The following is a 144,179-nucleotide window of genomic DNA, read 5'->3' on the forward strand; positions in this document are numbered from 1 at the left end:
AAAATATTACTCGCTTTCCAGGATGATGGTAACTCTCCATGGATACCAATGTGAGTGAATAAGATGTGCAAGGCAGCTCCCCATAATGGAGGATCACTTTTGAGCACTAAATTAGATATTCCATCAGGGCCCACCGCACAAGATGATTTTAAATGTTCGATTATGGCTATAATATCTAAGACCGAAGCCGTACAAACCCAAGGAGACTCTGGGATTGGTATGGCTTCAGCAACAGTATCGCTCCTTCCTATAGTCGAGGCAATATGTACTGCCCATGATTCTTCACTAATACAATTTATGGTCAAATCTCTTTTTTTTTTGGCTATGAGATGCCATATCGCATTTCCATCGCCCAGCAACGACAAGCTATCTTTTTTCAGAGATTTTACTCCAGATTTAATTTATGAGATTTTAACCAGTGTTGATAAATTTTCTTTAAGTCACGAATCTGGGATGATATCGAAGTAGGCGTTATCACCCCCTTTTTGGATTGAGCCAACTTTTTTTTTTTTCTTTTTTTTAACACTTTTTTTATTAGTGGTCCAGAAGATATATAACAGTTACAACTTTACCTTACAGCTAGAAATAAACATGACAAAATAAAAGATTGGTACACATATCATACATCTCTTATCGAGGTGGTAAGTTTACATAGCTTCATCTTCGTAGGTGATCATATCACACAGAAACATTCTAAAGGGCCCCCAAATGTCTTTAGGTCTGCTCGCGGATGGGCGGGTGAGGACAAACTGTTCTTCAGCCTCATTTACATTTGTCAATTCCCGGAGGAACTGTTTTACAGTGGGTGGCGCAGCATTCTTCCATTGTTGTAGAATACATTTTTTGGCAACTGCGCACGAGACATTAAACAGTCTTCTGATTTTGTCGGAACCCTTGCCTATATCTCCGAATAAATATTTCTGCGGGGTCAATGTCGGGGGGACTTGTGTAATTTCTTCAAGGATATCTGCCACCTCCCTCCAGAAGCCAGCCACCATCGGACAACTCCAGTATATGTGGAACGAACCCGCCTTATCCGCCTTGCATTTGGGACATTTGCCTGGACTATCTGGAACAAACTTGGCTATTTTGGCCGGGGTGTAGTGCAATCTGTTTATAATTTTAAACTGTATTAGGCGCAGTCCAGCGCTCAGGAAAACCCTCTTGGTAAGGGAACAGTACCTGTCCCAGGTCTTGTCGTCTATAGGGATTCGGAGATCATTTTCCCATTTATCTTTGATCAGGAGTGTGCCTGTATCACAGGGTACAAACTGGACACCCCCAACCGATCGCCTGCCGTTATCATCTGCATGCAGGGGTGCGTAGGGGGTTCATCGGGGAAAGACGCCCAGCACCTCTGGAAGGCTGATCTCATACGATAGTACTGCAGTGTCCTAAGTGGGCCCCTGCCAAACGCCCCCATAATAAGCTGAAGGGTCGCAAACTTCCCATCAATAAACATATCTCAGAGTCTCATCTCTCCATCGGGATCCCAGACCTCACGTAGGCTGGCGTCGTGTGTTGGTGGCATGTCAGGGTAATTCCAAAGGAAAGCCTCGGGATTACAGTGGGCCAGTACTCCCAGTCTTTTAAATATACCTTTCCATGCACCAATCGTACAGCTCACCGGGTTGAAGTCGCATGTGTCCCTGTAGTGTGCATCAAAGATTACGGACTGTATGTTCGTGGGGGAAGTGGTGAGCTCCTCTACCTCCACATGGGGGGGACCCTCGTCTTTGGAATACCAATATTTCGAGAATTGGGCCTGGGAAACATAATAATATAGTTCAAAGTTAGGTGCTGCTAAGCCGCCTGAGGAGTATGGTTCAGTCAGTTTTTCCCACCCTATTCTGGGAGTCTTCCCATTCCAAAGAAAGGTCGTCGCCATTGACCTAAGTTTATTAAAGAAGGGTCTTCCCGGCCATATTGGGATGTTCACAAATAGGTATAATAGCTTGGGCAGGACTATCATTTTAAGGACTGCTATCCTACCATGCAATGACATCGACAGGCGGTCCCATAACAGCAATTTAGTCTTCAAGGCCTGTAGTGTGGAATCGTAATTGTCTGTGTACAGCGTGTGTTTCCCACGTCAGACAAGTATCCCCAGATATCGGATGGACTCCCCAGACCACTTCAGACCACACAGCGAGCCGGGGCAGCTGGCTGACGGTGTGAGGGGGAAAACCTCCGACTTGTCTCTGTTTATGGAATACCCCGAGTGTGCGGTGAATTCTTGAATCTCTGCCATAATAGGTGCTAAGTTGTTTTCTGATTCATGGATATATAAAAGCGTGTCGTCCGCGTATAGAGAGATTAGCTGAGTAGCCCCTTTAAGGTTGATGCCCCTGTTGGAGTGTCGCAGTCAGACCACTATAGCCATTGGCTCTATTGTCAAGGCACATAGTATGGACGAGAATGGGCAGCCTTGCCTAGTGCCCGTTCCCAATAGAAACAGATCCAAAATTGACTGATTGGTCAATACCCGCGCCCCAGGTTCTGTGTAGAGTAGTTCCACGTATCTAATGAAGTTGGGGCCACCACCAAATGCCTCAAATACTGCCAGCAAGTAGGCCCACGACACAGAATCGAAGGCCTTCTGCGCGTCTAATGATAGGGCTACCGCGTTTCTGCCCGGGTCTGTTTGGGCCATAATAGCAAGGAGCCTACGCAGGTTAAGAGCCGTAGATTGAGTGGGGATAAACCCATTCTGGTCAGGGTGAACAAGTGTAGGAACTGCCGGCCGAAGCCTACTGGCCAGTACTTTGGCAAATATTTTAGCATCTGTGTTAATAAGAGATAGTGGCCTATATGACGACATGTCCTGGGGCGGGCAGCGCGGTTTAGGGAGAACAGTTATCAGGGCCTCTCTCATGGACGGGGGCAGTATTTTACATTGGAGGGATTCCTCCCAAACGCGCAATAGCAATGGAACGAGTTCTGCACTAACCTCCTTGTAAAACTCAGCACCCAGGCCGTCTAGCCATGGAGCTTTATTGGATGCCAAGTGCTTAATCGCCTCAGCAAGCTCGTCAGTAGTGAGAGGTTGGTCCATTGCCAGGCGCGTCTCTTCTGGGAGTTTCCCCCTTCATGATTTTAGCTGTTAATATATTTGGAGATGATTGAGAAAGTTTTTCAATTGTCCATGGACTCTTTACCGATATGAGGAGACCCCCCTTTGGTCGGCCCAAGAGACCTTTAGTGGCGACTTCATGTACAGTCAGACGATTGTCTATTTGAATTTCGGCTGTTATCCATGTTTCCTGGAGGGCAACAATATGAAATATATCAACATTGGCCAAAAGACCATCGACATCGAACATGTGCGTAAACCTTCTTGTATTCCAAGAGTAAAGAAATTCCAGCGACTTTTGTCATTGTCGTGTCCCGGAAAAATGATCCCTGAAGGATAGGGGCAACCATTGCCAATATCCTTCCGGGGTGGACTTAATAGGTGAGGAGTCCTTTGTTATTGACTGCACTGGTGCTGTCTTATCAATTGCTCTTGTATTTCTCCGATTTGAGATTGATGCTGGACTAACAGGAGTTAGATCCCGTTTCCTAGCAGCTTGAGTTGCAAAGCTGCCTGACATGGCTGCTAGATGTTTAATAGTCGGAATTTCGACAGGCTGAGCAATGTAACCCAATATTAGCAAGTTCTCTTCAAAACCAAGCACAGAATTCAGGGTTGCATCTTTTTTGAAGCACACGTTCGATGAATAATGGTCATTTAGTTCAATTTGATCAACAAGCTGGATATCATTCGATGTTATAACTCGGAGCGGAACAATCTCATGAAATAACTTCAGGACTGCATCTCTGTTTAAGGGAACACGCGATTCGACAGTCGCAATTTAGGTTAGTTGAAGGGCTGCCATGAGAGGGCATCATTTATCCGGATCTGACCCATGTTCAGTGTTAGTGGACAGAGCAATTTTATTTTGTTTACTTTTTGTTTTTGGATTTTTCAGCCATTCTTTTAGAAATGTCATTTGTCGGTCTTCTGATGGGAGTGGCTGCTACAGATTGAACTGGCTTTGTCTTGTTATATTTTTTTGTCTTTTGTCTTTTTGGGAAACAGAGGGACCCTTTTTACTGTTAGTTGCCAGTTTCTTTTCCTGAGAGCCAGCGAACCTTGGTTAATGATATCAATGGATATCATAGTCGAGTTACCTTGCATCCATGGATATACTGTATGGGTGGTGGTGGATTACTTCTCCAAATTAGCTCTTTTCATCCCATGTAAAGGACTTCCTACGTCTCCGGCACTAGCTAAGCTCTTTCTACACCATGTATTCAGGCATTACGGTCTACCTCACATTATCGTTTCTGATCGTGGATCACAATTCACTTCCCGTTTTTGGCGTGCTCTGACCACCTCCCTGGGTATACAATACCGTTTTTCTACCGCCTACCATCCCCAGACGGACGGTCAAATGGAGAGATTAAACGCCACGCTGGAACAATATCTACGATGCCTTATGATGCAATATCAAGAATCCTGGTTCTCTCTCTTAGACATGGCAGAGTTTGCTTATAACAACTCAATCCATACTTCAACTGGGACCTCCCCCTTCTATGCCATGTATGAACGGCACCCACGCACGCTTCCCTTACAACCGCTGTCCTCACTATTCAACCCTGTTGTTACTGCTTGTTTGAGAGATCTGACCAAGGTCCAGGATGGGGTGTCGGCACAACTCCAGAAAGCCAAGCTACATCATCAAATCCACGCAGACCTTCACAGGTCCCCGGCACCGGTGTACAAAATAGGTTCCGAGGTCTGGTTAGCGACTCGGAATCTACACATACCGCTGCCGATTCCTCTTACCGCGCTTTTTTGCTCCTTACCGGGTTACTGCCGTCATTAATCCTGTAACCATACGCTTGGAATTGCCTACGGATTGGCACATACATCTGGTTTTTGATGTCTCCTTGCTGAAACCGTGCCTGTCTACCACCAGGTTGCCTTCACGCCCCTTACCTGTCAACATGCGGGGTTCGGAAGAGTATAAGGTGTCCCGCATTGTGGACACTAAGGTTCGTAATGGGAACCATTTATATCTGGTGGATTGGAAAGGGTACGGTCCGGAGGACAGAACCTGGGAGCCGGTAGTAAACGTCTGTGCCCCTCTGCTTATTGCTGATTTCTGGGCTGAGAGGCGGAGGCCTTCTTTGAGGTGGGGAACTGTCAGGAATATCCTGAGGAAGGCTCTGATTCAAAGTTTGCTTTCTCTCAAGTTTCCTACACGTAATACCATGAAGGTTCCATAACGCCAATATTACCGCAGAACTTCAGCGACCATGTTACCATGGTGACTATGGCGGCCAATCCGCAAACAACGCTATCGCAATTTACAGGGGAGGAGTCACGCGGACGTATGGCCACCCGTTAAAACACTTCCGGGTGACCGCATTTGCCGCTTCTGATTGTTTCAATCTTAGCGCTAGCTGGTTTTGCTCCCACTCTTGTTCTTGGTTTCCCCTTTTCTCCCGTTAATCTGTCCTGCCCTATCTTGTCCACGGCCATTCCTGACCCGTCCTGTATCCTTGATCCTCCATTGAACGCTTCTGCACCTTGCCGACTCGGAACGCTATGTCACGATCTTGGCCTTGCGCGGAGATAGCACGTACACCTACCTCCCCGTTGGGTCTTGGGGCCTGGGGTGTTGACAACACAGGCTTCTGCGAACCTCCGGGGAAAGAGGATTAGGGTCCGCTGGTTGGTTAGGCTGGGGAGGTTAGGAAAACCGGGTAACAAGGTAGGAAAGGGGAAGAGGAGGGATAAGGGAAAGCTGAGTGGTTCAGATGTGTTGCCCCTCCTAGGGTTTTGTTAAGCGATTGACACTTTGCCCTGCACTCCTTCACTAGATTACACCAATGACAAGTACGCTATCTAGCAGTATGAATATTACAGCATACCCACTGATCTGCAGAACATAAGATCACCATACATTGAATCACATTACAATAACGTAACAAGGGAAAGCACTTAGCTTCGGTTGTCAGCAGGAGACTCGGGGTTAATTCACCAATGTTCTATCTTGCTGTGCGAACAATGGAACTCCGCTACAAGAACCAAAAAACAGGAGTGAGCGTACATATGCTTAAGAAACAAAACACACAATGACATGCCGGGTTCTCATTTAAGTTTAGACCAGGCATGAATAACTTCTGTCAGCGCTTCGGCTCGCAAAGCAGCGAATGAACAGTGCCGGTGCTCCGTTATTGAATTGACTGTGCCGGAATTCCGGCCGTAAGGTTTGCAAGGGTTAAAGTATCGGAAAACCGGACTCCGCGCTTCGCTACTTGGCGTGGAGCTGCGCGGCTTCAAGTAATCACAATGCCGGGCTCCGAAACGCCGCCTCTGACTGTGAAGCGTGATTCACTCTGAACGAGTGTTAGGAAAGCGACAAGGAATAAAGTGCACTTATCTGTAGGACTCAGCGGGGCCTGCAGCGTTCGCAGGCGGGGTGTGGCCCCGCTGATAGCTGCCTGCAGGAGCCCACTGGAAACACGTCTTGCCTCTTCAAGATCCCGTAGCGCAAGCGGCGGTCCACGTGTTCCTGGCGCCCATGCGCGTTCTGCAGGGCGGGGTCCAGAAGCCTCCCGGTGACTCTCCTGCACACGAGGCTGCTGGGAAATGTAGTCCGGTTCCTCCTTTCCTTGTTTTGAAGGGCTAGGGGGCTGGTTTGCCCACACCTAGCCCTTTGCCTGCAAAGGACACAAAGCAAAGTCCTAAAATAAAGGGGTTTTAACCTCTGTGTCACTCTTTTCCCGCGATTGCCACCACTCACATTACTTTGGTGCTGCATGCTCCCTCCAGCCAGCTGGGGTATCCTGACAGTATTCCCCCTCCCAAAAGGTCCTGGTTTAGAGGGATTGTTCAGGTGAAATGTTCGAATCAAACGAGAAGCATGGACATTAGTAGCGGGCTCGCATGAGCGCTCCTCGGGACCATAGCCCAACCAATCCACCAGGTAATGTAGAACTCCTCGCACAACACGAGAATCTAGTATGCATTTCACTTCAAACTCTGGCACACTATTTACCATGATAGGTGGAGGCTTACTAAGGCGCATCAAGGCCGAGGCAGGTTTTAACAGGGATACATGGAAAACTGGATGTACATGCATTCTAGGTGGTAAGGTCAGGCGAACAGCCACTGAATTTATGATTTTTTCGATGGGAAAAGGGCCCACAAATCGGGGTTGGAACTTCCTAGGGCCTTGCAAGTGTAAGTTTTGTGTGGCCAACCAGACCCGATCCCCAACTTTATATGGTGGACTAGTTCGTCTTTTCCGGTCTGCATAAGTCTTATATGCTTGTTTAGCTTTCTCTAGGTTTGTTTTGACGACATGCCATACTTCTATTAAATGTTGCCTATGGTTCTGGACTGCTGGTACTGAGTCTGTAACATGGGGCACAGGCTGGAACCGTGGATGATACCCATAGGTGCTATAAAACGGTGTCACTTTAGTGGAGGAATGCATAGCATTATTATACGCTAACTCAGCTAACCAAAGGGTTTCTGCCCAAGAAGAATCATTGTCGTAGGTCATACATCGCAGGTATTGTTCTAGAGTCTGGTTTACTCGCTCGGTCTGCCCATCGGTTTCGGGGTGGTAACTAGTGGACAACCGCAAGGTAATTCCTAATGATTCGCAGAATGCCCTCCAAAAGCGAGAGGTGAACTGTGCACCCCGATCAGAGATGATGTGCTGTGGAATGCCATGTAGGCGTACTATATTCTGGAGGAAAAGGTCTGCAAGCTCTTTTGCCGTGGGGACCCCCTTGCAAGGTATGAAATGTGCTAATTTGCTCAAAGAATCTACTATTACCACTATGGTGGTGAAATGATGACTTGCGGGCAGGTCCACGATCAGGTCCAAGGAAACAGTATGCCAGGGTACTGGAGGAGTGGGTAGGGGTTGCAACATGCCAGCCGGTTTTTGGTGGTCCGACTTGTTTCTTAAACAGCACTCGCACGTATGTACATACTCTTGGATGTCTTTCCTCATTTGAGGCCACCAGAAATGACGCATTACCAATTCTTGGGTTTTGACCACTCCAAGGTGCCCTACAAAGGGCGAGTCATGACACCACTTAATGGCCTGTTTACGCGTTGCAGGTGTTGGTAAGTACAGGGATGACCCCATGAAGGGTAAACCATTCTTAATTGTTTGTTTTTTCCCTGGATCATTCCATTGCACTAATTCCTGAGCTGACATGGCTTTTCGTATGTTATTGAACATATCATCTACTACAATACTACCCACAATACGCGTGGGTGGTACCATTGGCTTCGGTTCCTCTTTTTTATCCTGACTAGGGTCGGGTTCTGGGTAACGAGACAGTGTATCAGCCTTTCTGTTCTCCGTACCCGGACGATATGTTACCACGAAATCGTACTCGGCAAAGTGCATCGCCCATCGAAGCTGTCGGGGACTCAAAGCCTTGGCTGATTTTAGGAACTGAAGATTCCTATGGTCCGTCAATATTGTAATCGTATGCCGTGCACCCATCAAGTAATGACGCCACTCGTCAAATGCTACCTTGATGGCCAGGAGTTCTCTGTCGGCTATCACATAGTTCCGTTCAGCTGGTAACGGGGAACGTGAGTAGAAGGCCACCGGGTGCAATTGTCTGGAATCGTCTCTTTGGGATAAAATTGCACCAAGAGCATAGCTGGAAGCATCTGTTTCTATGATATAAGGACGCTTGGGATCGGGATGGAGTAATACGGGAGCAGCTGTGAATGCAGTTTTTAAAGCTACAAAGCTTGCCTCTGCTGCCGCATCCCACTGGAAGGCTACGCCTTTCTTGAGTAAACGGGTGGTGGGCTGTACTTTGGCTGCGAATCCTTCTATGAACCGACGATAGAAATTCGCAAACCCCAACACCGTTTGTACTTCCTTTACAGACGTGGGAGATGGCCACTCCGTGATGGCTTGTACTTTCTTCGGATCCATTGTAATGCCTTTTGGCGATAAAATGAACCCTAGGAATTCTATTGAGGTTTGGTGGAACGCACATTTTTCCAGTTTTGCATAGAGCTGATGCTCACGCAACCGTAGTAGCACTGCTTTTACGTGAGCCTGATGTTCCTCGATGTTGCGTGAGTAAATTAGGATGTCGTCAATATAGACCATAGTGAACACGTCCAAATATCCACGCAAGACCTCGTCCAGAAAATGCTGAAAGGCGGCGGGCGCGTTGCAGAGGCCGAATGGCATGACTTGATATTCATATAGACCGAACTTGGTTCGAAAGGCAGTCTTCCATTCGTCCCCCTCACGCACCCTCACCAGATGATACGCTCCTCTTAGGTCTAGCTTGGTGTATATCTGAGCGTCCCTCACTTGGTCTAATAGATTTGGTACTAGCGGTAAGGGGTAGCGGTTCTTTATGGTTATCCGGTTAATAGCCCTATAGTCTATACATGTTCTCAGGTCCCCGGTCTTTTTAGGAACGAAGAACAAAGGGGATGATACAGGTGACTTAGAGTGCCATATGAAGCTGTTGGCCAGATTCGTCTAAATATAGTTTTTGAGGTGCTCGTTTTAATATTCTGTCAGTGCATAAATCCTACTACAGGGGAAGGCCGCACCTGGTTCCAAATTTATTCTGCAATCGAATGTTCGATGAGGTGGCAAAGTTTCTGCAGCGGCTTTACTAAAAACGTCCCTAAAGTCCTGATAGACTGATGGTAGACCAGTTTCAACACTCCCAATAACATGTTCTTCGTAGGACACTAAACGTTCAATCTTATCAAGGTGGCAGTTTGTTTTACAATGGTCTGACATGAAATGCACCGTTCCTTGGGTCCAATTGATTTTGGGATTATGGGTCCTCAACCATGGCAGACCCAGAATCATGCCAAACTGGGGCGCTGATATCACGTCAAAGCTGATGTTCTCAGAGTGTTGTGGACTACACTCCAAACGTACCCACTGAGTTTGCTTGGTAATTAGGCCTGAAATCAAGGGTGATCCATCTACAGATTTCACCTCTTCACTCCGTTCCTTGGACAGTAACGGAATCCCCAATTGAGTTACTAAGACTTCATCGACAAAATTTCCAGTAGCACCTGAGTCCAGCATCAATCACACCGGTATCCGATGATCCTGCCAAGAGATATGGCCTGAAACGGTCACATGTGCTACTTTGCTTTGCAGGGTATTAGCTAAAGAACTAGGGGTGTTTTCAGATTGGCTCGCCGGGGCCACCCTCACTGGCGAGCTTTCGCGTTTCCCGACTGCTCACCTTTGGGTTTTGCCAAACAATCCCGAACAAAATGTCCGGCCTTCCCACAGTAAAGACAGAGCTTCTCTCGACGTCGTTTGTCTTTTTCTTCCTTGGTTAAAGGGCCTCGAACCGTCCCTATTTGCATTGGTTCATCTAGGGGTTTTTCGCTCTTACCAGGTTTTGGTTGATGATCCAGTCGGACCATGGGTTTGGGGTCCCACTTACGCTTCTCTAGCCTCCTCTCATACTGTCTTTGATCCAACCGTAAGGCCAGGTCGATCATAGCAGAGCATGTTTCGGGTTGGGGATCTACCTGAGCTATCAAGTCTTTTACCTCGTCCCTTAGTCCTTGGTAGAACAGAGCTAGGCGCTTCTCCTGGGGCCAGTCTGTCTCCACAGCCAACCGATTAAAGGTGGTTACATAGGAAACCAAATCCTTACCCCCTTGACGTAAAGTGAGCAATTCCCTATCCTTAATCAGAGTTGCAGCCCTTCGATTGAATATTTTCCCAAATTCCTCCAAAAACATGTCCCACTGATAGAGAAGTGCGTCATCTTTAGTAACCAGCGGAGAGGCCCATGATGCGCATCACCCCCAAGATACGAAATCATAAAGGCCGTGCGGGACTGAGCCGTGCGAAACACAGTTGGTTTTGTGATGAAATGCAATTGGCACTGCATTACAAACTGGTTGAATTTTTGAGGATCCCCATGATAACGTTCTGGAGCTGACAAGGGGAGTGTAGGCTCGGTGGATACCTGTACCTGGACTGGGGGAGGTGGTGCATGGTCCGCGGGCAATGGGGTGGCCTGGGCATTCGCCTGAACAGTTAACGTATGGACCTGGCCAGCCAAATTAACATAGTCCTGCCTTGTGGCAAGCAAATCAGTTTTCAAGTCTCTTAGTCAGTGGGACATGTTTTTGGAGGAATTTGGGAAAATATTCAAGCACCCACCCATCTGCATGGAAATACTCTAGATATGGTATTTGCCAATGATGCTTTACTTGGCCCTGGCCTTATTGAGCCAGTGACTTGGTCTGATCATCATTTGATTTCATGCCCGTTTATTCTAGCCACCCCTGTCTGTAAAGCTCTCCCTCCCAAGACGTTACTCCGCTCTTGGCGATCAGCTGACCCTAAGGCACTTGGTGCCTGTATCGTTGCTGAGTGCGCCTCCTTGGGACCGGTATCTTTATCCACGCTCTCAACATCGCTGCTATTCGCCGCAAATGTTTTCGCCCCATCTAAACTTACCCAGAGTCGGAGATTACTCTCCCAGCCCTGGTTTACTGATCAGCTAAAAAGCGCCCGCCTGCTACTCAGACAAGCCGAACGCAAATGGCGGGCTAGTTATGACCCTCTGCTTAAAGACTTGTACAAGCTCAGTCTTTCCACCTACCTAGCCAATGTCAAGCTGGCTAAAGCCACTTATTTCGCTCAACAAATTGAAAGTGCTCTATGTAAACCCAAAACACTATTTTCTATTGTTCAATCACTCTCCTCTTCTGAACCCCTCACCCCGATGGTTAAACCATCGCAAAAGCTATGCAATGACCTGGCATCGTTTTTTATTACGAAAATCGATGTGATACGATCTAACATTGCCAAATCTCTCGCTATGCAACCTTCCGGCACTACTAGCTTTGTGCCACTCACCCTCACTGACCCCCCTGCCAGCTGGTCCACCTTTCCTCTATTCACTGAGGCAGAGGTTCTAGCAGCGATTCTTAAAATTAAGTCCTCTTCTCCAGAGGATGCCATTCCAGCAAGTATGATGAAGTCTATTGCCCCAGACATTCTGTTTGACGTCACAGTGGCTATAAATCACTCATGCCAGTCTGGCCTGGTTCCGCCGGAACTCAAATCTGCTAGGGTCATTCCCCTGCTTAAGAAGCCGTCCCTTGACCCTACTATCCCCTCTAATTTTCGCCCCATATCCCTGCTCCCGTTCTTGTCTAAACTCTTGGAATCTCTGGTCACGCCCCTTCTCTCCTCCTTTCTGGAATCCTCTAAGATCTTTAATCCTGCCCAGGCAGGTTTCAGGCCAGGAAGGGGAACGGAGAGTGTGCTTGTCTCAGTGCAAGATGACATGTCTAGACTTGCGGACGCAGGTGGAGTTGGAGCCTTGTTTCTGTTGGATCTGTCCGCTGCATTTGATACAGTGGACCATCCTATTCTCCTCTCACGTCTAGCACAAATCGGGATCTCTGGATCAGTCCTGGCCTTGCAGACCGCACTCAGACCCTTGCTATGCCCCCTTTCCTTTCTGTCCCTTGTGCCCTCACCTGCGGTGTTCCCCAGGGATCCTCTCTTTCCCCTATTCTATTTAATATTTACATATGGGCGCTGGTCTGCCTTATCCGCTCGTATGGACTTAACTGTTATTCCTACGCGGATGATACTCAAATCCTGATCCGTTTGGATCAGGATCATATCAAGGTCTCAGCTTCTCTTCATGACTGTTTGACATCAGTTGGTGTCTGGATGGACCAAAACTGGCTCAAGCTTAATGGCGATAAAACTGAAGTGATGTTGGTGGGTTGTCCTCCCTGCCCGTCACTATGGACCCCTGCTTTTTGGCCTACTTCACTGGGCCCTCTGCCTTGTCCAGTGGGCAAAGTAAAGAATTTAGGAGTCATTCTTTCTACCTCCCTGTCCATGACTAATCAGGTCTCTACGGTCTGTCAATCCGCCCATCACCAGATTAGGGTACTTAAGAAGGTCCTCCCTATGATCCCAGAGGCTATGCGTCCTCCTGTGGTAGCTGCATTAGTCCTCTCACGGTTGGACTATTGCAATTCCTTATACCTCGCTCAGCCGACGGGCCTTCTCCAACGCCTCCAACGTATACAGAACCTGGCAGCTATACTGGCCACAGGTTCCCCCTATGGAGCTCATATCTCGCCAGTGCTTCGCCAACTCCACTGGCTCCCAGTGGCCCAGCGAGTTAAGTTCAAGTCACTGTGTATTGTCCATCGAGCTATCCAGGGCCTAGGTGCTGAGTTTCTTCAAACCAAATTTGTTCGGTATATCCCAGAACGCAACCTTCGTTCCCTGAACACCAATCTTTTGGTGGTTCCTAAGTATAACCGGGAAAGACTCGGTGGCAGAGCCTTTTCCATTGCTGCGGCAAGGCTGTGGAACACCCTCCCACTGCCACTCAAGTCTATCTCCAACAATTTGGCTTTCAGGAAAGCCCTCAAAACTACTCTATTCTAACTCTCTGACTATTACTGTTCCTCTTGTTTGATAGCTTCCTCACCAGCGCCATGATGCCCCCGGGCGACCGTGCGCTCTACAAGTTCAGGTAATAATAATAATAATAATTAGGGCATTTAATACCTCCTCCATGGTGGTGTGCTACCTGGGCGCTTAATGATACGTGGGCTTGCGCTCCTGTCACAATCTTGGCCTTGCGCGGAGGTAGCACGTACACCTACCTCCCCGTTGGGTCTTGGGGCCTGGGGTGTTGACAACACAGGCTTCCGCGACCCTCCGGGGAAAGAGGGTTAGGGTCCGCTGGTTGGTTAGGTTGGGGAGGTTAGGAAATCTGGATAACAAGGGAGGAAAGGGGAAGAGGAGGGATAAGAGAAAGCTGAGTGGTTCAGATGTGTTGCCCCTCCTGGGGTTTTGTTAAGCGATTGACACTTTGCCCTGCACTCCTTCACTAGATTACACCAATGACAAGTACGCTATCTAGCAGTATGAATATTACAGCATACCCACTGATCTGGAGAACATAAGATCACCACACATTGAATCACATTACAATAACGTAACAAGGGAAAGCACTTAGCTTCGGTTGTCAGCAGGAGACTCGGGGTTAATTCACCAATGTTCTATCTTGCTGTGCGAACAACGGAACTCCGCTAAAAGAACCAAAAAACAGGAGTGAGCGTACATATGCTTAAGAAACAGATCACACAATGACATGCCGGGTTCTTAAGTTTAGACCAGGCATGAATAACTTCTGTCAGCGCTTCGGCTCGCAAAGCAGCGAATGAACAGTGCCGGTGCTCCGTTATTGAATTGACTGTGCCGGAATTCCGGCCGTAAGGTTTGCAAGGGTTAAAGTATCGGAAAACCGGACTCCGCGCTTCGCTACTTGGCGTGGAGCTGCGCGGCTTCAAGTAATCACAATGCCGGGCTCCGAAACGCCGCCTCTGACTGTGAAGCGTGATTCACTCTGAACGAGTGTTAAGAAAGCGACAAGGAATAAAGTGCACTTATCTGTAGGACTCAGCGGGGCCTGCAGCGTTCGCAGGCGGGGTGTGGCCCCGCTGATAGCTGCCTGCAGGAGCCAACTGGAAACACGTCTTGCCTCTTCAAGATCCCGTAGCGCAAGCGGCGCTCCACGTGTTCCTGGCGCGCATGCGCGTTCTGCAGGGCGGGGTCCAGAAGCCTCCCGGTGAATCTCCTGAACACGAGGCTGCTGGGAAATGTAGTCCGGTTCCTCCTTTCCTTGTTTTGAAGGGCTAGGGGGCTGGTTTGCCCACACCTAGCCCTTTGCCTGCAAAGGACACAAAGCAAAGTCCTAAAATAAAGGGGTTTTAACCTCTGTGTCACTCTTTTCCTGCGATTGCCACCACTCACATTACTTTGGTGCTGCATGCTCCCTCCAGCCACCTGGGGTATCCTGACACGCTACCTCACCTGCAACTGCCTGCTGAATTGATTACTTCGCTGCTTGCACATTGCCGACTCGGAACGCTACCTTACCTGCAACTGCTTGCTGAATTGGTTACTTCGCTGCTCGCACATTGCCGACTCGAAACGCTATCTGGACCTGCCCTGCCTGTCGGATTGGTTACCTCAGTGCTCGCACATTGCTGACCCGGACTTCACTTCTACGTTGCAACTGGAATATCCCGCAACTTATCTATGGTCTTCAGAGTTTTCTGATCTGGTACCTGGAGGGAGCCTGCATTGCCCAGTTTCTTGCGCCCGGACTAGAGACTTCCACTTGGCGCTTTAGCTCGATAGGCGTCCTCGTTCCGACGGGACAGGTACGGATTAGAGACTGCCTACTGAATCGTTAAGGCGTCCTCGTGCCGTCGGGTATAGGGTACATTGGGTGGTGCAGAGCTCCTCAAATACTACTACTTGGAAAGCTGTTGGTAAGTCTCCAAACCCATTCATTGATGTTCTTTGGTGTACTTTCATGTTCTTTCCTAGTTAGATCTGGTCCCTGTGTTTATTGTATCTTGTTCTTACTCTTGTGATGTTGCACCCGAATCCTGTCTCCTGAGTCCACCATCCGGGGGTCTTCATCTGTCGTCCTCCGGGATTTCAAGTAACCACTTTCCGGCTCCTACTCATCGGCTGCTGCAGTGATCCTGTCTTTCGACTAATTGCTACCTTTGTAGTTTTCAGTTGGAATACAAAGGGAGACATTGGCAGGGAGAATTCTACGGCTACATGTCGAGTGTTCTCCGGCTCCGGATTGGCAAAACCTGATAGTTACATCGTGTAGAAGGAATGTAGGTTTGAACACAGTTCAAGCAATGTGTTGTTATATTGTTCAAGTATCAGGTGAGTAGTTTGGTGAGATTGTATGGATAAAAAAAACACCTTTGTTTCAAGATTTAACATTGAGCATTGGCATGTACCATGTAGTGGGGTCAACAATAATTGCATCCGATGTTAAATAGCGTGTACTTTAAGGTACAATAGTACATATTTGTGAATAATGTCTATCGGCAGTAAATATGAAGGGGATTACATTTCATTTTGGAGTTTCGGGGGATTAGGCACCAGAGTGAAACCATTAATTATCATGTGTATTAATTCGATTGTGTGTAGGTAACAAGAAATATATAGTCAATGGTGACATAATAGTAGATGAACAGCACCACGGAAGGAAAAAACATGGGGAGGTGGGCAGAAGGAAAGTGAAAAAATTGTTAGAAGATGTCAGATTGCACATGGTTTTAACTCTGCAAAGGATAAGGTACGTCCTTACCGTAGTTGTGGGTGCAGTTAAGGTAGATTTTAGTAATGGTGCTCTGGGATAGAGCCTCCGATTGGAGTAGCTGGTTAGGTGAACATAAATGGAAAGCATTCAACAATAATTTATGCATGAAGGCTGTCCATGTTCAAAGGAAATTGTAGTTGCTAATTAAGAGAGGGCCAGGGCCTAAAATCGACCCCAAGTTATTTAGGGTTCACAGTGAATGACAAGGGCTGCTGGCATTTGTTACACATCACCTTAATGTTTTCAGGAGGGAGAGCTGTGTTTCCTTCAGGAAATGTGGGTTGAGTTTTCCAAATGGCAGTGCCTTCACGCTACTGCGCATGTTGACTAATAGTTGTTGTGTGAAAATCCACATAATAAAAACTGTGAGAGACGGTCAATCAATGTGCATGGAATGATTGTCTGAGCGGATGCATGCATCTCTAATAGCAGTATTGCATATGTTTAAACATTTGCAGTGTTTAAACATTTGCTGCACATTCTAAATTACAAAAGGTGAGTAAAGCTGCGGTGGAAACTACATATGAAGGGTTAATTTGGGAAAACGTGACGGAATACTTTTCTAGGAGTGTTGGATTGTGAAAACCAGACAAAGCGCATGTGTTTATAATATGGCCATGCATCTAAGTATGTGTTGCCTAAGCGGCTCTGAAAGGCGGCAATTTATGAATAGAGATAAGAAACACACAAATAATGCCGTTACAAAACCCATGATGCGATGGGTAAAGGATTGAATTGAAGCGACAGAGCTGCTACTGGTGGCCTGTTTATTCATTTCAAAGGGCTTAGTGCTGGCGTTCCATTAATTGCCCAAAGGAGAACAGTCACATAGACTTAACAAAAGGAACAATGTGTTTAAATTCACTGAAGGAAATTAGTTATTGAAGCTAAGGGACAAGGCCTGTGAACTTAAAAGTGCTGCATTAATATTAATAGTTAGTTCATGAGGGCTTACCTGTAAGGCCCTTGGGTCCTCTGCAATCAGTTGAGCGATCTTTGCAATATGAAAGTTCCGGCCACCATCTTGGTTGCTCTCTTATAAAGTAACAGAGTAGGCACTGGATTGGCTTTTGTAAAAGTGAATCCATTTTGTTACCAAAACCACTGACCAAAATGACAGCGGCGGTTGTGATTCGTTGTTAGGTATAATGTGTAATGAAAAGGTAAAAATAACAGGAGCCTTATAAGGCAAATTGAAACAGCAAATTTGGTCAACTTACACGTATGCAGGTACACAGATAATTATACATAAAATAGCATATGAAAAAAAAAAATTGAAAACATTTTCTTTTGAAAACATTTTTATCCCCATAATGGAAACGCTTAGGAGTGCTCTCCTATTTGCGTGGGGTCTTAGCTCCATGGTTAGGGGGACCAAAGGGGATCCCCTCGTTGGATTAAGCCATTTCATAATGCGTCTGGGAATGGATGCATGCATGCCCAGATCCGGTTCTGCAGAATCTCAAGGGTAAAGGTTCCAGGCGGAGGCCATGCAGAGAATTCAATGATCTAAAAATAATAAATGCACACAAGTATTAGAGGGAAACCAGGCGGCCAGATTGGTGGGGCTGATGCTCAGAGGGGGTTCAATATGCTGGGCAGATAGTTGGGAACAATTTATTGTGGTGATAAGATAGGCCCATAAGTGTTGTATGTGCATATAGGTGGGGGCAGACCATGGGATGGCATTTGAATAGTAATGTGTACAGCATAGTCATTTGTTTATAAGAAAACATTTAGTTCATGCTCATTGTTTAATCCATTTGTTACACATCTGTATTTACAAATCAAACTTACTTCCCTTTGATGTAATCTCTGTTCTCTGTCACCTCCCCTTGCATCACATTTATGGTATGTGATTTTGGATACATTAAAGGTGACTTGTTTGCTCGTTAAGGTGATGGGGTTAATGGTTTTTAGTTTGTAACATCCCAGAGTTTCCAGATGCTCCCTGGCCATCTTGTTATAGTTCTCTCTTTCGAATGGATTGTGTCCTCCCACGTATTCCTCATCTTTGACATGTAATGTCCACCTTCAGCTGCTTCGGAATTTTTTTTCCGGCTGGGGTGCTGTGCGTCGATGGCGTTGAGCCGATATCCCGCGAAGGCCTCAGTTGAGGGTGATGTCATTGAAGGGTATATATAGCTTGCGCAGCGCCCATTGGCCTCAGTTTCGCTTTTCCACGTTAGCACTTGCTTCAAGTGAAAATTGGCACACCTCTTCTGTGACGTACGTTACAAGAAATCTTAGAAAATCATCGGAAATATGTCTTAGTCTTCGACTCCGTCGATGCCGAAGTCCGGCTTTAAGAAATGCACAGATTGTGGCTGTACAAAATGTCACTTACTGGCCCACATCGCATCTGCCTGTGGTGCCTCGGGGAGGGCAAAGATACTACTGAGTGTTCTAAGTGTCAGTCGATGACAGGAAAGGCCTTGAGGGAATGGAAGGGAATACTCAAGGTAGGAAAAATCCCTAAAAAGTCACCTTCCTGTACTGCTAGGCCTTCGACCGTTGAGTCGAGGCTAAGACTCTCCTCGGAGGAAGAAGGCCAATCGTTCTAGGTCGAGGAGTGGTTCCCACCATTCCTCCTCGTCTTCGAAGAAGTCGAAGAGAGGCACTGACGGTCGCCTTTGTTGTCTTCTTCTTCGGACGATTCCCCTAAAAGGATGGCATGTCCCTCAAAAAATTCAACATCAGCTGAATGGGAAACTTTCAGGGTTAAGATGTTAATAATATTTGATAAGCAAAGCCATGCTCCGACCGTGCCTTCAGATGAAGCCGGAAAGGAGAGTACTTGGTAAAAAATGTGTGCACTCTTGAGCCCGGGTAAATGACCTGATCCCCATCAGGAGTTCTCGAGGCCCCGGTCTGAGAAGATCAAGCATCACAAGAAACATGGTGATAAATCGATGTTGTCGACGCAATCGACACCTTTGACACCCGACAGGCCCTTGATGCCTGTTCTCGATGTCGAATTTGGTGCCAAATCCTTTAATGCCAGCTGCGCCACGTTTGCCAGCCACACCGTCGGCGCCCAGTGTTCCTCATGCATCGACGTTGACAAAGAAAACGTTGACGACTTTGACAACGTTGAACCCTGTGGTTTCTAAACCAGACAAGGTTTATGCTCCTCTCCCGAAAAAAGATTTTTTCAAGTTCTATTTTTGAAGAGGAGGAACATTGGAAATGAGGAAGCACTTTTTGGGTTACAATACAGTACACCAAATGTACCAGAGAGCTTCATCTCTTAGCAGAGCAGAATGCAAGATTTATATGAAAACTTGCAAACAGCAAGTGGAGTTGACACCTCCCCTGAACTGGAATTTGGAAAGCCTGAACCACAAGGACATGCTGATTCTTCCTACCATCAGCTCATGTCTAAGGTTACCGAATATTTGGGTTGGAGTTGGCCCTCTTTACCCTATAACCAAGATGACCTAACAGACATTCTGGACAAGGGTCCGCAGACTGACCCCATTTTGCCCTTTCATGTGGCACTTCAAAAAACGGTGGCTAGGAACTGGGAGACTCCGGAGTCAAATCTGGCAGTTGACAAGAACCTCACCAAAAAATACCGCCCCTCCAGTAGCGACCCTGATTACCTGTCAAAACACCCCACTCCGGAGAGTCTGGTGGTGTTGGCAGCTACGGTTACTTCGAAACAGGCAATGTACCCTACCATCCCTCCTGATAGGGACGATAAGCGCATAGAAGGATGGGCGAGGAAGGTATTTTCCGCAGGGAGAATGGCACTGAAATCCACCAACTCCACTTGTGCCCCCGCAAAGTCTTTGTGTACTCAGTCGGACTGTACCTACATGGTGGCAGAGCACATTCCTGAATGGGAAGAAAGGGACGACTTCTTAGCTATTGTTAAGGATGGCAAAGAAGCCACATGTGAGTCCCTTCAATCAGGGTTGGATTCTGGAGATATCATCAGTAGATCCATGGTTACCAGCACTGCCATGCGCAGATTTGCGTGGTTGAGGAAGTTGGGTTTTGCACCGGATGTGCAGACTAGGCTTCTCAACATGCCTTTTGATGGGTCTCATCTTTTTGGCAACAAGGCTGATGAGAACCTTGAGAAGTTGCAGACTTCAAAGGCGGCGGCCAAATCTTTAGGTGCCGCTATTAAGCAACCTGAGCCTTTTTGTCCTAGTGGTCAACCGTGGTGGGGTAGATCTTTTTGCTGCTACTCAAACAGTTGGAAGGGCGAGAGGAATGGCCAGTCAAAGGGGCCAAAGAAGGTTTCCTCGTGGTGGACGAGGTAGAGGTGCAAAGCCAGCTCAAGCAGCAGCCTCCTTTCCATCAGCCTCTGCAACAGCCACCACAAAACCACTCTGAGGTCTTGAGCCACAGTTCACCAGTGGGAGGCAGACTTTCTCTGCATCTGCAAGAATGGTGAGACATTACTTCGGATGCTTGGGCTTTGGAAACCATAGCCCATGGTTATTGCCTTCCTTTTATAAGAAGACCTCAGAACAATCCACTGGGGAAGCACTTTGTGAGGATTCCGCATCTGCTCCTTGTGCAGGAGTTTTTAACCCTGCTAGATAAAGGTGCTATAGAACTAGTACCTATAGTGGAGAGGAACAAGGGATAGTACTCCCCATATTTGTTGATTCCCAAAAAGAACAGAGGACTGAGACCCATCTTGGATTTGGGATACTTGAACAAGGTCCTCAGGTCAGGAAGGACACGTTCAAGATGGTCACTCTTTCTCAAATCCTTCAGGCCCTCCAATTACAGGATTGGTTGGTGTCAGTGGACCTTCAGGATGCTTATTTTCATGTGCCAATCCATCTCAAGCGCAGAAAATACCTGAGGTTCGCGGTTGGCGATTCTCATTTTCAGTTTTGAGTACTGCCATTCGGGCTGACCTCCGCCCCAAGGGTTTTCTCCAAACTGATGGCGGTAGTGGCAGCAAGCCTCAGGAGAGGGGGTATTCATGTCTACACCTACCTGGATGATTGGCTGATGAGGGCGAGTTCCCCAAACAAGTCCTGAATCATCTCAACATCTCCTGCCACTCTCTTCACAGACTGGGCTTCTTCCTCAATTACAAGAATTCCCATATTACACCTTCCCAAAAGCTCCAGTACATCGGAGCTGTGGTAGATACATCCTTGGGAAAGAGTTCACCACTCGAGGTGAGGGCTCTATATATTCTTTAGGTGGTGACCAAATTTCAAAATACCCACAGTTACCAGCCTTCAATTTTCTGAGGTTGCTCGGCCTCATGGCATCCTGCATATTTCTCTTGCCAGAGGCCCGCCTGAGAATGAGATCTCTTCAATTGGCTCTAAGAACTCAATGGTCCCAAGTCTCATTAAAGATGTCGGACCGACTTCAGATTCCAACCAGGGTCTCACAGGATATTTTGTGGTAGGCCTGCGAGGAAAAGTTCTGAAGGGGGAACCTTTTTGGCAACCATGGCTAGAGATAACAGTAGTGATGGACGCCTCACTCACGGGGTGGGGAGCCCATGCCAACAATCTGACAATCAGCGGCCGTTGGTCTCCATCGTAGTCCAAACTACACATCAGTCTTTTGGAGCCAAGGGCAGTCAGACTAGCGCTGAAGGCTTTCCTGCCCTCTGTCCAGGGAAAGAATGTCCTGATAATGACAGACAACAAAGTGGCCACTCACTACCTCAAGAAGAGAGGAGGCGTAGGGTCACTACCACTGTGCAGTGATGCAATGCAGCTCTGGTACTGGGCAATTCGAGAAGGAATCTCCCTATCGGCAGTTCACCTAGCCAGGGAGGAGAACACAGCGGTGGACGCCTTGAGCAGGCGGAGCACAATCTCTTACGAGTGGGAACTAGCTCAGGAAGTCCTTCAAGAGAACTTCACCATTTGGGGAACCCCTCAGGTGGATCTGTTTGCAACCGGTGTCAACTGGAAGTGCGTACTGTACTGCTCTGGGGAATTTTCTCCAAGAAGAGTTCTAGGAGACGCGTTTGTGGTGGACTGGGAGTTTCCACTCTTGTACGCGTTTCCTCTGGTCCCCGTCATTCCTCATGTAATCAGGAGGTTGAGAAGGTTCAGGAAACACATGATCCTAATTGCTCCAGATTGGGCCAGGTGGACGTGGTACCCAGACCTTCTGGACATGATGTGCATCTGTTCTCCGAGGCGTCTTCCACAAAGAGAGGACCTTCTCTCGTGAGAGGAGGGTCAGGTTCTCCATCCAGAGGTCAAAACTCTCGATCTTCACGCTTGGTTTCTGAAAAGCTGAGATACAAGGATTGGGAACTCCCGGATGACATGATGGAGGTGTTGCTTTCAGCCAGAATACCTGCAAAAAAATCTTTGTACTGTTGCCATTGAAATACGTTTTGCAACTGGTGCAAATAAAAGAATGTTGATCCTTTTCTGTGTAAAACTCTGGATGTCCTTTCCTTCCTTCTATCATTAGCTAATTTGGGCCTTCACATAGGCACCATAAAAGGATATTTGGCAGCGCTATCGATCTTTAAGTGCTCTTTGGAAGAATGTTTCTACTTCAAAATACTACTGGTGATTCAATTTGTAAAAGGGCTCACAAATGTGTTCCCTCCACCTCCCTTCCAAGTTCCACTTTGGGACCTCAATCTGGTTTTGAAATTTCTGATGTGTGCTCCTTTTGATCCTCAGCACACATGTCCACTAAGGTTGTTAACCTTTAAGACAATATTATTGATAGCTCTGACATCGGCCCGCAGAGTGTGCGAGTTTCAGGCACTTTCATGCAAGCCATCCTTTTCCGTCTTCCACATGGACAGGTTTGTTCTGAAGGTCAAATCCTCCTTCTGTGAAAAGAAGCTGTGAGCCATCCGTGGCTCTAGGATTGAGACCGAAATACCAGACAAACGGCTATTAGAAACCTCAGAAATTATGGCAAACGGGGCCCACAACATCCTTGGCGGCAGCAAAAGGCCAAACTGCATGGATATGGGATGAATACTTCAGTTAGGCACGCAACCTGCAGAGGGGGAAGAGGACGCTGGTATATCTAAAGGGAAGAGGCCGCGGTTGAAAGAATTGGCTTCGATGACCACAGATTGACAAGAGGAACACAGGACGTTGCCAGAGTGAGCAAACACTACAGCTGCCTCTGAAGATAAAGAATTTTACTTAGTATCAACTCTAATGGCGATTATGTCGCCGTTTAGGAAATTGTATGAGACACTTGACGAAACCCTCAAGGATCACTCCACAGTGCTGGCGATGGTGAATACCAAACCGACATTTGTGGAGGGCTTTATCACAGCTATCCAGAAAAATGTATATAACAGTTCGGCTGGGGTGACCCAATTACTGCACAACATCCTGGAACATTATAAAGGAGAAAACAGAAAGAAGAATGTCGAGATCATCAATGGGCTTTGGTCCTCCCAGACCTGAAGGAGACAAAAGTGCAGACCCCTTCACAGTGGACAGGGTAAGCATGGGACCAACGAGGTCATGCAGTCAACCGCTGTCTTGTTCCTCCAGACCTCTACAGCTCGGCCGAAATGATAATAATGCTGTGGAGCAGATAGAAACTCGAGATAAAGATAATGTAAGGCAGAGCAAAGAAGACATCCAAAAGCTCTCGACAAAGAGGAAGCTCTCGACAAAGAGGAAGCTTGGAGGGGAAGAAGGTTCACTGATGGACAGCAAACGAGAATGCAAGCCTCGGTTGATGTGAGGCCGTTGGGCCATAATAATGAGCGAGGGTGTAGCGAGGACGATTTAGGCACGCTACCCAACAATCAAAGGGATGTGGAAGTAGAGCGAAGCTTGGACACTAACACACATGTGCAGAAAATCTGCAAAATGTTTACAAAAAATCCACAAACGCTTAGAACCCCAGAACCATGAAAACAACTGAAGTAGTTCAGAGGAACAAGGTGACTGACAAAAAGGCAGAGCTTACGAAAAAACCAAAAAGCCAAAACAACCTACCCAAATCAAAAACAAATAGTAGTAGATCCGTTATCAGAAACATCTCGGTTCCAAGCCTGGCCACAGGGGCGCCAGTGAAAACAAATAAGCAGACAAAAACATCAAGCACAGAGAAACTTATTATTGATACTAGAAAGGTACAGAAAGAGATCAACATAGTCGTCTCGGATGAATGTGACTTGATGAATCTTTCAACCTACAGTATTTCAGAAGGAGAGAGTAGTCAGTCGGAGTACAGTTTAGCACCAAAAGACTCCAGTGGGTATGAAGATTCCCAAGCGGAGACCTCGGAAAAAAAAGGACAGTTCGAACGACCAGGCGCCAAGTGCCATCACCAAAATGGAGTTGGCAAGAAAAATGTAGCAGTTTAAGTACCCCCCCAGCATTGCGGGGGGTACGGTTTAAGAAACAAGCAACAGTGCAGGAACTGGCGCGAAAGAAGCCCCAGGTAGCATCAAGGCTATAACTGAAAACAAATGACATGGGGAAAATGCCAGCCAAACAAACAACCGTAGACAGTGTACAGAGCGGGACTAACTCTTAAAATGAAGAAGGAGCACCAAGGATAAAAGTGTCCTTAAATCTTCCATAAAATAAAAATCCAACAAGGTTGTGCTGAAAAAAATTAGATTGTTCTTCCTGTCAATCTAATACTTCACTTGGAGAGAATGCTATACAGCGATGATGGATTAATGATGGATTAATAATGAATAGAGCAAACGTGATAAGGTTGTTTCATCATGTTGAAACACTGAGGTTAGTGTCAACCAAAGATCTTAGATTGGTGGAGTTTTCAGAGGAGAAAGAGACAGATCAAGTGATATTACATCTGTCTTCCAATTTAGTTAAACAGCGGTTGCTGGAAGAAGCACATTACCTAAGACCTATGGGGTTTGACTTGAGAGAAAGTAAAGGGGAGGAGATCAGCGAGTCAATTGAAGAAAAAACGGTGGGAGGAGAAGATAAACATAAAACCAATTCCACAAGAAGGAAGATCAAGAGAAGACATACCAAGAACGTCAGAGAGCAAGAATCCAACACCTGACGGAGATGAAGCGAACTGGAGAGGGCTAGCCGGGTTATTGGCGGAAAAAAATGCAGAAACAATAGCATCAAACATTGAAAAAAAAAAACAGAATGGTCCAAATTCAGCTGGATCATTTATTTCAAGAGAATGATGATACAATTCTAGAAGCGGATATATTGTGTTTTCAGGAAGTATGGCTGCTTGAAGCACCTCTAATGGAGGGCTATTGTGTGATACTAAATCCTGACTTTAAAAACCAGCTGGGACACCCAATGAGTGGGCTAATTGTAGCAGTAAAAAACAATTTTGAATGGACGCTAATCTATAACCATCACCCTACGCCATTTGTGCAGATCGTTGCTATAGAACACCCAAATGAACAAGCTGCGAAGGGCAGAACCCTGATAATAGTGAATATCTATTGGAACCCGGCAGATGCAAGAACGAAGAACATGCCAGAGGATGTAGCACTTCTGATAGACGAAGAAAGAACGAAGTGGAGTGATCCACTAATAATTATGGTTGGTGACCTGAACTGTTCATGTTATGTTATGTTATGTTATTTTGCATTTATATAGCGCCTTATATACCATTGGTATGGTCTGAAGGTGCTGGTAGGTTGAACGCCCTTGGGAACCGCAGTTCAGGTCAGTAGAGAGAGAAGAGAGAGTCCAAGGTGCGTGTGCGCACCAGGTATGTGTGCAGCTGGTGCGGAATTCCTGTGGTAGCTGCTTCCTAGCGGTAGGTGTGGTGGTTGAGGGATCAGGAATATGTGTTTGATCTGGCTGGAATTATCCAGACCGAGTGTGGCAGCGTTAGGCCTGAGGAGAACGCCTGGCTGGGGGTGTGGGACCAGCAATGTTTACTTAGAGTGATGGGGAGTGAGCGGCTGAATGTTGATAGGAGAACAGTCATACCAAATGGTGTCATAGTATCTCTGTGTTCTAGTTGAGTGGTGGTGTAAGGAGAGAGTAAGCGTGGGGTGTGATATGAGGTATGCTCTTTCAAAGGTTCCATGCATTCCAAGGTATAGTATGTACGTCAAGCAATTCTGAGCGGTCAGGTCCGTACTATGCATTTTTGGACATTTCAGGCGTTTATGATTGCACTACACACTCACGCGCTCTGGATCACCATGCGTGCTCTAGTCTATCTTCATTCTCTAGTGTGTGCCACGTGTGTTCCCAAGTACTCCATACGCATGCACTCCTGACCTTCTCGCGCAAGTACTCCAGTTTACCTCGCCCATGTATTCGTGTCTGTCAACTCACACATCTGCTCTCGATAATTGTAACAATCCGATCACAGAAGAAGTTGCAACATCTTCCAATAAAGAAAAAAAGAGGAATTGCTTGGAGGCAGTAATTGCAATCTAGAGACTATGTAATCCTGAATGGGATAATGAAAGGCGATATCCCATGGAAATCCACTTGGAAGGGACCTATGAGTAAACAGATTCTGGATTACATTTGCGTTTCTTCAACTTTGAGTGAAATTACACAAAAAATACATGATAAATCAAGATGCAAAACGCATGCTAGATAATTTAAAAGTCAAGAACATCACAGCAATATGGCCAACAATAAATCAAATGGAGGGCACGCAAGAGGCGTTGTTGACTAATCCAATTTCGGCGACGACCTGGGTAACACACTACGCAAACGCCCAAGAAGAGGAGGAGGAGAAACCACCAAGTGAAAGCCTAGATTCCAGACAGCTGGTCAGCCTAGGCACGGAAGCCCACGTATTAGACATGGAAATACCAACAATCGAAGATCTGATAAAGAGACTGAAAAACTCTAGGGCTCCAGGCCCGGATGGGCTGAATAACATGCAGCTGAACCAAAACGCGGAGCTATGGGACATTTTTATGCACCGCTTATTTAGAGGTATACTGGCAACGGGCCACATCCCTCTGACATGGAAGACAGCGGTGGTTGCCCCGATTTTCAAAAAGGGCTCCGAACGGACCCTGGCAACTAACGCCCAATAGCCTTACTCGACGTGGCAGGGAAAATCTTTGGGTCTATTCTGCTAAAATCTCTGTCCCAATGGAGCGTGAAAACAAGCCATCAGGACAAATGGCAGGCAGGGTTGTAAAAGTGTAAAGAGGATTTGGCAGGGGGGACTGGTTGAGAATTAGCGCCCTGACTATACATTAGTTTGTTGTAAGGCTGCAGGTTTAAGCAGGTTGTAGACAGCCTGCCAAAGTTGCCTACGAGAGGAAACTGGAAAGAGAGGCTGGTTTGCTTCCTGACTGCGCACAAAAACACAAATATAATTGCAGGTTCAGCTTGATTTTAATTAATGTTCAGACAGCCTGACACGTGTTTCGAGCTGCAATGCTTTTCATCCGAGGCTGCATAGCTTTTATGCATACATGTTTATGAGAAAACAAATGAAAATTCATTCCAGTTGTCCAGAAAACAGAGGCCCACACAGGGCACAATGGTGGTTTTAAAAAATCATGTAGCAAGTCATGAGTTAGAAGTGATAAATATACAGAAACAAATCACAAATCATTGCACCATGTACCCAATTGTTATGTTATGTGAGGTTATATGAACTTAATAAAGCGCACGTACACCCAAAGGCATCTTGGCGCTGGCTACTGGAGGGGAATCAATGCCCAAAAACCCACAGCACAAAAGAGAGAGACGGCCTAAAAAAGAGTGGTTTTCAGCAGCCGGCAGAAAGTGAGATGATCTTCAGTCGCACTGAGAGCAATAGGCAACAAATTCCATGCTCTGGCAGCAGCCACCGAAAAGGCATGGCCTCCCATGCGTGACAGGCGATAACTGGGAGCAACGACAAGAAACACAGGCTGAGATAGCAGCAGACGGGGAGGGATGTAATGGATAAACTTAGCTTGAAGATACTCAGCGCCCAAGCCAGAGAAAGCACAATGCACCAGACACAGAGATTTAAACAGGATCCGGCTGGCCACGGGAAGCCAGTGTAGTTTCTTAAGCAGAGGGGAAATATGGGATCCAAAAGGAGGGTGAAGTATGGAACGAACTGCAGCATTTTGCAGCAGTTGAAGCCTTTGGATCAGATAGTGGGGCTGGGCCAAGTAGAGAGAGTTACAGTAGTCAAGAGTGTTGAGAACCAAGGCTGCCACTACCGGAGCCTCGCATTCAGCAGGAATAAAGGGCAGAACTTTCTGCAAAATGCAAAGTTTAAAGTGCCCGGCACTACATACACTAGCCACCTGATTATCAAGGGACAAAGAAGCAGAAATGTTAACACCCAGATTTCGGACCGATTGGACCGGAAGAGGAAGAGGGCCAAAATTGCGAGGTCCAAAAAAGTAGGGGAGATGAAGTACCCACAACCAGGACCTTGTTCTTACTGCCATTAAGTTTTAGCCAGTTAGTCATCATCCAGTGCCCCAGATCCTCCAAGCAGTTCCTGAGCCGTGTTGCAATCTCAGCTTGAGTAAGATCGAGGCGGACGAGGATCTGTGTGTCGTCCGCATAAGAATAGTAGCAAAACCATGTGACTGGATGAGAAGCAGAAGAGATCTAATATAGATATTAAAAGGAATAGGAGACAGTGCAGAGCCCTGAGGTACGCCACAAAGGAGCGTAACCAAATTAGATCGGAATGGGGGAAGAGAAATAGACTGGGAGCGATCAGACAAACAAAGTGAACCAATCAAGGACCCGGCCGGAGAGACCAGCGTTGGAGAGACGAGAGAGCAGAATGGATTGATCAATAGTGTCGAAAGCAGCCGACAGATCCAGAAGCAGGACTGCTCTGACACCACTCTTGTCCACCAGACATACCAGGTCATCAAGTACCGAGTTCAGGACAGATTCAGTGCCCCTCCCAGGGCGGAAACCAGACTGAAAAGGATCAATTGCATAAAATGATATTAGGTTGAACAACCATTGTTGAGAATTTCCAAAATGATGTAGGTGCAATGGAAATGCAGGGGAAAAGAAGGGAAGAAACATAAAGAGTGTAAAGACTGGAGAGGGGTGTCTGGACTTCTGCTCTCTATATGGTAGAGGAGAGGCACAGAGGTCCCCAGCCAAGATTCTCTATTCGGTAGCTATGGTTGAGCAATCAAGGCCTAGCTTCTCAGGAGGTGATGCAGGCTGGTTCTTAAGTACAGTGTAGTCCCCAAGTCCCCACAAAGGAATGCCCACACACTGTATTGGTTAAAACAAAGTCTTTATATAATTAATATTCAAGGTTATGTACACTATCACAATAACTCACTTTGTGCTCTGAAAGTCAACAATGGTAAATATATACATTTCTAAAGTGGTACCACAAATATTATCAGATCGCATTAAAGTGCATCAACTATACTGCCAGAATGTCACACAGATCAAATAAAGGGGAAACCAGCAGTAGAGAGAGGAAGGCAAGCAAAATGGTTGAACAATTGGCATAATACTGGCCTCTACCAAATAGGCACAGTTCTGTGTGGAGATCCCCCCACCTGGGCAACCTGTAAAGCAAAGATGTATCACAAGCCCAGTCCATATATTGTTCTATGAGTCTTATTTCCCTCCACAATAGTTCTACAGCCCCAATGTACCTGGAATTGTAGCGTTTGTCGATGGGAAATCGACGGCCCTTCTTGAGTGCCCTCCCTTTAAGGCAGGAGTCACGGGTCGTTGAACGTCGGACGGAGAACAGGGTGAACTACGGAGGTGAAGTGGCAGCTTCGTTCGTAGCGGTGCTCGTCGACGATGGAGAGTTGACGTCCTGCAATGAAGAGGCGTGCGGGGCACCTCGTGACGATAGTTCTGGACCGCAAAGAGATGATGAACTAGGGCCCAGCAAGGGCGTCGAGTCGTCGGCGTCTCTGTGGTCTTTAGGTAGCGGGAAACCCACCGGCGGATGCTCCTGGCGCTCCAGCGGGATAAAGCGGGTAGCGATGCAGATGAGAGCGTCCTTGGATCAAATGAAGTTCTTAGGCAAACAGGAGCACGGCGGCTCCAGTCGGCGACGGCAGTCGTCGACAGTGGCGGACAATAGTCTGGGCGCTTCTCTTGGGGATTCCGCGGCAGTCCCTGTCTCCGGTCGGCAGCCTGTCGTAGGTCTGTCTACCAGGGAACTTTGGCAAAGATCAGCTGGTGCACGATGTTCCCTCATAGCTCGGGAAGAGGGCGCCTTACCAGGTCCTCTCTGGGTCAGTCCTTGGAGACACAGCAGATTTCAGATTAGGAAGGAGGGCAGCAGCAATTCTTCTCATCCAGCAGGGCCTCAAGGTCGAGCTTCAGTTTCAACTCCAGTTTCTCTTCAGCTTCTGAACACAAATTCTAGCAGTGAGTGGCCCCCCAGATATACTAGTTGATCTCCCATTCATTCTGCTGGTTCACACTCCGGCAACCAATCGGTCAGAAGGGCATTCATGCAGGCAGGCAGCCAATCAGGTGCAATAATTGTAGGTTATTCGTATCAGTACGGCAACGGCGGGGGAGAGAAAAGAAGGAAAATCACCACTAATTAGCAAGTGCAATTGGATCTCAGAGCGTCGAGACAGTCACGTGCGCTGCCCCCAAGCCTAATCAGAATAGGCAGGGGTATGCGTGAAAGACCTTTACTTACCGGCGTCTACGCCTGTGTGAGGTTGGTGGAGCCTCGCGCGGTAGGGATTTCGTCGTATTTACATGTAGCGTTCAACGCGCAGACATCCCTACGCGGTGCACTCCAGTCCTGAGATGACGGCCATGTTGAGTGTGTATGCCAATAGCCTAGCACCGTATTGTTTAAGCAAAGCCAAACCGTACAATTGGGGCTTGCATGAACTTTTTTCTTTAAAACAATTACTAGAAATAAGGAATTTGGGGGCATATATAAATTTAACAGTTTAGGTTGTGAGCGCCCGCAAAATCTGCTCATGGGTTGCTAATAATCAATGTAATGGGCGTGAGAAATAAAATTAACCTTGCTAGTTAGCCATAGTTATCAAAATAAGGAGAATCGTTTTGGGAAATAATATTATGAGTCCATTTTAATATAGGGAGATTTTTTGACTTACGAATTAGGATGTGCAATTAGTCTTGTGAGCTGACAAGGCTCGACACTATATAAACATGGAGGATAATCTATAAAATGCAAATGGTAATGAATCCTAATTAACATTGTTAATCCTTCTCGGATGTCCCCAACCATTCAATTTATATAATTAGAAACATTATAAGCTAGTGTAATATATTATAGCACTAATGAACTAGAGAGACATCATGAATGACCAGTTTGGGATGTATGGCATAATTACATTGGAGCATACATATAAGATATGTGGTTATCCACGCAAATGTGATACATTAATTGTGCATCAGTTCAAAGAAACACAGATAGTTCATGGTCAGTGTTGAGTCTGTGAGCCACAGTGCAATATTGGCAGATTAGACGGGCTTCTAATTTTCTAAGCTTGAGGCCAAGGTTACATCCACGTTGGGGTAGGGAAACTTTCACCATGCCCGCAAATCTAATACATGTCTTATTATCTAATTGGTGTGTTTTGCCAATGTGTCGCAAGTGGGTATTTTGAATCCTGATTAGAGATGGTGGACAGGTGCTCACGTATTCTGATCTTGAGAGGCCTGTTAGTACTGCCAATATAACGCTGTCCACACGTACACATGATACAATACACACAAAATGTTGTGTTGCAATTGATGAAAGAGTTAACTTTGTAAATAACAAGCTTGCCAAAATCAATTTGGGAGGTTTCTAGTGCGTAAGCGCACATGGAACAGCTTCCACACTTGTGGAAGCCGTTGTTGGTTACCTGACTAAGCCAAGTTCTTGTTGATTGAGGGTTGGGCATGAACGAAGGAGACAGTATATTCTTAAGATTGCCTACTTTATTGTAAATGAAGCTAGGCAAAGGGTCCAGCCATGACGTAATATCATTATCTAAATGAAGCAGATGCCAGTGTCTCTTTACAATACTGTATAGATTGGAACTATCTGCATTGAACCGTGTAATGCATTTGAGTTTGTTACTGTGTGATGTGTTTACTCTTATTTTAGGAGTGAGCAAATCCACTCTCTTCATACTTTTAACCGCCTGTTTGGCTGTGTGCAAAGTACAAGTATCGTAACCTCTTGCCAGAAATCTCTGGCGTATTAGTTGACATTCATCTAGAAAGTCTTGATAGTTCGAACAATTTCTTCTCGCTCTGATAAATTCCCCTTTGGGTATATTCAAATAACCACCTTTTTGTGGCAGCTGGAGGCATGTAAAATTGCATTAACTGAGGTTGCCTTTCGGAATGTTTTTGTGGGCCTCTGTTTTCTGGACAACTGGAATGAATTTTCGTTTGTTTTCTCATAAACATGTATGCATAAATGCTATGCAGCCTCGGATGAAGAGCATTGCAGCTCGAAACACGTGTCAGGGTTTGTAAAAGGCATTGGTACCTCGATAAATATCTTTATACTAAATCTGTTAAAAGCAAAAGCAATACAGAGCAAATGTAGCATTCATAGACTTGCCAAAAGCCTTTCACTCGATCAAAATTTCGTTGCTATGGGCAAAACTTGAGGCTTGGCGATGCCCGCCGATTATCCTGAACAACATCAAAGACCTTCACAAGGATACTTCAATCAAAGTCATGTTGGATAAAATCCCGATAAATATCGGGGTCAAACAAGGATGCCCGCTTGCTCCAGAACTCTACAATCTGTTCATAACGGACAGAGACAACGCCTTTTTACAAACTCGTTTTTTTCCTCCCCAGTTGGCAGACATCGATATTTGAAGACTACTTTACTCGGACGATATTATTGTTTTGGATCAGACCCCAATAGGGTTACAGAAGCAGCTCGACGCCCTTAAAATGTGTCTGGACTCAAACGATCTAATAATCAATCCGGAGAAATTGCAGATTATGGTCTTCGGTGAACAGGAGAGGGTAAGATTAAGGAGGGAGCCTGCCTGGTTTCTGAAAGACCAAAAGATAAAAGTAGTTAAAACTTGTATGTACCTGGGAGTCAACATTAACACAAGTATAGCTGAAGCTCTGCGGATTGCTCAGCATTCGAAGTAAAGCTAAAAACTTGGCGGCATTAGGAAAACTCATACAAAAAAAATATTGTGGGTTCTCATTGATTCCTCTAACCTCTTTCTACCGACTAAAAGTGGCGGCAATTTTGACATATGGCGCAGAAACATCCTTCATGTTGGGGAAGACCATCTGGCCTAAACTGGAAGGAATTTTTTGGCGCACTGTGTTGGGTTTGACAAAAAGTACTGCAATGCCCACATTCAGAAGAGAACTTGCCCTAACATCACTAAAAGCAATCGCCAGATGGAAATCTTTATCACTATACAGCAAATGCCTAGAAGAAAGCCCTAGGGGGGCTTTCCAGATGCTAAAAAAGGCAATGATGGATCCAAGAGAAAAACTGCTCAGGGAATGGCAAACCATCTGTCAGACAACAGTCAAAGATTTGAACGAATCAGATGAAACTCTGGTTCGGAAGCCAGGGAAGATTAAGAAACAATTATTCACCAACAATTGGATAAACACGCTGGAAGAGATCTACAATTACAAAAATCGAGATGATTTCTGGTTTGGTGTACGCAAGCTAAATGAAATTCCAAAGTATATAGAAATCTTCCCAAACTGGCTCCTAAGAATGCAATTCACGCGGTTAAACATCATATCTCCATCCATGTGGTCAGAAAGAGGAAAGGATAATCAAAGTCCCCGTACATGCAGACTATGTCAACAACAAAATGAGGCTGAATCATTAAAACATCTGGTGATTAGTTGAATGAGGAAAGAATCCAAGAAATGAGACCCATTATCGAAAAGCATGGACCACGGTCAGCAAATGTATGGTGGACGATTTTAATTGAAGGAGACAAAACCCACATCATAATGGCTCTGACCAAATTCCTGCTACTAATCGCTGCGAAGCTAGAAGTATTTACACAGATGGGACAGGCTTAGATAAGGACTTAAGCACTGTAAACATGCAGAAACAAGGCTCTCTGCAGTACTCCTCGCCAAATAGTAATACATCAGAGGAAGAGCACAGTTGGAACTGGACATAAATCATCGAAAGGATCCTAATAGGGAAGGAGTTTGAACGAGATGGGGGTCCTTAGTTATGCTGGTTTCCCCGTTTAGACATGCTGAAACAGATGGGGACGGCCTTGAACCAACAATCAGCCGACAAAGGGACAATTTGAACTTTGTTTGTATTACAATCTGCACATGCACTGTTACTCTTTATGATGCACGATTTATGAGAGAATATTAAGAGTTTTTTATTGCAGTTCGAAATTCTTCTGTTATGTGTAACATTCTGACTAAAGGTTTTCAGTTCTGTAAACCAATTTAAGTCATTTAAATAAAAATAAACCTTTTTAGCAAAAGTCTTTTCAGACTTTCATTTGAATCAGAAAATGATTCTGTTTTCCTTCTATCCTCCACCTCATCCTGGTAAAGAAGAGGAAATACTCCATAGGTTGGACCCTAGGAGAGAGCTAAGCTTTTACATCTCCAGAATGTCCATATTGAGAGTGGATGACCAACTTTTTATCGGTTACACAGGACACAAACTAGGTCAGGCTGTTTCCAAACAGACTTTGTCTAGGTCGATAACCCTGACAATATCAGAATGCTACAGACTAGCAGGTAAAGACCCGCCTGAAGGTTTGCAAGCTCATTCCACCAGGGACATGGCTACATCTACAGTCCTTCAAAGGGGTGTTCCAATTAGAAATATTTGAGAGGCTGCAACGTGGACTTCCATCACGTTTACAAAACATTACTGTCTGAACCCTTCCCATGCTCGGGATGGTACATTTGGCAGAGCAGTACTTTGCTCTGCCCTCTAAAATGTGTGCATTCTAATTCTACACCCTCCTCCAATCATAATACTGCTTTGGTAGTCTGGCAAAGATGAGGAACGCGTGGGAGGAGACAATGCATTCGAAGAACAAGTTACTTACCCCTGGTAATGTTCTTTCGACTGAATGTTCCTCCCACGTATTCCTGATCGCCCTCCCAACCTACACCACTGTAGAAGTTCCCATGCTATTACAGCTTCCGTTTCACCAAGGTTGAGTACTATCATGCCCGTATTTATGGGCCTCTCTGCTGCAAGAGGAGAGGAAAACAGAACTGAAGCCAACGGGCGCTGCGTGAGCTATATATACCCTTTGATTACATTACCCTTGACAGCGGCCTTCGAGGGACATCAGCTCAACGCCAGCGATGCACAGCAGCCTCTGACTGCAAAATAATTCTGAAGCAGCTGAAGCTGGACATTACATGTCAAAGATGAGGAATATGTGGGAGGAACATCCAGTCGAAAGAACGTTACCAGGGGTAAGTAACTTGTTTGTCTAGAATGACGGTTTCCTTCTTTATCCACTTCTTTGATAACAATGATTTTTCCAAGTTTTGAGAGCTTGTATCTCCAACGTATTGAGGTTGTGCTTGCCTTTCTTATTAGTTTATCTGGTTAGGTCTTCTAGTCTGTGAAAATCCCTTTGTCACCGCTTTTTGAAAGATATCAATTGCGTTATCCCCTTCGAAGTTGCCAATAAATCCTGATTTTTTTCTTTAATTCAGGAAGGTCCAGATTTTGTTCTTCAATATCCAATTATTGTAGGATCACTCGTTTTGTGTGTGTGTGTCCACATTACCTCCTTCCTCCATGTTGACTAAGAGGTGTGTGATTTCCAGGTTTTCAATGATGACATCACTGATTGGTGGTTTTGGTATGCTAGGCGAGCGCCATTGTTCTTTTTTTGCAAAGAAATGTTTAAGATTTTAAAAAACTTTTATTTACACAGTAGAGCGTCATACATCCATATACTAAACATTGCAATTACAGGGGCTGTTACATAGTTCAAAGTCGATGACCAATTGCATTCAACTTCAAGGTGATACATTCCCTGCAATTCCCACATCATCCCTGGCAGCCAGATATTGGCAAAATCCTCCCCATATTTCCTTTGGGCGATTAGTTGGAGGAAGCAGGCTAGAATACACCTCTTCATTGTCATTCGACTCAGATCATGTCGGTCACCCAGTCTCCGATTGTGGGAGGTGCCCTCTCCTTCCGTTGCATTAATATAGCATGTTTAGCCATCAGTAACCACACATTTACAAGCTTGCGTTTCACTGGATTCATTTTAGACGTGTAGCCCAGTATACACGACACCGCCCCCCAGACCACTGGCTCGTCCACCATTTCCACAAGTGCCTTGCATACCTTGATCTAGTACATAGAGAGCATTCCACAAGACCACAACATATGTATTAGATCAGCATAGTCAGTCCCGCATCTCGGGCACTTCCCCTCAGCCCTCGCATAAATTTTCTTCAGGCGGGCTGGGATATAATAGTTTTGCAAAGGTAGTGGGCGCCCCTCTCTCGAAAGAACAGACCTGATAACCTGTTCAGTGGTTATTAACCACTTGAGAGTTCGCAGCCACTGCTTTTACTCACTGTGCCTTTCACAGATGGGAAATATCCATTTGCATATCAGTCTTTGTCCTGCCCAGGGGCTGGGATATAATGTACTCTATTCAATATCTTAAAGTGGATCAGCCTATACATGGAGTTAAATGATACTTGTTTCGTAAATCTACACAACTGCTTCCAATGTGCCTCTGTAATGGCTACGCCTCTTTCCTTTGCCCATTCGCCTCTGATATCTGGTACCTCTGCCTTCCTGGTCGATATTTCTAGTTTATACAATGCTGATGCCGTTCTTCATTGCATTGGGGGAGATCACATAGTTTAGACTCTGGTGTGAGGTTGGTTCCTGCGGGAAACCGCCCACAGCACTGCCACCGCGCAGTAGAGTCTGAAATATTGTAATTTCTGCAGTGGTGTGATCCCTACCTCTGCCCCAATATCCTCCCAATATACAAAGAGGCCATCTTGGTGCAGATCCCTTAAATGCACCATACCCCTAGCCTGCCAGTGTGCTGCCAGTACTGTGTCCCTCTCCGGCTCCAGATATGGCGCGCTCCAGATGGGTACACATGGACTGTGCATTGTAGTGTTTGGGGGGTATTGGACCAATATCGCACATGCCTGCTGTGTGACTAGCACCGGGTCTAGGTGGTTGCTATTTCCCAGTTTCCCCGTAACCATTCCCTGCAGTAGTGTGGTTTTATCCCTCCCTTGCCACACTAAATCCATGTATGACGTGTGTGGGGCGTTCGCTGTCCAATGGGTTGCATAGTACGTTTGCACGGCTAGGTAGTAAAGCTCATAGTCTGGGCCCGCCAGCCCCTCCCCCCCTTGCTCATATGGGAGTGCAAGCCGTTTCCAGCAGACCTTTACCTGGCCTTTCCATACAAACGCAGAGCATGCGCGGGTTATTTTTACAAAAAAAGCTCTACCCGGCCTCTGTGGTATCGTACTAAAGAGATAGAACAGTTTGGGAAGTGTAATCATTTTCATCAGTGCTAAATGGCCCATAAGAGAGAGAAGGAGCTGGTTCCAGCATTCTAATTTGGTGCACACTACACTGACAAGTGCATCATAGTTAAGAGAGCGTACCATGTTCGCGGTGCGCCTCATCTCAACACCCAAATACTTCACTTGTAGAGGGGTCCACCGCAATCCGAACAGATTGGCAGGTGTATCTGTCTTATCCGTCAGAGGGAATATTTTTGATTTGTTGACTTTCAGGCAGAGACCCGAGTATTCCCCAAACTCCTTGACCGTATCTTGTGCCCTTTGCAGATATTTCCTGTGATTGCTCACATATAGTAAGATATCATCAGCATACAACATTATCAATTCTATACGACCTGCTATGGGGATGCCTACCAGTACGTGTCAGGCCCTCATAAGATCTGCCAGGAGCTCATTCACTAGTGCGAACAATAACGGAGAGAGTGGGCATCCCTGTCTGGTGTCACCAGCTAATATTAAAAGCGGGGACAGCATAACGTTCATGCACACCCTTGCATATGGCAACGTGTTCAGGACCTGCACCCATCGAATAAAGTTAATGCTAAACCCGTATTTGTGTAGCACCCTAAACAGAAAGGACCAGTAGACAGTGTCAAATGCCTTCTTCATGTCTAGAGATATTGCAACTCCCTCAGCGTCTCGTGGTATCCTCGCTAATACATTGTAGAACTTTCGAATGTTCAATGCTGTTGACCTCCCCTGAATAAACCCGGATTGATCCTCATGCACCATATACGGCATTAATGGAGTGAGTTGGGAAGCCATTATTTTTGCGATTATCTTTGCATCCATGTTGATGAGGGATAGTGGTCGGTAAGATCCACAGTCCATCGGCAGCTTTCCAGTTTTCAGCAACATTGTTATGATCGCCTCTCGCATAGTGTCCAGGAGGGTGCCGGATTTCAGGGACTCAGTCCATACTGCTAGGAGATAGGGAGCCCGTATGTCCTTAAATTCTTTATAAAACTCTGTGCTGAGCCCATCTGATCCCGGAGCCTTCCTACCCGGTAGGTCTTTAATTGCCTCTTTTATTTCGCCCAGCATAATAGGCGTTTCTACCGCATCTTGAGCGCCTGTTGACAAGAGCGTTGTGGGTATATTGGCCAGGTAGTCATCGATCTCATTGGCCGTGGCCTCACTCTGAGGTTAGTAGAGTTTTCCATAGAAGTCGTGCAATACCTTGCAGACCTCTTCAACCTTAGTTACCACTACCCCATCTCGTCTGGTGATGCACGGAATGCCAGTGCTGCCTCTTTCAGTACATACTGTGTGTGCTAAGAGCCTCCCGGGTCTTTCCTGATCTCCATACCTGCGTGCAGCGGCCGGCCTCTCGAAGTAGCACAGCTCTCTGTCTGCACCTGTCTATATTCATCTAGCTGCTTTTTAATTTCTATATTAATATGTGGGGTGGGGTTATTGGTATATTCAGCCTGTAGTTTCGCTAGGGTGTCTTCTCGCCTTTTGAGTTCCCTTCTGATATCTCGAAGTACCCCGTATTCATTGGACATTGCTATCCTCTGTATGTATACCTTGAATGCCTGCCATAGCATTGCTTGCATAATCACTGACCCTTCGTTAAGTTAAAAAAAGTCAGTGATATGTTGCATCACATTGGACTTAAACGCTGGGTCTAGCAGGGACGTGGCTTTGAAACGCGATTGCACTCTCTGTGGGATGCCCTCCGGAACGTTCAGCAAAATCGACATAGGGGAGTGGTCCGAAAGCGTTCTGGGTAGTATCTGGGCACCCGACACCCAGCTCAGTACCCTTTGTGATGTCAGCCAGAGGTCTATGCGGGAGTGCATATCGTGGACTGAGGCGTAGAACGTGAAGGCCTTCTGCGGCCTGTTTAATGAACGCTGGTGTCTCACAGGCCCAGATCGTCCATGTGTGTATGCATAAAACGTGCTGCATTCGACATGGCTCTAGGCACCGAAGATGTACCATCTAGGTCAACGTTGAGCATAGTATTGAAGTTGCCCCTGCAGATCACGTGTGCAGTGGGATACCTGGCACATTTTCAAAACACTTCACTGTAGAAGTCTGGGTCATCTATATTAGGGCCATAAATATTTGTTAAAACCTCAGCGCTTCCCAGCTTCCCGTGCACAATCACATATCTGCCGCAGGGGTCGCTTTCAGTCTTACAATGTGTAAATGGAAGTGTCCTGTGGACCATGATTATAACTCCCCTGGCCCTAGTTGAATAGGAAGTGTAAAAACGATGCTCCCCCCCATCGAGGTGAAATTTTGCGTGGTTGGTGTTCCAGCCAGTGGGTCTTTTGCAGAAATAATATCTGAGCTCCCTGCCTATTCACATATGCCATTACCTTACGCATTTTCATGGGTACGCCTAGGCCCCTCACGTTCCAGCTCAGCAGCTTAACCGCTGTTGGCCCCTTGTCATACATCATCTCTCACATGTCTCTGGGCATGCTCTATATTTTTTATTTTTTTATTTTTTATAATTTTATTAATTTCAACAAACAACAAATAAGTTACACTCCCGACATTTACAGTTACATGTGTATCACAGTATGCATTACATGTTTGTCTCTAATGTCTCCTCCCTCCCCCATAAACTCGAGCACTCCCACCTGTACCACCGGTTTCTGTTGCTCATGGTCAGTCCTCCTCATAGTTCTCGAGCAGGTCCTCGTCACTGGGGTCACTTCGGGTGCCCCCATGCAGCGAGACTATCATTTGTCTCCATTCCATTAGTGGTCCCACTTCTTCACCCTCCCCTTTGCTAGCCGCCTCGTGCCACGCCATTGTCTCCGCATCTGCCCATTTAAGGCGGTCCTCCCACCACCTCTCCACTCTAGGTCTGTAAGCGGCTTTCCAGCTCATGGTGATTCTCTTCTTGCCCAGGATGTATGCCAAGTCTTTGAGTTTGCATACACGTTTCAAATTACGTGGCCTGGTAAATCCCCCTAGCATGCATGCCCATATGGATTCTGTGTCTAATTTAATCCCCTTCTCGGACAACTTGAGTTTAACTTCCCCCCAAAACTTTCCGACCTCTGGGCCTGCCCAAAACATGTGGATCATCCCAGCTCTCTCCTCTCCACACTTAGGGCATTTGTGTACCTCTGTTTTCCCAAATTTCGCTCTCATATGGGGGGTCATATATGCCCTATCGGTAACGTACAGTTGGATTTGTTGTAACCTGGCATTTCTAGACACCACCTTGTGGTATCTTAGGGCCCTCTCCCATTGTCCGTCTTGCATGGCTTCTCCTGCCTCCTCCTGCCAATCCCGCCTTAGATCGGTCAGCTCTTTTCCCACTCTTGACATAGCTAGTTCATATATGCTGGATATTTCGTGACCCCCTCCAAGATGTCATACATTGTTTCGATGGCGATATCCGGTAACTCTGACGGCACAATTTCAGACCATGTTTCTTTCACCCTCTTGACTGTTCTATTATATGTGATGTGCTGTCCTCGCTGTACCCCGGTTCCGTCTACTATTGCTTGGAAGTCTATGGCCTCCCCTTCCTGCCAGATCTCCCCAAGGGTGGGTAAGCCCACTGGCTCCCAATATTTCTGGATCATTCTTCTGAGTTGGACATCTTCACCGCATAGCACCACGAGTGGCTCCTGCGGGGAGTACGGGGCTGGGCCACCCATGGACCGGCACGCTTTGTGCCAGACCTCCCAGCCCAGTGTCAGCAATCTTGGTCTCCCCCTCAGCTCTGATTTGGGTAGCCATATGAGTTCTCGTAAAAAATAAGGAGCGCTCTCCTCCTCAAGCAGCCTGGATTCTGCCGTTTCGTCTTCCACCAGCAACCTGGCTACGTATTGTAATTGCGCCGCCAGGTGGTATATCTCAAAGCTTGGTAACTTAATCCCCCCTCTGTCATATGCGTTCTGAAGTTTACACAGGGCCACTCTGTTTCTTGTTATGTTATGCCACAGGAAGCCCCTGCACAGGCTGTGCAATTTGGTGAAAAAGCGCTTAGGCACCATGTAGGGGATGTTTGTGAAGTAGTGCAGTAGCCTGGGCGAGACCACCATCTTCAGCAGGGCCACCCTCCCTAACATAGCCAGGGGTAGTTTTGCCCAGAACTCCATGCTATTTTTAACGCCATCCACAGCTTTCTCGGTATTGTGTTTGTGCAAAGCTGCTGCCGTATGATAGATGTTAATCCCCAGGTATCTAAACGTTTCGGTCTGCCAAGCTATCTGTAAAGTGGGCATGTTTGTCTGAGGAATGCCTTTATATCTGCCCAAGGGGAACAAAGTAGATTTGTTGGGGTTGACCTTTGTCCCAGAAAAGGCTGCATAACTTTCCATCACCTCTTAAATGTATTGCAGGTTCTCCTCCAGGTAGCTCAGGTATATAAGCATATCATCTGCGGTCCCCCTTTGGTGCGCACCCCTATCTCACTGTACTGTTGTCTGAGGTAGATAGCCAGGGGCTCAAGTGCTAGTATATACAGCATTGGTGACCATGGACAGCCCTGCCTTGTGCCTCTGCTTAATTGCCAACTCTCCGATATGATCTTCCCTGTTCTTACTCTGGCTGTGGGGGAGCTATAAAGCATCTTCACCCACCGCAAGCACCCAGGTCCCATCCCAAATCCCTTTACAGTCGCCATCAGCCAAGGCCATCGGACCGAGTCAAATGCCTTGACTGCATCCAATGAGACTACTGCTATTTCGTCTGGGTCACCCTCTGTCTGCTCTATAATATGGTGGAGCCTCCTATGGTTGTCGGATATGCTCCTACCCGGGACATATCCTGTTTGGTCTGGGTGTATTAGTTTGTTTATCATTGGCTTAAGCCTATTGGCGAGTACAGTCGTAAGGATCTTACTGTCTTGGTTCAGCATGGACAGTTGTCTGTACGACCCGCAGTCGACGCTGGGCTTGCCTGGTTTAAGGAGGGGGATGATCGTCGCCTCTCTCAGGGATTCCAGCAGACTGCCTATCTCATATGCCTCGTTCAACATGGCCAGAAGCGGGGGAAGGAGCTCCTGTCTGTATGTTTTATAAAACTTACAGGGAAGCCCGTCCATGCCTGGTGCTTTACACGTGGGTAAATGCGTCACCACTGCCTCTAATTCCTCCAGCGTAACTGGTGCTTCTCAGATCTCTCTGTCTTCTGTGCTTAGTTGGGGCAATCCTATATCCTCTAGGACCTCATGAGTTTCGCTTTCCAAGTGCTCCCCTGCGTCTGCGTAGAGGTGTTTGTAAAATTCGAGGAATCTCTCGTTCACCGTTTCCTGGGTATTGCAGACCTGTCCCGCCTTCCCCACTAGTTCCCTAATTGCAGGCCTATGTTCCTCGTTTTTATATAGCCACGCTAGCAGCCTCCCTGGTTTGTCCCCACCGGCATGTTGCGTTCAATATATTTCTTATAATTCAGGTTACTGAACCTGTCCCACAGCTCTCCGCCTGCCAATTGCAGCTGGCTAGCCCCTTCCACTTGTTCTTGTGAGGTCCCCTCTTTCTCCATTATTATTTCCAATCTCTTTTCAATATCCTGCAACTCCCGCTCTATATCTCTCTGGAGCCCTTTGGATTTGAAGATGGCCGCCCCCCTGATTACCACCTTAAAGACCTCCCACAGGGTCCCTTCCGATTCCACGCTCCCTGTGTTAAGTTCAAAATAGCTGATTATCCCCTCCCGAAGGTCCTCCCGGAATGCAGAGTCTCTCAGGGCCTCAGCTCTGAGTCTCCATGTGGGGACTCTGGCTCTTGGGGGCTGATGCCTCCACTCCAGGACCATGGGGGAGTGGTCTAACAGTATTCTGGCTTTGTATTCTGAGCCCACCACCTCCCTAGTTATTCCGGTGGTGCTGAGCATGTAATCCAGCCTCGTGTATAAGTTATGTGGGGCCGCATAGTGAGAGTAGTGTCTTGCTGTCGGGTGCTGCTGCCTCCATGTATCTTCAAGCCCATAATCCCTCAGGAGGGCCCATAGGGCTCTCGCTGCGGGTGTGGGCCTGTCAAATTTCGTTTCAGTTCTATCTAGTTTAGGGTCCAATGTACAGTTAAAATCCCCCCCCCCCCCCCAGATGACCAACTTGGTCGCCAGTGGGCTAATCTTCCCATATAGCATTTTGTAATGCGTCACAGTATCATGATTAGGGGCATATGTATTTATGATGCTTATTTCCCTGTTTTCCAAGAGTCCAGGAACGCCACCATCCTCCCATCTGGCTCCACCACTGTCTGTAGTATCTGGAGAGGAACCTGAGGTGCTACCCATGTAATCACCCCCCTGGAATAAGCCGAATAGGTGGCCCCCACAGTAGTACCCTTCCACTTTTTTTTAATTACCTCCTGTTTCTCCTTCGTAAGGTGGGTCTCCTGCAACAGGGCTATATCTATTTTTTGCCTCCTCAGATACATCATCACTTTGTTTCTCTTCAGATAGGTATTAAGCCCCCTGACATTCCAGGTTATCATTCTAAGGTCACCCATCCCCTTTTCGGTCTCTCCTCCTCTCCCTCACTCCCTCCAGTGTTCCCAGCCCGAGGATGCTCATCTTGTATTATGCGCCGAGGCGCGAGGGTACATGATCGTTCCCTAACTACTACCACTACAAACTCCCCAACTCCCACCCCAACCCCAACTGCCCAGCTCCATCCCTGGATCTCAGGCGATCCCGCATTTGGTCCCGTCCAGTTACACCGGTACCAGGCACCCAGCAGGTGGTTACTGCACTACTGGTAACCAAACTAACCTGTCTAAGGGGTCTGAGGTCGGGTGCTCTTCTACTCCTTGTAATGCATCATCATACTCTGCCTTCCCATTATCTAGCACAACTATAATCCAGTCCCATTGATGCATCTTTATACAGCACCTTGCCCGCCGGGTCACTGCGTCATTTCTCCGCACTGCTTCCTTTTTGGTCTTCCTTTCCTTCCGGGCAATTTTGCACATCCAGCCAATCCGACGCCTTCTCTGGGGTGTCAAAAAACAGTGTTCTGTTCCTGTGAAATATCTTCAGTCTCGCTGGGTACGTTAGCATGTACCTGTGGCCCGAATCTCGTAGCCTCCTCTTAACTGCACCAAAATTGAGTCTCTGTCGTTGTACCTGGAGAGTATAGTCAGTGTATGCAGTTATTGAGGCGGATGCCCTTTGGATTGTGTCTCCCTTGCGGAAGTATTCCAGTATCCGTTCTCTGTCGAAGTGGTTTAATATTTTAGCTATGATAGGTATCGGAGGGTTGCCAGGGGGGGCTCCTTGCCAGGGCTCTGAGCGCCCTCTCCACCGCAAATCCCTGAGACAGAGTGCCCCTTCAATCTCTTGCAGGAAGAGAGATTCAATTTATTCTGTGGGGTTCACCCCCTCCTCTCCTTCAGGAAGCCCCATGATGCATATATTGTTCCTTCGTGCTCTCCCTTCTGCCTCTTCAGCTCTGCTCTCCAGGTTGCCCACCTGCTGTCGCAACGTGTGAATCTCCAGGGCGTACGAGGCGCAAGCCGCCGTGTTGGCCTCTATTCCTTTCTCCAGTTCTCCTGTGCGGTCAGCTATTGCCCTCGCGTCTTGTCTGAGGAGGTTCAGGTCTATTTGCACAGCGTCTACTTTGGATTCCAGCGCCACTTTCAGCATGGACATGACGGCTCCAGTTTCGTTTCCCATGCCGCCTTCAGGTCCGCTATAGCTTCCAGGATCTGCTGGTCGTCCCTTGCTGGTGATACGTCGAGCTGGGCGGTTCTGTCCTTGCTCCTGGCCCCCTCTGTTAGTTGCAGGGTCCTTGCACAGTCTTCCATTGTGGGCTGTTTCCCTTTGGTTTTGTTACGCTTGGTAGTCATGTTTAGCGCTCTGCCGAGGGGAGGAGATCCTGTTCTGGGCACCGCGACGAAGTGTCACCGTCCGGGGCCCAGCCCGCGGGCGTGGGTGGCCCAGTGGTTCGCTTCCAGGAAAATCATCTTCTGCGGGCACATTCAACCTGATACCTTTCGGGACGGTCCCATCGCTTCACCACGTCCAATGTGGAAAGCCTCAGGCTGTATTGCGCGTCCTGCCCCACCTCTTTGCTCCCCAGATGGTGTCACCCCTGGTGGTATCACCCGGAGGGGCGACCCTGGTGCAACTCTCCGTGTGGGCTGTGCGTGTCAAGGCCTCCCCCTTCCTTGTCTGTGGTGGCATGCTCCACCAAGTATAGGCGCAGGGTCTATATGGCTGACGGTCTTTGCCCGGGTGGCCAAGAGCACTGCACCACCGGGCTTCCTTCAGAGCCCAAGTGTCTTCTGCCCTCGTGGTACCTCAGGCAGGTATGGCCTCCCGAAGTCCAGCAGGGCCTCCTTGTGTTGGGCCCAGGGTGCCCATAGCCCGATTTATTGTATCACTCGTGTTATCTGTCCTGCGTCCACCACGGGGGTTGCATAGTACTTTTGTGGCATGGATGGTTGTTTCATCCAGCCCGTGTCCGCTCTCAGTTTACCCCAGTTGGTGAAGGTGCGGGAGTATCCGCACTATAGTGCTTGGGCCGTACCAGGGGCTAGACGGTGCTCTCCTCACACACCGCAAGGCTCCTCAGATCCCTCACACTCCGCAGGCGAATGCTGCCCTGCGAGGGGAGGGGGTTACTCCCGGGCCCCTCGCCACTCTGCCGGCCGGAGCTCAAAGTCCCGCGTTTCGTCGGCGGTCCCCAGCGCCCCTCCAGCAGCAAGGGCCGCCGGCCCTGCACTACACCCCTCCTCCTCCTCACGGTCCCCAGTGTCCGCTATCCTTGCTGGACCTGGCAAGGCTTCCGAAGTGCTCCGCTGGCTGGTACAGGGACCCGTGCAAAGGAGTACAGTGGGGTGATGGTGTTTGGCAATTTCCCCGTCTGCGCGTCCCCTCTCTGGCTACTGGGGGACAGATCGCCTCAGTTGCCCCAACCAAAGACTCCGTTCTGGGTTTGGGAGTGACCCCGGCGCCAGGTCTTGCCCGCCGTGCCCGAGTCCGCTGTAGTGCAGTGCGGTCTTCATGCGGGTGTTCCTCGCCGTCGGGTCTGTGGTGTGCTGCCGCAGGGCGCCTCCACACCTCACCGCCGATCCCCACTCCTGAGTTCTTTGTTCCGGGGCACAGCACCCATTTTGGGCAACGCTCCTCGGGTCCGTAGAAAATATTTCGACCTCAATTATATTCTCACGCAGTATGCGGTTTTCGTTTCTGTTGCGCGTATTGCGCGCCGCTCACCTTCCCCTGCACAATCCTGTATTCTGGGCAAGGATTTTGCGGCAGGGAAGGCAGGTATCATCCGGATATAAGACTGATCTTCAGGAGCTCGGGAGTCTCCCAGCCTCCTACATGGCCAGCTAGCCACGCCCCCCGGGCATGCTCTATATTCCTGTACATCTTTGCAACACGACAGTTATTTGTTGTACTCTTTCTGTGCATACTTTTAACTGTTTCACCCCAACATCGCACAACTCCCCCCTCCCTCATAGTACCCCAAACTGTGACCATGTTGTGTCCCAATCCCACTTCTGTCATGACCCACAGAACACGCCCCTTCTGGACTTCCTGGTCCTTATCGCGACGGGGCTTGTATTCATTGTTCCTTCCAACATGGCCGTATCACATGACACGCCTCGCACCAGCCTTCACGGCGGACGTTGTACGTCCCATAAATGTGCCACGCTCCCGCGGCCCCGCGCGTCTCAATGCTATTGCAAAGTAGCGACCAGACGTGTGCTCCGTAGCTCGCGGTATTGTATCCTTTGCTTCTTCCAGCTTACCCCATCCTAGTCCCTTTCCTTCGTTTCTTGCTTCCTGGACTTGTGTGCTTGTTGCGCACCGTGTTACTTTCCCGAACTCCTGGATCCCTGCATCCTGGAACCTTGAACGCACCCTGGAGTCGGAAGAGACTCGTGCAGCTTTATTCAAGACTCGATCAGTTCGCAAGAAGGCATCGACCAAGGAATCCAGCAAAGATCGAACTCAGATGAGAAGGGGGAACTCCTTGACAACTTCCCCCACCCCCTCTTCACCCTGTATAACAAAACTGCGCACTCGCATTGGGGGGCGACTGCTTCCGGGGTGGGTGGTTGGAGTCCGGAGTAATACCTTATTCAAACTTTGTCAAGGCTATGTTATCCCCTGTAATATCAACATATAACGTTAACAGGACCCATCATGAATTATCATAGCTACCTCCAAGGCATGGCACTCATTATTTTTTATAGTGCCCCGGGCATATTCCCTGCCCCATTTACCTACTACTTTTCGGCCAGTCACAACTGTGTCCCCAACTCACTGAATGAATCCAACAATCCCAGCGACATTATTATGACCTTCTCTTGCATCATTGGGACAATATTGCATGACTCAATCCGCATCTTCGGGTGGATGCTTCTCTGGTAAAGGAATGTTGGCTTCCACAAAGGAGACCGCCTCTTCGGGGAACGTGAAGAAGTACGTTTTGTTCTTGAATTGCATGCGCAACCTGGCTGGGGTACAGCATAGCATAGCATACGGTACATTACGTTCTATCATTAACTTCTTGACTCTGACAAGCGTGCGTCTCTCCTGTTGTACTGCTTAAGTGTAGGCTGGAAAAATGCGGAGTACGTTAGAGTCCATCCTCAATTCTCGCTTCTCTCTGGCAGCTTTTAGAACAATGTCTCTGTCGTTCATCAGGTGCGCTATGATTGGCAGGGGTAATGCGCCCGGTTTGGGTCTTGCTGCTAGTGTTCTATCTGCGCCTTCCACCACAAACATTTGGGACAAGACTGGGTTCCCTAGCAGATCCTTCAATAGCCCTTCCACAGCCAGCTCAATAGGGCCCTTCAGGGCCTCTTCTGGTACCCCTGTGATAAGGATGTTGTTCCGCGTGATCTTGCTTCGAGATCTTCACATTTCAACTTGAGGGTGCCCAAGTCTTTTGCCATGGTCGTCACCGTGCACTGTAGTGCTTCTATTTCATCCTCCACTGTGCCAATCTGCGTTTCCGATTCTGTAATACTTGAGGGGCTTTCTCCAGCTGTGCCCGGATCGTGTTGACGTTAATAGTTATGCCATCTAGTTTGTCACCCCGGCTGGATGATGGTCATAACGCCCTGTAAATCTGTGGGCTGTGTCACCAGGGTCGCCGCCAGGGGTTCCTGGCTCCTCACCCTTTGCACGTGGCGTCCTGCACCTTAGCGGTTGGTTTGGCAAATGCTGTGCCACTCTTTTTATTAGGTTCTCCTTTAGGCATTATACTGATCCACTGAACAGTACCCATTGTCTGTACCCTGTGTTGCACTGCGTATATCTGTGCAAAGGGCCTTGCTTTATCCGATTAGTTTGTGCCAGACAGCTCCCCCGTGTACTATGATATATCTGGTTTTGCCTAGAGTTTCACTGCTTGGCCTGCCTTAAAACTGTAACTAAAAGGCATTGTTGGTGCATCGGCCGATGTCCGCTCCTCTTGCAGCACCTAATACAATAGCCACGTATTGCCTCCCTTCCCCAGTTGTGCCGGCGCTAAGCCTTGGGTTGCAATTAGGCACTCAGTTGCTTCTTCTCTGTATGCTGCGCAGTGGGGAATGGAAACAAGCAGGAGACCTTCACTGCGATGATTGCAGGTGGGCCAGTAGATAGTAGTCCCTCCGAGGGGGTTGCTAAATGACCCGTGTGCCAGTATTTCCTTACTGTTTGCAGTTCTAATGACCAGCCCACCTTATTGATCGGTGTCCCTGGGTAGGGCGCTCTTCACGGTCTAGCAGCCGGGGTTGCCTCAATGCTTACCTCAGTTCTCTCCATACACTGCTGTGGGGTAGCTAGACAATATCGTAGTATGGCTGACAGCAGGCCGCAGTCTGCCTACGGTTTCTTAACACAGGAGCACAGTGGGCGCAGTACAGTGGCTGAATCTTATCAGCTGGGTCAACTTCACCGGCTGAATTGGGTCGCTGTGCAATGAGTAGATCTCTCCACTTTCCCCAGCGGGGGGAATCTGATGGTCATTCCATGGCGTCAGTTATGTGAGCCCAGGCTGAGCGCAATTCCACCGGATGGCTGCACCACATGTACCCACACGGGCCGCTCCAAGATAGTGATCAGGGGCGCTTAGGGGCACGGGCATGGAGATGAATTCTGCGTTGTCTTGATGAGGGGGGGAGGAGGGTTCTAGTCATGCTTCCTCCACAACACTAGCCAGTAATGATCACTGGCCCCGCAGCGTTGGTTCATGCGGTGCAGTGTCCATGTAAGAGACAAGCCAGCGTGCGCCGCAGCACCTGGTTGGCCGCAGCTAGTTCTCACCCAGCCCTGACTCCAGGCTCGAGTGTATTGCCTCTGTGTTATTCTTGCACTGCAGTGTTTCGTGGGGGCTGTGGCCTCACCGCTGGTGTCGCTCACCCGTGACCTCCACGCAGCGCGCTAGCTGTGCTCTGTCAGCAGAGGGGCCAGCGCCAGGGCAGTCCATCAAGCGTAAATGTTTCACCCGGAGAGTCGAGTGCTTGAGGCATGAGCGTTACCTCCTTGCCCCTCACGCAGGTTGAAGCGCATGCCGCGTATCACAGTGTTGGGCCAGCTCACCCAGGCACTGTAGTCCTGCCCGTTGGTGCACGGGGGCCTCCACGATGGTGCTGTGCCGTTGTTGGTCGCAACTGCTTTGGGTATTCTGTGCTGCGGTTTCCCGTTGGGGCTTCCGCCTTGCCTCGTAGGCATCTGTCACACTTCTGCAGTCGGGGTATGGTTGTAGTGCGGAGGGCTGCAAGCTTCATTCATCCACCCAATGACTTGGTATACTTGACTGCGGGCGTAGTCAGTAGCACTGTTGCTTCCTCTTTGCTTCACGGTCTGGAGTAGTTACAAAGGTGTAGCTCCGGTACCCACATTCTGGGGCTTCACTGTGGAGATTGCTTTGCCTCTGGTGGTGGGTCTCGGTCTCATGTGAGATCCCTCGAACGTTCTCCTCGGGCCTTCGGCCACCGTTGGGCCCGCCCACACAGGGCGCCTTTTTGTCACTGCAGTTCCACTTTGTGTGCCGTCAGCCTAGGCCCGACAGGGCCCACTGTGTATCTTCTGATCCAGCAAAGTGAAATCCTCGCAACTTGGTCAGAGTGTGTCGGACACCTTCATGCCTCTCCCCATGAATTTCAATAGCTCGTCCTTCACAGTGTCAGCAAGTTTTTGTCTGAGCTCCTCAACTCCCACAGAGCTCACGCGAAAGCATCCAACTAGCTAATTGCGCAACAGTGCCCCTGAACATTTTAATTTTACGTTTTCTTGTGTATTTGAAGAGGTCTATGTATGCATTCGTATAGATGGCTTTGTTAGTTGGGGTGAACTATAGACCTTGGTTCAACATTGATTCCTCAAATGGTGAGAGTGGGTATTTGTATAGGTTGAGTACCAAGCTCAATGGCGTTGCTCCCCTCTGTTGTAGCTGTGTCCTTGGCCTTGTGAGTCTTAGGATGCCTGCTTGATTTGTGCTTGTGTTTGACGACTCCTCTCTTTCCTCTAGGCTTCCTCGATTTGTTAAGCTATCTCCCTCTAAGGGGTCTTGGAAACATACTTGATTCACATTCTAATTCCGATTTCGTTTTTTGTAGCGTTTGGTTTGATCTAAATAAGAAGTTGATGAAGAGGAAGAGGAGGTTGTGGTACTTGTGGTAGAAGATAGTGCCTTTTTGGGCGTTTGCTTGTTAAGTATGGATATGGTTTGTGACATATTGCCAGTGTCAGGTTCACACTCTACATCGGAGCTGCCGGGCAAACTGTTAGGTGTGCTTTCTCTCAACAAGCTTCTATAGTAGTCATCATATTTGGGCTGGAAGGTGAATACCCTGTCCTTCTTATAGTCTCTTTGGTCTTTGGAAAATGTCCTAGATTTCCAAAGTTTGACCCCGTCCTGATGTTTCCGTACCATCTCATACATGGTTTTGTAGTTCTTTATTTTGTGCTAACTGGGCCATTGTATGTTTCTATTTCATCTTTGTAAAACGTGACTTAATGTCGTCATTTCTTGTAAGTAGGTATTCTCTTCTATCTCTCCCTGGAACCTAACATCATTCAATAAAGAGTAATTGCAACTCCAATGCATGTCAGTCCTATAAAAGGCCCTCCAGGGAGCACTGCATCACAACGATCTCATGGTCTGACCAACTAATGAGCACCAGAGAGCATGATGTCACTCTCCACATTAATTCCTTGTATACACAAATATTATCAATACTTGTGTAGGTCCAATGGGACTGGGAGTAAAATGTAAAACTCCTCTTCCCCGGATGGAGAGACCTCATCCTCCATCCCATTTATATGGAGACACATGTCAAGACACATCTGCAACCCTGTCCCTCTAGCCGAGAAAGAGTGTCTCACTGCCTGCTATGGGGCCCATCCTTCCCACTCTGAGTTCGTCCACATTTTGAAACCCCACTCAATATCAGAGGTCCCTTACTTTCCCTAAGTATGGAAGCAAATGTATTCTCGAGGAAAGACATTTGACCCTGATTAGGGCAAGATATTGTTGCAATAGACCTACATGCCCCCCCTATAATGCCTGAGACCATCAAGGCCATATCACTAGCGTCCTTCCATAAGCCCCCTGATATTGAGACGCCCATCAGATAGAGGGCCACCAAGGATAGATTCCCCCTCCACCTCTGTCCCTTCAACAAGAACCTAATAACCTGATGAACTAAACAAACTGGACACAGAAATCACAACCAGTTACACTTCAGCCACCCACTGTAAGGGAGACCTGCACCGCAGCCTCACATGACTGGCGGCTGAGTATTTAGCCTCTTAAATTTACAACCTTTATGCACTCTTTTCTGCTGCATCAGTCCTTGCAATGACTCAGAGTGTCCCTGTGATCCGCCCTCTTCTGGACCTCTTGTCTTCTCCTTGTCACTCTCCGAGAGAAGTTGCAGCACCTTCATCTCCTCCTCACCCTTGGTAACCCTATAGTCCACACCAGTTATCTCGCACATCAACGCAAATGGGTAATTCCACTGGTACCTTATGCCCTTTTCATTTAGCCAAGTGGTGAGGGGCCGACAGTCTCTTCGCTTTGATAAAGTCAAATTGGAAAGATCTTGATATATTTGCACACCATCCCCTTCAAATTGAATACTACGTAAACGCTTTGCTCTATCCAGTACTGTCGCCTTGTCCGTGTATTGGAGAAATTTCACCACCACCGGCCTCGACCCCTACCTCTGAACTTACCTGCATGGTGAGCTCTCTCAAGTTTGACTTGCTTCCCACCTTTATCCACAAGAGGGCGTTGATCAGGGTCTGTTTTCTTCTTCACCCCCATCACAGTTTCTCCTTTGTGTTCTTTTAGTCTGAAGATGTGCAAATTGTTCCATGATCCCTATTTTCGAGATCATCCAATTTCAGCTGGTAATCTTCGTCCCTAATTCCAAATCAGTCATCCTGCCCTCAAACCTCATTTCAAAAACATCCATTGTCAAGTGGTTATTTTACGTGCCTTCACATTTATTGTCAAGCACCTACACTCTACCACGTAAGTCTGCAGCAGAGGCCTGAACCTTATCTCTCAAGGCCCTGATTTCATATAATATACCCTTAATGTCCTCCTTTGTGAATGAGGCCTGAATACTCTCCTCGTTCCCCAATTGAGACGGCCTGTCATTCACCTCTCCTTCCATCTCCCCTGTATGTGTGTATTGCTGCAGTAAGGAGATGCCAGCCAATGATTTGCAGCCACTGTGAGTCTTTCTATCACACCGCAGATGATGTATAGCACCCTGCACAGTGCACCAATCCCTGGGGGAGTTCACCGAGGTCCTTCAGCTTCCTATGCCTGTTTGGGGCATTCGACAAGTGTTCTGTATGCTGCCCCACTCTCACCAGTCCAACTCCAGCAGGGCCACTTAGCCGCTTGTTCACCAGCCTTTACGACTGGCCCTCAATAGCAGGCATCCATCAGTGCCAATTCCGCAGGGCGCTGGTGCGCATCTCCCAAACTGTTCCAGGGCTGTGGGCTCCACAGCCAACTCGTCTGCCGTAGCATCACACAGTGCCTTCCTGACAAGGATTCAGTGTGTGTTGAGGACAGTCCTTGTGAGCACAACGATGCCAAGGGAAGCGGCCCGATGAGCGCACTGTTTACCACCGTGTACGTGGCCCTCTCCGTAGGGTTTCTTGCGTCAGGGCACTGAGCAGCCTCTCACTCAGGGAAGCCTCCTCACATGTCTCTGAAACAACCACGGATGCAGCACTCCACATGGCTATCGATGTCTACCACACAACAGGCTCCTCCTTGAATCGCACGATCATTGGGTCCAAGGCAGCCTGCCATCAGGTCGGCCCAGTCTCAACGGCCTATGAAATGGCCACGTACCCAGAAGGCGGAGGCCTCCAGACTCAGATCGTCCTGTGCTCATGACCAAGCACACCGATAAGCGTGATCGGGTAACCGCACTTTGCCTCAACACCTCCTGTTCCACGATCCACTATGTTTCACCGCCCATGTATCATATTTCGGTTCTTGAAGGACATGTGTGATGAAGCTTGTCACTCTGCATCCATTTTGGTCTGAACCGCCTGGTGCTCTCCATTTGACACTTTTTATATTGTTTCTACCAATCCTGTGTCCCAATAATGTGTGTGCCTGGCTAGAACCTTTGCCCCTGGATTTCTGCTGCTGATTACATATGAAGACCCAAACTAGAAAACTAAAATCTTTAAAGTCTATCTAAGTGCCTGCTGTTTTTGGTATCTGCAGTTAACATCCCCCAAATCAGCTACCGGAAATTACTACAGCTACTCTTGCAGCATATTATCTTTCAGAAAATGCCCAGAGCATCTGCACCTCAACAGTTACGGTTACTTCCTTTACAACTAAGGTTATTAAGCGTAACCTGCCAACTTGTATATATCTGTTGCAAGAACAGAAACTATACACATTAGGTTTGGTGGACTCAACTGTTGTCATCCACATTGAAGTAGCAATGCATACATTGAATATGAGTGTGGGATTTGAGAAGTCTATAGCCATTTGGAATTATGTAGATGGCGGGACTGCCTAGAAAAGATAGAGCTGGCTGGGTCAGTTTCAGTGAAAAAAGAGACCTCTCTGTTCATATCCAACTGTTTCGTAGTCACTGTAGTAATTGGCCCTGTGAAAATTATGGAGATGTTTGGTAATGCTAATCCCCAAATACGTGATTAACTATTTGGCCCATTGAAAAAGCATGTGCATTACAATCAGCCTGCTCTCTGATTCAGACAATGATATGTTTAATATCTCTCAGTTGGTTTTTATTTATTTTAAAACTGAACACACTGAAAAAAGGTCCATCTTATACATTATTATCTTTAGGGATTTCATATGTTGAGATACCAACAGTATAGCTTTCTCAGCAAAAAACGTTTTTATTGGTCATTTTGCCTCTTACTATGGCTTGAATTTTTGGTTTGGCTCGCTGACTGTTCCATTTAGAGCTAATGTGGCTGGCGTTAAGTGGCTGCTCAGATATATCCCTCTCCCAAGGTGGATTGTATTTGCCCTATTGACCCCATTGCTTGCTGTAGGTTTTTATTATTTGCCAATTTCATATTTTGGCCACAATGATACGCATCATGGGTTACCACAGGAATCCCCAGACCGCCCTGTCAAACACTTTTCAACATCTATGGAAAACAAGGATGAATCTGGGGCTCTAGTAATGGTTTTGTTTATCAAGTGACGAATCAGCATAAGTTGTAAAATATACTTCTCTCAACAACAAAGCCTGACTGGTCCAGACCTATGAGGTATATGGTCCAGAGCTGTGATCCAGCCTATCAAAAAGTATATGATCAGTCTGTGTGGTATGCATTTTTTAGAATCCTTACAGGCTTCGGAATTATTGTCACCTGCGCTTCAAGCATAGTACTATATCCTGTTCTCCAAGTATAAGTTCAGCTGCTGTTCTTCCCTAAAGGTGTTACATAGCATGCCAGTGGTCCAGCAAGAACCAGAGCTAGTGTTTTGTGGGCAATGGCAGTGAGACTATCTGGGTGTGTGCTTTTATCCAATTTTAGCCTTTTAATAGAAGCTAACACCTCTCGTGTCTCAATTGCTACCTCCAGCATTGATTTCGCGCATCTGTTAAGGTAGGTAGGGCAATACTTGCTAAATAGGTTTGGTGTACATCAGGATTCAATTCTTCATTTCGGTAAAAGTTCTCATAGAACTCCTTAAATGCCTGATGTTTCTGTAGTTCCCCACATCAGTCAGCAACCCAATCATAAATAACTGTTTTAATAAATGCCTTATCAGTTTGAGCCCCAAGTGTATCAGCCATGAGCAAACTAGCCCTGTTACTGATCTCATAAAATGTCTGTCTTGATCTAAGTATGGCCCTTTCTACAGTGTTATTTTGTAGGGTTTTAAGCTGACTGTCAGCTATGGCGTCTGGCGAGGCGATACTCTCAGGAAGCAGGATGAGGTGCACTCAATACTCTCCAGGATTTAGCCCACCAAACACTTGGTAGGGAGTTCACAGAAGGCAGGAGTGCTACCGGGCACGCCCTCTATGGATGGATCATATACGGGTCCCTGGGCTGTAGGGAATAGAAAGTCAAATATTATTTAGGATTGAGTTTCCTTCAAATCCCCTTTGAAACACAATGCCCTTTCCTGTAGGACATGAGGACTCTCCTGGAGAACTAATTGTGGTGTAGTAAATATCTCTGACCACATTGTAAGCAGTAATGAAACCAGGAAAACATAATAGACAAAAGAAATACCTAGAAGGCCTCAAAACAGGCAGGAATTTCTGGCATGGTAGCTAGTCCTTGGTTAAGAGTACCGTTGGTAGAATGCTGTGTTGCCAGAGGACCTCCTCCTTATATAGTGTAGCAGAACATTGCCAGCTTCCTCGTGCTGAGGTTGGGTTTGAGGAAAGAAACCTTTGGCATGACTGACCTCCTCCCACGTTCCGCAGATGTCAGGGAGAACGCGATTTTAAAAGGACATTCTTTGGCCCCCCGATCCACCACAAACCCCTTTCTTGAGGATAGTCATATGTTCTATTGTAACACCTTAAGTACCACCCAGGTAGAAAAGACTAGGATGAGCAAGATCACAGAAGATGTGAAAAGTACCAGTCAGGCAAATACTGGTACGAGGTGGCCCAGAGGAGGCATAAAGATGCGAATGTCAAAAGGAACCAAGGACTTTCCGCTAGGGAGTAGCATAAGAAAGAATAAGAAGAGACAAAGGACTATACACTCTGTGAAGCCAAGCTCGGTCAAGCCAGCCCCGAGTAGCAAGCGGTGAAGAAGTTTGCAAACGAAGACAATAGACTGGAGGACGAGAGCTGTAAGCATTGAGTATCTCCAGTAGGCTTGACGGCTGCAGATCCAAAAATTGATGGAAGAAGGCTGGGCAGTGGCGTGACCTGCCGCTGGGGGTGGATGGTGTTGTCCCACAATGACGCTGAGACTGCAGGGAGCTGACAGACGCAAAAATCCAGCGAAGTCACCGAAGACTGCGGGAAGCCAGAAAGAGACCAGCATCAGTTCCTGGAAAAATCGGCACTGTGCAAGCAGCTCTCGAAAGGTAATAGGAGACACATGCGGACCGGTGGGGACAAGGGAAGAGTGGAGGACTCGCCGCTTCCAACCATCAACGTGGCGGAGCCTACAAGTGGGCCAAGAAGGGTTGGAGACCCTATAACGAACAGAGTGCATCCGAGGAAGACCTCCTTGTCTCAGTGGAGACAGCAAAACCACTGACCACCAGAGAAGGGGCAGGGATCCTATGACAAATGGAGAGTGCATCTGGGACCTTAAAATAGTTGAAAGAAGCACTGAGAGGAATGTCCTCAACCCAGTGGCCACAGGAAGAGACAACTGAATTCGAATAAAAGTGTAATACAGCACAAGGAAACCCTTCCCCAATTGAGAAAGAGTCAGGGCACTGTAAGAGCCTGGGAACAGAGGCCACCGGAATTGCCGAGCTAGCAGGAGTTAAGAACATTACAAGTTAAATATCGAGAACCAGGAGAAGGGCGTCATTCTCCCTGGTTTAAAGTGTGTAGACACTGTGATACATCTAGGGCCATCAGGAGAAGGGAGGCATTCTCCTGGTAAAAAGAGTATTAGCCGGTACAATACGATACAATACGAAGTTAACAGAGCGTCAGTTTGCGGGACTTATTCCCCCTGGCTCGTGTTTTATTTTGTTAAGGAAACTCTGAGAACATTCTGAGTACCAGGAGACGGGAGGCATTTTCCTAGTTGAAGATCTTTTGTGTTTGAACTGTACCAGGAGAAGGGAAGAATTCTTCAGGATTCTACAATATAGGATTTTTTAGATCTCAAACTCTTCCTGCGGGTGTACCGCTGGTAGGGGTATTTTAGGATCAGACAGTTTTTAGTAGGGAAACATGAAAGACCGTGTGAATCTTATAACTTGATGGGGGATGACATTCCATGGCTACAGGGTTGATGATTCGGGAAACCGGTAAAGGCCCAATATATTTAGGTTTGAACCTACGAGAACACACAGGAAGGTGTATGTGGGCTATAGACAACCAAACCTTGTCATTAATTTGGCGTTGTGGAGCAGGAACCCTTCCTTTGTTGGAAAAATACATAATTGTTTCCCTGGCTCTTTACAGATGCTTCTTAGTGGACTTGAAGCCCTCCTGGATATTTGTGACCATATATGCGGCAGCAGGAACCCTGTATTGTACATCCATAACAGGATTGGATTGTGGATGTATTCATAAAGATAAGTGAAAGGGTGTATCTTGCTGGGTGGTATGAAAGGAATCATTGTAAGGAAATTGTGCTAAGGGTAATAATGTTGCCCAATCCCGTTCTTGTTCAGTCACGTAGCAACAGAGATACTTGCCAATAGTTTTGTTTGCGCATTCAATTTGACCATCACTGAGGATGAAAAGCAAAGGAACCATTGAGTTAAACGTCAAAAACTCAACTGATCTCTCTCTCCACCAAGCTGATACCTAATCCGTTATGATGATCTCAGGTAGTCCATGAAGTTGGAAGATATGTAGCAAGAAATGATGAGCAAGAATGACAGCTGTAGGTACAGTTTTGAAGACTTGGAAATAAGCCATTTTCGATAAGTAATTAACTATGGTCAAAATTACTGTTACCCTGTTCCTTAGGAAGATTAGTGATAAAATCAATTGAACAGTTTTGCCAGGGGTGCTCAGGAACAGGAAGGGGGTGCAATAACCTCAGGTTCTTACAATGAGATGTTTTAGCTCTAGCACATGTGTTTGCAACCTTGGATATAACCAGTTACTTCTTTTGTCATAGTGCTCCGCCAGACGCATTGCTGTATTGTACCTAATGTTTTCCATATACCGAAATTACTTACACCATCACAGAGGGGTGTGTTGACTTTCTCTCGTTGGGAGCCATAGTTTTTCCTTGTTTTTCCATATGAAATGCTTGTGATTCCAGAAATGATTTCTTTTGGGTTGGGGTATATGTCCTTTTAAGGATTTCTGTATAAGGGATTGAGTCACAAGGATTAATTTCTCTGACAAAATAAATGGGATATCTTCAGTGTCTTCCATATCCGATTTGTAGACTTTTGAGAGAGGGTCTGCCTTAGTGTTCTGAAGTCCAGATTTGAATGTGACTATAGAATCAAGACGAGAAAAGAAGTGGATCCATCTATTCTGTCTTTGATTGACTGATGTGGCTGTTTTAAAGAATTGCAAATTTCTATGGTCCATGAATACGGTAATAGGGTGGCAAGCTCCTTCCAAGAGATTTCTCCAGGAAGCAACAGCATCTTTGATTCCTAGTAATTCCTTGTCGATTTGTACTATAATTCCTTTCGGCTGGAGTGAAAGTATGTGAAAGATATGCCAATGGATGAGGTTTCTTAGTGTCGGGATTCGTTTGCAGGAGCAAGGCTCACAGGGCTTGGATGGATTAATCTGTTTCTAGAGCATATGGTAAGCTAGGATCAGGAAGGCACAGGATGGGATCTAATATAAATTGTTCAGCCTTTTGGACAGTGATGGTGCCCACTTTGATTCCTTCGTTTAAAGAAGCTAGTTAATTTTGTCAGAGGAAATGCTGCAACTTGGGGTCTCCTCAGACGCTGACCTGGACTCTATTAGAAAGAAATCCACGTTTTTATGTCCACAAGATGGGATCTGTAGTGACTTTGAGATGTCAGAAGGCTGATTCCCTGAACTTGGTTCATAGACAACTACTTTTTTGAGAAGACATGTTAAAGGTAGGAGAATTTAGGAGTATTCTGTAATGAAGCGCCTGTAAAAGTTGCCAAACACGAGAAACCTCTGGAGTTCTTTAATGGCTCAGGGACAGGCCGTTCCAGAATGGCTGAGATCTTCCAGGGAAACATTTATATCTTCTGTGGCATCAGAATGTACCCAAGATATGATATCCTCATCTGATTGAACAAGCACTTAGAGGGTTTAGCAAATGGTTTGTTATCTTTTAAGTACTTCTCTAACATTCTGTACATGTTCATCATAGGTCCGAGAGAAGATTAGGATGTGGGCCAAATAAATCACGACGAAAATATCCCAAATATCCCAGAATACTTAATTGAGGAAATACTGTAGGAGCATTGTAAAGCCCAAAAGGCATCACCAAATACTCATATTGCCCAAATCCTGTACGAAAAGTGGTTTCCATTCGTCTCCCGGGGCAATCGAAACCAAATTATAGGTCTCTTGTATGTCCTGTTTGGTGTATATATGTTTGTTCCGTGCCTGGTCTATTAATACTTGGATGAGAGGTCTATTAATAATTGGATGAGAGGAAGCGGATACCGATTGTTGACAGTTATGGCATTGAGCCTCTTATAGTCCAGAAAAGGCCAGAGTTCAGGCACGTCCTTCTTGGGGATAAAGAAATTCAGAGTTCTGGCTGGAGATGTAGAATGCCTGATAAAACCTTTAGCAAGCTTCTCGTCAGTGTACTCCTTTAGTATGAGAGCATATGTTCTTCCAAAAGGAATTTGCGCTCCAGTATTAGCTTTATTCGAAAATAATACTCCATTTGGGGAGAGAGTTTGTCACCTTCTTTAGTGTCAAACATGTCTGCGTAGTTCCAATATTCTACGGGAATTTGGTCCTGGAACAAAAGGATTCTTTGATGTGGTTCCCCTGGGTGTGGCGTAAGAAGAATACGTTTGGCACAGGAGGAAGGACATTGTGTACCTCAAAGTTAGTCATCTTTCCAATCGATTGCAGGACTGTTGAATTTTAGCCAAGGGATTCCCAGGATTATCTGGAAATGAGTTGCAGCAATGGCATCAACAGAGATAAATTAGTGATGCAACTGGCAACAGATCATCACTAAGGGTTTGCTCAGTAAAGCTATTGGGCCAGAAAAAAAGGGTGTAACCATTTACTTATAATATAGGTTTGAGTTTAGGTTTTGAAATAAGAGGAATCCCTTCCTTGTGAGAAAAAGCAATGTCCATAGAATGTCCTTTGGTACCACTGTCAAGTCCACCCCCCTTTCCCAATGATGGTTGATCATGGAAAAATCTACCTGAATAAACGCATGGGAAGCAGGACTAGGGACAATAGGGCAAATCATGAGTTGGGAGCTGGGGGATCTATGCTCGACTGTAGCCTCCCTACTGGGGGTAAGCAGTGGCGTTTCTCGTGGGATTTTGGGAATGACGAGGACAAAAGTGTATAGCGTGCCCATTATCTCTGCAATAGTAAAATAAGTTGAGTTTCTTCCTCCATTCTTGTTCTTCAAAACGGAGGGTACCATGGGTACTACCCAATTTCATGGGTTCTACCTATGAATTTGTGAGTGGTTCTTTGTCTGAGCAATGACTAGCTCTTTGGGGCTCAGGCCTTCTCCTTTTACCTCTTTGTTCATTATTACATTTGTCAATTCTTACTACTAAAGTGATATGTAAGTGTTTCAGGCAGTGAGACAACTTGGCTTAAGCCACCTTTCAAATCGTCTTTTAAGTCTCAATAGAAAATGGTCAATTGAGCGTCTTCGTGCCATGTGGTTTGAGTCAGTAGATCACAGAAATTATATATGTATGAAAAGAGGTTGGGGAGCATCCTGACAGATTTCAACCAACTCATTCCTAACTGATTGTACTGCATATTGTCGGCTAAACATGGCTTGAAATTCTTCGTAAAACCCACCATAGTCCCTTAAGAGCAGATTATTGCTATCACTGCAAGGAGTTGCCAAAGCCAAGGTGGTCTAGTCTAAATTAAATGGAATAAATGTAATGTAATGTTGGCTTTGGCACAGGCATAGATTTGTGGTTGATTCAAAAAATGTATCCGCCACTAGGCAGTGAAAGAGTTAAACTCCTTTGAATCCCCCCAACATGGGAAGGCATAAATTTAGAAGGAATACTTTGGTTCTGGTAGGGACCTGGTAAAGTAACAACCGTTAGGAGGGGACATGATACAGTACGTTATGTGGCCACATGACTCCCTGTTGGATTGATTGACCCTATTCTATTTCCCTATACGTTACTGGTGGTCGGGGCTTTCTTGGATCGTTGTTCCACTGCTCCCTGTAGTGATGTCTTACATTGTATTGTATTGTTTATTTATTTATATAGCGCCTATACACACAAACAGGTTTCAACGCACTCAAGGAGGGTGGGAACAAGGGGAAAAACAACAGTCGCTCAGAGCCCTTGAAATTCTGAGACATTAACAGTCTGCACAGGCAGAGTACGTGCATAAAATACATTTAACAGTTGAGATACAGCAAAAAGGCCTGACAGCGATTCTGAAATTTGTCCCAGTCACACAAACGAGAAAGAATGGTTAAAGTTTTGTGATTAGAGTTGGAGACAAATAACACATGAATGAGAAATAGAAGAGAGTTATTTTGTGAAACTGTCACCTCTTCCCAGTACTCCAAAGGAGTTATCAAATACACAGCAATCTAATTTAAGAATCGAAAAGCATAGAAGAAAGGGTCTGAGCACACACAGTTGTTGTATGACCAATAAGTGAAGAGATATCCAAACCAGAGGTGAAAAGCCTGGCAGAGAGACACTGCACCAATACAACTGGGGGATAACCAGTAAAGAAAGAAAGAGACACTCAAAGGTCCTCATTACAAATGAGTCGGTCCGGAATGAAGGTGCCAGTAACAAAGTTACTGACACCTTTTCCGGTCCCGCCCCCTCCAAGTCTGCCGGTAGGGTCTGTGAACTAATGTCAGGCCTGACCTGCTGGTAGTTCAGGCCCCTACTGGCAGAAGAATCACTGAAACACCGGCACGGTTAACAACCGTGCCGGTGCTTCAGTGTTCCCATTCCCATGGAGTCCCATAGGACTCCACGAGAATAGGAACTTTCCGTTCTGCTGCCTCCCGTATTATCCCAGTAATACCGGAATATCGGGCGGCGGGAACGGGAAGCCATGGTTGCCGGTAGGCCGCTGGTAGTACTAGTGGCCTACCGGCAACCTCGTACTGAGACCCAAAGTCTGAGAACAGATGATAATAGAAGCGTAGAAAGGGGCAGAGGAAAACCCCATCAAGTGTTCCAAAGGAGAAAGCCTTGAGAGAGGTTGCAAATAACTATCTGAGTAGCAAGAAAGGTTATTGGAAAAGACATTTGGAAAAGGGGACCACAGGAAAGCAGGAGAAAGAAAAGTGCTCTGGAGGAACTACAAGAGTTGATCGCATTGACTATCTTTTCCACTGAGAGTTGGCATAATTCAAGACTACTTGATGACCTGGAGGGGAGACCAGGCGAAGGCAAATCATTCCGTTGGTTTATTTAAGTTAGTTAACATTAGTGGCAGGGCCAGATAAGGTAGTTTGGACGGAGGACATATTTTCTTTTGACTCTATGACAATGGACAAGCACCTTTTGGACGAGCACGGAAGAGCACTTTGAGGCACTTCACTTGTGTATACACACTTTACAAATAAACAATTACAATTACACCTTTAGCTTCTTTAGATAGGTAGGGTATTCCCTATAGTGATAGGGAAAGTTAGGCCTTCTATTCATATTTCCATTAAAAACCTGAATCATGTCTTCCGGTTGTCCGACTCCTTCTTATGACCCGCCACAGTGGACACAAGCATATTGGGGAAGAGGTCCATGTACAGAGCTGATTTACTGGCTTCTGTGTCCACTAAGCAAGGCAAAGAGATTCCCTCCCCATTACGTTGCACATATGGTCCATACTGATCTATTGGGATTAGGGAATCCATGGGAACCTTGCCTTCTTTCTTTCATTCAGAAGGGGTCCTGGTCAACTTGGGGAGTAAGTTGAAGTCTAGGGGTAAAGGCTGAAGCATTTAAGTTGCGTAAAAGAGCTGGGGCTCTCTGGTGTGCATCTGGAAAGTGGGCCAGATATTTAAAGGGGAACCTAGAATGCTACTTTGTCCCTGGTTGCCCTGAAAATAGGGTCTCCAATGTTTCTATGGGTACTTGGTGTTCCAATGTCCTATCAGCTTACAGTAATTACAAACTGGTGGGTTTACTGATGGAGCTCTCAGCACCTGCACTCCATGCGATTCCCATTTTCTCTGCTGATCATCCGGGCCCCACTGTCTAGGCTGATCTGGTTGCCCTGGGTAGCCCCATGCCAGTCCCCTAGTCCCATTTGGCTTGGGGGCTGTCCTCCTCTCCTCCTGTTCTGTTTTCTACTCCCTCTTTAGGCAGTGTTCTGTGCGTTTTGTGTCTTTTCCTGCAACTTTTTGGAAGGTCATTAGTTTACTCTTAAAGGACTCCCTTTTTTTGCTGTTGGCATGCTATTCATTGGTTCACAACCGCTACCAGCTCTGCTAGGTGTTTAGTCTGCCACCCAATGCACATATACTTCAGCTTGGCTTGAACCTTTGATAGTGGCCCGGCTACAAAGGAGTTTGTACTGGCCCTTAGAAATTGAATCTGCCCTCACAGCTTGTCATTAACCACCCTCATCCCCCTAATTTTACATTAATTGCGTATCACTACTGCTTCTTCTAACCAAGTTGCAAAAGCACCTATTTTCTTTCAGGCTATCTCATCTTTTGTTCGCTAAAGCTCCTCTGAGCGCGCCTAATTTGTACAAATTATAATTCCCTTCTGTTGGGAAGTGTGTATAAGCCATGTCAAGTAATGCCGGGTGTTTAAAAGGTCACAAGTAGTACTGTTAAATTTAGTGAACATATATTGTGCCAGCGAGCCCTTTGGAGGGGCTTCACCTATCTCAACTGCCCTTTGCTCGTTTTCTGACCCTAGTTTCCCCTGTACCATCCACTCTTTGACTCCACTTTGTGGTCCTGAGAAGGGAGGGGGAGCATTTTACACACAGACTCTGCTGAGTGTTCCTGAAAGTGCAAAGGGACATTCAACCTGCAAACATCAGTCTCTCCCTATTTAAATGTCAAGCATTATTATCCCACCAGCACACATTTTTCCCCCCATTTCCATTTAATTTTCCCTGTCTAAATTATAAGCGCAAACATATTGGCCTTTTTTCGGACGCTACCTCCTACCAGAACCTAAGCGAATTCAGATTGTGCTCAGATACATATATCAGGGACCTGCACCCGACCAGCCTTTCGAAATTACCACTCCCACTTTTTTGCCAGCTCTTTTTCAAGGTAAGAAATAGACAATACCAAGAACACTGCAAAAAACAGGCAACAACAATTATGAAAACAACATACCCAACTAAGACTGTACAACCTATATTTGCATGCTCCCTAATCAGGACATCCTTTTGCCCACTCATTGTAATGGAAAACCCGGTATCCAGTTAAAATTTTGAATGAACAATTTCGAATACATTTTTGTCGAAAAAAAATGTCGAATAAATGTTTTTTTTATTTTATGGTTTTTTTTGGGTTTAGTTAGTAAAAAAAGGGTCAATAAAAAAAAAAAAGTAAAAAATTTGACATTTTTTTTCCCTGAATTTTTCATACGAGAAAAATGCATTCAAAATTGTGACATTCGAAAATGCCATTATAAACCGCAAAACCCTTAGCTTCCCTAAGTGGCTTTGCATGCATGACACCAACTGACCTGAGTCACCTCCTCTTGCCAAACCCCATGGAGTTTTTTATAATAAAGACTCCTTGCTGTTTCTTTGTCACGCATGTGGGGTCTTCGAGAGGAGGCAACTCACTGATCCAGTGCTGTACCGCGTTGCGCAAAAAAGATAGTCTTTGTTTTGAACAATGAAGTGGGCAAAAGTGTTTATTATATTTCACTTGCATGACAAACTGACAGCATCCTAGCATTAACCCATTCCCTACCAACTAACCGGCCCCACTCTCCAACCTCGCTCATTATATCTGATTTGAGGGACTTGACCTCAAAACATAAAAAGGCACTTATGGGCCTTCCGCCATACTATTTCCACCTCCTTTTGAACAATAGTGGTCATTGTTGTGAGGGTTTAGTCTGCCCTCAATGTCCATGTCCATAAGGGGTCATGTGGTGGTCTACTTCTGAGTGAAACATGGTGGCTGACGTGCATTTCCAGTCACCTCCACCGTATAGCATTGTAGCTGCTTCACCCCCCCACTATCCCCCCACAACATCATGTGCCGATTAACAGCCCTTTATTGGAGCTGATTGAGACCGGCGCAATCCAATGGCTCAGAGTCTGTGGCTTTGCCTCAGTAACCCGAAGTGCCAAAAGTCTGTTTTCAGCGATTTTGGGTGAATATGCACAGTCCAGGTTATGGCCTGCAATACCTGGACCCGATAGGGACACTGGCCCCCTAACCATAGTTCGCTGGAAATTAAGGAACAATAATACACTTAGATTGCGTTTACAGAGGTGACGTTCTGACAGGGAAAAAATGTTCTTCTCTTATTACCTGCAAGCAAAGCCCAGTCCTACTCCCTCGTTTTCATTGCCCTTCCCAACCCTGATTCAATCAGTACATTATTCCAAGTTCTACTCAACTGAGTGCTACATATTTCCACAATGGTTGGCATTATAAGAAAATAGCAAAGTTACTGATTACATATAATGATTGTAGTGATCATTCAACCCTCTCTTTAGAAGTGAGCCAGAATATTTCAAGATCAAAAAGATATAAGTACTTGGGAGATGTTCGTGTACATCAGTCAGGGAATAGAATGATATGGAATCAGCAAAATACAAACAAGAGTAATAATGCTTTTCACAAGAAAATGCAGCAAAGGATGGAATTGCAGTGGCTTCGTAATCCCTCAGCATCCTCTACTTGGGTTGCTGGTAATGTAAGAAGGATATTCAAACAGAAGCCATTTGGCTAAGTACATGTGGAAATACGACGTCTTGATAGTGGAATAGTGCCCAAGAGGAAAGGCCTGCCAACAAAAATTCGAATAATGAAAAAGGCTTGCCATGAAGGTCTAGCTGTTTTTATTTTAAAGAATAGAAAAGCAGCACAGTGCTATGAAAATTGGTTATGGCAATACAAACCGCAAAAACTTAAAGACACATGGCAAGAAATGTTAATAATTATTCAAACTAAGAATGCAAAAAGATTTTCGAAGACGGATGAATGAACAAAATATTCAACTAGATTTGACGAGTTGGAATAAGTTCTTGACCTCTGGGCAGGGGCGTTGCTAGGGGGGGGGCTAAGGGGGCTATAGCCCCTGGTCTTTTGGTTGTAGCCCCGGATAGAATCTCAGGAGCTACAGCCAAAAGACTAGCTAGCCCCCAGTCCCAACATTTCCAACATCAGCTTAGCCCCGGGTCTTTTCCAGACCTAGCAACTCCCCTGCCTCTGGGTTAAGGTCAGGAGCGATTCCTGTCAAGAAAATAGTAGTTCAAATTAAAAAAAAACTATTCTGTCTCTATTCTGTGAACATTGACAATGAAAATGAAGTCATCTCGAGCTCCAGGACCAAATGGGCTGGCAAGTATAATATTGAAAAAAAACACTCACCCCTAGGCTTATATTGCATATATTGTTTGGTATAATAAGAAGAAATTGTCTGCTCCTGGCAATATGGAGAGAGAGCCTACTTCTGCCTATATATACAACCGGAGACAGTTTGAACCTTGCAGACTATTTTTTCGTTAGCATTTTTTGGTATCTGTAGCAATATTGTTTAATCTTTCTTGCTAATGGAACTCAATGAGTGGTCTGAACAAGAGCACGATTTATTTCCTGGTCAGACTGGATCGCGTAAAGGTTGTTATATAGTTTTGAGATTGCTAACATACAAAACCAGTTTATGACAGCATTATTCTTTATTTGTTGCTTTTATAGGCTTTTGGTTGGCGTTTGACAAAGTGAACACAGAGCGTCTTTGGACAAAGATGACAGCAAAAGCTATTGATGGCGATCCGTTACACCCAATTCAAGCACTACACTCCGAAACAGAAATAAATGTCCCTCTAGAGCGAACAGGAACATTTACTGACCGAATAACGTAGGGGTAAGACAAGTTATCTAGTGGACCAATGTAGGAAGCTACTTGTGCATTTCCACCGAAATGAAGAACTATACACCTGCGCTGGTTGGGTTACGTTTACGCAGATGATTTGATGCTAATGGACTACATGCTGATCGGTCTTCAGCACCTGTTGAATACTGTTGTGGGGTATAGCAAAGAGAATGATTTAGAGATAAACACACACAAACATAATGAAGTTGTGTATTAAAAGGCATATATTCTTTACTTTTAAGTTGAACATTGGGAACTAACAGATTAAATTAGTAAATACATTTCTGAGGCTTGTGGAATCTGCTTAGATCAATTGCTGTGCATAGGCCAACATCTAGTGGAAGCTGCAGAGTATTACAGTTGTTGTTTTCGAAATTCGAAACGGGACGTCGACAGGGCGTGCTAGTAATACTATCCCTAGTGTGACATCCACTGTACCCATGCTCCTTCTCGCGTCGAAGTCCCTCAGATAGTTTTTTTCTGCCGTCATAGATGGACGATATTTCGCGAAGTTCTTTCGACATAACGCCATTGATTTATACTAATTAGAGCTAGTCTCTCTTCCTATCCTTTATATTTTCCATCACCGACTATTGATAACATCCGCCAGCGGTGAAGAAAAACAACCGTCGAAGACTCCCGTCGGCGGATCCGTCCGGCCTTGGAGGGCTGCTTCGGGCTTCGGCCCACACAGTAGGGAGAGAGGGGGGTGGACATTTGAGAATGTATTTACCCGTGTTCATACATTATTCTCGCCTAGCTGTCGTTTCATTTGATTATGGACAGAACCCCTTTCAAGTTCTGCCCTAAGTGCAACAAAAAATTCCATTGGGTCAACAAGCACCTGGTGTGCAATCTTTGTCTCCCTCGGATCATGTCGAAGGGACCTGTCGAGCCTGTAAGCTCTTTAAACCCAAGACGTTAATGGACCGTTTAAGCAGGCACTGGGCCCACTACGCCATGCAGGCCGATGCCACCATGGACGTGGAGGGGATTTACAGTGACGTCAGCAACACAGCGTTTTCCAATGGCGAAGGTGGCAGGGATACTTCGGTTTCCCAAGTGCTAGCACCCGACCCCAACTGACAGGCCGGTGGTCCTGTTCTGGGGATGACCCCCGGCGGCATCAGTGCTCACACAGACACTTCCACTAAGCACACAGCTAAGGGCCGTGACTCGACGCGCACATCGACTAAGAGGTCACACATGACGTCTAGGGAGAGGTCCACAAGTTTCCTGTCCTCTGGGCACTCGAGGTCCTGATCGCCCCATGACAGGCCCGACTGTCAAAAGACAGCGCAGCGTCGTGCCTAAAACCATTCACGAATGTCACATGTCGGCTGATGAGATGTTGGGTCACTGCACGGCCGAAGTTCGACAAACTTCGTCGAAATCAGCAGAAATTTCGAAACATCCGGGCATTGCCCATCTAGTCGAGAAACATGTCCCGAAAGTCCTAATGAAGGGGAAGGAGTCCAAGAAACACCTTTCAAAGACCCCTCATAAGGAAAGGTCCAATTCACCATCCAGAGAAAGGGACTTGCATCCAAAGGGAAAGGATTCAAATCAGCCTCCTCCTCATGCCCCAGTCGCACTGAAGATCAGATTCACCCACTAAGCCCTATGTCCATTCCAAGCTCTTCCCAATGGACATGTGAGGACAAAGATAGGGTCATGAGGAGGATTACTTTTTTACAAACTTTTATGAAAAAATTCCAGATTCTTTCCAAAGAATTCTAACCACCTCACACACAACAGCTGCCTCTAGTTCTCAGGCCCCTGCAGATGCCACTGCTTCTCAGCCCTCTTCCAAAAGGTCTTGTCCAGATACCCTGGCTATTCCATCCTAGCAGGACCCTCCAGTCATTGACCTGTAGGACCCGGATTCAGACACTGAGGACCTCTACATTATTCAAGAGGCAGCAGGTCCATGTATAACATTGACTCTTCCATCACCCAGGATCCTCCAGTGGCGGATTCGCCTATAGATAACCAGCCACTACAGAACAGCATGCTCATCAAGGCAGCTGAGCACTTCCAAATTAAAACGCAAGAAACTCAACAAGACAAAGACTTTGTTGACTACATTTTAGGGGATAAGAAAGCTGTCACAAAGTTCATTCCCATCCTGCAATCCATCATGCAGTTGAAACAGCCCTCTCTGGAAACGCCTAACCAGACGCAGGCAGTTAATCCCTGCATCGAGAAGCTCTTCCGCCCTGCTCCTTCAGACCCTCTCTATATCAGGGGATAGCTCAAACCTGACTCTCTTGTATGAACAACAACAACAAGTAAAAGAGCAGGAACACCCGTAGACTCTTCTGAGGCACATCTGGACAAGGAGAGTAAGAAGCTGTACACAATGGGGTGGATAGTGGCCTCTTCGGCTGCCTTTCAAGCGAGAATCGCTAATAATACTACACTTCTGGTGAGGTGTAACTGCCATAAGTGGGATCAGGTGTCAGCTTTATTATCGGCAGCTCCGATACCACTTAAGACACAATTGGCCTTGGTGGCTGCAGAAGGCAAGGCAGTTTCAAGCTGCAGTCTAAAAAGTAATCTGGATGCCTCTTACAATGCGTGAAATTAAGGAACAATAATACACTTAGATTGCGTTTACAGAGGTGACGTTCTGACAGGGAAAAAATGTTCTTCTCTTATTACCTGCAAGCAAAGCCCAGTCCTACTCCCTCGTTTTCATTGCCCTTCCCAACCCTGATTCAATCAGTACATTATTCCATGTTCTACTCAATTGAGTGCTACATATTTCCACAATGGTTGGCATTTTAAGAAAATAGCAAAGTTACTGATTACATATAATGATTGTAGTGATCATTCAACCCTCTCTTTAGAAGTGAGCCAGAATATTTCAAGATCAAAAAGATATAAGTACTTGGGAGATGTTCGTGTACATCAGTCAGGGAATAGAATGATATGGAATCAGCAAAATACAAACAAGAGTAATAATGCTTTTCACAAGAAAATGCAGCAAAGGATGGAATTGCAGTGGCTTCGTAATCCCTCAGCATCCTCTACTTGGGTTGCTGGTAATGTAAGAAGGATATTCAAACAGAAGCCATTTGGCTAAGTACATGTCGAAATACGACGTCTTGATAGTGGAATAGTGCCCAAGAGGAAAGGCCTGCCAACAAAAATTCGAATAATGAAAAAGACTTGCCATGAAGGTCTAGCTGTTTTTATTTTAAAGAATAGAAAAGCAGCACAGTGCTATGAAAATTGGTTATGGCAATACAAACCGCAAAAACTTAAAGACACATGGCAAGAAATGTTAATAATTATTCAAACTAAGAATGCAAAAAGATTTTCGAAGACGGATGAATGAACAAAATATTCAACTAGATTTGACGAGTTGGAATACGTTCTTGACCTTTGAGTTAAGGTCAGGAGCTATTCCTGTCAAGAAAATAGTAGTTCAAATTAAAAGAAACTATTCTGTCTCTATTTTGTGAACATTGACAATAATGAAAATTAAGTCATCTCGAGCTCCAGGACCAAATGGGCTGGCAAGTATAATATTGAAAAAAACACTCCACCCCTAGGCTTATATTGCACATATTGTTTGGTATAATAAGAAGAAATTGTCTGCTCCTGGCAATATTGAGAGAGAGAGCCTACTTCTGCCTATATATACAACCGGAGACAGTTTGAACCTTGCAGACTATTATTTGATAGCATTTTTTGGTATCTGTAGCAATATTGTTTAATCTTTCTTGCTAATGGAACTCAATGAGTGGTCTGAACAAGAGCACGTTTTATTTCCTGGTCAGACTGGATCGCGTAAAGGTTGTTATATAGTTTTGAGATTGCTAACATACAAAACCAGTTTATGACAGCATTATTCTTTATTTGTTGCTTTTATAGGCTTTTGGTTGGCGTTTGACAAAGTGAACACAGAGCATCTTTGGACAAAGATGACAGCAAAAGCTATTGATGGCGATCCGTTACACCCAATTCAAGCACTACACTCCGAAACAGAAATAAATGTCCCTCCAGAGCGAACAGGAACATTTACTGACCTTATAAAGAATAACGTAGGAGTAAGACAAGTTATCTAGTGGACCAATATAGGAAGCTACTTGTGCATTTCCACCAAAATGAAGAACTATACACCTGCGCTGGTTGGGTTACGTTTACGCAGATGATTTGATGCTAATGGACTACATGCTGATCGGTCTTCAGCACCTGTTGAATACTGTTGTAGCGTATAGCAAAGAGAATGATTTAGAGATAAACACACACAAACATAATGAAGTTGTGTATTAAAAGGCATATATACTTTACTTTTAAGTTGAACATTGGGAACTAACAGATTAAATTAGTAAATATATTTCTGAGGCTTGTGGAATCTGCTTAGATCACTTGCTGTGCATAGGCCAACATCTAGTGGAAGCTGCAGAGTATTACAGTTGTTGTTTTCGAAATTCGAAACGGGACGTCGACAGGGCGTGCTAGTAATACTATCCCTAGTGTGACATCCACTGTACCCATGGTCCTTCTCGCGTCGAAGTCCCTCAGATAGTTTTTTTCCGCCGTCATAGATGGACGATATTCCGCGAAGTTCTCGTTTCGACATAACGCCATTGATTTATACTAATTAGAGCTAGTCTCTCTTCCTATCCTTTATATTTTCCATCACCGACTATTGATAACATCCGACAGCGGTGAAGAAAAACGACCGTCGAAGACTCCCGTCGGCGGATCCGTCCGGCCTTGGGGGGCTGCTTCGGCCCACACAGTAGGGAGAGAGGGGGGTGGACATTTGAGAATGTATTTACCCCTTTTCATACATTATTCTCGCCTAGCTGTCATTTCATTTGATTATGGACAGAACCCCTTTCAAGTTCTGCCCTAAGTGCAACAAAAAATTCCATTGGGTCAATTAGCACCTGGTGTGCAATCTTTGTCTCCCTCAGATCATGTCGAAGGGACCTGTCGAGCCTGTAAGCTCTTTAAACCCAAGACGTTAATGGACCGTTTAAGCAGGCACTGGGCCCACTACGCCATGCAGGCCGATGCCACCATGGACGTGGAGGGGACTTACAGTGACGTCAGCAACACAGCGTTTTCCAATGGCGAAGGTGACAGGGATAGTTCAGTTTCCCAAGTGCTAGCCCCTAACCCCAACTGACAGGCCGGTGGTCCTGTTCTGGGGATGACCCCCGGCGGCATCAGTGCTCGCACAGACACTTCCACTAAGCACACAGCTAAGGGCCGTGACTCAACGCGCACATCGACTAAGAGGCCACACATGACGTCTAGGGAGAGGTCCACAAGTTTCCTGTCCTCTGGGCACTCGAGGTCCCGATCGCCCCATGACAGGCCCGACTGTCAAAAGACAGCGCAGCGTCATGCCTAAAACCATTCCCGAATGTCACATGTCGGCTGATGAGATGTTGGGTCACTGCACGGCCGAAGTTCGACAAACTTCGTCGAAATCAGCGGAAATTTCGAAACATCCGGCCTAGCCCATGTAGTCGAGAAACATATCTCGAAAGTCCTAATGGAGGGGAAGGAGTACAAGAAACACCTTTCAAAGACCCCACATAAGGAAAGGTCGCATTCACCATCCAGAGAAAGGGACTTGCATCCAAAGGGAAAGGATTCAAATCAGCCTCCTCCTCAGGCCCCAGTCGCACTCAAGATCAGATTCACCCACTAAACCCTATGTCCATTCCAAACTCTGCCCAATGGACATGTGAGGACAAAGATAGGGTCACGAGGAGGATTACTTTTTTGCCAACTTTTATGAAAAAATCCCAGATTCTTTCCAAAGCATTCTAACCACCTCACACACAACAGCTGCCTCTAGTTCTCAGGCCCCTGCAGATACCACTGCTTCTCAGCCCTCTTCCAAAAGGTCTTGTCCAGATACCCTGGCTATTCCATCCTAGCAGGACCCTCCAGTCATTGACCTGTAGGACCCGGATTTAGACACTGAGGACCTCTACGTTATTCAAGAAGCAGCAGGTCCATACTATGGTGATAATAATGACATGTATAACATTGACTCTTCCATCACCCAGGATCCTCCAGTGGCGGATTCGCCTATAGATAACCAGCCACTACAGAACGACATGCTCATCAAGGCAGCTGAGCACTTCCAAATTAAAATGCAAGAAACTCAACAAGACAAAGACTTTATTGACGACATTTTAGGGGATAAGAAAGCTGTCACAAAGTTAATTCCCATCCTGCAATCTATCATGCAGTTGAAACAGCCCTCTTTGGAAACGCCTAACCAGACGCAGGCAGTTAATCCCTGCATCGAGAAGCTCTACCGCCCTGCTCCTTCAGACCCTCTCTATATCAGGGGATAGCTCAAACCTGACTCTCTTGTATTAACAACAACAACAAGTAAAAGAACAGGAACACCCCTAGACTCTTCTGAGGCACCTCTGGACAAGGAGAGTAAGAAGCTGTACACAATGGGGTGGATAGTGGCCTCTTCGGCTGCCTTTCAAGCGAGAATCGCTAATAATACCACGCTTCTGGTGAGTTATAACTGCCATAAGTGGGGTCAGGGGTCAGCTTTATTATCGGCAGCTCCGATACCACTTAAGACACAATTGGCTCTGGTGGCTGCAAAAGGCAGGGCAGTTTCAAGCTACATTCTAAAAAGTAATCTGGATGCCGCTTACAATGCGGGCAGAATTATCGCAGAAGGAACAATTATTAAGCGTCATGCTTGGCTACGCCTGTCCGGCTTCAAGCAAGAGATGCAGGCTACGCTTCTTAATATGCCTATTGAGCCCAACGTCCTCTTTGGAAAGGCTGTTGAAGACGCCTTGAAAACTGCTAAAGAGGAATACGACACACTGAAGTCACTGAGCCAGCTAACCAATAAACCCACTGGCCAAAGAGGCAATAATAGTCATTTTCTTCGCTTTGTAAGAAGATTCAATTCAACACTACAGCTAAGTCAATGCCTAGTCTGGGATACTGAATGGAAACCCTTATTGATATATCTTTATGTCCAGTTCATGAGTTCTTGTCATGATCTCTGCTTCCAAAAGGTCAGGGGTTTCCCAACTCCCTTGGAAGCAGATCCATAACCCAGGTTCCGAGTGCCAACCAGTCCCAATTGGGACCTTTTGGACCCAGTCCTGGCGCCAGTGGCACCAGGCTCATAAATATGCCCAGTCCCAGCGCTGGAAGCGCCGGGCTCATAATGTTTGGGTGGACTTACCTGCAGCAGACCATGCTGCTTACTTGCCTGCCAGTTGAGCCTCTGATCCTCTTCTGTTTGGAACTACTTTTCCTGTTGGGTGGGGCAGGAGCCACTCCCTAGGTTCAGAACACTGGAACTCTTCTGGAAAGCAGGAACTCTTTTCTTACCTAGGCGTGGCTGTGGAAGGAGACACCTAAGCACTACAGGAGGCTATTTAAACCACACCCGATGGATGAATCTTGCTTTGCGTTATTCTGCATCCTCTGCAGCAGAACGCTCATCGTGTCTTCTGCATCTGATCCTGGGCCTAAGGAAAAAGGCTTACCATCCTGAATCCAGTCTTCAGCAACACCTATAAAGACAAGAAAGAACAGGTTAGCATTACGGTCTTCAGTGACAGCGCTTCACTTACCTGGTCCATCGGCTGTCACCAACGCCTCGCGCTGCATTCCGGCATCTGAAAGACAAAGGCTTACCTACTCTTCGTGCACTCCGGAGGTCTTCGCACTGCATTCCGGCATCTGAAAGACAAAAGCTTACCAACTCTTCGCACGCTCCGGAGGCCTTCGGCGCTGCATCCCGCATCTGAAAGACAAAACAAGGTGCGTTTAAAGACATTGGGGAACTTTAATACTCACGTGCCATTACTCCTTTCCACATCTAACCCAGTGGGTATTCCGGCACCCTGCAGCCGCTCCGAACTTGTACCTGCAAAATAAAAAGACAGTTAGAGCGCATCGTGAAGCAGGCAACAAGCGCTTACTTACGTGCTTCCAGACGCTTCTATTCATCACACGGGCTCCATCTTCAACTCACTTCAGCCCGTCATCCGCCATCGCCGGAACCCTGCAAAACAAGAGACATCATTACTAAAGACTTTTAAAGACATTAGAATTACTCTAAACTTACCGTTCGTGCAGTAAACGACGGACAGCAGTCCTCTGAAGTCAAGAGGCCTGCTCCCCTTATCCAGTGAAGAAACTGGTTACAGCACCCTGCCCCGAGGCAGATGGAGAGCACGGCGTTCACTTACCTAAGGTGAGAGCGTTAACCTTTGGGGTTCTACAGGAGAAGAGAAAGGGAAGAAGAGAGAGACATTCAATAACCCAGTTCATTAATCCCATATTTTCTATCTGCAGACATCTTACCCTTCGAGTCAGACATACAGTGCACAGAGGTCCAGCCCAAAGAGCCAGCCGTGTGTTACACATCACCTTTGAAGATACGGTATACGCCCAGTCAAGACCGGCGCCTCTACGGGAATCAGGTGAGCGTTACAGTTCTGGATGACTACCCCATATAACACCCCTCTCTTAGAATCCCCCTGACCCCACTGAGCCAAGAAGTAGTTCTGTTTTGCAAGTTTAAAAGGTTTATTTGAGAAATATAACGGTATATCTATCACACTCTTATAATAAATGAATATTTAATATCACACTTAAGAATATGAGCAGTAATCAACAATGAATAATGTTCTACTAGTAAACTGATTTGGTTACGCAGGAGTAGTATAGAGGATGAGGTAGCACACTTGTGAATAGGAACAGAAGAATAAAGGGGTAGAGAATGCTTTATACGGTTCAAGGAAATGCAAGGTGGAATAAATGCAGTACAGAAATAACTTGATATGACTTCAACAAAACAAGCAATCACTTTTCTTTGACAATTCACCCCCCCTTTATGCAATGTAAGGAGATGAAGAGGAGAGCACACAGTTCTTAGAAATGCAATCAAATATAATTCAGTTCAATTCCCCCCCCCCCGGCAACTTAGAGAAATCAGGTATGAGTTTTAAAACACCGGCCCAAGTGCTTTGAATGTGGTGGCAAGGAAGTGAAAAATATGCCGAAAATGGTTTTAATTCCCTTTAAGAAGTTCAGGGTGAGTGAGGGATACTTGGGATGAGTTCAGGCTCACTTTAGCAATGATTCAGAGATGGTGATTAAGAGGCCAACACATTTTTAGCAAGGAAAGAAATGACTGCTGATGGTTACACGTGGCTGGATTTTTAACCAAATCGCAAATCGTGGTAAAATTTGCGAGTGCATCAATCGTGATTACAGAAAAAGTATAAGGAGTAGGAAGTTGGTTCTAGGCTTGTTGGAAAGCTGAGATTCTAAGCTGTCAGAGGAAAGTTAAACCAAGTTCGTAGCCCAAACGGTTCCAGAGATATGAACAATTTTGTAAAGGTCGTTTTTCGGATTTAAAGTAAACTCAAAATGACAGGTGACAGCTTGCAGCTTCAGAATTGACAAGTGACAGGGGTGCAGCTTTACAAAATGACAAGTGACAACTTCTAGGAGGCAGTTCTGGTTAGATTAAAATAGTTTGGACTAGATTATTTTAAACTAAGAGCTTATTTCTGTCACAATCTGACCTAAGTACTCACAATATATTTTGGAAGGACTGGACCTCGTCACGGATCTGATCAATCATGCTAGCGGCACTTCACAGCGATCTGGTCTCTGGTTCTGCGGTTCTGCACGGTCTGGTCTGGTCTGGCACTGGTCTGGTCTGTCCGGATACAGCGGTCTCTGCACGGCTCCTGGATCTCTGCACTGGTCCTGGCAAAAGCTCTTGGCAAGGGATTCAAGCAGCTCGCCTGGCTGTGAGTAGCTTGCAATGATTTGAGGCCTGCTGCAGAGAACTCAGCTTGTGGTTTTAGGCCTCTGATTTAGGTTCTAAAGTATAAGTTCTAGGTTCTGGAGTATGTAGCTGGAGTCAGTCTGGAACTGGTATCTTCTGGATGTTGTGTGGTCCGGCAAAACGCTCCGCAGCAACTGGATTTGAATGTCCTCTCTAGCTTCCAGTGGCTCTTTTTATGTCTTTTGAAAGTGGGTGTGTGCGCAGCATCACTAAGCCAGCCCCTCTCTCAACTGATCATTGGTCAAGCTTTTCTCTCTTCCTTGATAGGGGAAAGGAAATGTGAGTCATGGTGATGCTGTTGTATGGCCTGCAGAAAGGACACTCCCCTGTCAAATTGCACATAAATCTATATTTGACCCAAATACATATTCCACAGATACACAGTTGTTTGTCATTGCATACACACATCATGCATTACTGATGGGAGGCACTGTTCTGACCCTGGCGTTTCTAGGAGCTTGGGTAAAGAAATGGTAACTTTTTGCGCTTTTTAGTAGCTTTCCCCATATCGTATTTTTCTCCAAATTTATACAATTGTGTGCAAGGCATGTGGGCATTTAGATAAGGAAGTGTCAGATTTTTAACATGCATACATTTAGAGTAACAGCCTCTTTTCCGCTCGTAAACCCCCAGATCATACCACCGGGTCCTAAAACCTCTTAAAATGTGGGCAGAAAAATCACAAGAATTATGGTATCATTTAGATAATTTTGACAAGTCCGCACCATGAGTTATACATCTTTCTTAAAATCATATTCTGGCCAACAGGGGTGTGTCTTTCCAGGTCACATGGTTGAGAAACCAGTTTGCCCACTTTCTTTAAGCTCAGCCTGTTCTCAGAGGGGGCTGCCCCTCCCCGTTTCTGCCAAGAGGAAGCCACTTTTACGACGCCCCCAATATAACATCTGCCTGGGTCAAGGAAGGGCTTTGTTCAAAAGGAAGCCATTTATGACCCCCCCCCCCCCAATAAACCATCTGCCTGGGCCCTTTGTTTAGTTTCTTGCAGTCCCCTGGTAATTCAATCAGAGAGTGTGTGACCTCCTTTTGGCCGGGGCAACAGAATGCAGCCAGGCCTGGGAATGCATTTGTTGGGCAAGCCCCCACTCCTGTCGGGGGTAGCTGTCTGGCAGAATTCCAGTTTCCTTAAGCCAGGTTTCAGCTAAAATGTCACTTTTTGTTCCCCAGTTTAAGTCAATACAATTTATACATATGCAGCTAGAATGCTGATTCTAAGTTCAAAACTATGACATTTTAACAGTTACAAACTATGTGACACTCAAAAGTAGGTCACTCAGTTAATTTAAACATTTCGATTTTGGTGGTTTTAATCCAGTTTCAGTTAGGCTGCTGACATGCATAGCTCAGCCAGTTTTGTTATGAACATTGTTTTGGGCTCTTCATCTTCCCAGATTTTGTATGCACACATACTTCATTCTGCCAGATGTCCGCTGGTGTTCAGTGAGATTTTTGGATGTGTTGCAATGTTTGAAAATAGGCATTTTGAGCTGGCATTCAGAGAAACCAAAGGTAATTTTAAAGCGTTTTTGAGCTAACAGGCGCTGCTGTTTTACCTTTGGCACCCATTCCACTCATGGCACCCTGGCCCATCATGCTCGCACTGGTGGGTGGCAAGTTAGGCAACCATTTTGGTGTACGCACAAACTGCGTGGTTCTCCTGGATTCTGGCGCACATGTGGGCTTTTTGGCCATCTTGGATTTTCTAAGCCCACAGCACCAAATGTTGCAGCATGATAGCTCAAACGTGGGTCAGGACACCCAACAGCTTTCACAGACACAATTCACAAACGGGTTCAGGCTACAGTCAGAATCAGGGAGCATCCTGGGGTAACAATCAAGTCCAGGCCTCACAAGGTTGCCAGAGGGGACAGTGCCATTCCCACGGCTGGGGAAGGTCCTCCTCATCTAGAGGTGGAGCCACACCTCCAAAACAGTGACTACCCGCCTCAGATAAATCGGTGCTATCCACCGTAGCGGGCAGTTATTGTGTGGAGCTAATCGAGTGACTCAGGAACCATCCCCAGAGCCAAAAGACCCACTTGAAGGAAGAACAACGTATCCTTCTCGAGGAAATCGTATACGCTGCACCAAAAGGATGCCATAGAAATCGTCGCGGCGAACCAGGTAAACAAGGGTATTTATTCAACCTACTTCCTTGTACTAAAAAAAGATTTAACAATGCACCCAGTATTAGACCTGCGCCCTGCAAACACATATGTCAAGCCACACAAATTCCATATGACTACGCTACAAGAAGTAATCCCTCTGTTAAAACGGGGGGATTACATGGCAACATTGGATATGAAAGATGCTTATTTTCATATTTCAATGTTCCCAGCGCACAGAAGATTCTTGCGCTTCAAGATAGCAAACCAGCACTACCAATTCTAAGTGCTACCCTTCGGAATAGCATCCGCACCTAGGGTATTCACAAAGGTACTGGCGGTGGTGGCAGCGCACCTGCGCAGGGAGGCAATCCCTTACCTGGACGACTGGCTGATTACAGGGGAGACTCCCCAGGTTTGCAGGCTGAACACTCAAAGAACTATCAACCTTTTCTTTCAATTGGGCTTCTCCATAAACGAGAAAAAATCAAGTCTAGTGCCAAGCACAACCAAACAGTTCCTAGGACCTTTAATAGACTCGAAGGAGGGGTTAGTCTTTCCGTCAGAGGAAAGATCCAGAATATTGGATCTTTAGGGGTGAATATGCCAGCTGGAGACCTTTCAGAGGTAAAGTGCTTCGATGTGACAAAAGAAGGGAAAGGTGTAATAGTCTGAAGGAATCCGGAGTAAGAGACAGTGAGAAGGGGAGCTACCTTTCAGGGAGAACAAGAGTTGAGTGGCTCTGCGAGGTTCTGAGGTAACTGTGTGTTTCTCTGCAGAAGGGAAGAGGTCTGTTTAGAATTATGAGTTGGTTAACAAGAGAGTGGCAAGTAAGAATGAAAACAGAGCGCCCACCTGCATGCAGCTTAGAGAGTTCGAGGGTTGTAGCATTCTGAGGAGCCCTCGTACAGAATCTGTTTCAGATTGCAAGTGTTCCCGTGAAGGCAGAATGACGGGCTATAAGACAGAAAAAGTAAGTATGCCAAGCCCGAATCAGGGAGAGCAGGTAAGTAGGTAGCAGGTGATTCCTACCGTGTCTCCAGTGCGGGCGGAGACGAAGGAGATACTTGGATCTGCCGAGCCGGGGCCAAGAATGCAGGCAGTGTGATGCCTGAGAAGCGCAGAGGCTGAGCAGGGAGATTCGGGAAGCGGGAGATGCCATGACAGTCCTACAGCGAGTCAGCGCGGACGGACCTGTGGAAATAGTACTTTAGATTTGGGCAGAACAACGAATAGTAAACACATGTAGTACCCTATAGAACAAACTTACGAAGTGCCAAGTGCTGGAGTAGCGATGCACAGTACCGCAGTTGCGTTCTGTTGATATTCCGCTCTGGCAAGCGGCGGGACGCAGCTTGTCTGTGTGCTGGCATGCAGGAGAACATCCTGGGAGAACGGAGATTGTGGGAGGCCATCTTGGTGGGGACAAGTGATGCTACATAACGGTTGCTACCCTGGCGTAACCAGGGCCAACGCCTGTAGGGGGAGATGACAGTCCAATCGGAAAATAGCCCCTGTGGTGATCTATCATCTGGTAACAGAAATGAATAATATTCCAAACTCAATTGAATCATTACATTGGAAATCATTATTGAATCCTCTGCTGCAGTGCAGAAAAGCAGACTTATTTTTTTTTCAAGATCATGGCAGATAAAAACAAGGAGTTACTCTTTCACTGGGATTAGCCTTGAAGGCTGAGAACTTCAAGTATGGCACTTACAAAGTACAGCTTTTCAAGACAAAACTCAGATAAGTAGTGATGCGTTGGCCAGTATTTTAAGCTTAGATCAACTTTTCACAATTAGAGAGGTAAACAAGAGAAGTGCTGCCTGGGATTGGAATCATGATCCAGAGATCTTGGCTAATAAAAAAGCTAGCAAAATAATGTAGAAACTAGCATGCCTTATATGGAGAATTTTCCAGATAAAGTTCTAAGAAGGACATATGTGTACTTTTGTTACCCTCTGTATATTGCTCTGGAAAAAGGACAAAGCTAAAATGAGAGAATGCAGACTTTGTAAGAAGGAAGGTACTATTAATTTGACTAAACATTGGGTGCTAGAACGTTTGGCACTGGTTGAAAAAAGAACAATTTATTTTGATATATTTGTTCATATCAATTTTGAACTTTAGTAGTTTTCGGGAGCAATGTATGGGAGGCATGCAAGGTGGCTTTAGTAATAGCACTTTGTGCATTTTTAATTATGATTGTATTTGTGGGAAGGATGGTAGCAACCCCGTAGCAGATGGGAAGAATACCAAATGATAGAGAGGTTAAATAGAAGTGAGAGAGGGGAACAGTCAAGGGGTCCTATTTCCTTAACCATACGTGGGTAAAACGGGTCAGCAGGAGCACAGGAGGGATCAGCAGTTCTAAGTGTGGGGAGCCAGTCTCTTCAGAGAGGTATAGAATGTAGGGGATTAGAATAGGTAGGGAGAAGGGAAGTATAGAAGGATCATGAGTTTGTCACAGATTTTGGTGATTTTAGAGGAGAGGACAGAAACAAAGTCAGGCAGGGGGCAAAATCTTGATCCGAGAGATCAGAGGAGACGTCATGAGACAAAGAGATGCGAGCAAGGCTAGTAATGTGAAATAGAGTTAATAGGCCAACAACACTGGCTCTTTTTGAAAAGTAGAAAGAGTGAGTAAAGGTAGAGGAATTGGTGTGGAAGGCAGCAGGGATAGTGGAGTTAAGGGGGTGAGCAAGGTTTCAGCAATGCCCATTAATGCTGTTAGGGAACAATGAGAATCGGAGTGGCCAGTGATGAAGGAAGGTTTATTTGCAGATTATTTGACATTCCAGACTCCAAATGTGAGGATAGTGGTAGATGGTAGGGCGTAAGAGGATTTGGTAAAAGGAAGGCGTGGAGGGTACATGAGATTAGAGAATGAGGGATGGCTAGTAGCTTGTTTGAAGGAGGGGGAAGGACAGGAGTGCAGCAGGGGAAGTGGGGGGGAGGGGGAGGATGAAATGCTTGTCTTAGGTAATGAGGGTAGAGTCCGCAAGGAGTGAGAGAATGATAGAGGGTGAGTGTAGTAGCAGTATGGGGCTAGAGGAAAGCATGTTTGGTAGGGTGGAGCAGAAAGCATGAAGGGGAGTTAGGTGTGTTAACGAAGAGTGATAAGGCTTAGAATGTGAGGGGAGCAGGCTAGGTAAAGGTTACGTAGTGAAGTTTGAATAATAGGATTAGCAGTGCAGAAGTTGTGAGATGGAGGAACTGCCTGTAGGTCAAGAGAAACAAAATGCAATAATGCATAAGAAGTGAGAACACATGGAAATTAGGAACCAAAACAGAAGTTTTTCAAGTACAGCCAACCAAACCACAGGTTGTCTAGAGCAGGCAGAACGCACAGGTTCATTGGCAACCAAAATGCAATATTAGATGAGATGATCCATGAATGAGACATGGATACAGAGGAGTCATGGTTTGGGTTATAAACTTTTATTCAAAATAATAAAGGGGTTGGAAAATGCCTCACTATCCCTAATGTAGGAGGTATTTCCCTGCCTCACCAAAAAATGAATGGGTCTGTTCTTTGCCGAGATGTCCAAAGCAAAATACATCTTCTGTCCGAAATCCTATTCTGCCCTCACACTCTAAAATTAATTCTAAGGTACAAAGGGTGCTGGTTTTGGATCTCAAAGCGCACAAATGTTCGACTTCAACATAAAGATGAAAGGATCCAAACATTCAGGTCCCAATGGACAATGCTCACTTATTCCAGAGGGTGGCTACCTTCCCCAGGTTTCACAATAACTAAAGGTTTCTATAATCGAACTCCTTCACAGTTCCGGGGAATAGCTCCCTTCCCCATATTTCTCCTTATGTTTCAAACAGTTAAACAAATCTTAAGGGCATGTGACTGTTATGGGTTCCCTCCTTTACGGTATTTCAACTTGACTGTGAGTCCCAGGCTCGCAGTTTACCTGGTATATTCTTTTGCCAGCCTCTTTCTCATACTTATTGTACTTTCCAATCTCAGGGGCATGGGTCTTTTTTGAGATTCTTCTTGTTTGATAATTTGTTATGCACTTCACTCTTACAACACTTCGTAATCCAAGGGCATAGATCTTCCTTTAATTTCTCCTTCTTTTACACGCACTTGATTGTGCCTAGCATACTTTCCTGCCAGGACTTTTATAGAGTTACTTGCAAACACGTGTCTTTACATGGTGTACTCTCCTGCCAGGACTTTTACAGAAACAAAACACTTATCTTCACCCAGTGTACTCTCATGCCAGGACTTGCATAGAGTTACTCGCAAACACTTGTCTTCACCTGGTGTACTCTCATGCAAGACTTTCACATTAACCAAAACACTTATCTTCATGTGGTGTACTCTCCTGCCAGGACTTTCACAAAAACAAAACACTTATCTTCACCCAGTGTACTCTCCTGCCAGGACTTTCATAGAGTTACTCGCAAACACTTGTCTTCACCTGGTGTACTCTCATGCGAGACTTTCACATTAACCAAAACACTTATCTTCATGTGGTGTACTCTCCTGACAGGACTTTCACAAAAACAAAACACTTATCTTCCGTAGACAAGAAAAAACAGACATATATCAATCCTTTGGAAAAAATATGATTATTTTGCCGGAGAAATGACATTGCTGTCGCTGAGATGCAGCCCCATATATTGTGTCTGCTCTATAACAAATTGGAAGTACTGAGAATGGGGTAAGGCTTCTGTGCCATCACAAAGTTGATTTGTCAGGTATTTGGCAAATTCAGAAAAAATAAAGATCCTCTTGCATGATTGGCCAAAATAGCTACTTATTGGTTCAAACAACATTGTTGATCTCCTTGAAGGACTTATTGGCTGATTTGCAAGAGAATGTTTATTCACGTTTATTTGTTTCTTAAATTCTTTACTAGTTCAACATGATGAGAGTCCTCCAAACAAAATGTCAATTTTCTATTTAAACAAAATAAAGGCCCCTAACATGGTGTAAATTAACAAAATATAAAGTTCCTCAAACATAGTGTAATTCCTCTAGATGTGTTTCACCACTTAATTTGTGTGGCTCATCAGGAGGTGCTGGAGCAAATCAAATAAATCCAGTATTTATGGATGGACATAATGTGTCTAGTCAATTAAATCCATTGACTCGGTATGATTATATCTACATTTAAAAAAAAAGGAAAAACGGGGGGGGGGGTTTATGTTCAATGATAGTATTAAATATACTGTGTAAGATCAGTATATTGGGAGCATAAAGCGATTGTAAATGCCAACTCACCCTCAAAAATCCTAGATACTTGTTTGGAATTTCTTCTTGTGGGAAGGTGCCCTTGTGTGGAAGGATGCTATATGTTAGAATTAATTTCCCTAAATATGGTAGGTGTATAGCTTAAATAAATGTAGGGATACAAAATAAAAGTGTTTAGATCATTACATTGCTAATGGTGCACTGAATTCTATGGTTCAGTGTGATAGACGGGATCCTGGAATGCCCATCCGTGTGGATACAGCATTCCAAAATGGCCAACTGTTTGTTATTCTCCTGTGTGACATCATCATGCTTGCATACGAATGCGAGGACATCACCATAACAGTGGTCTATGTTGGCCATATTTGATGGCCGCCTAAGACCTTAAAAACTACTCTAATATTAGTATTGCGCCTGTTTACTGAGGCAGTTTTGCTGAAAAGGCATAATTGAAGTGAAAGACTGGTTTACAACAAGGCCCAATTATGATTTTGTCAGTTATGCAGTAACATTAAGAAAGGTTTTGCCTGCACAAACCGTGTCTCTGCACTGATGAATGATGTGACTCCCTATATGTGGTCGTGTAGGCAGGATGACGTCACCGCAGTAGTTTGTGCAGTGACCATATGTGATGTTTCAAAAATGTATGATTTGTTCGCCATAAAGTATGTGACGGCCATGTATAGTTGCCATTAAGGGGCTTATTTAAGTGTTGGATGATCATGTATATGAAATCATGTAGGAATTGTGTCACTGTAGTGACATTCTTAAGAATACACTCATTCTCTCATAGTATTGGTGTGTCCAGAACACTTATTGTGGTTCAGTGTTTAGAGCTAGGTAGAAAATACTTCTGTGGGTGAATCGTTGCATATAACATGGACCAATATTCAGATGACATTCTTACATTGTCATACTGATCTAAAGCACAAACAAATATCTTCTGGATGCATATATACAATTAGTATCTGCTGTATTACATGAAATAATAGTAGGAGCTAGTTTAAAGAGAGTTGGTCTTCAAAGGATGTCCATTAATCAACATACGAAGTCCAAAAATTGTTCCCAAGGGATCAGGGTTACAGATGAATGTAACATGAATTATCCTTGTTGAGGCCCGAGAAACATGTGTCCATGATATTAATCCATTATCAATCTTTTTGTCGCAAAGGTAATTCCCTGTTCAAGGAGATAAACATTTTGTTTTAATCAATAATAGCTAATTTGGCCAATCATTTAAGAAGTTCTTCGTTTTTTCTGAATTTGCTAAACACGTGACAGTTAAATCATCTTTGTGCTGGCGCAGAAGCCTTACCCCACTCTCAGTACAAAACACTTATCTTCACCTGGTGTACTCTCCTGCCAGGACATTCACATGATGATTTTTAAACCAACCATTTAACTTCACCTGGTATACTCTGCTACAAGACCCTTCATATAATAACTTTTAAACCAATCTTTTAACTTCATCTGGTGTACTTCCTTACCAGGATTTTTCCTTTCACACATTAAATTATATTTGCCTAATATTGTTGTATTATCCCCTGCTTATATTTGTTTCTTTAATAGCTTTCTCCTTCATGCAATGGGCTTTAGCCTCTTTTACCAGTTCATTTTTTATTTGTTTGCCTTTCTTGCTTAATTGTGTCCCTTTCGGAATATGGGCTCGAGCAGCCCTTTTTGGTATGGCTTACACATGCGTTAGCTTCTTCACACAACTCTCATCTTGCTTCCACGAAGCGGTGCACACTTTCAGGCCGCCCAATAACCCTTCCGACTTCCCTGGGCTTACCGGGTGCTTGTAGTGTTCTTTGTGCTTCTCCACTTTGATTTTCTTCTGGTTGCTGGCTCGGCCTACATCCTGTTAACCACTTTGCCTTCGCTATGTCTTGGTGAGCTGGGACACCGTCTCACGTGGCGTCCCTCTCCTCAGCATACTGGTCGGTATCCGCATCGGTCGCTGTGCAGCCCACTTTCCTTGCTGTTAGCTGCACTGCTTTTAAAGTTCCCGGCAAGATTTAGTAATCTCTAACGACTAGACAACTGTGTAGGCTTACCGGTCTTAGTGATCTTTATTGTTCTTTCGCTCTTTCTCGTCTCAGTATTTGTTACCATATCTTTCTTTCTATGGTGTTGGGGAGGCTGACCTGACATTTTATTGGTTGTAATCATTACTACTCCTTGCCTCTTGCTCGTCTCAGTAGGTGATGTCTTGGCCTTTGTGGTGTCAGGTTGGGGCACACTAAGAGTAGGTCTGGCAAGGGATTGATGGAGAGTGTTACAGTATGCCATTAAGGCATGCGGTATGGAGGGAACATCTGCAAAAGGGAATGGGGGTATGTGACTTTCCCCAATGATGTCCTATCATTCCCCTGAGGGTCACCTTCCCCCAGGTCCTCCTCTCTCATATAGCTGCCGCAGGGCCAGGATCAGCTAGCGCTACCGTCCTCTGGCCATATAGGGAGAGGCTACTTCAGGGAAAAGACTGATGACATCATCAGATTTATCACAAAGCGTACAGGTAGAAAAAAACAGGACATAGAAAACCAAAATGCAAGTTTTAAAGTAGAGGCAACCAAAATGCAAGTGTTGAAGTACAGGCAGAAAACATGGCAGAAAACATGGGGGAATGGGCAACTGAAAATGCAAGTTATAAAGTACAGGGAGTAAACATAGGGGCAATGGTACATCCAGATCCATAACAGTACGGTGGTTGAGGTGGGGAACGGAACGGGACAGTGGGTGATCCTAATGAAGTGGTGAGGTAAGGGAAGGATTTACGCTGAGAAGAAGTATCCAAGCAATACCTATATAAAAGCAGAGCTGAAAGAGGACTAAGCAAGGGAAGATGACGCTTGGCCCTAAAAGGACCAAATGGATCCCACCCTTAGTAGTTAAGGGGGTGGGCCCTTTTTTCCAATGTCATATTTTTGACAGGTGGAAATGCCCCCTGGTTGTTCTTATCCCTTCCTCCTTTTGATATGAGTTTCATTTCTTTTTGATATGGAAGTTGATATGTCAACATTTTCCATATCAAATTTTATATCCATTTTATATAAATGGATATATAAAGTGTGTGTACTTTGAAACTGTTTGATATAAAGTATATGTGCGCTGTTGCTTGGTTGAGGGCAAAGTGAGTTGTGAGGAGTTAGACGGCGAGTGTTAGGGTTTGATGACGCAGCGATGATGCAGGAATGGGTTGGACCTTACTGACGTCATAATTTTAGATATATTTGATATAATTGTACAACAGATTTTATATAAACTTAATATTATTTGTATATATCAATAATATCCAAAATAAAAAGTCTGATATTAAAATGATATTGTCATTTTGTATATCGTAATGAATTTTTTTAATATCAACATTTTTTATATCAACATTTTTTATATCAAAATGATATCGATATTTTCATAGCGTAATTAATTTTTTATATATCAACATTTGATAACAGAAAAATGTTTTGATATCAAAATTAAAAACAATTTGTAAATTACAAAACAGTTATATCCCCCAAAAAATTGTTGATATCAAAATAATATTGATTTTTATATCAAAATCACAAACAAACAAAATGTGATATAAAAAATCTGAATTTTTATATAAAAATGTTTAAACATTTTCTTATCAAAATTAATTTTTTTGATATCAAAAATTATATTGGAGGGGCATGCCTTGGCACGCAAGCATTGTGAACATATTATGCCGAATGCTGTGCTATGTTTTTTTAAATTTGTGGATATATAGTTTTATAATCTATAACAAAATGAAATGTAAAGATCTAATTCCAGAGCTACAAAAAAACCACAAACACATGCAACATGCTCGGACACTGGATTCTACCATTCTCCCTCTTGTGCAGAAAGCAGTGTTCCAACTGCAGCGTATCTTTATGAAGCTGTGTAAGTCACCAGGGAAAAGAATTCACAGATGACGACACACACACACACGAGGCCCGCAGCTCTGACTCAACTATTTCGGTTTATCTGTTTATTACAAATGATATGAAGCCACATCAGAATGATCCAACTTTGCTATTAAACCCTGAGGCTATTGTAATTACACGCCACCATGTGCCCAGTGTGACTAAATTGTATTTGCATGGCCCCATTCATTGTAAAGTCACAAGACCCCCGCGGCTATTCTAATCAAGAGCAAGCTATTATGCGGGTGGTGTCTAATCGGCAGTCATTCAGGCCATTCATGGTAAATTATCTGCAAATATTGGGCCTTTCAAAGGGCTTAGCAGCCTGCATGTGGAATATTGTTATAGGCAGGATGGGGGCTGTTCTGCTGGGGTGGTGGGGGTTGGTTGGTTGTCTTTAAAACCCATGCTCTGGAAGCCTGCCAGAACATCGCTCCCTGTGGATTTCGGGGCAATTGTAAGCCACGGCTGGAACTGAAGACCCCAGGACATCTAAAGTCCGGTGACAAAAGAGGCACTCTACTTTTAAAAAGTGAGTTGATTCTATTTAAAAATGTGGCAAACATACATTTTAAAACAAAATGTGCTTAGTCTTTATGTAAAGGCTTCTAACTAAATAAAAGTTTTTCTAACTAGGCGGGCTATGTTTTAAAAGCATCACATTTTTAAAGTTTGAGAAGAGTATATATAGTGATATGAAGATGAGTAAGTTGCAGATATGTGTTGTGACGCTGCAGTTCCAAGTGTTTTAGATCAGCTATTTAATATGCAGGAAAAGCCAAGTGTTTTTACCAGCCATTTAATATGCAAGATAAGCAAAATACTGGCGTTTTTCTATGGGCAGGGCAATATGTAAGTTAGTTTATTTAAAGTGTGTTCTAGAATCTAGCCCTGTATATTTTTATTTAACGGTGCAAACAGATATTTTAAAACAAAACATGCTTATTCTCACTATTAACTGCCAGCCTGTATTTTTGCAAAATGCATTTTATGTTTGTTGCTTTTCAAGTGTTTTTACCAGTTATTCAATATGCAGGATAAGCAAAATGCAGACATTTTTCTATGGGCACAGTAATATGTAAGTCAGTTTATTTAAAGTTTGTTCTAGAATCTAGCACTATGTATTTTTATTCAACAGCGGCAAACAGTTATTTTAAAACAAAACATGCTTTTTCTCAATATTAACTGCCAGCAATATGAATTTTATTTTTGTTGTTCGATAGTTTTAGAAATTTTGCTTATGAAGAGTGTGTGTGTGTGTGTGTAAATGAAAGTCTTGGGGATAGCTACACGAGGCATTGTGAAATGGCACACAGCAGGTGTTTGTTAATTACCAACCACTAACCGAATACATGGTATTTTGTTTCAAGCAATGGGTGTGAGAATCTTTAAATATCCTTATGGTAGTTTACAGCACTCTATTTCAGTTAAGCGACCCAGTATTTGAAAGCACGACATTTGGGAGTTTAGCAATTTCTATTATGGGGTGTTTAAACTACAGGGACATCTGTGCTAAAGAAGTCGGTTTGCATTGTTCACCAAACTTAAATAGCACACGGCTGGATATTTGACTGCTAGTTGCTCCAGCTCTAACCCTATCGCACAGCTGTTTTTGTCAATTACACGCTGATCAATCTATCCCAAAAGCACATTTCTGTGGGGCTGTATTGAACATTTACATTAGCTAAAGTTGAAACACATTTTGATAAATGCAGGCGCTGTGATGGTCCAGAAGATAGCTCAGCGTGTTAAGCACATACTGCCTTGAACATTTACAAGCACCAATGTGCATTAGATACATAATATTGTGTGTGAAATATTTATTTTAAACACGTGTGCTCTTTCAAATTTGCTGGAGAGCACAGTTGACGTTCAGGGACAGTGCAGCCATTTGGACCAGTAGGGACAGTGCAGCCATTTGGACCAGTAGGGACAGTTGTGACAATGCAGCAGCAATCCCGCGGCTGGCCCTAATGATTCAAATGGCCGCATTGTGCCTCATGGTTAGATAGTCACCATTGTGTTGTTTTCTTAACTGTGTGTCATTATTTTAAAGTATAATGGCGCCTTTTATAAAAGAATGTCCGGTTTGTAAATGTGTCACAGATCACACAAGCGGTTGACATTTTTAAAGCCGCCGAGACTCAATATTTAACCCTGAGCCAGAATATAAGATCATAATATTATAAGACGCTGATTCTATCTTTCTCTGTTTTTAAACAAATGGCCTACAACACCCGGATGGCACAGGCGTTGCAATCTCTGAATGTGAATTGTAGAGCAAGCAATTCAGCAAATCATGCATGGCAGGATGGAGCAGGGATGGTGCTTTTTGGCAGCCGGCTCAACATATCTTGGATGTCCCGAGGTGAATGAAATGATGCAACCTGTTTCTACTGGGGCTTTTGAGGGCACTGGGACGGGGTCTGTTCTGCACGGATCAACACATTTGGAATGTTTCAAAGACCAATGGATGGGGTCCGACAGTGCTGTTACATGGTAAGGCCCAATGGGCAGAGTTCTTTGGTGAATTCATCAACGGGCCCACTTGGCTCTCTTGGGATCAACAAATCATGAATGTTTTAAATGCCCCAAGGATGGTGTTAGGGCCCAAGGGCTAAATTCAGAAGTGGTGACTTGACACGTCGGTAAGCAATTTAGTGTTTCTGACAAGAGTACAAAAGGACAGTTTGAGGTGAGTATTGCCCGAAAATATTGGTACACCCTGGTACCCACACAGCTGGCTGCAAAAGAAAATAACCAAGGATTAAAATACAGCTCAAGAAAATGAGATAACTAGACTGAGTGGTATCTGCTTACTCACAAGTAAGAATGAAAGATTGGACTGAGAACTCCCAAGCTAGAATGATGAATGATGAGTATCCTGGAACAAGAGAGGTAGCCATTACTGAGGGTAAACAAGGTATAGAAGAATAGAGACTCAAAGACAGTAGTGTGCTTACCAATAGAAGGGTGTTGAGTGTCTTGGAGTGTTCTGAAGAAGGGATTGCTGCAATAGAGGTGTAATCCTGGGAACGCAAAGTCTTGTTGACTATTCCCGACGGCACGAGGATGCCTAAACAAGGTCTTTGATCCTTGCACCGTTGCGCTGGTGTACACTGAGTTCTAAATAGTCTTCAGACAGAAGAAGGAAGGAAGGAAGACCTGACGAACAGCTGAGGATTTCTGGATTCGTGGTGATCCAGCAAGGTATGCTGTCCGATAAGAGTTCCGAGTTACAAATAGACAGACGGGGTGTAGCTGAAGTAGGCGAGGACAGTCCAGTAGAAGTTCCGGGTTGGCAACAGGTAGGCAAGTAGCGAAGGGCTTAAGCGGGTGCAGTCCAGTAAGCGTTCCGATTTGGCAACAGCCAGGCCAAGTGTGGAGGACTCAAGCGGGGGCAGTCCAGTAAGCGTTCCGAGTCGCCAAAGGCAGGCCAAGTGTAAAGCACTGAAGTGGGGGCAGTTCAGTAAGCGTTCCGAGTCAGCAACAGGTAAACCAGTTAAGCAGTATCAGGAAACGAGGCAAGGGGAGTCGAAGAACAGACCAGGGGATAGAAAACCAGGACAACAAGGTAACAAGAAACAAAGCATTCAGAATACAGGTTCAGAAGGTGCGCTGTGCAGCGTGGGTAGGGTTTAAGTTAGGAATCAGCTGACTGCACGCACAACGCACCGCCGTACGTTTGAATGCATACGGTTGTAATACCTTCCCGTACCAGGTAGGTGTCTGTCCATCTTCGTTCAATCTAGACAAGGCATCTGCCTTAGAATGCAAGCTCCCAGGACGGTAGGTAATTTGGAAGTTGTACATTGAGAAGAACTCATGCCAACATGCGTGGCGGTCTGTGGTACAGCGTACAGATTTGAGAGCCAACAGATTACAGTGGTCAGTAAAAACCTGTACCGGAGCAATAGTACCTAATAGATGGTGTCTCCATACTAGTAATGCATCACGTACTGCTAGTAGTTCACGTTCAGTGATCGTATAATTCATCTCATACTTGGTACGTTTTCTTGAATGATAGGCCACCGGATGAAGAAGACCCGTGTCTTCACATACTTGGGAAAGAATAGCCCCAATGGCTTGATCAGAGGCATCAGCTTCTACAACAAACGGACGCTTTTGGTCAGGATGCTGGAGCACCGGGGCTGATGTAAAAGCTGCTTTAAGCGTGTCAAAAGCTTCTTGGGCTTGATCAGTCCATATAAAACAGTTCTTGGAGCTAGTTAGTGTGGTAAAGGGAGCTGCGATAGCAGAAAAGGAGTGGATGAACCGCCTGTAAAAGTTTGCGAAACCTAAAAAGGATTGAAGGGACTTCACATTCCTTGGGACAGGCCAGTCCCATATCGCTTTCACCTTGGTATTGCTCATCTTGACACCCTCACTGGTGATGTCGTAGCCCAAGAATTCCACCTGATCAGCGTGAAATACGCACTTTTCTAATTTGGTGTAGAGATTGTTTCCACACAATCTCTGTAAGACAGTGGAGACATGCTGGACATGTTCTTTGTAGGTAGGGGAATAAATGAGAATATCGTCAAGATAGACAACCTTGAACTGGTCCAGTAAATCTTTGAAGACATCATTGATGAAATACTGGAACGTAGCTGGGGCGTTACATAAGCTGAATGGCATGACCAGATACTCAAAAAAATACCATATTTTGTCTTGAAGGCTGTCTTCCATTCGTCCCCTTCTCTGATTCTCACCAGTTTATAGGTTCCCCTTAAGTGCAGTTTAGTAAAATACTTGGAGGAACCCAGCAGATCCAAGAGAACTGAAATCAAGGGAATGGGATACTGATTCCGGACTGTGATAGCATTCAGTTCTCTGTAATCGATATAGGGACGTAGGTCTCCCTCTTTTTTGGGAACAAAAAAAAGAGGCGATGCTGTTGGAGACCTGGAGGGACGAATGAATCCTGTACTGAGTGCCTGGTCCAAATACTCCTTGAGAACCATGTCCTCCTTTTGCGTAAGTGAATAAATCCTGCCAGAAGGAATACGAGCCTCTGCCAGTAGCTCGATTGGGCAATCATAGGGACGATGCAGAGGTAGTTTCTCTGCAGCCTTTGATCAAAAACGTCCCTAAAAGAGTCATATTCTTTAGGAAGGTACACTGTAGTGATAGCCCCAATAGTAAAGGCCGCATCCAGGATCCTGGAACTGGGGCTTCCTGGTTCAGCCTCAGATACATGGCAAGACTTGTGACATTGAGCTGAGGTCAATTTCACAGACCGTGGCACCTAATCAATGACGGGTTTGTTAACCAAGGAAGTCCCAAGATAAGCTTGAATTGTGGAGCTGAAATGACATCAAAACGGATGACCTCGGAATGCGTGGCACCAACAGATAACACAAGGTCAATGGTTTATTCCGTCACCAGACCAGAGATCAAAGAAGTACCGTCCACTGCGTTAACCAATTATGGCGTTTTCTTTGAAAGCAATGGAATGGAATGATCAACAACATATTGTGCGTCCACATAGTTTCCTGTGGCACCTGAATCAAGAATGAGTTCAACAGACCAGAGTTTCTCTGATTGATAGGACAAAGTGGCAAAAACCGAGAAGGGAACCGAGGCTATGGGGTCCATGACAACCTGACTCGACAACGGGACCCCGTCTATTGTCGAGCTTTGGCGTTTCCCGCCTTCTTGGGTTTCTTGGGACAAAGCTTCAAAAAATGGTCTGATGACCCACAGTAGAAGCATAAATGATTGGTTCTTCGAATCTCTCTTTCTGTGGGTATAACTGGGCCTCTGACGGCACCGATCTGCATTGGCTTTGATGTCGAGACAGGGTTTAACACAGGAGGAACAGCTAGGGTTGGTCTCTGTTCGCCCTTTCGTTCCGCCTTTCGAGCGTCAATTTGCAACACAAGGTCAACCAGTTCTGGGAAGCCACTAGGCACCACTGGTACTGTTGCTAAGATGTCCTTCAAACTTTCTGAAAGACCTTTATAGAACAAGGCCGCTTTCTTTTCATCTGGCCAATCGGTTTCTGTGACTAGCTGATTGAACCTTGCCAGATAATCCAAAAAGGAAGAATCTTTTTGTTGCAAAGAAAGCAATTCCAGATCTGTAGCCTGTGACTTATATCTTGTATCAAAGACACGTGTCATGGCCGTAATCAGTGCTTCACTGTCATAAAGTAGTGGACTGCTTTGTTCCAGTAAGGGGTTGGCCCATACTGCAGCAGTGCCACTGAGGTTGGACAAAACAAAGGCTGCCTTTGTAGTAGCATCAGGAAAGGATATGGGTCTACACAAGAAATGTAAGCGGCACGGATTAATGAAGGTTCGAAAGGTCTTAGGATCCCCTAAGAACCTTTCTGGAGGGGCCAGCGGAAACTGTGCTGCCATGTAGATGGGGCCTGACTCACTTCTAGATTGAGCCTTTCCTGCAGTAGTATTTGAACCAGAACTTGATGTTCCAACCCCTGACTGCAAGCCAACATGTAACTCATTGATACGACGTTGAGTAGCATCATGTGCTGCTGTCATGTCAGCCCTGAGTTCTGCCACCACTTTGGATAGAGCCGCCAAATGATCAGCGGCTTCTTCCATTTTATAAGGCTTCTGAATATGTTAGGGCCCAAGGCCTAAATTAAGAAGTGGTGGCTTGACACGTCGTGAAGCAATTTAGTCTTTCTGACAATATACCCCTCAACTGTACAGAAGGACAGATTGAGGTGAGTATTGCCCAAAAATATTGGTACACCCTGGTACCCACACAGCTGGCTGCAAAAGAAAATAACCAAGGATTAAAATACAGCTCAAGAAAATGAGATAACTAGACTAGAGTGGTATCTGCTTACTCACAAGTAAGAATGAAAGATTGGACTGAGAACTCCCAAGCTAGAATGATGAATGATGAGTATCCTGGAACAAGAGAGGTTCAATTACTGAGGGTAAACAAGGTATAGACGAATAGAGACTCAGACAGTAGTGTGCTTACAAATAGAAGGGTGTTGAGTGTCTTGGAGTGTTCTGAAGAAGGGATTGCTGCAATGGAGGTGTAATCCTGGGAACACAAAGTCTTGTCGACTATTCCTGCCGGCATGAGGACGCCTAAACAAGGTCTTTGATCCTTGCTCCGTTGCGCTGATGTCCACTGAGTTCTTAATAGTGTTTAGACAGAAGAAGGAAGGAAGACGTGACGAACAGCTGAGGATTTCCAGATTCGTGGTGATCCAGCCAGGTATGCAGCCCGATAAGAGTTCCGAGTTGGAAATAGACAGACAGGGTGTAGCTGAAGTAGGCGAGGACAGTCCAGTAGAAGTTCTGGGTTGACAACAGGTAGGCAAGTTGCAAAGGGCTTAAGCGGGTGCAGTCCAGTAAGCGTTCCGATTTGGCAACAGGCAGGCTAAGTGCAGAGGACTTAACCGGGGGCAGTCCAGTAAGTGTTCCGAGTCGGCAACAGGCAGGCCAAGTGTAGAGGATTCAAGCGGGGGCAGTCCAGTAGCGTTCCGAGTTGGCAACAGGTAAACCAGTTAAGCAGTATCAGGAAACGAGGCAAGGGGAGTCGAAGAACGGACCAGGGGATCGAAAACCAGGACAACAAGGTAACAAGAAACAAAGCTTTCAGAATACAGATTCAGAGGTGGCGCTGTGCAGCTTGGGCGGGGTTTAAGTTAGGAATCAGCTGACTTCACGCACAACGCACCGCCGTACGTTTGAATGCATACGTGTATGCAATGGGAGCCAGCGTTTCCAGGGCAACGCATAGCGTTCTTTGAAGGAACGCATACTTCTGGACGAACAGGTGTTCTGAGGTTTTAGTTTGAGTACCGAATTCATAGGAGTCCCAGCAGATCTGCTGGAGGTGCTGGAATGTTTCCTCTTGTGTGTGCCTGGTTTATGACGTGATAAAGAGGAACCAAACAGAACCCTGACAGTGTCCTCCCCCCAAAGAAAGATCCCCGGAGTGGGAAGCCAAGAACCTGGATACGAGAAGAGGAGCATGTACATTCGGTTCCCATGTACGCTCCTCAGGACCGTAACCCTTCCAGTCAATGAGAAAATGACGAACCCCACGTACCATCTTGGAGTCCAGAATAGCCTTCATCTCGTACTCCTCCACACCCTGGACCATAACTGGTACCGGACGAGGAAGGAGGCGGGTCCCCACAGGGCACGGTTTCATAGAGAAACATGAAAAACAGGGTGTATTTTCCACTGAGAAGGCAACTCTAAACGAACCACCAAAGGGTCAAGCACTTCCTTAATAGGAAAAGGCCCTACGAAATGGGGCAGCAAGCACCTACGACCAGGGATATGAAGATTCTTGGAGGCCAACCAGACTAACATTCCAGGTCGATATTCGGGGGCAGGAGTCCGGAGTTTGTCAGCATAGAGTTTAGCTTGCCGTTAAGCGGCCTCCAGATGTTTAGAGACTGTCTCCCTCAGGGTAATGAATTCACGGATGCATTCGTGAACTGCTGGGTTTTCTATGCTAGGTACAATATCCAAAGGAAGTGATCTAGGATGTAGACCATAAAGGGCAAATAAAGGAGTGGTATTAGTGGAAGAATGGACTGAGTTATTATACGCATATTCTGCTGCTCCCAAAACATCTAACCATGATTCCTGATGTTGAGCAATTAGACAGTGTAAGAATTGTTCCATAGTGGCGTTCGCCCTCTCTGTCTGTCCATCGGTTTCAGGGTGATAGGCCGTGGAGTATACCCAAGGCAGTGACGAGATGGCGCCAGAAACGGGAGGTGAACTGTGAACCTCGATCAGTGATGATGATTTCTGGTAGGCCAAAACGATGAAACACGTGATGCAAGAACAAGTCCGCTAGGACCGGAGCTGAGGGTAGACCTTGGCAAGGTATAAACAAGGCCATTTTAGAAAAGTATTCTATGACAACCCATATGGTATCACAGCCTCTAACCAGAGGTAATTCTACCACAAAGTCCATAGATATCATAGCCCAAGGTTTCTTTGGGATAGGCATTGGTTGTGTTAAGCCCATTGGCTTAGATGTCCTACCTTTGCACTGAGCACAGATCGCACAATACTTGATGTAATCCGACACATCCTTGGTCATAGTAGGCCAGAATGCCCATCGTTTTAGTTGTTCAAGAGTCTTGCGTCTACCCGGATGTGCGGCCATTAAGGCATCATGACACCACTGGGGGGCCAACAAGCGGGATTCAGGTGTAGGAAGATAAAGCCGTCCTTGTACATATGGCAATGAGTGGATGACTTCCATCTCATAGTCATGGAGTTCGGGAGGATTAGTAGCCATCCAAGATTGAATTAAGCTCTTCAAAGAGGAATCAACCGTACAAGAACAAATGACATGAGATGGCTGTAATACCTTCCCCTCCCAGGTAGGTGTCTGTCCATCTTCGTTCAATCTAGACAAGGCATCCGCCTTAGAATGCAAGCTCCCAGGATGGTAGGTAATTTGGAAGTTGTACATTGAGAAGAACTGATGCCAACGTGCGTGGTGGGCTGTGGTACAGCGTACAGATTTGAGAGCCAACAGATTACGGTGGTCAGTAAAAACCTGTACCGGAGCAATAGTACCTAATAGATGGTGTCTCCATACTAGTAATGCATCACGTACTGCTAGTAGTTCACGTTCAGGGATCGTATAATTCATCTCATACTTGGTAAGTTTTCTTGAATGATAGGCCACCGGATGAAGAAGCCCCGTGTCTTCACATACTTGGGAAAGAATAGCCCCAATGGCTTAATCAGAGGCATCAGCTTCTACAACACACGGACGCTTTTGGTCAGGATGCTGGAGCACCGGGGCTGATGTAAAAGCTGCTTTAAGCATGTCAAAAGCTTCTTGGGCTTGATCAGTCCATATAAAACGGTTCTTGGAGCTAGTTAGTGTGGTAAAGGGAGCTGCGATAGCAGAAAAGGAGTGGATGAACCGCCTGTAAAAGTTTGCGAAACCTAAAAAGGATTGAAGGGACTTCACATTCCTTGGGACAGGCCAGTCCAATATCGCTTTCACCTTGGTATTGCTCATCTTGACACCCTCACTGGTGATGTGGTAGCCCAAGAATTCGCCCTGATCAGCGTGAAATACGCACTTTTCTAATTTGGTGTAGAGATTGTTTTCACGCAATCTCTGTAAGAGAGTGGAGACGTGCTGGACATGTTCTTTGTAGGTAGGGGAATAAATGAGAATATCGTCAAGATAGACAACCATGAACTGGTCCAGTAAATCTTTGAAGACATCATTGATGAAATACTGGAACGTAGCTGGGGCATTACATAAGCCAAATGGCATGACCAAATATACAAAAAGACCATATTTTGTCTTGAAGGCTGTCTTCCATTCGTCGCCTTCTCTGATTCTCACCAGATTGTAGGCTCCCCTTAAATCCAGCTTAGTAAAATACTTGGAGGAACCCAGCTGATCCAAGAGAACTGAAATCAAGGGAATGGGATACTGATTCCGGACTGTGATAGCATTCAGTTCTCTGTAATCGATACAGGGACGTTTTTGGGAACAAAAAAAAGAGTCGATGCTGCTGGAGACCTGGAGGGACGAATGAATCCCGTACTGAGTGCCTGGTCCAAATACTCCTTGAGAACCATGTCCTCCTTTTGCCTAAGTGAATAAATCCTGCCAGAAGGAATTCGAGCCTCTGCCAGTAGCTTGATTGGGCAATCGTAGGGACGATGCGGAGGTAGTTTCTCTGCAGCCTTTTTATCAAAAACATCCCTAAAAGAATCATATTCCTTAGGAAGGTGCACTGTAGTGATAGCCCCAATAGTAAAGGCTGCATCCAGGATCCTGGAACTCGGGTTTCCTGGTTCAGCCTCAGATACATGACAAGAATCATGACATTGAGCTGTGCTAAATACTACAGACTGTGACACCCAATCAATGACGGGTTGTGTTTTGTTAACCAAGGAAGTCCCAAGATAAGCTTGAATTGTGGAGCTGAAATGACATCAAAACGGATGACCTCGGAATGCATGGCACCAACGGATAACACAAGGTCAAAGGTTTGTTCTGTCACTAGACCGGAGATCAAAGAAGTACCGTCCACTGCGTTAACCAATTCTGGCGTTTTCTTTGAAAGCAATGGAATGGAATGACCAACAACATATTGTGCGTCCACATAGTTTCCTGTGGCACCTGAATCAAGAATGAGTTCAACAGACCAGAGTTTCTCTGATTCATAGGACAAGGTGGCAAAAACTGAGAAGGGAACTGAGGCTATGGGGTCCATGACAACCTGACTCGACAACGGGACCCCGTCTATTGTCGAGCTTTGGCGTTTCCCGCCTTCTTGGGTTTCTTGGGACAAAGCTTCAAAAAATGGTCTGATGACCCACATTAGAAGCATAAATGATTGGTTCTTCGAATCTCTCTTTCTGTGGGTGTAAGTGGGCCTCTGACGGCACTGATCTGCATTGGCTTTGATGTCGAGACAGGGGTTAACACAGGAGTAAAAGCTAGAGTTGGTCTCTGTTCGCCCTTTTGTTCCGCCTTTTCGAGCGTCAGTTTGCAACACATGGTCAATCAGTTCTGGGAAGCCACTAGGCACCACTGGTACTGTTGCTAAGATGTCCTTCAAACTTTCCGAAAGACCTTTATAGAACAAAGCCGCTTTCTTTTCATCTGGCCAATCGGTTTCTGTGACTAGCTGATTGAATCTTGCCAGATAATCCAAAAGGGAAGGATCTGTAGCCTGTGACTTATATCTTGTATCAAAGACACGTGTCATGGCCGTAATCAGTGCTTCACTGTCATAAAGTAGTGGACTGCTTTGTTCCAGTAAGGGGTTGGCCCATACTGCAGCAGTGCCACCAAGGTTGGACAAAACAAAGGCTGCCTTTGTAGTAGCATCCAGAAAGGATGTGCGTCTACACAAGAAATGTAAGCGGCACTGATTAATGAAGGTTCGAAAGGTCTTAGGATCCCCTAAGAACCTTTCTGGAGGGGCCAACGGAAGCTGTGCTGCCATGTTGACAGGGCCTGACTCACTTCTAGATTGAGCCCTTCCTGCAGCAGTATCCGAACCAGAATTTGATGTTCCAGTCCCTGACTGCAAGCCAGCATGTAACTCATTGATACGACGTTGAGTAGCATCCTGTGCTGCTGTCATGTCGGCCCTGAGGTCTGCCACCACTTTGGATAGAGCCGCCAAATGATCAGCGGCTTCTTCCATTTTATAAGGCTTCTGAATATGTTAGGGCCCAAGGGCTAAATTCAGAAGTGGTGGCTTGACACATCGTGAAGCAATTGAGTCTTTCTGACAATATACCCCTCAAGAGTACAAAAGGGCAGATTGAGGTGAGTATTGCCCGAAAATATTGGTACACCCTGGTGCCCACACAGCTGGCTACAAAAAAAAATAACCAAGGATTAAAATACAGCTCAAGAAAATGAAATAACTAGACCTCAGTGGTATCTGCTTACTCACAAGTAAGAATGAAAGATTGGACTCTGAACTCCCAAGCTAGAATGATGAGTATCCCTGAACAAGAGAGGTAGCAATTACTGAGGGTAAACAAGGTACAGAAGAATAGAGACTCAGACAGTAGTGTTCTTACCAATACAAGGGGTTGCGTGTCTTGGAGTGTTCTGAAGAAGGGATTGCTGCAATGGAGGTGTAATCCTGGGAACACAAAGTCTTGTTGACTATTCCTGCCGCACGAGGACGCCTAAACAAGGTCTTTGATCCTTGCACCGTTGCGCTGATGTCCACTGAGTTCTTAACAGTCTTAAGATAGAAGAAGGAAGGAAGACGTGACAAACAGCTGAGGATTTCCGGATTCGTGGTGATCCAGCAAGGTATGCAGTCTGATAAGAGTTCTGAGTTGGAAATAGACAGACGGGGTGTAGCTGAAGTAGGCGAGGACAGTCCAGTAGAAGTTCTGGGTTGGCAACAGGTAGGCAAGTTGCGAAGGGCTTAAGCGGGTGCAGGGCAACAGGTAAACCAGTTGAGCAGTATCAGGAAACGAGGCAAGGGGAGTCAAAGAACGGACCAGGGGATCGAAAACCAGGACAACAAGGTAACAAGAAACAAAGCTTTCAGAATGCAGATTCAGAAGCGGCGCTGTGCAGCGCGTGCGGGGTTTAAGTTAGGAATCAGCTGACTGCACGCACAACGCACCGCCGTACGTTTGAATGCATACGTGTATGCAATGGGAGCCAGCGTTTCCAGGGCAACGCATAGCGTTCTTTGAAGGAACGCATACTTCTGGACGAACAGGTGTTCTGAGGTTTTAGTTTGAGTACCGAATTCATAGGAGTCCCAGCAGATCTGCTGGAGGTGCTGCGATGTTTCCTCTTGTGTGTCCCTGGATTATGACATGATAAACGGAACCCTGACAGGTGGGTCATCTTGGCTGTTGATCGTAAGGGCCCAAGGAATGTCTGTGGGGAGGAGTTCCTACGATCGAAGTTGTTTTTGGTTCATCAATGGAATATCTGTTTTTGATTCATCCCGAGGGGGCCCCAAGGAATGTCTGGGGGGCCCCTAGGATCAAAGTTGTTTCTGGTTAGCCCATCGGGCCTGAGGAGTGTCTGGGGCCCCTAGGATCAAAGTTGTTTCTGGTTCGCCCATCGGGGCCTGAGGAGTGTCTGGGGGCCCCGACGATCAAAGTTGTTCTTCTGATTACCAATGGGTCGTTGGATTTCTCAGGGCCCCAACAAGCAGAGTTGTTCTATTATTTTTGAAAACATGTATTTGTATTTTATTTGTTTTACAAAAAGCACCTTAATCTAAACCGCTGAACAATTAAGTGTGTCATGACACTGCTAACAAATGCCAACCCAATGTTTTTTACAGGGGTGATAGATGGGTCGCTATATGCTGAATGATTTATTATGACTTCTAAATCTATGTTGTGTGTGATACATAATACATGTGTTTTATACAGTTTTCAAACGGTATATCATGTTATTTATTTACAGCTTCGTGTTAGGTAAAGAATGACAATTCATTTGTAAGTATTCACGTAGCACTTAAATGTCAGATATAGACACAGAAATGTAGCAATGTTTGTTTTATTAACTCCTAGAAGGCTGAAAAGGCTAAACACCCGTTGTGATTTAACCTCGCCCGAGAAGCTCACACTTAGATATCTGTACGTGTTTTGTTAATGCTCAAGTATTTGTCACTATGAAAATTCTAAAGACCTGTAGAGTCCTGTTCACTATTAACACAACAGCTAAACGTGTTGAATTGTTTTGAAGTGTTTTTTCGCTAAAGTAGCCAAGAGTGACATTTAGATGGCCCGGTGTAGAAATGAACAATAATCTAGAGTGTAAAAGTATACAACTTTTTAGCACTGCCTATAGGGCAAGAGGCAAAATAAATGTCTGTTGTTGTGAGAACAAATCAAACCGTTAAAATGTACAAACTGTAGTTCATTGTCGGTAGGAAAAAATGTGATTCTGGTGTATTTGTCAAAATAGAGTCACAGCGTGGTTGTGTTGTAACTTTACTGCTGAAGGGGCTGTCACATTCTTTATAGTTTGTTTTCAATATAGTGATTATAAAAATCACTTTGTATTCTCGGGCATTGTCTGTGGATATACTTATGTCGGGCTGTGCAGTTATTAAACAGCTATTTTTCTTAACAGCCGTTGGCAGCAACTCATGGAATGATCCAATTTTAAACCTGATAATGTTGACTTACATCATAGCATTTAGTGACTTATTTCTAAGTGTTTTACAGAGGCATCATACAAAACAAACATGGCTAGAGGCTAATAATAAAATGTAAAAACGCATTCTATGCTGTGCCTGGCAATCTTTAAGTGCGAGTTAAAATTTGTTTTGCAGGCGTTTTCTTCTTTGTATGAGACCAGTTGGGGCAGGCATCGAGATAACACACAGCATAGCTCAAACAGACCCTCAACAGAATGGGGAAAAGTTGCAAAAATCAGATGTGATAGCCCAATTTAAAAATAAATTATAAAAAATTACTGAGCATTGTGTAAAAACCCTACTGTAAAAAGAAGCAGATTTTACAATCTATGTTTCAGAGCGCTTTTAAGAAAAATGCCTAAGGAGTTGTTTTGACGGGTTGCAGTCAGATATTCTGGTAGACGATGGTCTGGTTGTTCAACACAACACCATTGTTATAGGAATGTCTTACAATGCATTTCATGAAAGATTAATAGATACGCAGCTTGCTACAGCGCTAAACAAGGCCCCTGCTATTGAACATAGAGCACCAGCCATCAGTGCTTTTTCAGCCAAGGGTTTAGCCGCTATTCCACAAACATTCAAGGGGTCAAATATATCCAGATCTCCGTCCGCACCTACTCCTAGAATATCCCAAATTTCTGACATACCAGATGAGCACAAAAAGTTCAGTGTAGCAACAAATGACTCAGTGCAAACCCTGCCATATTAGAAAACAACAAAAACACTGCTCAAGAACAAGCCCACACAGCCCGCTGCTCTGGGAGGTTGAGTCAAATTAAAAACACAAGCAGTGTCAGAGTCCTTGTTACAGAAAAAGCGAATGTTCAAAGTGGTGGGGGCCATCTGTCTCAACAGAGCCCCAAAAACAAGAGACAAAACTTAAAATGGGTGAGATCTCGAGCCCAGAGATGTCACCTATTTTAAAATCTTGAAAAACCCCTGCTTGATTATATCCAGATGTGATCAAGCTACCACACCACACTTATCAACGCCCCAGACAATGATACCCAAGTTTATTTGTCAGGGTGCAAACTTATCAAAGAAGTTATTAAACATTTGCGGCCGTGGAGCATTACGAGGAATTTCGATTTATAAACCTTAACCACCTACGATCCATAGGACGTGGAATAACGGCAATAACGGAGGCCGTGGAAACGCTAGTTCGCCAAGTATTGGAAACTTTTGGTCCGAATGATTTCGATCAAATAAGAATGGAGGCTGTGGGTTTAAACAGACCCTTCTTTACAAGGCGATCACATAGTGATACTTTTTTGCATTTTTCTGGTTTTTGGAAAACTTCTGTAGAGTAAGACTGAGATTTTGTGCTTTGCCCCACTGAAAATCATGGCGCTAGTTGTCAGACCATGCTTGGGCTGTGCTTATAAGCCTTTGAGTAAGGTTCTGCACAGCCACATCATACAATCTAAAGCCCGGTGGTTATTACATTTTGATCACGTCCCTTAAATCTCGACATGGCGTCTAGTCTTATAGGTTTAATCAAACCGTGCAGCATAACAGGTGCCGATATACGTGCAAAAGATTTGAAAGTGCACACAGAGTTGATACTGCCGTCAAACGCGCCGGTAGGGTTTGGACAACTGAATCTCTTTGAGGAATATTTTAATAGACCCATCAAAACATTCTATTTTAACAACAGCTTGTGGTGATATTTCCCGCTAGCGGCTAAAACAGCCACAAACACTTCATATGTTTTACACCACAACAACCATTTGTACGGTGTATTGAATCTAAAAGGTTTTCTGAGGGCTAAACATCTGTCAGCATTCTCATCACATTTCCAAAAACAAACAGACACAGTTGTCAATATTACTGTTATCTATGTTTAAGAGAAGAATGTCAAAGGCTTAAGGAAAAACATGAAAAATGTCCTATGTGTGACACGGTGTCCAGTCAATTGGTCGAAAAAAAACTGGTCGACTGCAATTTGGTCGACGCAATTTGGTCGAAAACCAAATGGTCGAATTTTTTTTTTTTTTTATATATTTATTTTTTGGGTTTTCGTTTTGTAAAAAAAGGGTTTTTTAGAGAAAAAAAGGGGGTTGGGGGGGACCCCCCCAAAAAAATAAAAAAAAGGGTTAAAATAAAAAAAATAAAAAATTCGACCATTTGGTTTTCGACCAAATTGGTTCGACCATTTGTCTGGTCGACCAATTTTTTTCGACCAAATGTCTGGTAACCGTGTGACACATTTGTGAGGTCCCGGCGCTGTCTAGACACGCACATTCCGAAAGCGGCCTTGGGGGCGATCATGTGTGAGCCACTCATTGACTGTCCCGCGTGTCAAAAATGTCTTCCTGCGAGCCACAGCTGTACCAGAATAATCTGTAGGATGTGTAAAGTTTCCATTGCCAACACGGCTGAACACTTGTGTTACATAACAAGCGGGCAACTTCAAAATAAAACTGAGAACTACTTAGTATATGACATAGAGGCCTGCCAAGAGAATATAACCCATCAACCGTACTATATCTATGCCAGACATCTAACAGGAGACAGCTGTTGGGAATTTACAAAAGACTACTTTATGGCTGCATTTGTAAGCACTTTTGTAACAAGTAAATTCACAGGCTACACCTTTCTAGCCCATAATTCCAAATTCTACGGTGATTACTTTGTGTTGAGACAGTTAGTTGTGAAAAAATGTAAATAAAACTTATCACCCACGGTGCTAAGATAATGGTCCTCTTTATGGTACCACTACAAATATGTTTTATTGATTCCTTGAACTTTTTACCCATGAAACTCAGCAAACTTCCTAAGGCATTTAGATGTACTGGTTCAGAAGGTTTCTTCCCCATCTTTTTAACACAGCTGCTAACCAAAACCACCTGGGCTCGATTGCAACCCCGGCCCAGTACAGCATTCTTTACATGATGCATAGCGAAAAAGAACAGTTTATGAACTGGTACATGGCGAATGAGCACAGTGTCTTTGATTTTCACCAGGAGTTATGGGCCTACTGTCAAGAAGAGGTCAACATTTTAAGACAAGCTTGTAATTTGTTTAGGGATGGTATCATTCAGATGACGCATTGTGAAACACCTATAAAGGGCGGGTTGCATGTGTTATACATCGACACTTTTCCAAAATATCACACTGGCTAGTTATATGCAGATCTACAGACAGCTCTATCTAAAACCTGAAAAAGATGCTACTGCGCCATGATTCATATTACGGCCGGTAAACACATTATTCAATGCCGTCTATTCAGTGGCTCTTATACAGCTCAAAAACAGAGAACATCTCTATACAACACGTCCTAACTGGCGGTGGTGAAAAACGATACAGACAATCTTGGTCGGACGGCTATGCAGTGGTTCAGGACACGGGGTTACATTGATGATTACTATAAACATCAGGGCATACGCTTGCGTATGGACCACATTCAGTACAACCCGCTTAGCGGCTGTTGGCAAAATTATGTCTTAATTCTTTGTGGGCTAAGTGTGCGCCAATAGTTAATTTGCCCAACGCATCCATCATCACAGACCCTGAAATGCTTCATGTCTATCTATTTGATCATTCTTATGATGTGAGCAGCTGCATGTTGATATATTATGATGAAACGGCTTGTCTGTGCTGGCGCTATGCCATGGAATACCCAACAAGTTCAGACAACACACTCTTTTGTCAGCTGCCCTGGGAATGTCAACCCGTCCACTGTCACTCATCTAGGGGATCTAACTTCTGAGTTAGATCCTGAAAAATACACTGTGGAGTTCATATCTGCGGGCCCCAAGACATCCGCCTATCGCGCATCCCTAGGAACCGTCAACATGATAGTAAAAGATATAACGTTAATGTTAACAATACGGCCCAAATACATTTTGACAGTTTAGAAGATCTGGTGGAATATTTTGTATAGGGAGATGCGTGTGACACCCCACAGTCTATCGTTGTTACACATCCATGTATAGTGCGCAATAAAAAACAGTTGGAAATTAGCACTGTCACTCTACAAAACACGCTCAGGGTTGTGCTTGATAAAAGAACCCTGGCGGCAGATAGGTTACACAACCCTATGGCTATTCAATATTTTAACAAGAACCTCTACAAGCCCCAAGCTTTTTCACAGCGCTTCTGTAGTTGTAATTGTGCTATGGCCCTTCACACTGCGTGTCTGAGATTTTGTATACTTGCATCTGCATGTTTATTTTTTCTATTACACTAAATGTTTTTACACATGTATTTTTCCTTTCTGTATATGATTTTTTATAAATAAAATATTTTTCCAATTCACAACGGAGTGTCTGAGATTTTGGATCTTTGCATCTGTATGTTTATTCTTTCCATTACATTACATGTTTTTACACATGTATTTTTCCTTTCTCTATTAACTATATATTTTTTATGAATAACATATTTTTACAATTCATAAACTGGTCTTGTTCTTTATTACTTGGTCTTATTTATGATATGTATTATAACACACATCACTTTTAAAAGTTTATTTAGATCATACATTTAATACTGTGCTGTGCTTGGGGCCATCAACTTTTAGAGAGACTGGTTTTAATTGCACTGTAGAATTCTGTTGTTTTCAAATTTTTACTTTTTTATTTTCACATGCATTGTTATAAACTCTTGACATCTTAGTAATATATTTCTCCCAGTTGTATACAGGCTGCATTTGCCCTCTGTACCCGTTCAACATAAAAAGACACCCCAGGTTTTATAAAACAACAACAGATTTGTATTAATATTTAAAACATGTATTTTTATTCAGATTTTATTCACATTAAATAACTCGAGTTATCACATGTTGCACAACGATCATCCCGGATACCTATCTTGCTGTAGCATCAATTACTTCATACACAGATTGTCTTTCACTGCGTCGATAAGAAGATATAGATAATAGAGAGCCGGTCAACAAAAAATAATAAATGACTCAACTCTATAATGTCTGCCTGCCATTGTTGATTGATGTCACATGCCAAGGTCATTCGCCGTTTAAAATGTTTCTGGGTCGGCTTATGCAACGCGTAGGCATCCTCCCCTTAAAGCAACGTCTTAACAGCCTCCCGTGACACCTTCTTGTCACCGGTTCGCAGTTTACGATACAGGCTGTCAACCCTTCATCGTAATATATTTTTGACTGTTTCAGGCCGGACATGTCTGCCCGTAACAACTCAACATAAAGACACAGTCAGTTTTTATAAACAACATTTTTTATTCGTATTTAAAAATGACAATTTCATTCAAAATATATTAACATTAAAACATTCACATTAAAATAACACCTGCAAATACCGCACAAACACATTGTATGCCGCCACTTCGTTAAGTGCTCGTGTTACACTCCATTTATATATACTTTATCCCAGACCATTTGGGAACTGTTTTTTCAATTATCCATGTATTTATTTATTTGAATTTATATAGCGCACAGCGGCCCTGAGGCATCGTGGCGCTGTTACAGAGAGATTGCAAAGTACAAGTTTAACATAGTTGGAAGATCAATGCACACAAAAAGACAGCAGAGAGGATATGTGTGTTCCGAGGTTACAGAAGAACAACAAATCAATCAATGAGAGATACAGGTACCAAAAAAGCATACTTAGTTGAACAGTTTGGTTTTCAGCAGTTTGCGGAAGACGGAATAAGATTTTTCATTTCTGAGTACAGTGGGGAGGGCATTCTGGGGGTAGGATTTTGAAAGCTGGAGCCGCCTGCTTTGGCCCTTTTGAATGTGTGGACATGTATTAGATTAGAGACATGTGCTCTTATGGGTCTGGAGGAGGGGTTGATGGTGATTCTCTCTGAAAGGTAGGGAGGGGCTTTAAGTGCCAGGCATTTATGTATGATAGCCATGTTTTTAAAGAGAATATGTTCTTTAATTGGTAGCCAGTGTGCGTTTTTCCTTGCCTGGAAGATATGTTCCCTTTTAGGAATACTCAGAGCTGCCCTGAGGGCATTATTCTGTGTCATTTGGAGCTTTTTGAGGTTTTTGGCAGAGGTGCCTAGGAAGAGGACATTACAGTAGTCCAGCTTGGTACCGACTGTGGCTCTGGCAATTTATAGCCGATTTTTCATTGACAGGAATGGCTGAACTGCGTTGATGATCTTAGTGGTGAGGGCAGCGGAAGAGGCTATGGCATTGACCTGACGTGTCATGGATAAGGAAGAGTCAAGATACACACCTAGGGTTTTTACTGCTGACGAGACACTGATGACACATCCGATTAAACTGATTCATTTTCAAAAGCCGGTTATTCGCAGATCTATAGCCCATAATGTTTTAGACGCATCATTCAGTCCCAGCACCTATCCTTATCTGTGTCAATGGCTGTGTCAGCGCAAACAAGTCTATGCAATCCTTACACAGATTGATTTCCGCCGGGCATTCAATTTGTTTTGAACAACAAACGCATTGAATAGTGGCCTTGTCTTTAAGGCTGTCGTTTTCCATCAGCGAAAGACAGGCCTTATACAGGCTACTTTCAAAATACCCAGGGGTTTCTAACCAGTTGGAACAGAAAGCGCAATAAATATTAATAGTCTCTGCCGTAGTCTGGTTCGCCCCACCCCCGCACACATGGCCCTGTTTTTCACCAGGGTTCCGGGGCCGGAAACTGTCTCCGTCGTCATTGCCATGTCCATGGACAGCTCCAGAGCTCCGCAGTCCTCATCTTCAGGTTCTCTGTCAACTGCAAATGACTGCTCCAAAACCGCCTTGTCATTGTCCCCAAACTCTTCGGGTTCATAGCCGGCCATTAGATCCCGAGCATCCTCCATCCCCTCGTACACCAGCAAATCTACGGGACTTCCTGGAGGTGTTCGCCCCTCGTCGTGACTGTAGCTGTTCATAATAGCTTTTTCCACAATAGTCCCTGAAAATCTCAAAAAGCGATTTGTGTTTTCCAGCCTGTCGTAGAGCGGTATATAGCTGGGTTGTCCCACCCTCCCCGTTTCACCATGATGGTCTTAAGCCGGTCCTTTCAATCACATTTTATATTAACATTATATAAAGTTTATATAAAAGGTATTATTTTGATATCAGGAAATTTTGATATAAAAAATGTATATAAAAAAAGTGGATATCAAAAAAATTGATAACGATCTAAAAATGACTGATATAATTTTAATATCAGCATTATTTTGACATAGAAAATTGTGACAACATTTTTTGATATCAATAAAAAAATTATTATTACAAAAAAAATTACGATATAAAGTTGATCAATATAATTTTAATATCAGACTTTTCTTATTTTTGATATATGAAAATAATATAAAGTTTATATAAATTTTGTTGTACAATTATATCAAATCTATATAAAATGATGTCGGGAAGGTCCATCCCACTCCCGCGTCATCGCTGTGTCCCCAAACCCTAACACTCGCTGTCTAACTCCTCACAACTCAATTTGCCCTAAACCAAGCAATTGCGCACACACACTCTCCCATAATAAAAACATTTTGATATACACTTTATATAGTTTTGCTACAAACTTTATATCAACCTGTATCGAAGTACACAAACACACTTTATATATCCGTTTATATAAAACTGATATCAAATCGATATAAAATGGGATATCGAAACATTTTGATATAAAAAATGTATTGATATCAAATTCCATATCAAAAAGAAATCAAACCAATATATAAAGGGGCTGGGGATAAGGACAACCATGGGGCATTCCCACCTGTCAAAAATTTTGCATTCGAAAAAAGGATGTAAAAAGGATGGAAAATAGGGACATGTGGGGACAAAAAAATAGGGAGGCTGCCTGGTCAAGATATGGCAGTTGGGGACACATGACGGGCAGATGCCCATGGATTGAGGCCTGGGGCCCCTGCACAGGACTCAGATTCAGCATGGAGAGGGAGAACAAGTCTCTCATAACGCTGGAAGGATCATGTGCTCCAGTAGTAAGGCTAGGAGTGAGGGTAGCTACACTGAATATTTAGTGGATGAAGGACTTATTTTCTGTGATATAATGCTACCTACTAGCCAACCCTGGAAAATCGGCTTCAGTTCTAAATCACTGAGCAATGCATTGTGGATATGTAAATGAGCCAAAAAGCATACCTTTTTGTCCAAGTGTCTTTGTCTATAGAACAGTGCTATTTTATTACTTTATCAGATATCTCTCAAGGATGCAGAAAACCACACATATGTTTCATGGGGCTGTGGCATGTATAGTTGTTAGCAGAAATGACCTATTACACTCTCATATTTCAGGTAGAATGTTTTTCATACATTTTTAAAACCACCATAACCTTGATGCTCTTCTGTGTAACATTTTCATTTGTGGGCTCACTTCAAACTGTACCTGACCTTTTTCTCCAGCATGGGGTCTGGCATGGATTCACATGCTCATGAATATTCCCCGTCGTCAGGCCGGGAATCTTCGGTAAAGAAAAAATCAGTATCAGTTTCGTTTCTGATCTGTCTTTCTCAGTAGTAACCAATCACTGGTCTCTGGTTCATACTGCCCTCAGCCAATGACTGCCCTCTCCCTAAGCCCCGCCTCTGGCAGCCATCCTCAGATTTTTACTGCACGCTCAAGTGTTGGGAGTCCTCGTGTTTAGCTCTCAAGCTTTTGCTGCGTTTTCGTGCTTTTTTCAAAGAGAATTTCTAATTTTTCGGTCAAAATAGAGCCTCAAGCTCCACCGTATCTACATCCGATTAACAGGGATCCTTGTCAGATTTTTCTACGCCCCTCAAGGGTGAAGATTTAGTCGAGTTACGCTTCTTGGAGGAGTACAGGAGTTTCTGCAGCCTACTCGGACATGGCCCAGGAAAAAGGAAGCTCGACGCCCGGAAAGCTGTTAAGGGTTTGCCCTGAATGCCAGCTGCAGAATGTGTTCAAGGAGGACGAGCACTCGAAATGTCTCTACTGCCTTCATGAGGACAAAACGCACGTGGAGAAGGACTGTGCGTTTTGCAGGAACATGTCGGAACCGACCATCAAGGACCGACACCTTCGTCTCTCCAACTGGCTGGAAGGAAAGAGCCCGTCAGGTGAGAAGAAGAAGAAGTCGTCCGATCGGTCTTCTAAGTCCTGTGAGGGCGCCCCGGCGATGGGGGCCCTACACAAGGCAAAGCACTGCGAGTCCGCGGGCACCGGGAACGCCAAATGGTCAGGCTCCTCGGCTGCCAGGCAGGGCGCATCCTCTCCAGCGCCATCAACCACGAGCCAACGCTCTGGCTCAGGGAAGAGGAAGGCCGAGAACCCGGCGAAGCTTCTGGAAAGGCCCCGGTTGAGCTCAAAGGATCCGGCCGAGGGGGAGCGAGGCGGTGACCCTCCCCCCAAGGTGAAGGCCACAGGCCCACATAAGGTGGTAAAGACCTTGATTCACCCGGCCAAGGCCTCTATCGAGCAAGTTGCGGCGGCCCTGGCGCTCCTGTGGAGGCTACACCAGTGGAGGCGACCTGGGGGCCCAGAGTCTCCCTGCCTCAGCGGAGGGAAGCCTCTTTCAGACCCATCGAAAAGTCCCCCATGAAGACCCCGGCAGAAAAAGGGGGGGGCGGTGGCCATTGTGAACACGGACGCAGCATCGAGGAGGAGCTGGTAGAAGTCTTAGAGGGCCTCGACGAGGGCATCGAAGAGGCCCGTTCCCACGGGAGGGATCCCGACGAAGGTGACGACGAGAGCGACAGCGGCACCGGCGAGGGTCCTAGTCTCCCGTCGCTTCCGGAGCCGCAGGACAACTCAGCGGCCATTTTGTTGGCAATACAATCCTTATGTTCGGAAATAAGGACGAGATTGCCCTTACTACCGATGGAGGAACCGGAACCAGGCTCGACGGAGGAGCCGGAGCCAGGCCCGGCGGGAAGCCCCCCAAACAAGAGAAGACGGATCCATCCAGCCCCGCCTATTCAGCCCTCGCAGCCTACTCAACCTTTGCCCACGTCCCCCGTCCCTGAGAATGACACAGGAACGGACACAGCCATGACGGGTAGCGCCGACGATAACGGTGAAGGAGCTCCCATCGCCCCCAGCCCGGGCCTCCCCGCCCGACAAGATCGGATCTTTCCATGCAATGATCGCCAGGGCATCCGAGCTTCTTCAGCTCTGCCCCGAAGAGAAGAAGAAGGAAGGTTTCCTTTACCTACGGCGTGAGGCCAAGAGGAAAACAGTCCTCGCCGTGCCTCTGCTGGATGACATCTGGGACGAGGGTCTCAGCCTTCTCAAGAACCCGTCTACGACGCCTGCCAAGAGGGATCGGTACGAGAAGAAGTACCGGGTCCCCGACACGGCCGGCCCCTTTGTGCCTTAGGGCACAACCGACCCCTGACTCGGTCGTCTCAGCGGCGGCCAAGAAGAAAGCAGAGGGGGGGGCATCGGCCTCAACGTCAACTTCCCTGCCGGAAGGCGAAGGAAAGAAGCTGGACGCAATGGGACGACGAGTTATCTCGTCGGCGGCAACAACGATTAAGGCGGCCAATGTCCTCGCAATCGTGGCCCGCTACGACAGGGAGTTATGGTACAAGATCGCCCCCTGTTGGACTTCTACCGGACGACAAGAGGGCCGAGGCCCGGGAGATCTTGCAAGAAGACGAAGTGGCGTCAGACCACGCCATAACAGTGGCAACGGACATTGCCGACACCGGTTTCCGCCAGCTAGGCAACAGCGTTTGCCTTAGACGACGAGGGTGGCTGAAGGCGACGGATTTCTGCCAGGACGTACAAGCCAAGGTTTTGGACATGCCGTTCGACGGGAACAATCTTTTTGGGAAAACAGTGGATGAGTCCCTCCAAGCCATCAAGGTGGACACAGAGACAGCTAAGGCTCTAGGCGTTCTCCGGCAACGAAGGCCGTCCTTTCGGAGCACCGGAGGCAAGCAGGGTGCCTCCAAGGGATTTGGCGGTGGCTCTTCTACGTACCACCAAGCGGCCCTCTCCTCGTCGCAGGAAGCCTATAGAGGACGAGGCAAGTCGAGTGGACCCCGCCGTCGTCACCAGGGAGGCCAAGGCGGCAAGGCGTCCTCCAAGCAAGATTGAACCGACCGTGGTGTCGGGCCCCCACCGAAGCACCCCGGTGGGAGGCCGGCTGGCGAAGTTCGCCAGCATGTGGGAGTCCATCTCCACCGACCGTTGGGTGCTGGACACCCTGGCCCAGGGGCACACCCTCGAATTTCTAAAAAAGTGCCCCCGCATTCCACCCGTGGTCAGGAATGAAAATCACGCCCCTCAACTGCTATTGGGGGTAAGGGCGATGCTCAAAAAAGGTGCCATCGAGCTCGTCCAAAGAGGCTCTGGGGCTCCGGAGTATACTCAAGGTACTTCCTCGTGAAAACGAAGACAGAAGGATGGCGACCCATCCTGGACCTGCGACGACTGAACAAGTATATCAAGGCACAGAAGTTCCGGATGGTCACCCTCCAGCACGTGCTGGGACAGCTGGAGGAGGGTGATTTCCTGTCGTCGTTGGATTTGGAGGATGCATACTTTCACATCTCCATTTTAAAAGGACACTGAAAGTTCCTCAGGTTCGTGGTCCAAGGGCGGCACTACCAGTTCAAGGCCCTCCTGTTCGGACTGAAATCGGCACCCAGGGTTTTCACCAAGTGCCTCGCTCCAGTGGCGGCGCGGCTGCACCTACAGGGGATCCACGTCTACCCCTATCTGGACGATTGGCTCATCCGCGCAAGGACAAGGGAGCTTGCCGTGGGACACACAGCGAATGCCGTCCAGCTACTCACGGACCTGGAGTTCTCCATCAACTTCCCCAAGTCCCACCTGGTCCCCTCACAAGTCGCTCTGTTTCTGGGAGCCAAGCTCGACACAGTGGCACGTCTGGCCTCACCGTCGGAGGAAAGGACAAAGGCCATCCTAGGCAAGGTGCAGCGTCTGCTGGCCACGGACGTGTCAAGGTGAGGTCCATCAAGTCCCTTCTCGGGATGATATATCTTGTGCGCCTGTGCTGGCTTCGTATGCGCCCTGTACAGGAGTTCCTCAACACCCGCTGGATACAAGCAACGGGCAGCTTCGAAGACAGGATCCCTCTCAACGAGACCTTCCATCGAGCGATCCAATGGTGGGGCACCCGCGCTCATCTGGCTGCAGGAACAGATTTTCAGACCCCCGCCCACCAGGTGACGGTGACGACGTATGCCTCCCTGGAGGGGTGGGGAGTGCACACTGGAGATCTTCATGTGAGTGGCCTTTGGCTCCCGGAGGAGAAGCCGCTCCACATCAACATCCTGGAGCTCCGGGCAGTGTTCTGGGCCCTCAGGTCCTTTCTCCCGTCCCTCTAGGGCAAGGTAGTGAGGATCTTCACCGACAACACCACCACGATGTTTTACATCCGGAAACAGGGCGGAACCAGGTCCCCAGCCCTATGCAAGGAAGCCCAGGATCTGTGGCATTGGGCCGTTGCTCAGGGGATGTTTCTGGTGCCGTTTCATCTGGCAGGGATCAAATAAACACCATTGCCGACTGACTCAGCAGAGAGCTGCGCTCATGCCACGAGTGGGAACTACGCCAGGACCAAGTGGACCGACTCTTTCGGCGATGGGGCAAACCCCAGATCGACCTGTTCGCGACGGCAACGAACTCCAAGTGCCAGAGGTTCGCCAGCAGGTTTTCCGAACCGAGGAGCATGGGCGATGCTTTCTCGTTCCCCTGGGACGGCCTGTTCCTATATGCGTTCCCTCCGTTGCCGTTGGTGCTCCGACTCATCAACCAGCTCAAGAAGTCCCGGTGCAGAATCATCTTCGTTGCACCGGTATGGCCGAGACAGATCTGGTTCCCGGACCTTCAGGACTTGTGAGCGTCCCCACCAGTCAAGCTGTCGACGACGCAGATCTTCTCTCCAGAGAAGGAGGCGCCATTCTTCATCATGACCCAGAGTCGCTGAACTTGCAGGCCTGGCTCCTGCAGCACTAGAGTTTGGAGGGTACGATATCCCGGCCGACTGCAGAGAGGTTCTTGCGAAGGCCAGGGCGTCCTCAACTCTCAAGTGCTACGGACATAAGTGAAAGAGGTTCACTATCTGGTGCCGGGCACAGAAGATTAACCCTCTGCGGATTACGGCCCCTCAAGTATTGCCGTACCTACTGTTGCTAGCCAAAGCTGGACTATCTCACGCTTCAATCAAGATACACCTGGCAGCGATTTCCCGATACACCAGGACTACAGGGCGGTCATCCCTGTGGTCTCATCGCCTGGTTAAGGAATTTATGAAAGGACTGTTTCGATCATTCCCGCCGGTGAAGGCACCAGCCCCGGCGTGGGAGCTCAACGTGGTGCTTACCAGGCTCATGAGTCCGCCATTCGAGCCGTTGCATTCGGCCCCGTTGAAGTTTCTGTCGTGGAAAACAGCGTTTCTGGTGGCCATCACCTCCGCACGACGCGTGGGCGAGATCCAGGCGCTATCCTGCAAGCCTCCATACCTGACCTTTCATGATACGAGGGTAGTGCTGAGGACGCACCCCTCCTTCATGCCCAAGGTGCCGTCGGACTTCCATCTCAACAAGCCCTTGGTGTTACCAGTCTTTTTCCCGTCGCCTTCGTCGCCGGCCGAGAGGACTTTGCACTCGCTGGATGTAGCTTGAGCGCTGAATTTCTACGTGGACCGAACAAAGAGTTTTCGGAGGACATCACAGCTGTTTGTGAACTTTGGACCTGTGAACCAAGGGAAGGCTCTCTCGAAGGCTTCCATTTCCAGATGGCTCTCCGGCTGCATCATGCACTGCCATCGGTTGGCAAACCGACCGTTGCCCAGCCGTCCGAGAGCCCATTCGACCACAGCTATTGCTGCTACCACAGCGTTCTTGTCTGGTGTGCCCCTGCTGGACAGCTGCAGGGCTGCTACGTGGAGATCGAAGCACACCTTCACGAGATTCTACTGCGTCGACCGGGATTCCAGGGAGGAGTCCAGGGTCGGCCAAGCAGTGCTGCGCAACCTATTCGCTTAAGGTGAGCCTGGTGAGGAGGTAAGAGATGCTTAATGTTGAGTTTTGATGTAATGCTTAATGTTGTTAATGTTGAGCCTTTGCCACCTCCCGTGGTTGTGCATGTGTGTACTGTTATGTATTCTTATATTCATGAGCATGTGAATCCATGCCAGACCCCATGCTGGAGAATTAACAAGTTACTTACCTGTCACTATTGTTCTCCAGCATGGGTCTGGCATGGATTCACATGCGAACCCTCCCTCCTACCAAATCTGAGGATGGCTGCCAGAGGCGGGGCTTAGGGAGAGGGCAGTCATTGGCTGGGGGCAGCATGACCCAGAGACCAGTGATTGGTTACTACTGAGAAAGACAGATCAGAAACCAAACTGATACTGATTTTTTTCTTTACAGAGGATTCCCGGCCTGACGAAGGGGAATATTCATGAGCATGTGAATCCATGCCAGACCCATGCTGGAGAACAATAGTTACAGGTAAGTTACTTGTTCCTTATCTTCTGTGATTTTTCGGATGTTGTAGCACTATGTGAATTACTTTTGATGTAAGTAATGGATTTTCAGTTCTTGTTGAGCTTTTTTAATAATATCCTCTTTTTTGTGATGTATGAGGCTAATGTAATTCGATATCGATGTATTGTTTTCTAATTATGTAAAATAGTAGTTTGGTTATTATATCGGAAAACATGCACTTTAACTAATTTCAAGGCAGTTGTTTTCGCTGCTGCCTTTGTTCCATACTGACCTTTTCAAATGTCCTCCTTGGTGTAGTGTTAATTATCGACTTATACATGTGCAATGGAAATCTGAAGATACACTAGCAGAAAAACAGAAGTAGTGTAGTGTTAATTATCGACTTATACATGTGCAATGGAAGTCTGAAGATACACTAGCAGAAAAACAGAAGTAGGACTGATGGCCCAGCTCTAAAACACAGTCACACCAGCATAGAAATGTGTATATTGCCACCTCTGAATCTGTCTGTGTGTGCTGAGTGTTCAAGCAGATTTTAAGAATCGAGAACTTTAGAAGAGGGCACCTGTTTCTCAGATCTCTCCAGCCACACAGTATCCACCTGCAAGCAGGAAATGTACAGTTTTACTGGATGTGGGAGGACTTGCACTGTGGATATGCCTCTAATGCATCAAAATTAAATTTGACCCTGCAATTGGTGCATTATATTGGTAACGTCATCTTTACAAGCACAATTGAGTTGGGAGAGCCACACAAGTCTCATGAAAGGACATATAGCTAAAGTAAATTGAAGCAGTGGTTGATTGTGTATACAGACGCGATTGTGAAAGCCTGTGCATTTGCAGAGAGTAACAGTGCAACCTAATATGTCAAAGTAAAATGCACCACTTTCTCTATTTAATGAATGTTTAGATTTCAGTTAATCATGCAGATATTATTTGAAAATGTTATATGTAAAGTTCTCCACATACTAATGAAAATATCCTTTTTTCTATAAGAGATTGGGGTACCGAAAGACGACAACAAGATTCCCAATTATCTCCAGGCCAGGGGATGGATGCCAAACACCACCACGGAACTTTTCTGTGCAAGTTGAGGAAGAAGGAAGACCGAGATCAGGAAGAACCACCTATGTTCCATGTGATTTTGTCAGACAATCACATATACACTCAAAAAGAGAATGGCGCGCAGAACAGTGCAATACTGATGGGCGGGTAAGATGACTCATGGCATTCTGATATTAACCTGAGCACTTGCTATACCACTTTGTAATGATGTAAACAATAATACTTGTTCCATATGTAGCTCAACATACCAGACTCCTCCAGTTCCTAAGCACTGTAATCAGTTATTACCCTATCTTTAGTGGTATTTGAAGACAATAAACATGGTTGACAGTATGCCACAAACTGTCATTATCTTTAGGCCGTGAAATCCTCATCAGAGTGAAGGATAGCTTCTCAACATGAGAGAGCATATCCAGTAATGTGTCTTGGAATCGTCCCTGCATGATTTCATTGTACAATCTAAATGTAATTCTAGTTGGACACCTCATTACACATTCAAACTGTGTGTATCACGATGGCTGTGGAACAGAACCAGTGCTGTTTGAAGATAATATCAAGCAAATGCAAACACATTTATTATCAATTTGACGAATCTGAGGATGTCGTCCCTTCTCCGCTAGGGAGAGATCTATCTCATGGGGCCAGGCCGGTGCATCCACAGTACAATTGTCCCCCTGGGTGTGGTGCACTCAGGGAGGATCACATGGGGGAGGAAACCCATTATGAGATTGGGGACAATCATACCCAGAGAAAGCAGTATTCCCCCACGTCAATACACCTACACCTTTCACCAATGCTTAATCCTCCTTCCCCTTCTTTTGATTGATCCAATATGTGCTATTGTCACGTTAGACATCCCAATATACTTGACCAGGGTAAACCCTGAGAGAATACCATGTGTGCAGCATATGGCTCTATTTCGAGTACTGAAAAAAGACCACCATGAGTCCAGGGATCACTCTGGAGAAGCAGAGTGAACACTCTTGCTTCTCATGGTATGTGATGGGCCCAAAGCAATTCCACTATCCAGCACAGGAGTTTAAACAGAGCTCAGATGAGACAGAGAGAGAGAGCTGTCCTCCAAGGAGGAAACCGGAGAGCCGTGTACCAGCCGAGCAGACGAGAGCCCGCAGGGGGAAGCCGTGAGCAGAGGAGGAGATCCCAAACGTAGTCTAGGAAGGAAGGATTGCTCGGGCTGCTGCCAAATAAAACCTCTGGACAGGGGTGTTGTTGCTAGGTATGGAAAGGATCCGGGGCTACACTAATGTCGGGACTGTCGAGACTTGGGGCTAACTAGTCTTTTGCTTGTAGCTCCAGAGCTTCTATCCAGGGCTACAACCAAAAGACCCAAGGCTAAAGCCCCCTCAGCCCCTCCCCTAGCAACGCCTCTGCCTCTGGGTATCAGAGAGAGAGGACACACCACCGGGGAGAAGCAGATGTCTGCAGAGCAGCTGCAGATTGCACCAGAGCCCCTAAAACGACCGGAGCCTCGAGAGATGAAGCAGCTGCTTAGGAAACGCTGGTAACTGCAAGGAAGAAGCAAATGGGTACGCTGGTTACCCGAGAGATGCTGGAGGCCCAGGGAAGTAAGGGGGTAGAGGCAAAGGCTGAAATAATAGGGTATGGGAACCTGGCAATGAAGTACGATTCTGGGACCCGCACACATATGAGAAACAGAACCATTCAGAATATTACAAGTCTGGGACGCGCACCCATATGAGAAACAGAACAAAGTCATTCAGAATATTGCGAGTCTGGGGCCAGCACCCAAAGGGAGACAGTCCACGAGAAGATAATTGCTTGGCAGGAGAGTAAACCAAGCAGTGCTGAATACTGTTAGTCAGCGACTCGCATCCAAAAAAAGGACAGTCCATGAGAGGACAGAGGTTTGTCAGGAGAGTGAACTAAGCCGTTCTGAGTCCTGCGAGTCTGGGACCTGCACCCAAACTGAAAGAGGAACAATTAGTGAAAAGGAATCCTATGCTTGGTAGAAGGAGTGTGCCAAGTTGTTGAGCTAAAACAGTAGAAATCTAAGGAGCATATTCTTGTGAACTACTCATTGCTATTTACTTAAGAAAATACAGGCCTGAGAGGCTCAGAAGGAATGAAAGTAGTACAAGAAGGAATCTAAGGGAAAGGATTGCGCCTTAGCTTTGGAGTCCTACATTTGGGAACATTTCTTTATTTTTACCAGTTTTGATTACGTGAGATACTGGGAGCTTTTCTGTTGGTTGATCTACAAAGAACACTCTACTCTGAGACCAGATCATCCTTGCATAGTTGGTTTACGTTCCCTATTAGTGTTAGGGACAAAGGTAGGCCTTTTCAGACAAGACAGTAACTGACTTTATAATTGTGCACATTCTGACAATTTGCTTCGTTTTCTTTGAGGCAAGGCAACCCCTCAGAGTTTTAGAAACAGGCATTTTTCCAACCCATTCTTGAATAATACATTTCTGCCCCCAAAACATGCCACCATTGTGTCCGAGCCTTACTTCTGCAGCCTCACATCACGTAAGAAAGAATTGTAATCTTTCTATGATTTTGCCATTTTTACATTGCTACATGCATTTCAATTGTATGCTGCTTGGCTAAATGTTTCTTTTTATGAAGAATTCTTTGTAAAATATACTTGAGGTGGTTTTGTCATGTAGTTTGAAACCGCATACTGAAAATCTGTGAACGACTCAACTGTCATGCTAATGTGGTGTCTAATGGGCGACTTTTAACATGTTGGAGACTGAGCTGCATACAATAGAGTACAGCAAAATTGCAGTATCTTAGGTAGTTGCTGCCAGGAGTTTTAATATATTCTCTGTAATCCATGTTTCAATGTACAAATGTTTTCACATAATTAGAATGTTGTGTTTTTCTTTTTTTTAATTCTTTATTTATTCTTCTGAATGTAATTTTAACAAACTGTCCCCTCAACCGGAGAGGGTATCCATCCAATAACTAATAGTGCAAAAGCGTTGTCAGTTATTTTTTTCAAATCTCCCCCATACATACCTCCCCCATCCCCTCCCTTCTTCCATCCACTAGCAGCAAATGGTTAAAAAACTATCATTACTGGACTGCAACATCAGCGGGACTATGTAAAATATATCAGACAGGGACTTCCCAAACCACTCAAAGTAAATAGGTAAACCTAACAGGTGGCCACTTCCTATTTTGGGGTTGAACCATATTTTTGTTAAAAAAAGGGCTCCATTCTGCTTCTCTGGACGGGTGTACATCATGCAAGATACCAGTAATGTTTTCCATTTCATAAATCTCCCTCGCTTTGAGGGCCCACAGTCCCACAGTGGGTAGCCTGAGGTTTTTCCACCTTATAGCAAGACAAGCCCTGGCCGCCAAAAGCAAAAAGTGCACCATGTGCGGCAGCCTCGTTGACTCACCCTCCACCTCCTCCACCCCAAATAGCACTAGCAATGGGTCCATCCTCCTTTCAATCTCATCAATATCCCTGACCCAACTGAGCACCTCCTTCCGAAACCTACACACTTCCAGACATGCCCACCATGTGTGCCAATAGGTAGCCCTCTGGCCACAACCGCTCCAGCATGATGGATCCACTCCCGGGAAAATCATTGGCAGGCGATGGGGATCGTACTGCCACCTGTATAGGAGTTTTAACCCATGCAGCTTGTATTGACATGCCACAGACATCTTGTATGCATTCTTGCATAAGGTCCTCCACTGTACTTCCTCCAATTCCCTCCCAAAGTCCTTTTCCCACTTCCTTCGGTACTGCCGCGTGTCCCCTCCACCAGCTTGGAGGAGTCCCTGATAAATACTGGAAGTTAAACCCTCAGTATCAACTCCATAGCCTTCAGATCCCTCTGTATCCCCCTTCCATTTCTCTGCCACCAACACCCCTTTCAATTGCAGGAAGTGGAAAACTGAGAGCCTCCCCAGTCCCTCCTCAATAGTAATGAATGCCTCGCCTTTAACCAGTTGCCCCACTCTTTCAAGCCCTGTCTCGAACCATGCCTGGAATCTCAGTGGCTCCTGGATCTCTTCTAAAAATGGAGGGCCCAGATGTGACTCAAGGGTGACGACCAAGTCGTGAACTCCTTCATTTGATGCTTTACATTGTATAGTGCCCAGAGTGGGCCCGATATATTGTGCATCCGAACCTTACGCGGTACATTGCTCAACGGTGCCCACAACCTTTCTCCCACCTTCACAGGACGGAGCATATGATTTTCCTTATCAACCCAATGCTTGTCCTTATCCATTCCCAGATGAGGAATCAATGCACAAATTGGGCCGCTCTGTAATAAGTATGCTTATCCGGCAAGTCAACACTTCCCCCTTGTTCGGGCTGCATTAGAATCTTCCAAGCCACCCTTTCCTTCTGCCCCTTCCATATAAATCTCATTATTTGTTTGCATTTTTAAAGCGCTCACACAGCCCAGGGGCATCAAGGCGCTGTTACAGAATTTGTTGTTGTTGTTGATGTTGTCTTATTTGCATATTTATAACGCGCTTAAATACCCAGAGGTTTCTAAGCGCGGACCTGGGGATCGAACCTGTGTTGCTTCGTGTCGTCTTGCTTCCAAGGTGAGCACGTTGCCACTGAGCTATCCTACCGGGATAGCAAGACAAGCCCTGGGCACCAAAAGCAAAAAGTGCAACATGTGCTGCAGCCTCGTAGACTCATCCTCCACCTCCTCCACCCCAAATAGCACTAGCAATGGGTCCATCCTCCTTTCAATCTCATCAATACCCCTGAACCAACTGAGCAAGTGAGTTCTTTAAAATGTTTCTCCAGCATCTTTACAGGCAACATGTGGTATATGTACAGCACTTTGGGTACTAGATTAATCTTAACTAAGTTCATGCGGCCCAGCCAAGAGAGCGTTAGGGAGGACCACGTTTCAAAGTCAGAGAAGAGCCTACTAAGCTGCGCTGGGAAATTCGCCTCATAGAGGTCCAGTATTGTTCGCGTTGTCCAAATCCCCAAATTCTTCAATGCTGTATGTTCTATATGCATACCTTACCTCTCCAGGCCCCCTCACGGTTGCCTGGCCGACCAACCAAAAGGGAAAATGACTGCTTTCCCGCTATTAATCTTAAAGCCTGACAACCTTCCGTAGTCATCCAACACTCCAATCGCTTATGGTATGGACCTATACTGATCTTTAACGTGCAGCAGAAGATCATTCACATACATTTCAATCTTATGCTCTTTTTATCCTATCGTTAGCCCCCTTATTTCTGTTTATTTTCTGAACTGTATTCCCAGGGGTTCAATTGACAGTGCGAATAGCAGGGGCGACAAGGGGCAACCCTGCAAAGTCCCCCTGCTCAGGCGGAATGACTCAGATACCCTGCCATTCACCACCACCTTGGCCAACGTGTCTCTATAGATGGCTTGTATGCCCTTCAGGATCCTAGGACCAAACCCCAATGTTCCACAGGACTGCAAACAAGAACCCCCACTCCACTCGGTTGAAGGCCTTCTCAGCATCCAGGCTTAATAGCACACAGTCAACTCCCTCACCCTCTGCGCTCTTCATTATGTTCAGCGTCTTGCGTATTGCATCAGATCCTTGTCTCCCCACTATGAAGCCCCCTTAATCTGGCTGTACCAGGTATGGCATCATCCTTTCCATTCTTGTGGCTATCATTCTAGTGTACATTTTCTCATCTAAATTCAAGAGAAATATCGAATCGGTAGGACTGACAATGCTCTGGATCCATGCTTTCCTTCGGTATCACTTTAATCAAGGCTTTACTAAACGAGGCGGGGTCACACTCATTGCCATCATGTGATTAAACAGCTTAACCAGGTGAGGGAGAAGAATACCCTTACATTTCTTATAAAAGGCAATGGTGAAGCCATCTTCCCCCAGGGGCCTTCCCATTTGGTAGTCTATCAATGGCGCCTTGTACCTCCACTGGTGTAAACTGGCTCTCAAACTGATCTACATCACACTCCTTCAGTTTTGCCATGTCTATGCTTCCCAGATACCTCTCCAGTTCTTCCTCTCTCCCCTGGGTGTCACTTGTTTAGAGCCCCCCCATAATATTGTGCAAAACACTCCGACATTCCCCCGGGTGTGCTCTCCAGCCGAAGTCTTGCATCTCGGATCCCTGTCACCCATCTCGCCGGCCTCTGTCTCTGCAGATGAGCTGCTAATATTGCATCCGCCTTATCCCCCTTCTCGTAATTTTTTTTCTTCAGGAATTTCAATTTCCTAGCTACATATCCCAGACCAATGCTCTCAACTCCATTTGTTTCTCTTGCAGACTCTGCAGGTCCTTTTCCTCATATACCCCCTACCCGTACATAGCCTCTTCCTTCTTGGCGATGTCATTATGCAGCACATCTTCCATTATCTGTCGCTCGCGCTTCTTCCTCGCCCCCTCCCATATGATTGGACCTCTGCAGGCCGTTTCTACCCCTACTTCCCCAGTATTGTTGATGCAGAAATACTCAATAATATCTTCACTCAATCTCTTGGCAAACAATGGATTGGCCACTACCCATTTAATCTGTGACATTTCACTACAAACAACAAGGTTTTGCTCTATTTACAAACAAACAGTTAGGTCTAGGTTCCCTCTTGGACAATGGACCTGTAGCACTTTTTATGCCTAGCAAAGTGTCATGTTCTCAGATAGCAACTGTGTTTTTTAGCAAAATGTACTAAACCTTTGTTGTTACTTTGTTTGTTTTACCTTATCACAATTATTTGTGCGATACTGGATGTATTGAAATTCATCTATGTCCTACAAAGAAATTGTAGAAACAATAAATTGCTCGTCATTATCTTTTCTGGTTTGAATATTAGGAATTAATTGTCTCATGATGAGAGTAATTCCCTCCCAAATCCAACACTGTTAGCCACTGTTATTCTAGGACTTATGCTTAGTTAAGTTGTGGTTATACATGGATATGAATAGTATCTCCATTTCTTGTTTGCATATTTACAATGACAGTGACCATTTTTGTTAATATATTATGCCCACTTGACTTCTACTTACAATACATGTAAATAAACACATGTCCCCTGAATTATGGGGCATATAACAGATTTGTGATTTATTCCAAAAACAGTCCTGTTATCCCTCTGCATGTGAGCACAATTCGAAATACTTGCATACTGGGTTTATGGTGATTAGCATTAACACCAACACAGTTTTTCGCAAATAATACAACATTCTACACTTTAGAAATGTTCTAATTTCTTCGGCGGCTACCACCACCCCAGTTATACAAACAATGGGTACTGCCATAGTGAGTCATTTCACTTCCATTTTGAATCAGACCTGCTCAACCCGGCTACGTCTTTCGCCATGTGGACCATATCGTGGTCCAACCAACCTACCGTGCAAATATTGCACTGACGAAATCTGTCCTCTTGCTCCCTATTGAGCAGTATGTAATCAATTTGCATATATGTTGCGTGTGGCACAGAGTAAAAGGTATAGCCCTTCCTGTTGTGGTGCATCATTCTCCAGACATCTATCAGGCTGGACCGTCTATTCTGTTCCCAAAATCATCCGTCTTTGTATGACTCAGCAACTCATCATGTTTCCACCACCGGGTCCGCCCAGGAGTTAAAGTCCCCACCCAAAATTGTCAGCTGTCAGTGCCGAGCCATCACCTCATCCAGAGCGCATGTGTTCAATTCCTTTTGTCCTTGGTTTGGGGTATACACTGACGCCAACAACACACTAATCCCTTCTAACACCAACATTCCCTGTAGTAGCTATAGCCTCCCCTCCATCTGTTCCACCTTCCAGACATGTGAGAGCTGCAAGTGTTTACCAATGACAATGCCCATACCTTCCTTCTTGGTCACGCCCGAGGCCCAGTATACCTGTCCTATACAGCCTCCCTTCAGGGAGTATTCTTTCCCAGTCTTCAGCCTAGTTTCTTGTGGGAACAATATATCCAGGGCCGCCTTACAGAATTCGAGCATCACCAGAGACCTCTTAGTGGATGAGTTAAGGCCTTTGACATTAAGAGTGCCCACGGCCAACCTGCCTTCAACCCTACTACCCTCATTTATTGTCCCTGCCATCCACTACCTATTACCCCACCATCCCAATGTCGCATTTCCCTTCAATGCCCTCCATTTGCTGCCCTCTCTCCCGTAACTCCCCTTTAGTCATCCCTGAACAACCGGTAACTAAAAAACCTGTGGACCCTAATGGTCCCGTTCCGCCCTCCCTTCACAGAGCCCCATCAGGTGAACTAGCTGAGACACCCTAACAACGGGGCAGGGCCACCAGGGGAGCTCCATACCTACTCCCCGCCCCCTGATTTATCAACATTATAATAGTCGAATTCCGAGCAGCGAGCCTCTTTCCCTGTCAACCTCATCATAGACCGCTTCAGCAAATTGTCAAAGTCTGTGATCCAACCACCCATCTCAAGTCGGTGGGGAGGAAATATTCAACCTTCTGAATTTGCGGCTGCCTGGCCACCTTGATCTCCCTCTTCCTCGTCCAGGGCCCCTAGGCCTCTGTTCTTTCGGTGCTTCAGTAACCCCTTCCATCGGGTTTTTCCTGGTCCTGCAGGTGAGCCATCGCCCCCTTCGCCTCCTCTCTTGTGGTGATACTAAATGTGAGCGAAAAGTGGAAGCCCCAGCTGTACCTTATATCATGATCTCACAACCATTGGGTCAGAGTTCGGCAGTCTCTATGCCTGCCCAATGCAAAGGCAGACAGATCTTGATATATCGCCACTTTCATCCCCTCATGAGTCAGATCTGGTCATTGTCTGACCTTCTCCAAGATCCTTACTCTGGGGGACATTACGAGGTAGCTGGTCCGGAAATAACGGTACCGGTAGGCTTGCTGGTACCGTTGTTGCCGTACCGGCAAACTACGAGTTCTGCGAGCGGGTGCCTGTCCGCCCGCCAGGTCTGACCTGGCGGGTGGAAAGGCACCCGCTTGCAGAACATGACGGATGCACCAGCACTGTTGCAAACAGTGCCGGTGCATCCGTCCTCCCCATTCCCATTTAGTCCAATGGGACTCGAATGGGAATGGGGATTTTCTTTTACCCGAAAAAAAATGACTCTGGCGTCAGCCGTGCCCTTTTTACGAGCACGGCTACTGCCCAACTCATAATGCGGCCCTCTGTTTCTGTAATTGTGGCATTTAGCTAGTATGGAGCATGGACCACCCGGGGACCCCGGCTCTGTGCATTTTGTCAAAACAAATCTCCGCCTCTCCTTCAGTCGTGCCTGCAGACAACGATTCCAGGATGGACTTGACTTTTTCCTCCAGCCCCAGGGCCCCTTCCCCCTCCTTCGCCCCCAAAATGCGAATGTTGCACCTGTGCTCACGGTTCTCAAGATAGTCTATCTTTAGGGAGGCCTCGTATTCTTTCTCCTCTAGTTCCTTCATGCGTGCCTCCATTCGCATTTCCAGAAGGTCCGCAGACAGCTGCGGATGTTCCGCCCCTCCACTTTGTCCTCCAACTTGTCCACCCGGCCTCCCAGGGCCTGGCGTGAAGTCTGGATGTCCCCTCTGATGGACTTCACCTCTCCTAGCAACGCAGTGAAGTCCGCCTTTGTGACTGTGTCCTTCGTTTCAGATCCCATCTCTGCTCCCATGGGTCCTACTGTGCCTGGCACCGTCCTCTTGTAAGCTTGCAGCATTTTGACAACAGTATCTGATGACATGGGTTTGCCAGACCACTCACCCACTACCCAGGCCTCCCCACTCTCCTCCAGCTACTTTTATGCCCCCTTTCTCCCGGGGGGGTCAGTAAACAGTGGGGGACTCCTCTGCTGCTCACCTCAGATCAGTCGGAGTGTGGGGTGTGCCTCCCAACCCTCCTTTCACCCACTCCTGCCTCTGGGCCTCCTCACCATGATAATTTATGGGTCTGCTCCTGGTCCTGTCAGATGCACTGACCTTGTTTCAATCTTAGCCACATCAGCTCCTCCTTGCACCCCTCACCACACTCCCATCTCCGTCCCCAACTTCCACAGTAGCAATGTTCAACTGGGGGGTGGGGGCGGGGGCGGCACCTCTGCCTACCTCCGTATCTCCATGGCACAGGCTGCTCTTCCTCCTTCCATGCATCAAGGTGCAGCAACAGGCCACACCTACCCTTCAAGCTCTGGACCTCTTCCTTGGGTCCTGTCCCTCTCTCCAAGCAGAGTCAGTGCCTGTAATGGTCTGCGGCACACACTCTAACACCGGCGCGGCCGCTCCCATGTCTCCCAGTTCTTCAATCACCTCCTGTGGGGGTCCTCTCCACAACCCCTTGCAGGGTGCTCAGAGCCCGTGCCGCACTGGGTCCCAGATGGGCCCCTCCCCCACTTCGCAACGCGGTCACTGCACATGCAGGCCTGACCCATGTCGCACTTTTCCTTTCTTTCTCGGGGGCTAGCCACTCTGCTACACCGCTCCGGTTTCCAACAAGCACTCCTCCCTGTGCACTGCAAGATCCTCCTTCTTTTTAGCTGTCCGGCACCTGCAGTGTCAGGCCTGCTGATCAGCTTGCTCACTTCACAGGGGACATCAGCACAGAGCCACTGTGTCAGGCAGTCATCTTGCCTGCACCCCCTAGCGGTCTCCCAGTGTTGTTTTTCAATCACTGCAAGATGCAGTGTTGTGAAATGTGACAACTATTTATCCGTTGGGTGCTTGGCTGTTTGTGTCATGCACTGTGAAGGGCTGCCTACTGCGATGAATCGAGGGAATGTGTTCCTTCTCCCCAAGGGGGAACCCCTCTGTGAGACTAGGGAGGTGAGCCCATTCCACAAACACCCTGCTAGGGGTCGAGGCAAGTGGGACCTCACCAGGAGAGACTCCTCCTTAGGGGACAAGGACTCCTGTTCTCGTAAGGAACTCTGTAACACTGGGCACACCCTGGCTTATATGGGATGCTCTCAAATGTCAGAAACATTTTATCAGGACTTGGATGACGAAACTCCTCAGAGATGTCATTATTTTACAGGAAAATCAGAAGAACCAATCCACTGGAACAAGTATGTTGAATAGCGCCTACTCAATATCACTGCTATTGTAGGGCAACTGGGTGTCCGGTCACCGGCGGTCCAGGACGAGCGAGAAGGATTCCGAGGACCACGGCTCCCGAAGACATTCACCGTCAAAAGCAAAGGTAACTGGGAGAACTGGAGTCACGGGAGGCGTCAAAGAGGGAATTGTTATACTATACAGCCAACTCTTCCCAATAACCTTAAAACAGGTGGATTTACAGTCTAATAATAACAATGAGCGAATTCTTGAAAAGCTGAATAACGAGGGCGAGAGAAACCAGTGATAACAGTACCCCTGGGGAAAGGGGAAAGTAATACAACCAATACAAGGTCAAGTAGACCAAAGTGAACTGAGCTACAATATTCCAGGTGGGGGGGAGCCTACTCCAGAAGTTACTGTATCAAGCGAGAACCACAACTCGGAGTGTAAATCTCATGGAGGAAAGAAGCCTCACTAGTCCATTTGAATAGTTACAGAGACTGATCCAAGACATCATGAGAAATTATTTAAGGATCTAAGAGTAGTGGGGGAAGGTGCTCTGCACATCTGGACGAGGTTTAGGATACTTTCTGCATATCGAAGCCGAGGAATCTGTGAGGACGTGGACCGAGAGGGCTGATGATAGAAGATCTGAAAATGGCTGCCACACAGTTGGGAAGGTGGAGGGGTGGCAATGTGTAGACAGCCCGCAGCGGGGAGGAAGCGGGGCAGCCGGGTCCCGGTAAGCAGCGACCGGAGATGGAGGAAGGCAGAGTGGAGCAGCAGACACAATCACACTGATAAGGAGTAAGGGGAGCGAAGGACTGGCAAAATTACTGGTATACTACGAAGAACTACACCAGTAAGCTCTGCAGTAACCTAAAGCTTCACCAGTCACTGGCCCCACAAAGAAGAAAGCCTGAGCATGTCCCAGAGGCGCACATTTACCTCAAGAGGCTGGGGACGGAGAGGGGCAAGAGAGAGCGGTAGGGGCCCTGGCTCATCGGCACGCAACACGCGAATGCAAGCACAGGGGAAATTTAAATAAATAAAGCCCAGACCAATGGAGGCGGACTTGCGATTGCCCGCAATCAGCCAGAGCGGGATGTGGAAGGCGGTCCCCTGAACACAGCGCTACCAGAAGGGACTCTGCTTGGTGGCAAAGGGAAACGGGAGCGGAGGGCAGCGGGACCCACAAAGGGCCCTGCAGGAGGTAGGACCATGTACCTCCACGGGCAGCCATTATTGTTTGCAGGGAAGTGTAACACGTAGCATGCCTCCCCCTCGCCCCCCCGAACAGACATGACTGGGCCCTCCCAAAGATCTAGTAGGTGGTGGAGTCTTGTAAATGCAACGCAGTGAGTGGAAAGGCATGGCTACATATAGTGGTGCTTCACGTGGGGAACCCCACCCACACCAGGAACCGCTGTAACATCGGGCCAGAAGACCAAGAGATGCTGCTGAGAGTCCAGAAGGAGAAGGGGCAAAACTCTGGCACAATAGCTGATCAGACTGAATGCAGACCACTGACCCACGGGCCGGGGGACGAGGAGTGCCTCAGCTTACACCTAATATAATGCACAGTAGCCAATGGTGAGGACTTAGCCCCAAACCCCAGAGGCGAAGGAGCTGGCCCAGCGCCCCCCCTCTCTTCCTCCCACCCTAGATATCAGTGCAGAAAGTCAAGCACTCCAATTGACTGTGGCACTGGCGTTGAGGATAGAATAAGTGTATTCTGTATTGTATTGTATTGTATATCATCTTACATAGCGCTGGCCGCTCGCAGGCATCAAGGCGCTTTAACAGACAGCCACAATGCTATAACACGTCCTGTATCTGACTAAGTGACTAAGACTGTAGCAGGGAAGCACCAGAGTTACCTGAACAAGTGAGTCTTCAAGAGTTTTTTAAACTTTAAGTGATTACCTTCCAGTGTTGTAATCATTGGAAGTGTATTCCACTGCTGAGCTGCCATCACTACAAAAGATCTACCCATACCTGTCTTGAGCTTGTATTTGGGTACTATCAGTAAGCTCTTGCCTTCGGAGCGTAAATGTTTCTGCGGGGTATATAATACCAAACTATTCTAATCTTGAGGAAGCTGGGAGCTTTCCCGTAGAGACATTTATGAACAAGTGTCATGGCTTTGAACTTTATTCTCTCTTCCACCCTGAGCCAGTGTAGCGATCTTCTGGCCAAGGTAGTATGCTCCCTTTTCCTAAAATGCTTTACAAGCCTCACAGCATCATTTTGTATGACTTGGCATCTGGCTAGGTCTTTAACAGAGGCCCCAATGAGCAGGGCATTGCCATAGTCCAGCCTGGATAACACGATGGCCCTAGCAATAGTGGACATATTGCTTTCATTTAGGAATGGGCTGATGGCCTTCATAAAATGCAGGTAATAAACTGTATTTTTGTGCAGATAATTAGCCTGTGCTTCTGAATTGACGGAGGCATTGACCATCATTCCCAAGGTTTTAACCTGGTTAGAGACTTGGATTGTGGCTTCATTAATCTGGAATGTCTCATACTCTTTCCCCAGCTTAGCTAGACAACGACTGGACCCGAACAACATGAGTTCGTTTTTTGTATCATTGAGACACATCCAGTTTAGCTGCATCCATTCATTGATTTTGCTGTATACTTATACAACCTTTTCACTATCCATACTATAAGAGCCCTCTAGATCTAGAATGAGCTGTGTATCGTCCGCATTGTTGGTAAAAAACACACCGGTTTCCACCAGAATGTTGCACAGACTTCGCATATAGATGTTAAAAAGCATTGGTGAGAGACTTGCTCCCTGAGGGCCCCCGAATAGGATTGAGATTGGGTCAGAGAAGTTGTTTCCCCAGTGCACTCTGGCTTGGCGGTCTGTAAGGAAGGAAACTAGCCACTCCAATGCAATTTCAGAGCATCCCACATTGCTCTCAGTGCTTTAACCAAAGGTTGATGATCAACCAGGTCAAAGGCCTCACTGAGATCCAGCAGCATCAGAATCCCTATTTTACACTGCAAAATAGGGATTCTGATGTTGAAGGTCTAACATTGCCGTCTCAGTGCTTTGTGAAGCCCTGAAACCAGACTGTTGTTGATGTAGGGAAGTATTTTTTCCACATGATCCTCCAGCTACGATGTAGCTATTCTGTCCATAATTTTAAATATAAAGTTTGCGTTGGTGATGGGGAGGAGGTTACCTGGGTCCTTAGGATCCAAACCCACTTTTTTTTTACCAATGGTGTGATGGTAACCTTTATCTCCTTTGGTACTATTCCCTCCTTAAAAGAGGCGTTAACTATTCTCAACAGAATAGGAGCGAATTGTTCCTTATTTTGCTGAATAATGTTGAGAGGTAACACAGTTTCTGCGCAGGACGTAGGTTTCATTTGACCTAAAACTTTCATTAACTCTGCTTCAGTACTGATAGCAAAATTGAAAGTCTCCTTTCCAGCCTTATTATAAACCTCCTTTGTCGGAATTTCCTGATTTAGCGTTTTGCTGACTTTAATTATGTTTTGTCTAGTTTTTGCTATTTTAGCTGCGAAAGCATTTTGCATAATGTCACAATCTACCTTGGATGGTGAGAATGGCGGAGTGAGATTTTTAGGTTTCTCTACACTTTTCAACATTTCAAAGAGTTTACTGGTAGTGTTGGCTGCTGCTTCAATTTCTACGTTAAAGAAGTTTGCCTTGGCTATCCTTATCTTATCTTTGTACTTCTTATTTGCTAGCTTCCATTTATCTCTATTTTCGGTAGACTTGTCTTGGTGCCACTTTCTTTCAAGGGCCCTTTTTTCCATTTTATTTGTATCTAGCTCAGTGTTATACCATTTCTGGTGGGGCTGCACCTGAATGGTCGCAAGAATGACCAGAGACAAGTACAAAGACAGGAAACCAAGGGGCCAAACGAGGATGGATGCTTACACCACAGGAGGAGCGGCGGGACAAGTCGGCCCGGGAGGGGAAGCAGGCAATGAGGAGGATACAAGAACAGCAACACAGGAAATCCTGCAGGCAATCCAGGACTCTAAGGTACAGCTAGAGCAAAGAATTTACTCAGTGAGAATAGATGTGGGGTTCTTGGGACAGTACCTGCAAAACATGTCCACCAGAGTACAAGAAACTGAAGACTGCATCTCAGCAAACGCCCTGACACCGTTACAGAGGGACACCCCAGTAACACGGAGAAACACTCATGCCAAAATAACATTTGCCTAAGTGGGTTGCTGGACAAAGAGCAGAGGGATCATCCATGGAGTTGTTCCTCGAACAGCTCATCCAGGACTGGATGGGACCGCAAGGACTTTCAAGATTCTTTTCCATAGAACGCACGCACAGAGTGCCTGGGAAAGAGCTTCCACCTAGAGCCCCACCCAGACAAGTGATAGCTAAATTGATTAATTATAGGGACATAGATGCCGTCCTACAAATGGCACAGAAGAAAGGGCCCCTGAAATATAATGGAACTCTGATAGCAATATACTGAGACTTTACCAGAGCAGTGCAGAAGGCTAAACAGATATTTTAAGCTGCTTAGAGGAAGCTCTGGGAGAAAGGGAGAAAATATGCAGTGATGTACCCAGCCACACCACGAGTTGCAAGCCGCAGGGGGTACGCTTTTTTAACAAACCCTCGGAAGCCTGGGGGTGGGCAGAAACAGTTGTGAAACAACCAGCAGACAGGCCACAACAGACAATACCAGGCAAGGGCAAATTGGGCCCGGCCAAGACAGGACCCGTTGAGACAGACGGAGTCACAGACAACTGATAAACGGCTCTGTGCAAGGCAGGAGACTGAACCGGCATACAGCAAGTAAATTGACAACCATAACAATCACAGGACAGGGCCCCAATTGCAACTGTGATTATTCCTATTAGATTACAAAGCACAGTGGTTGGCGGCAGGAGATAGGGTAAGGTGACTTTTCTGCGTGCCCCCCACAAATTGAGTCTCATCTCCGAAGGTTGAGAGAGAGACTGTTTATTGTGTTCACCGTTTTATGTGTCGACGGATGCTTCTGAGTTGGAGGAGAATGGGGTGGGATGGGTATGGTTTTGGTTTGCAACAGGGGCTGGGAGGAGTTGGAGGGTCTGAAGGGGGCGAGGGGGAATTCTAAATTTACAGAACAATGTGGGATGCCAATAGGTCAGAAGGAATATATCAGTGGGCCTCATTACAAGTTAGCCGGTCCGGATATAACGGTGCCAGTAAAACCGTACAAGCACCGTTTTCTGGACCGGCTAACTACGAGTTCTATGGCAGTGTCATGGTACACGCACAAGGTCTGACCTGGGTGTAACGCCACACGGCCACAGACGGACGCAGAATCACCGGCACCATTACAACATGGTGCCGGTGTTTCCACTTCGGGAATGGGGATTTAGAGAATGCCGGCTCCAGATTTACCTGATCAATGGGGCTGTAAAGCGCCAGTAATTCCGGCAAGCCCGGAGCCGGAAAATCTCTATGGGTCTGGCGGCAACCTGCCGGTTTTACTGGCACGGCTACCGCCGGACTCGTAATGAGGCCCAGTGTGCCCGATGAGCCATGGGGCCCATGTACCACATTTAATGGGAATGGCAAGTAGAATGCTTGGATGCCTGTTAGGGAGAATTCTCATACATGGTTGATTTCCCTTATCTAAAGAGTCCCCCAGCAGCTTTGCTGTATTTCTAGGACTTATTTTTTTCACCTGGTAAGAATGTGAGCCTTTTTTCCCCACTCTCACATGTGTTTTGCTACTTGTATTTCTACTTTTTGTGTGATCTTGGGCACTGGAGCCTCGCCTACTCCATGTGCACCACTTTGTGTGTGTATTACACGGCACCTCCTTCAGTGCTGTGACAAAAGATTGTCTTTGAGACTTCCCAATGACTCAATTTTTCTGGGGCTGACATCTGTCCCCCAGAAACAGGTAAAGTTGCCATTAACTTTATATAGTCACTTTAAACCATAGACCCAGTACACCCCATATTACATGGAGTATAGGAAAGGGTTAACTCCTATTCCTTTTTGTCTGTACCCCTTGGGGCATTGTTTTGCTCCCTTAACATTAAGACTTAGCTGGTGGCAGTGGTATCTACCCTAAATATTCTACCGTGATTATCTTATATAACGTGGTAATGTTTTAGGCTATTATATGAGCCTCGAACATAAACCCGCTTGACCAAATACATTTTATTTTGGCTCCAGCTGGGTTTAGTCACCATTTCTTTTTGTTAAAGTCTTTCTCATGTTTTCTCTGCCCGCCAAACCAGGGATGACTCCTTTGTTCGCTGTCTTTTCGCGGGCTTCTGCACAGAAGCTCTCCTTGAGGCACCTGATAGTCTAGGTAGGCAGGATGTGAGGAAGGGATCTTCGAACCCCTGCCATTGGTTGCCTTAACCCAAGTCTCACTCTTGTCTGATTGGCTAAGGGGACTGTCCTTGCCAGGCCAGCCACCCTGCTGTGTGATTGACAGCCAGGCTGTATGAATGGGGGAAAACTGCATAAAAATCAGGTCTCTGGGAATGGAAAGACAGAGTCGCCACTGGAACAAAAGAACCAACGAGGAACTGGAAGAAAAGGACCCCTACAACGACTAAACTGCCGGGTGAAGCCCTGCTGCAGGTCCGAATCTCCAAATCCGACGACAGAGAAGATCCTCCAGGAAACTTCTTCCCTTGAGCTGGTGGGACCAACCAGTTTGCCCAAACTACAAGCCAGGACTCCTCCTCTGGTCGAATTCACTGTACAGAGCTACAGTGGGCCGGATAGCCATGAAGGTCGGACCCTGCTTGGGTTTTAAGGAGCGCACCTTTTATTCGTTGTTTGGCGCTGCTGCTGGTTTCTTCCCTGGGTAGTGCAGGACCTTCCAGTCTTCCTACTTCTGATCAGTCCGACAGTCACTTTAGGAACTGTGAGCCTGCAGGAACTACCAGGAACGTCTGCCTCAGCTACAGCCCCCTCTCCGTTTTAAGGTACTGTGCAAATCCGGTTGTGCGTTTCGCTCAGCCACGGTGAAAGTGTTTGAAATTTTTCTCCAATCCGAGGGCTTGTCCTTCTCTTTTCTTTGAACTAACTTTTCTACCAACCAACCTCGTCCGGAATCTGTGCCACGAACTTTACCGCAAACTACCCTGAACTGTGTGATCTTGAGCAAAAGACTTTTGACCTATTGACTTTGGCCCTATGCCGTTTCTAGCTGATCTCCTCAATGTAGTCTCTCTTGTTCAACTGCTCAGAATACTTACCTGTTGGTTTTGCCTTATTGTTGATAACTTTGCCTTTCCCTCCCTTTTAAATTACTGGAGTGCCATTTTGCTCCCACTTCATTTTGTGAGCCTAACTTGTCTAGAATTTAAGGGAAGTGGTGTGGTGTATTTATGATTGTGATTTTGACTTAGAATAGTGACATGTTGTACAACTGGTGAGTAAATAAATATATATTCTTTTACTTAGAAACCTCGAGTCAGTGTTTGCCTGAATCATAGTAATTGCTGTCCTTTGTGTAACTATTTGTACTGCTCACTTACTCTTCAGCTAATTCTGGCTTCTCCACTACTGCTACCACTATAACTGTGTAGTACAGGCTTGTACCAAAGGTGAAATTGTACTGTCACTTGTAGTCTTAATTGTGTGTAGTGTTCCCAAAGGGTACTGCATATAATTCTGCCTAACAATGCCTGACATGGAACGTCAATGGTATGCTAGATAAGAACGAGAAGCTTGGTAATGCACCATATACGAGAACATAAGGCAGATATTGTCCTGTTTCAGGAAACGCACCTGCTGGGTTGAGTATACAAATGGCTCTGAAGAGGTCAATATGAGGTGGTGCAGCATGCGGGTTACAACAGGGGATCCCGGGTGGGGGGGGGGTGGCATTCTTGGTACACAAATCGGTACCCCTGCAGGTTAGCAAGGTTATAGGGGACAGTAGGGGGCGGTATGTGGACATTATGGGGACTCTTTGGGGGGGAACCCGTATTCATCACTAGCCCCTATGCGCCTCCATCAATGCAGGCAGACCTTTTTACAGAGCTCCAAACACTACTAATGACTTACGGGACGGATTTCACAATGGTGGGGGCGATTTTAACAGTGTTGCATACAGAGGTTGGACCAGCGGTCCAGGGGAGCAATGTGCCTTCGGGGGTAAGGGGAGCACCAAACTCCCATCCTTCCTGGCGACAACTGGGTTGCGGGACGTATTGAGGAATATTCACCTGGACCAAATACATTTCTCTTACCACTCGGGGGCTCACCACTTATGTTCTAGGCTGGACTACATTCTGGTACCATGCACGGCGGCCGGCAGGGTGGCAGAGGCACAATACTTGCCATGGGGATTGTCAGACCATTCCCCACATCTGATTTGCTGGGAGGGGAGAGAGAGAGTTGCGGTGAGGGAATGGAGGCTGAGCACCTATCACTTGGGGAACGCCAGAATCAGAGAGACCATTAGGGAGGGGTCTGAGGAATATTTCACCCTTAACACAGGGACAGTGGGTAGCGGGTCACCGTTATGGGAGGCATATAAGGCAGTGGCACGGGGGATAGCTAGATGTGCAATTGGGACAAGCGAGAGGGAGAGACAAGCCAAGCTGCGGGAGAAAGAGAGGTAGGTAGCGGAGGCGGAAGATGCCCAAGCTTCATCGGCAGACACCAAGAGGGCACTGGCCAAAGCAGAGAGGGAGTATAGAGAGGTTGCGAAGGACGAAGCGCGGCAAGCGCACTTGATTAAGCGGGACAGAGTGTATGACTTGGGGGACAAGTGGGGGTGCATGCTTGCATGGCTGGAGAGAAGGGAGAAAGGAGCAGGATGGGTCAGAGCCATAAGGGATCGAGATGGGGGAGCCTACAGAAGCGAAGACCATCGCCCAGATTTTTGCAGATTACTACCAGACCCACTTTGTGGAAATTCCAGGCCCCCGACCCTGATAATAAATAGGTATCTGACCAACGTAACCTTCCTGTGGTTTGGGGAGCAAGAATGCTTAGGGTTGGAGGCGGACATAACTATGGAGGACCTCCTAGGGGCGGTTTATGGGTTGAAAGCCTGGTAAAGCACCAGGCCCTAATGGGTTCCCTTCCGAGTTCTGCGGTTGTGAATGGGATAAAGTGGGGGACCCTATGCTACAAATGTTACGGGAGAGCCGGATGAAGGGATACCTGCCGGAAGATCTCACAATAGTCAACATAGTTGTCGTTCACAAGAAAGGAAAACCCCCGAATCACAAGGTCACAAGATCACAAGGTTTTATGCAGCCATCTGGACTCAGCCGCACACTTCTCTAAGGAGGCCATAGCCTGGATCGAATCATTCTTAAGTGACAGGACCATGAGGGTCTTCTCCCCATCAACAGCTGCAGACCCCATTCCGATCGGTAGTTGAACAACAAAAAAGGAAATCCATATGTATAGACCAATATATTTTAAAGATAATTATCTTTACAATTAGAATAGACTTGTTCTTGTGCTCAAACGAGTCATCAAAGGGGAAAAAGGAATACAGGTGTGTCTCCAAGTTGTCAATATTTATTACAGAGACAAAATGTTTTAGGTAGTTAATATGAAACCAAATAAATAATTGAGAGAAAATACTAACAAATGAAAGGATTATTACAAAGAAAACATTTTTATAATAACAAAAGAGGGTAAATTGGTAAATAAAAGAGTCAAAAGATTAAGCATTAACATCCAGAGGTTGTATTCACCAACATAAGAACACATTAAATAGAGTTAAATCATCATATGTGTACCTCAGTAGTAAACCTGACTCTTACTAAACTGAAATGTCAGAGTCCTAATTTTGGGAATCCTTACTAGTTGGTTATCCAAATGTTATGGTCTTGTTTATATTCATGATCAGGGCTTGATCATGTCTGGTTTTGTTAGATTGCCAATCTGCCAACATGTTTGCCAGTATGACTAGATACTGACATGTACAGTGCTTCATAAATTGGTAAACACAATTTGTTCATGGAGAAGGAAAAGGGTGATTATGATGAGCACTATATCACGTTTTGGCTTGCCGAAATTGGCGGCATCAATGTCCAGCCTTCCTCGGGGCGAGAGAACCACAGGATCCTAGAGCAAAAAAGGGGATGCAGAAAAAAGGATATATGTATGAATCAATAATACGTGGGAGACCCAACAGTGATTTCTTTCCTGACAGAACAGTCTAAACAGCTGCTAAAGAAATATTTAAAAAGGGAAGGTTCCCTCAATACTCACCCTGTTACTCAGACAGGGGTACGTGAGGCGTGTGACCTTGTGTCCGGAATCACAGAGTTCATATGGCCTTGCTGGGCTGACACAGGCAAATGCCAGTTATGGGCTCCGCGGATGGGAATGTCCCTGGTGCAGAAGGAAGGGTAGTATTGGTGTTGAGCCATATAAGTTTATATAGCTGAGATGTCTCAGGGCACACTGGTTAGAGTGAGGGGTAGGTTGGTGTATTACCTGTTACGCCTTGTGAAAGGTTCCTAGGGTATCTTGCTGGGTCCCTTAGGATATTCATATACAAATTACAGGCGAATGGTAGATACGGCCACCTGTAATGTGAAAGCGGGAGGAATTATGCTCATGTGATACATGGTTGAGTGGAAGCATATATGTGAACAACCACAAGGGTTCAAAGATCTTAGAGGTTTACAGACTTGCTGGTAGAGAGATAATAAAGCATTGCAGAGAGTGTATTGCAAAAAACATCTAGTGTCTTATGGTAATTATACTGCTCTAGTGTCTCAAAGTGCATACCTGGGGGTGATGCAGTCCCTGTACAAGGGATGGCTCCCATCAGTGATGAAAGAATCCACAAAGTTCAGGGCCTCTTGCTAGAAGTCAGCGTTGATGAGTGCTGTGAAAGAATGCCATGGTAGAAATGGCGCCCAGATGCTAAAAAATTGAAGCAATGTGAAGCTGTTGACTAAAACAGGAGCAGGTCTGGGTAGACATCTGGATTATGTGTCCAGGAAGGAAGGGTGTAATTTACTCAGAATCCAAGCAGCAAAGGCTCAGAGGATCGCGTTCACGGCGGCGCGGAGAGCTTGCTGCTCGCGTCTTCGTAAAATGAAATTAAAGACATTGGGCCTCATTCCGAGGTTTGCGGTAAGTATGGGTTTTTACCGGCATGGCGGAAAGACCGAGTCCGGTCTGGTACGACGCCGCAATTTACAGGCCATTCCGACTTCGCGGGTACGAGCTTTCCGCCATGCCGGTAAATCCCCTAGCGGCATACCGCTAAAGGGCCTGTAAAACCCCTTAGCGGCATGAAGCGAGACGGTCATTACAACACCGCCACCGAAGCTCCGCTGTCCGTTATTAGCGGTGACCGTAATTTACGGTATCCGTAAATTACGGTCACCGCTAATTAACGGATACGGAAATTACGTCATCGCACAGGAACGGGAAGGAGCGCGGCGGCCATCTTTAAAAACACAATCCACTGCCATCCTCTTAATATAGTACCCGGAGGTATATTCCGACCCTCAAAAAAGCCATCAGTGACCAGTATCATGCCGAAAGCACTGAAGAAAGGTGCCGCCCGCATCAGGAAGGAGCGTTTCACGCAGGACGAGCTCCAGGTCCTGGTGGACACCCTGCACGCAAATGCTGAGACAGTATTCAGCAGCGACATGCGTAGGCCGACCATTGCCAGGAAGAAGGAGATCTGGGACTTGGTGGCACAGAGGGTGAGCGCCGTAGGGAACACCCCCCGTACGACGAGGGACTGCAGGAAACGGTGGGATGACCTCCGTCTCAGGGTGCGGGCCATCCTATCGGCCAACCGAACACAGGCCCTGGAGACAGGAGGAGGCCCAGCTTCTCCAATCAAGATGATGCCCTGGGAGCAAACGTGTGCGGACATGATGGGCACTGAAGCCATAGAGGGGGTCGGCGCGATGGAGTGCTGTGCCCCGTCATCCGCAGATGGAGGTGAGTGTCATGAGTGAAGATAGTAAATGCATTCCCAATGTAAGGCACCGCCAAGGGCTGGGCAAGCAGTCACATCACGTATGGGAACCCCCCCCATTAAATCATGCCGTCACAAGTAAGACCCAGGCTGATGCCAGGTGCAAGGCTCCAACCCATATTGGCCAGAGCACACAAAGAGGCAGTCAATGTGAGTCAGCACAGTACTCCACCAACATGAGTGACCCAGACACCTGCATGCATTTACCGTCCAAGCCCAGATCACTGTCCCACTCCCGACCCAAATGTCAACAAAACGCTGCAATCCCATTGTCATACCATAGGCTTGAAGAAATGCTGACCCCCAAATCATAGCTCATGCCATCTCTCTCTTCCCCCCCACAGGCAGCGGCCATGAAAGTGAGGGCCAGGAAGCCACACAGCCCTGTACCTCCAGGGGCACAGCCAGGGGACAGCGTAAACCTGCAGGAAGGAAGAAGGCACAGGCAACACCACCTGCACCAGCAACCCCCATGGAGGCTGCACAACCCACACCCACACCCCTACTCATGCCTGCACTACCGACGGAGACATGCCCCACGGTGCACTCAGAGGAGTCCAGTGTGGCAGGGGAGAATGCTGCCATGTGCCTCCCCGAGGAGCCAGATAGCCCGACATCAGTTCCCGTATCCGACGTGGAGGAGCCCCATGACATCGTGCACAGCCCAGACACCCCATCCTACAGTCAAGTTGCACACAGCGACTCCGGGGAGAGTGACACCCCAGGCCTCACAGGCCAAGGAGCACCACCTGCCAGTCCTGGATCCACCTCCCCTGCAGAAAGCCCCGAAAGGGCTGCAGGCTCAACACCACGGCTGCCTAGCACATCTGCCACACCGGCCATGGATGGATTGCACTCCCAGCGCCTCACGGGCCTGATTGAGGACTTCATCCGGGACAACCGTGAATCCAGGTCGGAGTGGCACAATGACCTGCAGGCCCTGGGCGAAGTCATCACTGCCAACACAAACCGGCTCTGTGAGGTGCTGGGCTGGATCGCTGATGCCCTGGAGGCAGCACCCCCCAGACCACAGCCCCAGTGGGAGTGCCCACCCTCACAGTGCTCCTCCATGCAGACCAGCCCTGTCCGTCGGTCAATGCGCACACTCCGCCGGCAGAACATGGATACCCCTGGCTCTGGAAGCACACAATGACCATACTGCGCACACAAGTGGCCTATGTTGCACTGATGGGACTATTGTGGGGTTGTTGTGGGGGGAGGAGGAGGGGGGTGAGGGTGTGTGTGGGAGTTGGGGGGGAGGGGGAGGGGGGTGAGGGTGTGTGTGGGAGTTGGAGGGGGGGAGGGTGTGTGTGGGAGTTGGGGGGAGGGGGAGGGGGGTGAGGGTGTGTGTGGGAGTTGGGGGGAGGGGGAGGGGGGTGAGGGTGTGTGTGGGAGTTGGAGGGGGGGAGGGTGTGTGTGGGAGTTGGGGGGAGGGGGGTGAGGGTGTGTGTGGGAGTTGCGGGGGAGGGGGAGGGAGGGTGTGTGTGGGAGTTGGGGGGAGGGGGAGGGGGAGAGGGGTGAGGGTGGTGGTTTTGTTGTACACGTTCCTACATAAATGTTGAATACACTGGTTGTTCATTCCCAAAAAACAGAGTGGACATTGCTCATTTTGCTTCTGTCTTTTGATGTCGCACATTGCATGGTGTACATGTATCCCCACACCCAGTGCCCAATGTCCTCTCACCCTCACACCCTCAGCTGACTTGTGAGTCAGAAATATTGTCCAATCAATGATTGACGCACTGAACGTCCCTCCTGTGCATCGGCACCGTGCTGCTGTCCTGCCATTCCTTCCTCCTCCCCCTCATCATCATCTGGTGGTAGCAGTTCCACGTCAGGGGGCAGTGGCACGTTCCGACGGATGCACCTGTTGTGTAGCATTACACATGCCATGGTGATCTTGGACACCTTCTCGTGGCTGTAGATGAGTGCCCCACCAGACCGGCTGAAGCAACGAAATCGTGCCTTCAACAGGCCGAAGGTCTGCTCTATCACCACCCGTGTACGGGTATGGGATCTATTGTAGTCCTCCTCGTGCCTGTTCTGTGGGTTGCGGACCGGGGTCATGAGCCACGGCTTTAGAGGGTAGCCAGCATCACCTGCATGGAAGTGGAAAGGAGGTAATTGTGTGTGCATTCATGGTGGAGAATTGTACTAGTTTTACATGGCCGCAGATGATTACTGGGATGAGTGTGCATCC

Source organism: Ambystoma mexicanum, chromosome 14 (assembly GCF_040938575.1).
Source record: "Ambystoma mexicanum isolate Mex_15411 chromosome 14, UKY_AmexF1_1, whole genome shotgun sequence".
In the NCBI taxonomy this organism is placed as follows: Eukaryota; Metazoa; Chordata; class Amphibia; order Caudata; family Ambystomatidae; genus Ambystoma; species Ambystoma mexicanum.